General features: G+C 31.1%; 1 protein-coding gene across 1 annotated transcript; it reads right to left on the minus strand.

Annotated features, from left to right (window-relative positions):
* Positions 1 to 11,638: 11,638 nt before the first annotated feature.
* Positions 11,639 to 12,013, minus strand: LOC124355855 (innexin inx2-like). The gene has a single exon (XM_046807010.1). The coding sequence runs from the start codon at positions 12,011 to 12,013 to the stop codon at positions 11,639 to 11,641; it is 375 nt and encodes a 124-aa protein (XP_046662966.1).
* Positions 12,014 to 144,179: the final 132,166 nt, after the last annotated feature.

Raw genomic sequence — 144,179 nt, forward strand, 5'->3', positions numbered from 1 at the left:
ACCACTTAGTGACATGAATCTTTGGTATACTATATTGCGTTCTACAATATAATCTTGTCATCTAATTCATTTTACTCGATCTTATATGTGTGGCTGTCCTCCTTAAATATAGAGGTAAGCCTTTCTAGAAAATCCTAAACTTAAAACTTGTAAATATTTTATTGAAGTGGGTAAATGTAAATATAAAATTTAAATTAACTCGTATGTTAATTTATAAGTATTTTTAATTATTTCAAAAGTATTTGAATAAAGAAAAATTTAAGTTTTAACCGAAAGCTTAATGCAAAGTACGGGTATACAACTAATAACGCTATAAAGTTTTGTATTACACAGCTTTCAATCTGAAAACAATGATGTGTATTATGGGTTATAAGATCCGGCTTTCAGTCTTAGATTTACCTACATTCACAAATAAGCGCACGCGCACCCACACACTCACACGCACACACGCACACGCACATACGCGCACGCGCGTATACATATAATCATAATAATAATCTCTTTATTGCGTGTTTGACAATATATAACATTGTATTGCAATAGTCAAATGCATCATAAAATATATCCTAACTACACATTCACTCACAGTCATACTTACATCTCAGCATTCTCACGACACAATCACACAGACTTCGGATCCATGATTTTCAATCATCCCAACGGCTCGTCATGAATTCATCAACCGAGTAAAACGCTTTAAACACCAACAGGCGTCAGAGACGAGTTTTGAATTGATTGAGGTTGTTGGAGTTTTTGATATCCTCAGGGAGCTTGTTGATTAGTCTGACACCCACCTGCGATAATGTCAGTCTGCGTTGATGAGTTCGCAAGTTGTCCCTGTCTCTAGTTTCATATTGGTGAACGTCCCTGCCACTTATCAAGGCACATCTCGATCTGCAGTACACGATCACCTCAAAAACGTAAAGGCAGGGCAATGTCATCAATCCCAGCTCCCCGAAAGATGCCCTGCACGACTCTCTATAATTCAGTTTTTAAATGATTCTGACTGCTTTTTTTTGGAGCCTGAAAACCAGCTCCATTTTATTTTTGGCACATCCTCCCCAGAGACTTAATGCATACACAAGATGTGGATGGATTAGGCCGTAGTAGGCCGTTTTTAGAACTTCTAGGGTACAGAACTTTGCTAGGTGCCGTATGGCAAATATGCCTGTGGTAACTCTAGCACAGATGCTATCAACATGATAATTCCAGGTCAGTCCTCTGTCAAGGAACATTCCCAGAAACTTTGTGGAATCTGTATCCGCATAGACAGAAGGTCGCACCGCATGATCATGCTGACGAAGACAAAAATTGATGCCAATTGATTTTGACTGGTTTGTTGTCAAGTTCAATTCTGTGAAATATTGAATGCATGCGTTCAATCCCACAAAAGATTTGATTTCCAGGTCTTGTTTTAAATTGCTTTTGAAACAGAGAGTCGTGTCGTCAGCATATTGAACCAGTGCCCCAAGTTGGATCACTGAGTTCAATCTACAGACATAAATCAGGAAAAGGAGAGGTCCAAGGATAGATCCCTGAGGGACACCATGAGCCATTTTTATTTTGCTGGAAACGACGCTCGAGATCATCACACGCTGATCTCGATCTTTTAGATAAGACGTGGGCCATAAGTGTGGGAGACCCCGGACGCCACATTTTTCTAACTGTTGCAGCAGTGTCCCGTGATGCACACAGTCAAAGGCTTTGGAAAGATCGAGGAATATGCTTAGCACATGTTCACGACCTTCCAGTCCATCGACAACATTGTCCAGAAGGCTGTTCACCGCGTCAATTGTGGATTTGATTTTTCGGAATCCAAATTGTTCTGGATTCAGAATTTTGTTTTTTTCTAGAAAGCTTTCCAGTCTTTTATAGAATAATTATTAAAATATTTTGCTGAACACAGGAAGAGTTGAGATTGGACGATAATTGCTTGCGAGGCAAGGATCGTCTTTTTTGAAAATCGGAATGACTTTGGCAGTCTTCAAAGAAGATGGAAAATTTCCAGTTTAAAATGAGAAATTGATAAATTTTGTGAGCGGTCTCAAAATGTGCTTGTAGCAACGTTTGAGTTAGCCATACTGACATCCCATTGACGTCACTGGTGTTTTTTGAGTTCAGCCTCTGTATGACATTTGCTACCTACCCCTCCCACACAGGGGCCAAGGCCATGGAAGCAACCGGATCACTGACTTCTCTTCCGTGTGACTGACATTCTTTAAATGACGAGTTCATTTGTAGCCACGGTAGAAAAGTATTTATTGAATTGGTTAGCCACTTGAAATTGATCTTTGTAAATTTTGTTTTCAATTTTGACTGCAATCGGTTGGGAAAACTTTTTTGAATTTATATCTCGAGAAAGGTTGTTAATACTTTTCCAAGCAGTTTTTGAAACATTTTGCCCAAGACTCGCGCTCCAGCAATTTATTCAATCGGCAAATGTTTTGAAAATTGACAGGTCTTGCAATTTTATATTTTGGGTTTTGATTTTCAAGCTTGCATCCATGAACCAGGACCTCCTGCGCAAAGTGGTCAGAGATCGCAGTGTTTAAAACAGAGACCGTGGTGCCATGAATGTTGGTGATCACATTGTCGATGGTACGGTTTGTGCGGTTTCACGAAGACTCGCCGTCCGGTTGGTGTTAACCGGCGATCTACACATTCGAGACCTGCGTTCAAAGGGATTTACATTTTCTTTAGCATTTCCCTCTTAACTGGGAGGAAGCTCCTTCCTTGAGGAAGTGTTTGGTGTTTAGAAACTCCGGGATGATTCCTGCACCTTTATAACCTTTTTAAGCATGTATGATGCCTGGCTTAGCCTTCAAGATTAGGCGATTCTTCAACCCCTAGTGTACCCAAATGTGAAGGGGGTACAGCGGCAGACGCGACTTACTCTGCGCCAAACTGCCCCCAAAACACAGGCAGTCCAATGAGCAGCGGCCCCGGCAGAACCCCCTTTAAGCTTGCAGCATGCCGCTTTTTTTTCCGGTTACCAACCAGCACTGCTACAACCAAAGGAATCTTCACACAATAGGGTAACCAGGTCATTACTGGCTAAGCTGATCCGGGCCCCTGTACTATCTAGTAGCCCCGAAAGTGCATGAATACTAGGTTTGTAAGCTGTACCCTCTGTCCAACAAAAACGTCATATGTTACGAAGGCTGAAAGACAAGAGATACGCCCGCAAGTCGACCAGAATGATTTGGTGTGGAAAGCCGGGCTATTACAATTAGAACGCTTTGCCCTTTTAGTGACCTCTTATGACAAGCATGGACAATACGATCTATTCTAAGCCAGTGCCGCACGGGAAAGTGAAATATTAGTAGTGAAGAACTAGTTAGTATGAATAAATATAATTTCAAAATCTTATTGAGAAAAACGTTTGGATGATAAAGATTTTCTCAAATCAAGGTTCACTTATAACTGTAAAGCGAATTATTGAAGATACTTTATAATGATTGTTAATTTTGAAGATGTTACAAATTTCTGTATTATAATAAACTATTTTTCAAAAGATAAAGCAATTATACATACGGCAAGTATAATGTAAATTTTATATTTATTTCCCGCTAGTAAAAGCTTGTACTGATCATTATTTCTAAAGTAGAAATGTATGGATTTTTACGTTTCATCTCCAAAATATTTAAGCTTAACCTTGTTAAATAGGACATTCTTAAAGTTTTAAAATTCTTTATCATAACGCTTGCTACAATGTGGAAATTTTTTCTGCTTTGTGAACTTCTCATTCACGCTCTGATGTTCCCCGAGGGGTATAGATTACCCAACTTGTAGATTATATGGACGTGGATCCCATCATCATACTCTCATGACCATTCAATAACTAAACGAATCAAGTCCTTAAATAATAATATTTAAATTATTGATATTCAATTGTTGGTAGTGAATAATAATAATAATAATAATAACAACTGTAATATTTTGAAAGGTGAATTTCGGTTAAATAGCTTTCAATTTTAATCTTTTTTATTACATTTATACAACTAAAATATGTTCCTAAGATTTAGTTATTTCCATTTTATGAGGATCACAATTAAAGTATTTTTTAAAATATATAGTACATTTTTAGGAAGTGATAAAGACATTGGATCCGATAAAGTTGTTACAAATCTGCACATAACTTTATTATCTTTCTATATTAATGTTAGATGAAATGGTTATGTTAGATGAAATGGTCATAAACTCTCCTTGTATCTTGAAATTTCAATAACTACATTTTTAATGGTTTTCTAAAACAATACAAGAACTATATTTATGTTTGTTTTAGGAGTTCATTTACTTGTTTAATTGAGCGAGTGATGTGTTAAAGTGGTAGGATACATCTGTGTGGTATTTTATTTTTGTTTTTCTTCTACGGAACTCGGGACTTGTATAACACGTGCATGATTTTACGGTAAAAATATTTTGTATTCAAATTTTTCTTTGATGTGTAATCCCCATGGTTTTTTCTGAAGTACTTACATTATATTTTATGTCGTTACACTTTTCAGGGGCAAATATTTATAATCGGGTTTACCTTTCAAGTCAAATTTCTTTGTAAAGCAGTCTCTTTGTGTTACACCTATCTAAATGCTCGTCAATATCTACATGATTTCCTTTTGCGCATTTCGTGACTGTACATTTATACCAGAAATTTAGTTTGACTATCATAGTATAATTTATTATCTTCCCACCTTCTTTAGAGTAATCACTTCTTTGAAGACATGATCATTGTTTGAATAAAGAGGAAAAACATATTTTTTCCTTAATTCAAACACGGAACGAAATTTAATTACCTGGAAGGAAAAGATTTCTATAAAAAAATAACCAGCATGGTTAATTGAATAATACAATTTGAACGAAAAACAACACTATAAATGGTTAAATCCAAAGAAAAAACAATATATTTACCAGGACAGTGTTAATACAAATGTACCTTTCTTAGCACGATTTATAGTGGCAATGAATACAGATACAACTGTTGAAATTACTACTCGTTCCAGTTTGCACTAAAGTTATTCTGCTGCATCAGTATAACTGGATTACTATGATTCTGGCTTCTAAACTACAAGAGACTCAGGACTTTCAAAAAATTTAGTTTACGAATCGTTTATGATACCATAAAGTTCTAGCGTAAAACATTCATTTGGAGAACTGACTACATCAAACCTTACATTAGTACAAGTAATATAATAAAGATATATACTTACTCGTATTATGTACAGTTCACACCACACAGTTTTGCAATTGTGAATTGTGATTTTATAGCCAAAATCAGCTGTAGAACTTAATCATCATCCATCATCTCTCCTAGAGCTTGGACAGACTGATATCGCAGAACTCGAAAGACAGATTACCTACAAGTCTATTCCATTGACCAGTCCGAATAAAACATCACAGTTAATGAAAACCAACCCTAAATACCTCAATTAAAAAGATTTCTATAGCCTCAGATTTAAAATATACTGGTATATTATTATTCTTGATTTAAAATGAAAATTATAATTTTTAAATCCAATATATCTAATAATAATAATAATAATAATAATAATATAAGTATCACTGAATTTATTAGAAACTTTTAGGCACTTTAAAAATTCATGCAGATTTCATTTTAAATTAGACATGAAAAATTCTACTCTTCTGGCACAAAGTGTTAATAAATATTTTATAGATGAAAACTCATTGAAACATAGCACATATATTATATTGTAACATTAATATCTGCTTAGGTTTACGCCCCTGAATATAGAATATAGTATTTGCTACTTCTTTTGTAAGACTAATTCTAATTCTAATGCTCTTAAACTGCATTTATTCACTTCTGGGAAATGCACTTATGTCTCAATGACGCTAACCAGCAGTTTGCAGATAACGTTTCACGTGAGCACGGTCATGGCTGTGCCGCTGGTAGACGACTTCTTGAATGCGTTGCTCCGCTCTGTTTTCGTGCATATAAATATGCAAATATGTAAATGTGCATATACTTCATATGATATTTGTTATGTTGATTTCAACGTTTAATGTTATGTATAATAAACAGCAAGGCAGGAGCACATCATACAACGTGTTGTGTAACAGAATTCGCAAGGTTGCATGCAAAATTTCAATCTTATAGCTCATTTCATACCCTGCATTTTGATAAAGAGACACATCCAGAAGAGAAATGCTTAAAACCAGCTTGGAGACTATGAAAATACTCCTATGTTGGCGTAATACTTAATAAACTTCCATTACATCCAGTCAAATTCTATAAACTTTGACATTCTAACCTAAATAGAAATACAATCCCAATCAAACTTAAAGCATGAACTAATTACCTTTATTAAAATGTCTTGCCACTTCATAAGTTTTTAGTTTTGTTCATTTCGCTAAATATAATAGGATATTTTTATAAGAAATATTCCCATTTGGCTAGGGATAGTACTATTGCATAAGAGAGTTCTAAAATCCAATCTTGTCACCGACTTCTAACGTTGTTTTTCATTCTTAATTTATGTTTGTACAATATGAATAATGTAAATTCAATAATAAGTCACATGTTAAATGAACTCTTATACGGCTTTACAAAGTTTGTTTACAAATTTCTTTAATCTGAAATTATTTCGTCACTACAATGGTTATCCATAAGATAAATGTAAAAATATGGACCAACACCTAGCCAAATCATATGAATAAACATTCACCATTATCGAACTCAGTGTTCGTAACATATAAGTGGCTCTTCATGCCCAACTACACGTATATATGTCAATTTGTTTTAGAGATACCGTGCGGAAAGACAGAGAGACAAACAGCCAGATACTCGTAGAATCGAAGTGTTTCCATCCCTATTTGTGATAGACTTCATTAACGCTCAGTCAATCAGCGTTAGCGGTGAAATGCATATTGCGGTGAAAACTAATCAATGAATTGTATTGACAAAACAGAGACATTCTAACAGTAATTAGAATGATATTGTTTTATAAAGCGACTACCTGTTGCAGTTTGCTCATTTGTATTTGATGACCAGTAAACATACTGATATGTTTACACCTAGTACAAAAAATGTCATATTAAATTATTTAAATTGGCCAATTAATTTAATATGTGCCTTATTTAAGGACCTCACCACGTAACAAACTTCGTTAAGGTTGTATGTAAAATTTAAAATTTATATTGGTAATTTCATCCTATTTTTCCCTGTGGCAAGATTGACAGACATACAATCATAAAGAAATGAAATATTTACATCTTCCGAGCAAACAAAAGTGATAATTATAAATGCTACTCAGCTAAATACCATGGTTTCAAATCCCTCATTATAGAACTTATTCTTGGCTGTATATAAATGAAGTTTGTTTACAAATACACTTACTTATCGCATTGTTCGTTTCTATCATGGTTTCCCAATGTAAAAATTTCACATACAGCATCATCAATCTCAGTGTTCCTCATTTTAAAATGAAGCTTTATGCAAAATTGCAAATATGTAGACAAGTTCGCTTTAGGGAAATCATGCAGACAGGATGGACAGGCAGACAGAAACGAAATTCTTCCTGCTTCAGAAGTGATAGGCTTTGCTAAGGCTTAGTCCAAGGAATTTCTTTCTAGATTTTATTCCTACTGCTAGTACAAAAAGAATAAAATTATATTAGTTTTGAAAGGTTTTATATAAAAATAGATAAAACAATTAAAACAAACAATGAAAAACATGTGATATCATTTCTTAATAAACTATATAAAAGTGTATATCTGTTAGTAGTACCATTTCAGAAGAAACTTTTTATATATTATGAGCGCCATAAATTCGTAGTAACATTTGATATTGTATGGCTTAGTTTATTTATATAACACATTAATTACAAAAGTTTGTCTGGTCAGTAACGCTTTCAGGTTTGTTTTAATAATACTCCAGGCTTGAGGAAACCACGAACTCATTCCTTTGACGTTTGATCCTTTGTAACATATTACTGGACACAAATATGCAATTACTGGCATGAACCTCATGTTTTAGGTGTAATTATTCCGAAATTTACAAACAGCTCACTCATATTAACAAAAAAACCTATGTTTGAAGGTTATTTGTGACGATGGAAGGATTGTGAAGGAAACAGGAAATCAGTAACACTACGTTTAGAGATCTGCAATCTGATCACTTCTACAGGTAAAGAACTAACCTAATTAAATTAAATAGAAAAAATTAAATTAGGTTAGTTCTTTACCTGAAGAATAGATCAGATTGCCGATCTCGAAACGTAGTGTTACTGATTTCTTATTTCACTGAACGATGGCAAATGTCCGGAAAAATCATATTTCCTTCAAAAAAACCTAATTATTATAAGACCCTACTTTCAAAAATGTACAATGAAAATATAAATTCATTAGGTAAATATATATAATATAAGTTTGAAATAGTAAAGCACTCTATGGTATATAATGTTCACCCAATTATGTTACATGAAATTGAAAGTGTTTTTGTCTGACAGAACACTGAACCTAGCGTTATACCTCAATGGTGAAAGGTTACTGCCAACCTTCCAAAACTAATTTTTAACAAAGTTTTCAATTATACTTTCTTTTATTACCCTTAGCACAATATTATATAGTTTCCAGGAATATTATGGTTATATTAAAAGAAAACATACTTACAAAATAAATATAAGTTACTGTACTGATTAAATTAATCAGTTTACTAACCTCAAAGCCTTCTCCGGATTTACCCTTAGCAAAAAATTTCGAAGGCATTTAGGATATTGTGTATTGTTATTCTTATAACATGTTCCTGAAAATGTTATATGCTTCACAAAAGCGTATTCATGTAATTAATATAAGACTTTTTCAGCCAATGAACATAAGTCCACAAATATCACCTATTTTAATGTACGGCACATTACCATATTGGCTTCAAAAATTTTTTTGTATTGGAGGTTAGTATTTTTAATTGCTATATGGTAGGTAAAATATACAGAGGTAATTGCTCTTTCCTCCCCCACCCCGCCTCATTAACCCGTTATTTGAAAATATACAATAAAATTTAATTTTGTTTAATAATATTGTTTATCACAACTAAACAAAGAAATCTCGAAATACCAAAGCTTATTTTCTGATAATAAATCACATTCCTCCCTGCAACCTACGTGTTTGTTAAAAAGAGCTCACACCTCAGGTAAGTTGTAAAATCTTTTTCCCTCTAATTTTTTCTTCAAAAAGACAAGAATTTAGAATACAAACCTCATATAAAATACTATAAGACTTTTATCAATTACTTGACATACTTTAGCAAAATAATCTATATACTGCTATACAGTATGGTCTAAAATAATACCCTATTATAATATAACATACTATTGATATAGACTAATAGTTTTGTTTGACAATTAATATTGTAATAGAATAATTCTTATTAACCCTGGTATTATGTCTGATATTGTGCAGTTTGATTTTATTTTTAATATTCCACTGTCATGCATGTTCAAACTTGTGAAATGTTTTCAATTTGATAAAGTTTATTATAAAAACTATAAAACAATTATTGTGTACCTAATCTGATTATTTAGTGTAAATGTTGTACAAAGGAGTATTTCGACATAGCTTGCATGAGTTCGTAAGTGACTCTTATGATAGTAAGTTTCAAGATAATGGCCATTCGTATTCAAGAAAGAAATTTTAAGTCGACGAATTTCCCAACAATGACCCAATACACTAGTTTCTTTAAGTATATCAGGAAATTATAAATATCTTTTATTGTGTTGCTTTTTTCGCTATCTATCAAGATGGTGGCCATTTAAAGTTTGGAAAGAGATGGTTACATTTTAGTTACATTTTCCATAATAGTGTAGAATGATAGTGTTTCTTAATTATTTCTTACTTGTTTCTTAAATTATTGTAAAATCCTCAGGTTATTTACAATAACTTTTGTCCTTATGTGGCTTTATGGGTGAGATTTTTGTATTATGCATAACATAAATAAAAGTGGACTCTATTCTTAAAACTTTCAAGCTATATTTGTACCTACCTATTTTGTGATGGCTCTCAAGTTTTCAAGATGGTTCCTGTAAAACTTTAGAGATGTATATAATAGATCCATTATAAGTAAATATATACAAACATAATTTCTTATTAATATTAACGAGACAAGTACACAAATAGTTTTATATACCTGAAAAAGTTTGTTTACTAAGGTTCCAAGTTTATGGAGTTTGTGTAAATTTAAAATTATTAAAACCATGTTAACAAGCCAACAGTAAGAACTATTATTTCATCAGTGTTGTGCAAACTAAACATCCTACTAATGCATAGGCTACTCAGTTTGACTTTTAGAGATAACGACCACATGTGAAGTGTACCTATTTTCGGACTGAGCCTGAAGGAATATTAGTAATTATAATAAACTGTCAATTTTAAAAATTTCATATATTAACCAAACTATTTTACAATAAGCGTATTTTCACGAATTTTTTTGTATTGTTCAAATATGCAAATCATATTTTGTAGCATTATATTTGAAATATTATTAATGATTTTGTAAAAGGTTTATCCATATTGGGTATAAATCCTGTATAACTGTTACTGACCTCCTAAAACCTATAAGTAAATTTTAAAATAAAAATTGTACGTAGGAATATCGAGTTCTATAAAATAGTAAATCTTGAAATGAGAAAGAAAAACAAGTTTCATAAATACGATTGAATTTTATTAACTGTTGACACACATATAATGTTTATTATTCGTTTAACAGTAATAGTAGTTGTTAATCAAAATTGGTACAAATAATTTATGTTTAAATGTTGAAATACAATAATAACTTAATGAATAAAATGTATTAAACTTGCTATCGTAAAACTAACTGTGAAACAATTAGTTATTTTTATTAAAAATGTATAAAGGAATATAGCTCAAGAAATACGTATTAAAATACATATTATTTCCCATTTAAAATTTAAAATTTCATTATACTAAAAGTAATGATTCATTATCAATATGCGTAACTTGAATTAATTTTATCTTTGTTGCTAAAACTTAAAAATGCTGAGCAACAATAAAACATTCTTTAAAAGCAACGACATAAACATTTACGTATTTTTTACTATAGCAATTAAATGTGCAACAATAAGAAAACTCAATAATATAGGGATATATGGAAAAACTAATTTAAGGTAATAGACGTATTTCATGGAAAGTAAAATGCTATTAGTAATGAAATAAGATATTTAAACAATATTTGTAATCCCTACTTTCTTTATGGTTGTATTATTTAACATACCTATTCGAAAGAATATTCTTGTGCCAGATACATAACTTTTTAAGCATCATTACAATATATAACAACGAAAAAGCATTTATTGAGTAATAATGCATTATTTAAAAAGATAAATTATATACATATATTGATCATTTTCAATTTAATTAAACTGTAGAGGCAAATCTCTATAACAATAAAAAACTTTAAGAATGAGTAAAAGAAGTAAAAACAATAAATACATTTTTAATCATAAATTATATTTTAAGCTTGTAAAAAGCATGGAACTAATGAGATTAACCTAGATAGAAATTTAATTTATGTTATTGTATTGAAAGATGCAAATAATACTGTACAAAACTAATTGAATAGAAAAGCAACAAGTTATTGGTTAAACAAAATGATATGTAAATCACAAGTTCATTCCAACCTGTGTAACTTTCTGTGGATGCCTACCAAGAGTTCTTCAAAAATACGGTGGTTGATGTTCTTGCCCACTTGGCACAGCACAAACCAGTCCCCAAAATTTGAAGAGTACACAAGTTCCCTTGCTTCAATGCGGTTAGGGAAATACAACGCACGGATATACTTGGAGAGAAGGGCGGGAATGCGCATTAAGAGATTTATGGCTGTCACGATGGCTAGAATAATGTACCAGAACCAGAGTACGAGGATCATCTTCTCGATGGTGGCGTTGATCGGAAGCACACAGAGTCCGTCAGTCCTGGAGATTAAACCAGAGGGACCGTTTTCATGGATAGTGCAGTCTACTAGTTTAGGAAATATCAACGTCATGGGGTTCACACGGTTTTCTTCGATTGTTGACAAGAAAGAGAGAACGTCCCATCCATAAGTCATAAACACACCCCGAGAAAGTAGTTCAAAAAATACATCTGAATAACTACGTTGTATAAGTTGAGAATTTCACAAAACAGGTACCCGTAGGCGTAAACATTTAGACGCTTGTTATGTAAATATAAATAATTAACTCGTGTTTCTCTCCATACATTTGTTTCAACTCCTGGAACAATTAGCTGATTCATAAATGATATTAGTCTATCCATTTTTCCACCCTCCAATTTCTTCCAAATGCAACGTGGGAAGAGAAAACAAAGTGCCTTCATAATAAAAACCATTGGAAGCCAAAAGTAGTACGACTGCACTACTCCCTCGGTTAGTCCAGGGACGTAGCTCGTTTGGATGGAGCTATGTAAAATGCGTTGGTGGATAGTAAATGCGCCTTCAACTAGACAACTAGATTCTAATTCCTTTACGGGGATATCTTTGGATATGCATGTAATCGGTCTACCTACGTATGTTTTAGCTGCAACAATGAGAGAGAATGCGAAAAGTAGACAAGCAGTCACCAGGTAGTGGAGCTTAAAAACGAAATTGTCTCTGTACACACGATCAACTGGTATGAGTTTTAAAAAGAGTCTTACAAAGCGTCTTACAAAGAGTCTTACAAAGAGATCAAACATCATCACTCGTAGAAACACGGGAAAGCCACAAACACAGTTCTTGTAGGAACGATCCTTAACACTCCACTGTTCACTCACTACTAATGAAATACGAGGAACGTTCAGCGTCGCGGCTATCTCAGTTCTGCCAACAGAAAACTGGAGAAACACAAGGCCGGTGTATACAGGCTGGCCCCTTGAAATGAAGGCGCTAATTCTCACAGGCAGGCTGCAAATTTCACTTCTCAATGAAAATAAGTGTTGCTTAAATATTTATTAAATATATATAAAACTTTATACTTTAACACGCAGGACAATAGTGGTAACGTTAAACTTGTTAGAGATTTCTTATATTAAACATTCATTTAGTTTTCTTTTGAGTAAAAATTTAACCTAGATATCGCATGAATATTTTCCAGAAACACTTTATGGTTTGTTATTATTTAATTTCCTAAATGATTTGAATACCACAAGTAGAATTAATATATAGATTGGATTGTTTTATATATCAGATAATAAGAAAGCTAAACAGGAGTATACTATGGCCGGAGTCCAAAATATTAATTTGCAATTGTTTTTGGCATTTTATTGTATATTTGTATATTTGCTGAAGTTCATAAAAAATAGATGTAACATATTTCGGAAAGACTGATCCAACCGTGTAGACTATATACTTTCAAAGTGATTATAAAATAAATGGAAAAAACAATTTTTAATTACGGTATAAAACTGATTAAAAATAGAATTATAAAGAGTTATCTCTCCTTGATTAAAAGCCTTAATTAATGGCATTCAAAGTGTACAAAAAAACATAACGATAATTGCAATGTGTATAACATTCATTGTAAAATAAAATCGTAGGAATTTTTTTATTTATAAGCAATGTATAATGCAATGTATATGTGTAAATTGAACAAGTATTTTCATACCTTTTAAATCTCCATTACAAGTTTTTAGTGTGGTCATAATAGGATTAAAATAGGATTTAAACTTATTATTCGAAATACCCTTCGAGCTCCCACTGGTCTCTACAGTTTCTAAAATTCCCATCTTAGTCTTTAAAGTTGCGAAATATTTCTTCCTGGTAAATGTAATTAACTGTCTATTGTAACGATATGAAATATTTTTGACAGCTGATATTGCGCATAATATCACAGTACTCTTTATTAGTAAGGTTTGTTAGCTTTCTGTGTGAAGCATACATACAGCTTCACATAGTACGATTCATGTAGTAAAGACATATAGTATCATCTAACGTTTGCTATGTATGGGAACAGTGACGAGTTCCAAACAATTAATTAGTTTATTCTGGATTTTACTTAATGAACAAAATTGTGAATCTGTAGACTTAAGGTATTGATTTTGGTTTCCTTGGACTTTATGGGACGGCATATTTATAGTAGGTGAAGCAACAAAAACGGAGTGCTGACTAGACATTAGCATGATTTAAAGAACCAATCACATTGTGACTACAATTTGAGGAAACAAGAGCCGTAATTGGTCCATTACTGTAATAAGCTGAATCACAAAGCAATACGCCGAACACAAGAAATGCTTATGGCACATAGTAAATCGTATAGGCACATTGTAAAATATTATTGTTTCAAAAATATCATAAGGTGGATGAGGTATGGAGGGATGACAACTGGGTTTACTTTCTAACGTGTGTAGATTACTTAATATTTAATAATAGAATATCATGGCAAAATGAATTTTTGCAATATATTCGGTATGATAATTCTTATACTCTATTTTTAAGAAATACAAACAACACTTTATTTAATTTAATTATATTATTATCAGTATTATTTTAAATTATTTTAGACTTCATAGTTCTTTACTTCATCTAATTAAATGTTGACAATGACAATAATTATTTAGATTTTTTTAACTCACTTCGTACACATAAAAATTGTGTAAAAGATTTATATTACAAAAACTTATATTTTCCTATATTCTGTAAAAATCAAACAGTGAATTCTATCATAAATGGAGCAAACAGTGTTTTTAGCCAAGCGATATTATCGTCAGGTTCAGGTAATTGAAGAATTTGAAGAAATGCTGGATGACAGACCGCAACTGATTACTGATTGTTTTTATTAAATATTGTGTCTTTTCTGAAATGATATATAAACTTAATGTTTTTTTTTTTACTGTCAAAGTATTAGTGTGGCGACACTATTGATATCATAATTTATAACTTAATTACATTACATACATAACTCGGACAACATCCAGGATGCCTGCGCCGCCGCCTGACCATATGACTAGCCCAGCCACCTCCGCTCCGCCCGCTGCCATCCCCATGTCTGCTGCGACCAATGGAGAGTCGGCTGTCGCCCCTCAACAGAGACTGAACCATCAGCACATCACCTACGCGGAAGCAGCTAGGGGATCGGCCACGTTAGGCAGTGATGTGCAAAAGGGACGCTCTCCGGCTTCAAAAAACTTGACAATGTCACACTGTACGAAGCAGACCTAGGCATGACTTCGGATCCAGTCTTGCAGCAAAAAAATGACCGAAATCAAAATTTTCAAAAACCTCAAAAAACTCAAAATTCAAATTCAACCCAAAAGATTAAATTGGTTCACCAAAACGCTCAGATTGCAACAAACAAAATTGATGAATTGGCTTTAATGTGCGAAGAGCAAAACACCAGATGTGTTTATAGTCTCTGAGCACGGATTTTCCCCTGAAACAATCCACCTTTTCAAAATTCCAAATTATTTTTTGGCAAAATATTTCTGTCGAACAAGCTTCAAAGGGGGTGGTGTGGCAATCTTTTTGAAAGAATTTTCCAAATTTGAACCTTTCAAAATTAACTGCAGTGCTGACATGGATTTTGAAGCCGATGGCATCAAAATCAATTCCAATTATTTCGGTAAAATAACAGTCATTGGGATGTACAGATCCCCCAATGGCTGTATTAACTCTTTTTTTGAAAAACTAGAACAGCTCATGAATTTTATTTTTTCAAACTCAATGAAGTTTCTCATAATCGGCGACCTCAACATTAATGTAATGGACCTCACCGACCCCCTCACCCAGCGGCTGCGCGATATTCTGAACTCCTTCAACCTAAATTGGTCTGTGAATTCACCAACACGGGTGACCGCTACGACGAGCACAGCCATCGACAATGTGATCAACAACATTCATGGCACCACGGTCTCTGTTTTAAACACTGCGATCTCTGACCACTTTGCGCAGGAGGTCCTGGTTCATGGATGCAAGCTGGAAAATCAAAACCCAAAATATAAAATTGCAAGATCTGTCAATTTTCAAAACATTTGCCGACTGAATAAATTGCTGGAGCGCGAGTCTTGGGCATTTTTAAATGAGTTTGAGAATGTTGAGGACAAGTTTCAAGCTTTCAGTAATAGTTTCAATTATTATTTGGATGTTGCTTGTCCGTTTAAAAAAACTAAACAAAATTAAAAAACCACGGAAAAATGGCTGGTTGACTAAAGGAATTCTTATATTTCGAGACAAGCTTAAATTCTACCACAACATTTTTATTCGAACCCAAAACGAAGATTTCAAAACTTTCTCTAGAACATACCGCAGGATCTATAGAAAAGTCATACGAGCCGCCAAAGCCTATGACATCAATAGAGCCTTAGGTAATTGTGAAAATTTCTCAAAAACTGCTTGGAAAATTATTAACAACCTTTCTCGAGATATAAACTCAAAAAAGTCTTCCCAACCGATTGCAATCAAAATTGAAAACAAAATTTACGAAGATCAATTTCAAGTGGCTAACCAATCCAATAAATACTTCTCTACCGTGGCTACAATGAACTCGTCATTTAAAGAATCTCAGTCACACGGAAGAGAAGTCAGTGATCCGGTTGCATCCATGGCCTTGGCCCCTGTGTGGGAGGGGGAGGTAGCAAATGTCATACAGAGGCTGAACACAAAAAAAACCAGTGACGCCAATGGGATGTCAGTATGGCTACTCAAACGTTGCTATAAGCACATTTTGAGACCGCTCACAAAATTGATCAATTTCTCATTTGAAACTGGAAATTTTCCATCTTCTTTAAAGACTGCCAAAGTCATTCCGATTTTCAAAAAAGACGATCCTTGCCTCGCAAGCAACTATCGTCCAATCTCAATTCTTCCTGTGTTCAGCAAAATTTTTGAAAAATTATTCTATGAAAGACTGGAAAGCTTTCTAGAAAAAAAAAACAAAATTCTGAATCCAGAACAATTTGGATTCCGAAAAATCAAATCCACAATTGACGCGGTGAACAGCCTTCTGGACAATGTTGTCGATGGACTGGAAGGTCGTGAACATGTGCTAAGCATATTCCTCGATCTTTCCAAAGCCTTTGACTGTGTGCATCACGGGACACTGCTGCAACAGTTAGAAAAATGTGGCGTCCGGGGTCTCCCACACTTATGGCTCACGTCTTATCTAAAAGATCGAGATCAGCGCGTGATGATCTCGAGCGTCGTTTCCAGCAAAATAAAAATGGCTCATGGTGTCCCTCAGGGATCTATCCTTGGACCTCTCCTTTTCCTGATTTATGTCTGTAGATTGAACTCAGTAATCCAACTTGGGGCACTGGTTCAATATGCTGACGACACGACTCTCTGTTTCAAAAGCAATTCAAAACAAGACCTGGAAATCAAATCTTTTGTGGGATTGAACGCATGCATTCAATATTTCACAGAATTGAACTTGACAACAAACCAGTCAAAATCAAGTGTCATCAATTTTTGTCTTCGTCAGCATGATCATGCGATGCGACCTTCTGTCTTTGCGGATGATGCCCTTTTAGAGGATACAGATTCCACAAAGTTTCTGGGGATGTTCCTTGACAGAGGACTGACCTGGAATGATCATGTTGATAGCATCTGTGCTAGAGTTACCACAGGCATATTTGCCCTACGGCACCTAGCAAAGATCTGTACCCTAGAGGTTCTAAAAACGGCCTATTACGGCCTAATCCATCCACATCTTGTGTATGGATTAAGACTCTGGGGAGGATGTGCCAAAAACAAAATGGAGCGGGTTTTCAGCTCCAAAAAAAAACAGTCAGGATAATTTTAAAACTGAATTATAGAGAGTCGTGAAGGGCATCTTTCGGGGAGCTGGGATTGATGACATTGCTCTGCCTTTACGTTTTTGAGGTGATCGTGTACTGCAGATCGAGATGTGCCTTGATAAGTGGCAGGGACGTTCACCAATATGAAACTAGAGGCAGGGACATCTTGCGAACTCATCAACGCAGACTGGCATTATCGCAACACCTCCCTCAGCAGGTGGGTGTCAGACTAATCAACAAGCTCCCTGAGGATATCAAAAACTCCAACAACCTCAATCAATTTAAAACTCGTCTCAGACGCCTGTTGGTGTCTAAAGCGTTTTACTCGATTGATGAATTCATGACGAGCCGTTGGGATGATTGAAAATCATGGATCCGAAGTCTGTGTGATTGTGTCGTGAGAATGCTGAGATGTAAGTATGACTGCGAGTGACTGTGTAGTTAGGATATATTTTATGATGCATTTGACTATTGCAATACAATTTTACATATTGTCAAACACGCAATAAAGAGATTATGATTATGATTATGACATTAAAAACATAAAACCAATATTTAATACTTTTTTTTGTGAGGCCTTTCGATAGCAAGGCTATCTTCTTCAGACACATCACAAAAGAAGAAGATAGCCTTGCTATCAACAGGCCTCATAAAAAATAAAAGTATTAAATATTGGTTTTATGTTTTTAATGTAATTAAGTTAACAATAACCAATATAAGCTCCATCTACAACATCATAATTTATAATAATTTTCTTAATAAATATTTAAAATGGGAATCACAGAAATATGCTTGTGTGTATAAGAGATTTAAGATTATTTTATTTAAAAGTTTTCCCACCCTGGTATGTAAACCCCTTCAAAAGAATACTTTTGGATAAGCTCTGGAATTATTTCAATTTAAAACTGATACAGAACTATATTAGTCTGAGAATATTAAGAGAAAAAAAAGTTATAAAAAACATAGCTTGAAATTTTAAATGTTTTATTTAAAACTATGTATCTCTATCAGTTACCCGTAGCTTCGCACGGATTTAGCGTTGAAAAACAGGGACAATTGGAGACCATTTATGGTCATTGTTATTTACTCCCGTGTTACGTTTAGATAGCGTTTTGTCTCCGGTACGGAGGGGAAAATGTAACGTAAGGAAAGAGACACACACAAAATTAAGATCGACAATAATTACATCCGGAGGTGGAAGGACAGGTGAGATTGAGGTATAGCCTAAAAGGCACATTTCAGGATGTATGCTAACTCACCGATGTTGACCTTGGTTCTTGCCTCGCTTCATCCGAGGGAGGGCCAGAGCCTCCAGAGCTGCAGTGGGTTCCACGGAAGGACAAAACACTTTCACTGAGAATCTTCACTGGCATCGGGGTAGGCATAAGTTTAGAGGAACACTGTCAAGAGGGTAAGCTAGATCATGTCACCTCCGAAGGTTTCAACGAGACACTATACAATGAATTTGAAAAATGAGGGCCTAGAGACCCTGGGCGACACTTCCACTATCACGAGAACAAGGGGGTGAGCGACCGCAACTGGACAATGTCTCGAGAAGAGCTCCTACGCTACAACTAAAAGTTCGAGCGTCTAAAGGACGCTCTTGGAGGGCAGACAGATGGAAACACGCGATGTATCCACCAATGAGAAACGGCGGTTAAATCGGACGATAAATACAACGGTCACTTTGATAAGCTCACAAGTATTGATTTTTGGCATAGGAATTCCCTAATCAATTTTAAGGATAATCAATGAGTTTATACTGAATATTAAAAACTTAAACCCACTCTACGGGATATATTGTGAATATTAAACACGGCCCCCTTAAATTCACGCAGGTGTTCAATAAAACAAACCAAACAACACTAAAACGAGAGGGTATAGTGGAGCAGCTTAGTTGAGAAGTGGGAACATCTGGGCCGCAGGGCAGGCCAGGATTCTGCCTAGAGTAGGCACGGTACTGAAGGTATGGGCTCCAGTATGGAGAGGAGGGATGGCCGGCGCCTGTGGCGCGGTACTCTGGGCTGTATAGATCTGTGAGCCGATAATCACAAATCATTTTAAAAACTATATAAGAATTTTGTACTTTTTTGTACCTTTTTGTGCCACAAAAATAAAATTGTGTACCAATCACTGAAAAAGTTATTAACCATTTAAAAGTCGGCTCATAGGTCTGCATTTTGAAAAATAAACTTTGTTGTAAATTAAAATAAACTACTCCATATGTTTATACGAATTTTGTACCATTTTACATTACCAATTTTTATTTTTATACCATTCAAATAACGGCTCAGGAAAATATTTAAGTTTTGTTTAACATGATGGAAGAGAAACTAGACGTACCGTTGCCCATGCACTGCTGGGTTGCAGGCGCTTGATGGACCACTAAACTAGCCGTGGCTAATGTTTATGTTTATTGTTACTGATGATTTATCTTGCAGTTTAAGGTAATTATTTTAAGTTTTCTTGCACGTGAATAATACTCTGCCATGCCGGGTTGTGTAATATAAGGAGGTTTTTAATTGGACGATTATAATTGGAAAATGGCTACGATTTATTTTGCAAATTTTAAGGAAGGCTGCTTTTTATTTTCTTAAACACTCTCTTATGAATTACAACCCTAAGTCCCACACAAACCGACACAAGATGCAGTGCAGACAAGAGAAGCTCACATATCTTCATATAAAAAGAGAACTATGTAGATCAAATTCTGATACTTCATTATAAAAGCTTTTAAGTAATACCATAGATAGCCAAATCGAGCAAATTCTTTATGCCACTGTACAATTTAAGTTTTTGAAAATTCTAAAATGTCCATAATCCAAATTATTCTAATGTTAATCTTCCACATCAATCTAAAAGACGTTAACAATTTTTTTATATCTGCGCTTGAACTTGGCATTTACAATTTGGTCGTCTGAATTTCCCTGTTATTTACCTGAAGAAGAGATCAGAATGCAGATCTCGATACGTAGTGTTACTGATTTTTTGTTTCAACAAACCATGGCAAATGTCCGGGAAAGTCCTATTATGAATATGTGTTAAGTTACCAACAAATTAGAGTTTAAATCTTTTCTTTACATATTGCTCTTAATTAATTATTAAGTTGTCAACAAAAAGGAAATGGACTATTAGTAAAAGGAATCTCAAGTAACATTGACATAAACTAGAGAAGGTGTTAACTACGGACAGGGCTGAAGAAACATCAGAGCACAGGTTACTCGGACATGATGTCAGGAGCGTTATCGTAATCAGTAAAGCACGGTGTTATGACTCATCGGGAAAGAATGTCTATCAGTTCCTGGAAATGATCGATAAGCAAAATGTGAACAGTCATGTGAAGTGACGAGACTACGAACTAACTGTCTAACAAATGCTCGCCGTCTCAATAAAAAGACGTTTATTACTTAGCTCCAACAAGTAACATTCTGTTCAGTATTCTTTTAAATGTTACAAATTTGTATATAGTATGAAAATAGGGTAAAATGTATAGGTATTGATATCACTTACAAAAGTGATGAATGATATTTTAATAAAATACGATAGTGATATGAATAGTAAATCTCTTTCAAATACACAATGTTGTTGTAGGATTATTTGTTCACTACCGCTAATAATGTACGAATACTTGTTCAACACTGCTTTTCATGTATGATTACTTGGTAAACACCGCCCTCCGTATACGAATACCTTTTTAACACTGCAAAAAAAGAGAGCAACAACTATTATTAAAGAAATATGAAAAGTAATAAATGATGCTATGTAAGACATGTCAAATATTCACAACAATTGCCTATTATTATTACGTTAAAGGAATTTTTGAGTCTGGTGCTTTGAGTGGTGCTTTTTAACCATTGCTCCAATATTCTCTGCTGTAACACCTATTGGAACACGGGTCAGCTGGTTATCCAGATTGGGTATTTAATGGAATAAATGTTATTTACAGACAAACGTTAATTTATTTAATGTATTTTAGTTGGATCAGAAACTATAAGAATGAACTATAAAATGTGGTTATTAGCAAAATGTATTATTGAACATAAGACTCGTTATTGTAGCTGAACTTTAAGCATAATAATTCATGTTAAATAAGTTGTATGGTTTATCGGCATAAGCCATACCGATTGTATGGTTATTGCATAAGCGCATTAAAATGTCTTACATAATTACAAGTAGATTTTTATAAACATATGCAGCGTATTAATGAAAACAATCTCTATATCTCAGGATATATTTTCATTATATATCAGCAACCATATTTCTTAACACATATTTAAAAAAACTCTTATGGACATTCTACAGATTAATGGAAAGATATAGTTCGTTTTGATGGCCAATCGGACCTAGGGGAGGAGTATTAACATGTTTCTACATAGCTACTAATTTACTCAATGTGATACTCAGGAGGAATTTTGATCTAAATGGAATGGACATCCTACTTGATTAATGGAAAGATATAGTTCGTTTTGATGACCAATCGGACCTAGGGGAGGAGTATTAACATGTTTCTACATAGCTACTAATATACTCAATGTGATACTCAGGAGGAATTTTGATCCAAATGGAATGGACATCCTACTTGATTAATTTATTATAACTAATTGTATTCTACATACGTTTTTGAGACAAAAGAATGGAACCCATGTTATAATCAATTGCAAAAAATGGCTTGTAGTTTGATGAACTTCAACCAACATTGCCAACAATCTTCTACGTGACAAGTAATAACCAAAGAAAATTCTTAACCGTCTTTGGAGTCAAGTGGACCATACATACCAAAATCGTTTAGTGCACAACAACTTGCCTTGCAATGGGATCTAGTTTAACAAAAATTGGCAAGAACATGCAATATAATAAATTAAAGGGAATGATAATTGTTTATCTCTATTCAGGTGAGAGCGGCGGAGTCAGAGGGTTAACAACTAGCTAAATACTCGAGCCTCGAAATATAAATTTATTCACTTAGTACTCGTATGTTATGTGTCAACAATTTCATTGAACTGGATACTGTTTTCAATGAACCAGTACTTAAACAATTTATCGTCTTAAACCTTACCTGCCCTTTAAAATGTTAATCTGTATTTACTGCTAAATACGGTAGTTATTATGATAAAAATTTTATTTCAGCGAAGCTGTATTCTAGTTAAAACTTTTACGCTTACCCTCGGGAAACCATATATGATATTCTATCATATGCAATTTCTATGTAATGTACCTGAAAATGGGTTTAAACTTTTGGAGGTAATAACATTTAACAGGTAATAATATTGTATTTGACAATTTATTGTTCATTATACTATGTAATCTTTATTAAACTGTAATCCCTGTTATGCTCTTATATAGCCAATCATGATGGTATGATAATTTTAATACTTCTTAAGTGCTAATATGGCATGTTATTACAACAAAAGTACATGTAAAATAATGATCGAAATAGTTTATCACTGACCCTATGTATGTTTTATATACATAAATGACACAAAAATAAGTTAACAATATCTGACGCTGAGCAAAAATTTTATCTTTAAGTTTTTTTACAGTATTTGGTTCAAGATGATTATGTCTAATTTTATGAAAAGTTTATCAGAATTTTGAATACTTAATTACAATACGACGAAAAATAAGCGACGAAATATTATATAACAGATTGATTATATACAAAAACATAAATTAAATTGAAGTTTTTCGTGTTATTTAGTACCCACAAGAGATAAAAGCACGCTAGAAAGGCGGCTCAACTCTCAAAGGTTCACTGAATCGTAAGCTTTTAGTAACTCAAACAAAGGGAATGGATGAGGTTTAAAACAAATAGAAATATGGCAGATCTCGTGAAAATTCTAAGAAGGTTTCATGTACTTGTAGGAAAGTACGCCACACAACGTGTCTCGTTTCAGGCTTCACTGATGTTGCATGTACAATTTCAAGTATGTATGTACTTCATTTAATTCTCGATATGACCTGCGGATTTACTTTCATGGTTTGGCATTTAATTTATAGAGATGGAGGGATTTATGTCTCATGTTTTTTACTTCAACACTAACTTAAATTCTAAATGAAATGAGTCTTGAAAATTCAATGCTTGTGATTAAAATTTAAATAAATGTTGAACACTTTACTCGTTCAGCTAAAGACCTCTAATGCTTAAACCTGTATTAGTTTTTATTTTTACTCACAACGTTAACTTGATATTACCTGAAATAAAAGTAACTATAACATTGTAAGTTTAATATCTTCATAAGCGAATTGTTTAAAATAATAAAAACTATTCTAAATTTTAAACCGAAGGGTGCTTTAGTTTATTCAAAACAGATTGAATCTGTGTGTATCTTCGATGGTTTTTAAACGTCGTAATAAATATATATTAAGTAGTACTTTTTATTATTGTAATATTCCACATAAAGAAAAATAATCAATTGCAAAAAATATTTCTTTGTAACATTATGTAACATGCTATACAACGTTATGCTATAGAAACTGTAATTATTAGTAATTGACACAATTATTTTAAGACTATATTAAATATTTGCATTGATTAACCTTATTTTAATAATATCAAAATTGTTTTATAATTTAGTTTTATTTTTTAAATAACTAAACCATGGTTATTGCATGATAATAATGTAATATTCCTTTATGTCTCAGATTTTAAAAATTTTGAATGCTTAGACATCGAAAAACAGATTATAATTTCTTGGGTTTCTACTATATAATCTTAATATCTATACACGGTCTCACATCAACAACATCAACATCAAAGGCATTGCAATTAGTTCTCCAGGAACAGTTGAGGTACGTCCCTGTTGGATTCTAGAAATCTCCATTAATTTGGTTTATAATTGGAAGGTGCATTTCCAATAGTGTTACCTGGCAGCTTTCAGGAGTTTTAATAACTGACCATTATGCCAATCATTACAATAATATTGTATACAGGGTGAGCCGCATAGGATATCCTAAAAGTAGATTACTTAACTGTTAGAGCTATTACAAAGAAAAACTGTGCAACCCTCGGAATTCTTTTCTCCGTGAAAAAAGAAGTTCGTAAAGTGTACAGATGACGTTTTACTCTTATGACTGTATTCATTTTGTTTTCTAAATTTATTTATTCTGCTATTTTGTTGTTACCCATAAGACCATTTCGCTAACGCTTACGGAAATCTCGTGCAGTGACGTTCATCATCATAGAAGTCACTGTTGCATATACGGAAGTGATGTTTCAAGAAAAATGTCAAGACTTTACTTCAAATCTTTTTCGAGACATCGTACGGAAAGACAAGTATATAGACAGACAGACAGACTGAAGTTAAATATTTATAGCCGATCGAACTTCACTAATATTTGATGACTTCACTAACAAATGATTTCTTGTTTCACTGAACGATGGAAAATGTCCGGAGAAATCCTGTTTCCTTCACTAACAGTCGACCAAAAACAATATTAATCTGTCTTTTTATGCTAAAAGTATACGTAAGTGTCATTATTTCCATGAAATAGCAATCAGTTTACGAATTAACAGAGGATATCTATATTTGCCAATAAAATTAGTCTTTACTTGTCAAGTAGTAAGATAATGATTCCGTGAAACACACAATATAGGTAGCTTACTAATCATTATTGAAACAAAGTGAACTAATGACTCAGTGAAGTTCTGGCTACTCATGAAAGGAGCAAGATAACAATTAGTTGATCAGCATTGTTGAGATAAGAACTGACGTAAGCGCGGTGGTGAATCATCCTGTATATAACGCCGTGTAGGTAACAGTAGGTAACTGCGCATCGTCAAACTCAATAATGATTCAGTTAATGATGTACATACTTGTTCCCACTCACTGATCGTCTGCACTCATGATGGAAATCCGCCACAACTTAAAAACCTCTTGAATAAAATGCTCCACGCTCTTTTTTTGGCATCATCGTTAAATTTCATACAAATTATTTATATGGATTATAGTTATTAATGAAATTGTCTAAAATTAGTAAATTGTATTGCGGACAGTTTAAACAATTAGTATATTTTAAGACCTTTAAGATAAGCAATCTTTCTTCAAGATGAACAAATAAGTATTAATTTTGCTTTCCTTATACTTTTACCTAACGTTTTATTTTAAATTACCATAATCAATTATTAATAAAATAAACAGTCTGCTACTAAATTTATTGAAAAGTTAAATACTTTTGACAAACATGTTTGGATTACATTTATTTAGTAAATTACCTTAGTGAAATATAAAATATCTGACGAGGTCAGTCTAAAATCGACTGCTACTAACATTTTTGTAAGTGGTAAACACATTAGCTTTTTAGTTTCAAGTGGCATCATATTTTATAAAAACTTAAAACTATTATCTAAAAATAATGAACAATCTAATTGGGTTTTAACGCAATTAGGTTTATGGAAAATAAAAAGAATTTTATAATAAACAATATGGCAATATTGTTTTGTATAATAGGAAGGTAAACGTAAAGACTTAGTTTATGAAGTAGCTTTTAATATTTTGTTTGTAGGTTATTTTTGACGATGGAAGGATTGTGAAGGAAACAGGATTTTTCCGGACATTTGCCATCGTTCAGTGAAACAAGAAAACAGTAACACTACGTTTCGAGATCTGCAATCTGATCTCTTCTTCAGGTAAAGAACTAACCTAATACATAATTACAAAACTAGGTTAAAATAAACAAATCTTACTAAAGCGTTGTGGCACGCCTAAGTCAGGAATCACAACCTACATGTTGTTTGTCAACTTCACTAACTCTAAAGACATGCACTTAATACAAAACTATACCAAACACTAATCATTAAAACTAAACTACGGAATACAGGTCACAATACGTCTTCACTCGTCTACTAACCGTCTTCGACTGACCAGAGGGACTAGCCAATGGTAATCGTCACGGCTGGCTAAAACCAGATGGCGGAAATACAAGGGAAGGGGGACAGGAATGGGCCCTTTCGTTATTATTGGTTCATGCGAGATGAACTTCTTAAAACCATATTGTGACTCCGCATTGGTTTATTACAAATATCTGATCCGTTTGATACTTTTGGTTTTCTCTTTAGTTCATTTTTTAGAATTGGCAACCAAAGCGGCCTAATCTCGACTGATGATTGACTGATTGGTTGGTCTGCCAATTTAATGTATGTTGCCTCAATTAATTTCCTTTTGAAGAAATGTGGTTCCCGATGTATTATGTTGGCTTCATCCCAATTCATATGATGGTCTTCGGACCAACAATGGAAGAAGATTAGCCAGCCGTGACGATTACCATTGGCTAGTCCCTCTGGTCAGTCGTAGGTGGTTAGTAGACGAGTGAAGACGTATTGTGACATGTATTCTGTAGTTTAGTTTTAATGATTAGTGTTTTTTTTCTATTTTTTTTTGTATTTTATTTTTATTTTATTTTATTTTTTTATTACATTCAAACGGCAACAAGCCAAAGTACAAGCGGGTAATATACATATATACATATTTAAATATCAACTGTAAGAAAGAAACAAAGAGTTAAATAACAATAAAGTTAACAGTGATAACAATCTAACAAAAACAACAACATAAATGATTAAATATAACAATTAATAGTACAAGTAAATAGTAACAACAAACGGCATAATACATAACAACAAAGCAGTAAACTATTCAGGAACACAACAATCAATATGAGGGGTAACAAGCATAACAATGAAATAAAAAACCATACAACATGTGAAGGTTAGAAATTGTGTTTCTACACAGGACCGCGGAGGGATGCCAGCACTCTTCCCCGGATGGTCGAAGCACTGTCGTGAAAAAGTTCGACAAGGTGTGAGAAGTTATTTCCCAGCCTCATCATTCGGGCGAGGGGACCGTGAAAGTCATAATCCCGCCGAGAGTGAGGCCTGCCGAACAGATCACGCGACCGAGTAGCTGAAGGAATGCGGATATCCACTTGTAAGAGGAGAGAAGGACAATCAAGCAGACCATTCAGCAATTTGGCAAGGAACAGGACATCTGCAGCCTTTCGTCTGGCTAGGAGATCTGGTAGGAGTAGCTCGTTCTGCAGATCCGCGAGAGTACCTTCCCTGAATTGATGTCCCCGCCTCGTTCCCATCAGCCTTAAGAACCTCCTCTAGACAGCCTCGAGTTTCCAGATGAGAGCCAAGTGGTAGGGTGACCAAACGGGGTTAGCATATTCCAGTAGTTTCCGCACAAAGGAAGAATAAAGCGTTTTTAAAACAACAGGGCTCGTCATGCCACGAGTCGACCTTGAGATGAACCCCAACATCCTGTGTGCCCGTCTGCACAGATCATCCACGTGAGCGTTAAAGGAGAAATCAGCAGAGAAGGTAACACCCAAGTCCCTCACCGTGAACACCCTATCCAGAGCTCGGCCATCCAAGGTGTACTGGAAATAGCGTGGATCGCGCAACCGGCCAAAGGACATCACAGAGCACTTGGAAGAGTTCAACTTCATGTTGTTTGTATTGCACCAATCAAGGACACTATTAAGGCTAGTCTGCAACCTTGAAAAATCCCCTGGGTGAGAGATTACTGTGAAGATCTTGACATCATCTGCGAAGAGAAGGGCCTCTACTAGCAGGATGGACGTAAGGTCGTTGATGAATGCAGTGAATAAGTAAGGGCCGAGCAAGGAGCCTTGTGGTACACCCGAGGTTTGAGAAAATTCTCTGGATATTGAGCCCGGCAGTTTCACCCTCAAGCGTCGGTCCCGCAGGTAATCATGGAGCCATGAGAGCAGTGGGCCATGGATCCCATAAGCTTTCAGCTTACATATGAGGATAGAGTGGTCGACTTTGTCAAACGCCTTGGCGAAATCAACGAAGGCCACATCCAACTGCCTCCCTTCCCTCATTGCTGATAATATGGCATCCTCAAATACCAGCAAATTGGTTACTGTAGATCTAGAGGAGGTGAATCCATGCTGATTAGGGCAAGTCAGAGACCTCACAAATGGTTTGTGACGAGAGAGAACAAGCATTTCAAACACCTTCCCAAGTGCAGAGAGAATTGTAATTGGTCTATAGTTCTCCACTTTCGAGGGGCTGCCACCCTTTAATATTGGGGCAATATGCCCCACTTTAAAAGTATCTGGGAATTTTCCAAGCAAAATAAATGAGTTAAATAGGAAGGTCAAAGGGTGGGCCAAGAGGTTGCTGCAGTGCTGTAGGAGGGACGGTGTGATGCTATCGGGGCCGGCATCCTTCCTCACGTCGAGCCTCCTGAGGACCTCCAAGACTGCCGAGGCCGAGAAGGAGATACTCGCCAAGGAAGAAGTGGAATTAAAATCAAAGGGAGGACATGCAGTTGCAGGCCGTGAGAAAACAGATGAAAAGAATTCGGAGAACATATCAATCCTTTCCTGCGGATCGAGTGAGGAACGATCGCCAAGAGTTACAATATATGGTATACCAGATGTTTCTCCAGAGGAACGAGCAAAACTCCAGAAACTGTTTAGATTATGCGGGATTGAGTTCTCTATGTGGTTTAAGTAATTTCTGTAACAAGTCCGACAGAGTTTCTTGCAAGCATGACGTAATGCACAGAAGCGTGAGTAGGCTGATGGTTGAAATGACTGCTTATAACGCTTATGTGCAATCTTCTTCTGTATCACCAGATTAATTAACTCCCCGGAAAACCATTTCGGGAAGGGTGAAGTCCCAATTCGTTTTAGTGGACTGCATTTAATACAAATGTTGCCACGAATTGCAGCCATTTTATTGAAATTCTCCTGGATGTTAGGTTGCTCATAAATGAAGGAAAGATCCACTTCAGAAATCATATCTGAAGCCGCTTGAAGGTTGCATTTACGAAGATTTGGGAAAGTGACGTATCTAGCAGGAAGAGTCCCTCTCGTGACAGGCAGAGAAAAGGATAACAGAGGGTGATGAGGGTCGGTTTCAACCAATGGGTCATCAGCATTGTAGACGGATACAGGTTTGATGCTACTAAAGACCAGATCCAAAGGCACTTGCCTAAAGTTCCTTACATGGTTAATTTGGTCCAAAGAGTGCACTCAGAGAGATTTTCAAGAAGCTCCCTCTTCGGTCGGTCGCCTGAGGGCTGTTCGAAGGAACCGGTGTCATAAGTAGCGATGTTGAAGTCACCCGCCAATACCAATGAAGATGACGGAGAAGAGGAGACAACTTCATCGACTGATTCACAGAATACTTCATACGTGGAGACTGGTTGTCCCGGGGGAATGTAGACGCAGTTCAGAATAAGTATGTAACTAGGTAATGAAATAAAGAGACTTTCTATGGGTGTATTATGTATTATTTCATGTGACTGGACACTATTACTGATGGCCACCAATAACCCACCACCTGAAATCTTGCCGCTAGAGTACGTGCTTCTATCTCTACGATAAATCATATAATTATTAACAGGCTGTAACTCAGAGTTAGATATATCTGGAGATAGGTTTGTTTCGCACAGTAGTAGGATATCGTAGACGTTGCAAGCTAAAAGCATTTTTTACGTCAAGAAGTTTGGTTCGGAGTCCATAAACATTTTGGAAATAAACATTCAATCTTGTTTTGCCGTTGGAAGTAATTCGTTTTTTTAACTATATTGGGCATTCCACTTACATATTTAATGGTCAAGTCAGGCTCCCCTGATTCAGTACGAGCCTTAAGATTCTCCCGTAAGTCGGAGAGGTACTGCTTTTCTTTCACGGTGCGATCATGAGCAAGAGAGACATCTGTCAACTCCTTATCCGAATCCTTACCAACGCCAAAACTTCGGAAGATTGTAATGGCATCACCCTCCGACGGGAGGCAAAGCTTGACAGCTCGGGGTCTGTTATCAGTAAATTTCTCAATTCTGAAGAACCGAGTCCCTTTCAAAGATGAAGCAAGTCCACAGCACCCCAGAATACGTTCTATGAGACCTCTATTATGCTCCCTAACAGCCGCAGGTGATGATGACTCACTCTTTTAAACCAAGAACGATTGCATTGTGTGTGCGGCGCTGCCTCTCGTTAAATTCCTCAAGAATACTTTCGAAAGGTGCATCAAGCACTGAATCAGCAGCTATGTTTTTTAGCTCAAGGACTTCACCTTCAAGCTTCCCAAGGCGAGGCTCAAGGGAATCAATTTTGGTATTCAGATTGTTAATATCAGTTTTTATTTCTTGAAGCCCTTCTGTTATGCACTTCACCTCATCCTTAGTTGCAAGAAGCGAAAACTTATTTAGCAACTCATCCATTTTATTAATAAGTTGTTGGGAAGGATTGGAACCATGAGGAAGGCAGTCAAATCTCAGACAGTACCATTTTTTTATTTGTGTTACTAGCATATTGAGAATACTCGGTTTTGGTGACTCCCACACATTTGATATGGAACCATCCCTGGCAGGCAGAGTCACACTGGAGACCATCCTCGGTGTTCAACACTTTCTTCATACAGAATTTGCATGTTGTAGTGTCAACTGTGGTATAAGAGTTCATGTCACCAGGTTATATGATGTGTAAGAATGTGATATCTGTGACTGAACAGAAGAATATCTTATATTGTATGCAAGGTATAGTAAGTCCATGAATTCAAATCTGAAGCTACTCGATCCACCTCAAAGTTGAAACACCAACAACACCACCCACCAGACGAACATACACCGCGTATTTATATAGTACAAGCAGCAGTGACGAAGAGCGATACAGAAGGCCGTGGCAAAAAGGTTGCGCAGGTCTCGTCCGCAGTCTGTCTGTAGTGCTGACACAGGTGAGTGACAGAGACGTGACGTAGGTTATTTACAACATAGATTGAATAATGGTGTTATTTATTCCGGTTGCAATTGGTTATTGAATTGTCCAGTATTTACCTATTCGTCCAAACAAAGTGGAACACATACATACATTCTACTCACAGATCAGTATCAATAAAGAGTATCATGCAAATAAGAGTCCATGAGATTAATATAACTAGTGATAACGTAATTTCGCCAGAGCAACCAAAGACACAACCAAGCATTCAGACACCAACACGGCACCTCTGATATAACTATTAACAATCAAAGAGTTTTGTATTAAGTGCATGTTTATAGAGTTAGTGAAGTTGACAAACAACATGTAGGTTGTGATTCCTGACTTAGGCGTGCCACAACGCTTTGGTAAGATTTGTTTATTTTAACCTAGTTTGTAATTATGTATTAGGTTACTTCTTTACCTGAAGAAGAGATCAGATTGCAGATCTCGAAACGTAGTGATACTGTTTTCTAGCATTTAATTAATAAAATGTATTCATGGTAGTGTTAACACTGCGTGTTATGTTGCGCGTATACAGGTAAACTTGGTGATTTATTCCAAATTGAACATATTCAATCGTGCCGTGAACGTTGGAATTAAATATCCAAGTCTTGTGAAAGTCTGTGGCAGCGGACTTTTATAAGTCAGAGTAAAAAATATATGTTAAAATTCAATTAGGTTATGTGTTTATTTTATTTGATAAATGCTATTATTATATTTTATAATTACAATATTTCAAATATATATATATATATATATTTCAAATTACAATACTATTCGGAAAAACCTTTTACTAAAAAATTAAAAAATTGCCAGTAACAGTTATTTTGGGACAGATATTTTCTGTTACTAAATCTTTTCAGTGTGATACAGTATGGATGTATATATATAAATATATATATATATATATATATATATATATATATATATATATATCACTGTATACATATAAGGAATACCTATGTTATACTAATAATAAATATACGGAGTTGATTTTTAAGGATTATATTGTTTAAGAAGTACCGTGCTATAGTATACACGCTATGGCTTCTCAGGAGCCTACAACCTTAACTGAAATCTATTTGAATTTATTGATGAGCCAAATGATCTAGTCTGGAAATTGTACTATTTCTCATATTATTAAATTAAAATACTGTACAGACAAGTTCATAAATTAAATACAAATCTGATGTATCAAATGTATATATATATATATATATATATATATGTATTTCAGATTTGTATTTAATTAATATATATATATATATATATATATATATATATATATATATATATACAGGGTGAGTTTTTTAAAGTGATCCAATAGCTAACTTTTTAATTACATGACTTAGCACCACACTTTAAATTTGGAACTTGCTCAATTTTAAGTTTTACTCAGGAATACACTTTCAAATTTTTTGAAGATGACCGCCATTTTCCAATATGGTGGCCAATTTTAAAATATTTTATGGAACACCCTGTATTTTATGTTGTTTTTAGATTTTACTCTACAAAATAAGACATTTTTGCTTTTGAAAGTTTTTCTATATCTCTAATGGTTCAGGAGCTACGTGGACTGAAAGTTTTCACCATCAGTCCGAAAAAATCCGAAAATTACAACATAACCAAGTCTTTGTAAATTACATATTGAGTATTATGGGGGAGGTCGTGACTTTATCACATTACTTTACAGTTGATCCTCTGGAAGGGGCGTGATAGGACAGTAACATCAGGCTTGGTACTCAACATACTTTATAATCTCTTCAAATAGGAGTTTGAATTAATATAAACAATGCAGTGGAATGAGAGTACAAATTTAGTATAAAGTGTTAACTCTTACAATGAAAGAATACATAAATGGACTAATAATACTTTATTAAATAATTGATTAAGTTTTATGTTTATGGTTTGTTAAATAACGTCTCCTCTCTCAGAATTACACACTGCTAACAAGGCTTCGCCCTGGAGGAATACACACTGCTCACGCTGGAGGTGCATTCTGGCACTGTAGAACCACACACGATTGTTGATGGGTCAACTAATTTATTAGTTCAATCAGCTCGTCTTTGGTTTTCATGTAACTGTCCTCAGTCTGAGTACCACAATCCGAAAGTGAATTCTTATTGAACAGTCGTGAAAATATAGGTGAAACTGAACGAATGTCGTTAATTGAAATATTTTATTCTGACCCCGGCAATGATCTCGTGCTGTCAGGAGTCAGGGACCGAAGGGTGACGGGGGTGGGATGCACTGTGTTTCTCGTTACATATTGAATTCAGTCAGCTTTTACTGAAGTTCCGCAGTTTATTCCGAGGCAACACCACAATATCCCCCCCCCCCCCCCACCCCCCAATTTAATGGGATACAAATTATTAAAAAAAACTTACATTTGTTCCACGATATACTTTTTAAACTGACATGAGCAGATAAGAAAACCAATTTGGTTTGGAAAATGTAATTTGAGCGATGAGAAAGTTTCTTTGCTACAATGATAATGAGTTTTGTGGCAGTTGTTGAGTACTTTTGTCAACTGATGAGTTTCAAACATTTGCCAATATCCAAGTGATCAGAGTATTGTACATTCGATAGGCCAGAGTGAATTCCGCATTAAAATACATTCTGAATTACACGCTGAGCCTTTTCGGTGTTGTCACGCAAATAATTATCAGACTGCTCGTGTTTACCGGTATTGCAAGGACAGAGTAATGTACTGTGATCAATGTTTTAGATGAATCAGTCCATTTTAAGTTTATCGATAAGTTTCAAACAGTTAAAACAGAATAAAAATATGTAAAAGACTTTAAGTATATGTACCTTTCATAATAATGCTGGAAAATAAATTTCTAGGAATATTTTTGTAGCCAAGATTGTTCTCGTTGTTAGCAAGCAATTATTTTATTTTACTTGGCTGGTGTTCTAAATTTAATTATAACCAACAAAATAACATTCAAACCCAAACAAAGAGAGAATAGACACATATACCCAAAATTATATCCCTTTTTAGTTAATTCCACACATTTACGTTGAGCAGGAAGACGGAAAAGATATAAATACGAAAACCATTTTGCAGCTCTGAAGGTCACCTTGTGTTACCTTAAAAAGATCATGGAATGAAAACTATAGTGATGTTTCTAAAAAAAGGAAATAAAATGGTGATAAAATAAATTTGATATTTAGACAAGAAAGGGTAGAGGTTGATACATTTAGAATTATAACTCCTATTAAGAGAAGGTGATCATATACATTTACTAATGTTTCGAAAATGATTCTACAGTATGACTATGTTACATCATGTTATTTAGTTTTTGAAACTAAATACATTTACTCTGATATTAAATTGAACTGACGTTACGGACCAACGTAATAAAAAAATACAAACAAAAAGTAATGTATTATTTTCTTTCGATTATTGGAATATCAAACAATAAACTTTTAGCTTAATAATATGTACGTTACAAATAAGCACTTAAAAGTTGTAACTGTTGGTCTCCACTTTTTAAGAAATTTAATATGTGTAAATAATTGAGATAAACGCTTGATTTTAAAGAATTAAATAGTACAATATCATATAGCACAAAAAATATATTTTTAAAGACTGTGAAAAATATTTATTATTGTTAAATGTACAAGTCGTATTTTGTTCCACTGTCATTTTCTGGGTTTAGGTGATAATATTGTTGTTCAAACATTTGACTGTATTAAAATATGAAGATTTAAAACTTTATACTTCACATCACAGTTTAAGAAAGAGAGACTGTTACTCTCCTTAAGTTTAAATTATGGAATTTAATCATAACCCCAAAAATAAAAATGTTCACTGGTATCTTGGGAATTCTAAAATATCAGTATGAAGAATGTATTTATACCTTCTCATTTTCTAATGCAACTTTTCTTCTTTTAGTTTTGGCAATGAAAGAAATAATTCTAATTGATATACTATTTATTGTTATTATTTGTTGTGATTGTTTGTTGTTATTTATTGTATACTATTTATTTATTTATTGTTTTGGTGACCGCTGAGCGATCCTGTCCTTGCAAGCGGCCGCCTGCCCGGCCATTGGTGGTGGTTCGGAAGTCACCTTTAAGCCGTTGGTTCCCAGGTTAAGTGTTAGAGAGGGCTTCTTAGCCCTAACTTCGCCTGGTAAAATAAGACATTCTTTATTTTGTTTGTTTGTACTATTTGGTTTCTTATATAATTAGTCTTTGAACTTAACTACTGATCAAGAGAACGTCACAGAGTATTAACGAGTTCAGGAATTCAATCAAGGAAGTCGGATGTGACGTGTTACTGTCGTTTCATTCTACGCATTAGGAGTTCTATATGAATGAATGACTTAGTACTGCTGTTGACAACTTTTGATTTGTAAATTATGTTTAAAGGTTGTATTACAAATATATAATGGAGCGAATTTGTTATAAGCTAGTAAATACTACTATAAAAAATACAATAGGAAGTTAATGTGACGCAATAATAACGAGCATTTTTATTGTACATGAAATAACTATTATAATTAATAAACTGTAACTTGGTGTACTCTCAGAAATTAAAAAAATCAATGATAAAGTTTCTGCTTTCTTAATTTATTCAAGAACAGCGGTCTAATCTACATGGTAAATTTAATCAGTTACGACACTGTTGTTGAACACAGAGAGAATAAATATGCGACGAATTTTATGGGCTTAAATGCTAAGGTATATGAACTTCTATACCTGTTCTTTCTATCAGCGTATGAACACAAGTTTCCATATAAATCATATAATATATTTATAACAAACATTTCCCATATTTCATATTTTATTTTTATATTCTTAACTGTTGAACATGTTATAAAAATAATATGTGAATAATTGTCATCGAAAAGTTGAAATGGATTTTTAGGTATAATCTGTTTCAGTCTGTACACCGTGTGTAAACAATCTTTACATAATTAAGTATCTTCATGATTATATCCGGAAATCTTAAGATAATTATACCTATAATCATCTTTATGAAAATTGACGTGAGCATACTAAAAGGTCAATATGTTTATGGGAAGTGAAGTTTGAGAACTGAAACTGTTTTCTATGAGCCTTTTGGTTCAAACGGAAGAGAATTCGAGAGTGGTATTTCAGGAAAGGAAATGTAACCCTAAATCTAAACTATTTATTGCACAATAGTCATACAAGCTATCCATGAATTTTAATCACAGTTTTTTTAAAAGGAGAAGCCGATCCTCTTTTAAGCCTTATTCTGCCCGTCCTGCAGGGCCACTGGATCTTATCAAACAGAATAAGGAGGAGAGTCGATACAGTACAAGGGCGATGGTACTGATAAAAAGTGCAAGGGTCACAGACAGGATTCGAACGCTATCTCTGACTCAGACTCAAAGTCCAACGTCTTAGACAGCTCGGCCATCGGCACTCCAATACCAGTTGACATACCAGTTAAATACCAGTTGACATGCGTATGCTATGGCATTGCTACAGAATAGTTAATCACGGACACAACTACACTGCACAGCTTATAGGTACACAAACTAATGTTAGGGTGAAGATTATATTAGGAACAATGTTATAACAATTGTAGCATACATTTCTACATTTAAAATTTTAAAAATATATAAACAAAGAACATGTTATATTATTGGACAAAAATCTACAGTCACAAGTTAGAACCTGTACAGACAGGTTTAAAACATTTTATGCAATTCCTGCAGTAAGGATTGTGGAGTTCAGGTCGGGAACGTTGTTTAAATAAAGGCTGTTTACTTAGACCGAACCGGCTTCCGTGACATTGAATTAGGTTAAACTTCTTATCTCGATTTTTTACTATACTTTTGATTCGTGAGCAATTGCCATAAGTGAGGGAACCTTGCCTGAAATGTTAGGTGCTAGACACATCAGGAGGCTCGGAAATTACGTAATCTGAAAGGAAATTAAAAGGAGGTAGAAATCTTTTGTTCTTTATTTAAATTAAAGTGTTTGGAGTTCTCTTACTCATCCAATTTGTTGTTTTTACTGGCTTTTTCTTCATCAGTCAGAATATATGATATATAAAAATTGGTTTGAGACCTGAGGGAAGTTAATCGATAATATTAAGAGGTAGTTTCATCACGATTTCAAGTGAATAATCAGATGAAATCTGTAGCGCACATTTTGTGTCATATTTTGAAAGAGTCCAGTTTACTGAAGAACCAAATATCAAATTTTGATTTATTTATTAACTAAAATTTTGACTAGTTGATATCCTTTAATTGACTAGTTTTAAATTATATAAATTTAAATGGCCTTGGGAATTATAGTAATGAATGATCAAACATTTAATTGTCTAAAAGTGCCTCATTTCATAAATTTATTATTTAAATGTTGGTTTTATTTCAACAAACAGAATTTTTATAAAAATTGTTCACTGAAATCTCTCCACTATTACTAAATTTCAGAAGCAAATAAATTATGAACTGGTGCAGCACATAGAAATAGAGCTTAAATAAGCATTGTTTCAATACATTGCCTGCACTGTCACTCAATTTGTAGAATTAAGTAAATTATCAACTGGTGTAGCACACTGATAAAACATAAAAAAATAAACTGATAAAAAAACAATATACTTCTTATAAAGATACTATGACCATTACACATAAAGTAAAGAATAAATATTTCGTTTCAAAAATGTTAGTTTAAAATAGATTATTTAAAGACAAAAATTGTATTATTTTCGCTGTTTCCCACAGTTATAACTGTTCATAATTTACTATTATTTGTTTATTTCTTTAACTTATACCCTCATAGTAAGATATGTTTGCTTGAAAAATGCAGTGCTAAGAATATGTTTCTTTGAATAAAGCTATGAATTTTTAAAATCTATAATAGAAATTATCACTAGTTAAAAATATACAATTGTATACAGTAATGATGCTTTGTAATGACTAGGTAGTATTTGAATCAATATCTTTCATACCAATAGAGTTTACGTCCCAATAAGATGCGTTAATGAAATATCAGTACAACAAACTGCTTAGCTTAGTTAAATGATAGTGAAGCTAATGGTACAAATATTCAGAGGTATGTCAAAGATAACAAGAAGGCCAATCAATGTGAACAAATCCATGCCAGGTCAAGACAAGAGACAGAAGACTACATTAAGCGATTGTTATTTGTATGTATGAGGGACACAGCTGGTCAGTCGGTTACTCTGTAGCAGCCTATTCTTGCAAACATGTTTAGTATAGTTTGTTTGATTCAACAAATTTCCTAACCAACGTTTCAATAATAAGACCTGTTATTCTGATAAGGTCTAAGCTAAGGCAAAAAACATTGAAATGGTGAAACTAAATAAAAGATATATTTCGTGTTTCTTTACGTTTACAGAACTTTTCAAGGACAAAAGCTGAAGTATTAATGCGTATACTGAAAAATATGCTTTTATAACAATATTATTTTATAGTTCTATTCAGGTCTGGCTGTAATTATAAAAAATTAAAACAAATATTAGCACCGTAAAAACAAAAGTATGAAATATAGCCAAACAGTTAATAAAAGTTGATAGATAGTATTATAATTTTTAGAAAATAGAAGTCGTAAAATTCTGTTATTGAAAACGATGGAGCTTCAAAATCGTGTTCCGGATGATTATCAATTGAAACAATGTAATATGTCTTTCTAATCTTAAAAAAGGAATATACAAATAAATTTGTATTTCCGTAGTTTAAAGAAAAGTGCATTTTAGGGCAAAAAGTGTTTGATCAAAAGTAAAAGTTTATTGTTTGTATATTTACATTTATTTCCATTTTCAAATGCCACACAACGAATAAATTATATTCTGTATAATGGTGTTGTACGTTAAAAATAAGGGTTTCGTTGTTAATTTATAACCGTAATAATTGCTTCATTTGTCTCATATACATATAAAATAACTATAATATATTGCACGTCTTGAATAGCTAATAAATTGACAATGCAAGGATATAAAAAAAGGAAAATGTATTTCTGTAAGCAATTATAGTTTTCTAATAAATTGTAAGGACAGTTGACAACATCAACCGCCACTTCATAGAAAATTTAAAAATAAAATAAAAAACAAAAACAGTGATGACTTTGTACGAAATTTTGCATATTTAAAATAAAAAAAGTTTGATTTTAAAATTTTATTTTAGTACGAAAGTTTCTGGTCATAAATTACTTTTATTAACTGCTTTGGGTTTTAATTTATATATAATTTTTAATATGTACATAGATATTCAATCCTGAGTAAATATATATGATTCAAATTATTTTATTTAGCTTAATTTTGACCAATCGTCAACGATTTTAGTAGGTTTCTTCTACCAGATTTTGTAGCAATTAAAAGATCCTTGATTACTACTGATCGCGAGAGAAAAGAAGATACCTGGATTCTGGCCTATCTGAAATTTGCAGGCGCTACTACTAGTATGTTGCCGCGCCTTGTTTCGTAATTCCATTATTGTTTCACTGTTCCATTGCTATGATAAACAATTCGCAGGGTTGGCTGTGGGGCGAAGCGCCTGAAATTACCGCGCGGCAACACACTAGTACACAGCTGTTCGCCGGCACGGTCCAGGTCTCTTCTTTTCTCTCGCCATCAGTAAAGATGGATAATTATTAAAGGAAACACGTTGTGAGATTGAATTGCCGTCGAAAGGCAATTAAGGAGGAGGCGGAAGTCCAAATCCTTAGAATGTTCTGTAAACCTTGAAAGCACTGATAACGCACACGATGCCTCTAATCTGAAGGTGTACTTAATGTGGAAATCACCTTTTCGAATATTTGTTGTGTATTAAGAAAATGACATTTATTTCAAAATCTTATAGTATTATAAATAATAAATTAAGTTTTCACACATTCAACCGATTGTACTTGAATGTTTTATGAATTTCTTAGGGTCACTGCTTAATTAATATAGGCCTATTTAAATTTCAAATATATTACGAACTACGCCCCAAAGGTTTTGTTTGCGAAAATTTCCACAAAAATTCATTGATGCAATCACAAGGTACTAATTAATTGAAAGAGCCTATTAAATGTAATCAACTGTTCTATGTAAACATTGTAATACGACAAAACTGTCGTAACACTTGTTATTAACCCTCTCTCCAGATAAGAAATTCTAAATTTTAGTAAAAAAACTTTTATAAGTACATTATAGCAAATATGTATAATGTACTTACTCAGTAATATAATATAGATAACAAAGACAAAGTTACTATTACCTTTTACTAAAAATCTAAGGATTGTTATAAAACCCATATTAGTTGTATTTTGATCAAAGTAATCTCATCACACCTGTGATACGTAAAGAATTCAAAATGTATACGATAAGAGAAGTAATATCTATTGCCACAATTCATTTAGGTGAATAAATGAATACACAGGTATCTGTTAAATCAGATCTCACTGCGCATGCAGTTAAATACTGTAAATAACTAAAAGAGAAATGACAATGTAGATGTAAATGTAAATGACAAATGACAATGTTTGATATCTAGAGGTGCATTAAATAACGTGAACATGAATGTAAAGAGTATGCTTGCTAATATTTGAGGTGAAATGAAACCTTCTGGACCATGCAAGTCGATAACATATATATGAATCGTTAACTTTATCTCTTCTCTAATCTTAAAACTAATTAATGAGTACTTTTGTCTATGACTAGTTGAATAGTCGGTGCTTTGATAACTAGATCACAATGTGATTTTTAGCATCTGTAAAAATATAGGATATTTGTTGTTAGTGATAAATATTAAGATATCTGTGTAACTAACAATACGTTATTTTAAATTACTCCTAAGTACTGCTAATGCCATAAATAATGTTAAAAATAGTTTATGTAAACCAAAATCACATGTTACATTATATATTCTTTCTTTGTTTTTTTGCAGAAGAAAGATAACTGGATGCCAGTAGAATAATTAAATTTGGACATAGAAGAAAGATTTCAATTCTCTTAAGCTTTAATAATTGAGTTACCTCGATTACTACAAGATCGGCAGATGACAGCGGAAATCACGTTTTAAATGGGAGATCATTGCCGTGATATTTGGAAAGCACATTCAACATGAGTGGATTACTGTGGCTATATGTGATAATTTCAAGCGATATCCAATCAGTCGTAATTTTTCGGTTCTTGTGCACCCAACCGCAGTTAATTAATGTTGCGATCAGATAATTAATATGTTCCGCATTGGTTTATTTTAACACTTACCGAGTTGAATTTTAATTCGAAATTAATAACAGAATAGATAAGATAATACTCGTATGAACAATTACGTTTTCTGAGATTCTATTTTTCCTAGCTTTAAACACGTAAAAACATATGAATAATAGTTACATATTTGTCTGACTAGAACTAGATGCTGACTCAACATTTATTTCGTGTCTGGCGGTTGATGTTATGCATCACAAGCTAAGAAATATAAGATTTTGAAAGAAATTAATTTTTATATTTTTAACCCTTTTTGATACCTTCTTTTTAACCTCTACCAAAACTAGCGCTGCTGAATATCGATTTCTTGCTTAGGAAAATTACTCTATCGATTTCCATAAAGATTAGGTTGTATTCTAATGCAGTGCAAATTGCCTCTCTGCTCCCTTCTGTGCTAGAAGTGATTTAAGCAACCACTAAAGTACGTGTACTAAGATTATATTTTTACGTGAATACGGTGCTGTAGATAGAATATGAAGTTATTTCAGAATTAGAGTATGAAAGTTTGTTTCTATCCCTTTGAAACACTATGGATTGAGCTGTTGCACAATACACTTTTCACTCTATTTATTTGATGTATTTATAAACGACGATAAGTGTTATAGACTAACATAGAAATTATGTATATTTAATTTTTTTATAAAAATAAAGTATACATTTATTAGTTATTATATTAACAGATTATTTTTTTACACGTATACACAATACTACATTTAATTTCTGTATTGAAGGCTGGAAAAAAACTTCATGTCAACAACTAAAACTGTTAGGATCTCAAAATAGCAATTATTTAAATTACTAAGCGATGCACAATCAGTGACAATTTGTCGATTTCGTGTCCAACCAGCCGCAGTTAATTAATGCGAGTAAATCATTAATATGTTCCGCATTGATTCATTAAACAATTCGTTTAAATTTAAATTTTAATATGTAATTATAATAGCGTTGTTTATAGAAGTTTATATTCTGTTTATATGGCAATAATGTGTTATATAAAATATTTCTAAAAAATTTTCAAAGTTTATGTGTTACGTTACTACGCTTTTATATTTTACGTTACTAAATGAAATTAAACTAGCCTCTACTTATTAGGCTCAATTATTTAGTAAGAAAGAAGTTAAAGTGAAGAAGAATCAGCCGCTAGAAACGGTGGAAATTTTAAATCTAAACTGGTAACACATTTTTCCTCAGTAACTTTTACCGGGTATACAATATGAATATTTGACTTAAAAACATTTGTCGTAGACATTAAAATTACTTTCTAGTATAGCGTAATAGTTTGTATGTTTAGATTATAGACAAGAAAAAAGAATTTTGAAAAAGATTTATTTTCTAAACCTAGAATCCATTTTATGAAATTGACGGTACATTCAATAGAACATCTTTTTAAGAAATAGGCACGTTTGTATAGTACAAATGTCATATTTACCCCCTTAAAAAATGAATAAGTTTTAAAATATTGTTGTTAACTGCTAATACAAATAAATATTCTTCGTATGTTGATGTATGTGCTAGGAAATAAGCATAATTTGTAATAGATAATTATTTAGTACCTAAGCCTAAATGGAGCTCAAGCAATAAAACTGTTTGTGGTTTAAACCGTGTGTGTGTGTTTTGTCTCCCTGTGAAAATTGCCATACTTGGTCCCACCTCTTATGGTCAAGTCTATTTCTCAGGCAACAGACACTTTTCACACTGTGTGTTGATGTTTGTAAAAACATTTCTCCAGTATATCTCTATATCTATTCGAAAGTGGGTTAATAATTATTTCACTGCTGCTTATAAAATTCAATGTTACATTTTATTTTCTTAATTTTTCATTATTGGAAGTATGTGACGACTGAAATGGTATATATATATTTTTTTTTTAGTTTCTTGAAATTGTACTAAAATACGACTTGAAGAACGATGTGTGTAGAGATAACGACATAAAGAATATAAGCGAGAATATCTTGTTTATGAAGGGTATACAATAGACAAACAGACGTACTATTTTATTATGGGGATACATTTTTGTGACTATTTTAATAACTACGCGAGAAAAAAAACATTAAAAAATTCCCAAGTATTTCATTTGTTTTAGAAAAACAAACATAAGGTTGTTCGCAATTACTATAAAGGGTTGAACAAGTTAGACTTTACTTAGGCAATATCAATGTAACTTAACATATGTTACATAGCATATCCACTACCAGAGTTTCCATAGACTGGTTGATCTTCATTCTTACTGCAATGTTTTTGGTAGTTCTTTCTGCTTTTGACGTCCTTTCACGATCACGTAATATACCTGCAGCAGTATCAAAATATAAAATATTTTCCATAACCAATTTTACACATATATAAAAAGAAAGAATATAAACCATAAGAAGAACGCTGTTTCAACAACACTGACCCATGTTCAAAACTCACATAGGAATGAACAGTATTTTGTAATTAAAATAATTTTTAAATATGCTTTTTGTTTATTTCATTTCTGATTTGAATATTGTTTTATTTGTGTTTTAAATAGAGACACTAAATTACGTTTAGTCTTGTATTTGGAATCCGATTATACAGTATTTATTTCTTTTCTTATATTTATTTCTTATTTTTTCTTTTTTCTATTTTATTCGTAATATTTACTTAAACTATACTATTTGGGATAATCCACTTATTTCAATGTTTTTTATATCACAATGTTTTGTTTAAAATGTTTATGTAACTAATTGGAAATATAAATCAGAATTAAAACTAAGGATCTATTAATTATTTCTCAATATGAGTTTTCGGAAAGCGATTTAAAAATTGTTATTGTAAAACATGATTTGTAAATGTTATACAAATCATATATGTTATAGAAAATCATATGTCTATGAACAGAAGTTTAAATAGTGAATAGGAGTAAATAAAGAACGAGTTGAGTCAGTTGAGCCAAACAATTTATGAAAATAGCTTTTCCTGTCAGACTCAAAAGCCTCTTAATTGAATTGGTTCCAAATTGAGCATTTGTTGAGGACTATTTGATTTGAGCTAATGACAAATATTACTGCACAGACAGATATTCGAGATTAGGACATACAAATATAGTTTTACTTATACACGATCAATATTTGAAAGACACCTACAGATTATAGGGCTAAAACAACAGTTATGTATTAAAATATATATATCATTGGCTATTTAGGAAATTCTTACTGCAAAATGATGTATCGTGGTGGATCTTGTGGTAGGTTAATAAAATGTGCACTAATACTAGAGCCCCTAGAACTAGTTTAAAAAATGTGTATAGTTTTATTTGTGTTGTAATTTTTAGGGGATTTATCAACATACTTTCACTACTAGAAAAGTATTTAATTACTATCATCATATTTTATGTAAGTGAATTACATATATTTATTTGTAAAAACTTAATCGCTGCGTCGAACTTTTTTTAAATATCAGATATAGTATTAATTTTTATTCTGGAAGTTTTTAAGTACCAGAATCATAATTTTAACACTATAATTAGAAGAGATTTCAAAAATTCATGTTATCTTTAATGGGTAATTTTGAAATTTATATTCTCTCCGATTAGGGTTCAATCCCCTCGTTAAAAGATAAAAAAATATTATCATAATATTTAAAAATAAACCACAAAAATTTATGGTTATTCATGCTCCATAGGAATGCCCTTTTAGAAATTGCCATTTTCTCTTATTTCAGAGTTCCTACCTAAGTACCTTTAATTATTCCAAGAATAAATACTAGATTTTTAAAATGAATTGTACAGTTTTAATAAATTATGCAGTATATAAATTTATTTAAACTTTTAGGCACTTCAAAAACTTTGATTTGATCCCTTATTTTTTTCTTCGATTTAATAATTTTTGAACTTGGTAATTAAATTACATATACACTTCATTCTTATAACCGTTAAAAATATTTTTCCTAAAACTTATTGTCTTTTTGAAGTTAAAAACTTTAAAATAGTACAGACGAATTATACTCTAATTTAAATATTAAGTTTCAACGAACATTTGTTAAGATTATCAAATTTTATTTTACTGCTTATGGATTCTGTATTAAACTTTATGTTATATATTATTATTTGCAGAAACTAGATATTGTGAGGAGGCAATCTGAAACTATTTATCATCTCTAGAATTTTCACAGTGAAGTCAAAATATCTGAAGTTAGGCAGCATATTTTTAACAAGGTGTGAATAAAAACGACATAAAAGAGAGTCAGCTTTATGTTTCAACAATGAGTTTAATGGTGGTGTTGGTGACTTCACGGGATTTAGCTGAACGTTTGTAAATATTTTTACATTGGTTTAAAAGTTAAATATGATGGAAACAAGAAAATGAATGAGTAAGTACATTTTTAAACACACTCAACGCAATCATAAGAGATTTTATCATGTGACTATTTTATTCACAGAGTAAAAAATATATAATGGGTGGAAAGTGAATGTTAAAAATCATTTATCAGATTTGATTTCACTGCAATCTTGCGTGAAGTGTAGTACCCTAGCTCACCTGAAATTGTATTATCCAAAAACTGCCACGAAACCTAATTAGTAAATGAATCATATTAAAGATATCTTGTAAAAAATGTAATGTGAGACGTTAAATTTTGAATGAAACTTCATTTCCCTATAGACAAGAACGAGTTGTATTGACGTCCAACCATGGAAGTTGCGATTGGCTGAGCGTCATTGGAGCCTATCGCTTAGGAGGCTGGCACAATTTAACTTTAGCCTGTTGTGAATTATAAACAAATCTTTTATGTATGATTGTATATTTTTTGATATTTTCGCAAGAAATCTTGAAAACGAAATCAGGTATAAATATGAAATTTCGCAAGCAACTTAAGCGATCGATACCTGTTACGTTTTACGTGGTGTGGCATAGATTGTAATTGTAATGATTATAATATTTTAAACTTAATATTTATAGTTAAGTATACACAAAGTATATGTTCCTTAAGTTATTCAAGATTTGTACACAAATAGATTTTTCCATAAAGAATCTGTCCTTCAGAATAATAATGCATAAAAAACATTTGCTAGCATTAGAACAGGATTCAAATAAACCATATTTATTTTAAATTACTTTAAAACTGCCGTTTATATAATAAAAATTAGCTTAACTTGAGGCAATATCATGGGTACTTCGACAACAAGAGATTACAAAACCCAATCTCCTCGGTACGAGATTGCTCTTGACACGAGTGACAGGCACTTCCGACTTTGGTCCCTTCAACCCTATCTTGTAAGTTCTGGTATTAAAATTCGGAGTGAAATATTAATATTAAACTATGAGTGAAAAACTAAGAACTATTTTAAAAAGTATGTTCTTTTACTCCCTGCAGCTTACAATAAATAAAATATACAGTATTTTAGTATTAAAAATTCAATTTTAGATAATTATATATGGTGTATTACAGATAAAAATGCACATTAACAGATCATATGTTCATATGTATGTTTCAGTCACTACCATTCTGCTGTTTACTTTTGAAGTAGGTTTACACACGTGAAAGTATATATAAAGTGTTATTTGTAACTAGTTTTCCATTGTACACATATTTTTAAATAATTTCCTTGATTGTTTTATACAATTCCAACAACATTTGATTATTTAGCATTTGTATCAGATCACGTTTTAAATTAAAACAAAAAACTAGTTTTTGGTAAAGAACCTGTGGATATCCTGTGGAAGTAAAACACAGTATCTGTTTAAAAATAATTTAAGGTTTTAACACTCATTTACTTGTTTATCACTTGTTCTGTTAATCAGTATTAAGACACTATATGGTCTAAATCAGATTGGTACCTCAGTTTCCAAAAAGTGTCTATTCTCTACATTAGTACCTGATGGGCTTAATAATCTAGAATAATTGAGGTATGTCTAACAATACCCCGTTATCAATATTTTTGTATAAGAATTTCAATGAAGTAGAGAGGGTATGTCAATAATATGCATGTAACAAAGGCATACACTATATCATAGTGTATTACCGTAATGATTAATAAGCCTTTGATGGTTTTTCAGACAACGGTGAATATCAAAACATTACATGTATTTTAAATCTCTCGCTAATATGAATATTTTAATTTTAAAAACTCGTTGCATGATTCATTCGTATCTGTAAATAAAAACATTTTTCGATATATAAATAGAAACACTTTTTTATAAGTAAATAGAAACATTTTTCGACATGTAAATAACATCTTGTCACTAGCACGTTCTGTGTAGGACATAAGAGAAAAATATTGCTAACTACTTTAATGCTTGTAATAAAATATATTTAGCCAAACGTACGTATAGCTAAGACTTCCTTTTAAAAAACTATCTCGGAGATTCAGTAGAGACTCCTCAAGGACTGGTTTTAATGAAAATAAATATCAGCCTACAGCACTCCGAGACTGTGTATAAACTTGGTAATGGCTCTAAGTCTCTTGCTAAATGGAAGCAACAAACATATTTTGCTTTGCAAGAAATGCCTAAAGAGAGAAATATTATTTAATCGTAAATGATACACAGGGATAAAAAGTTTAAAACATTATGGTCTACGACAGAAAAATAATAATCTGTTTACAAAATTTGTGTGGCTTACGATTTTAAGTACTTGTATTTTTAAACTATTAAATATTTTACTTCTACTGTTTATACTATCATTAAAGAAGTGAGAAACTCTTCTCTGCTAAACGATGTCTACTTCTTGGAAATGTTGAATATTTATGCTTAAGTATAGTTTTCTTTTTATCATTGTCTTAATCTGTGTCTAATATTGCCATTAAACTACAGATGAGTTAGAAGGACGATTAAAGTTTATTTGCGTAGAGTGACACACTAGATTAATCTGAATTACGATTTACTTAGCAGACATCTCTGTATATAAAAATGCAAACTCCTCACTCACTCATCAATAATGCTCCAAACCCTCTTGTTTTAGAAAATTGAAATTTGTCTCACGTATACCTCTTTAATAGAAAAATTAAAGAATTTTCATATAGATCAAACATCTGTATAATTTGAAATTGGTTTGCAATCCCTTAAATAACTCCAATTTTTCATAACTTACCGATGTCCTCGAAAGATCACATATCTCATGACCTAAACAGAAAATAAAAGAATTTAAATAGGGATCAACTTCTCATTTTTTCCTACACCGGTGAAATTCAATAAACACGTGCATTGTAGTCTCAGAAAAAACCATTTTCATCCAAATCAGGGTAGAAATAGGGTTCTGGAAATACTGTACTTTTTGTATCTTTAGAGTTTACTATATAATTTTTGGTTTAGTTAAAAACTGGTCCTAATTTATTTAAAACTTTATACAATTTTCACTATTTTTTACTCTAAATGTTTGCATTGCAACACTGTTTACAGTAATGCAATCACTTAAGTTAAGCACACGAAAATTACTGATAAGTACCAGATAACTGCTCAGCTAGCCTTCTAGTAGTTAGCGAGATAACAAGAATAATAATTAGCTAATGGTGTAGCCACCTGATCCTTTTTTGAACTTTATTGATATTGTGTATTTGTTTAAAATACAAAGGAAGAACTATTTACTGACCTCAAATATTATAATTTATAATACTATTTATTAGGTATGTCCTTCAAATTTCGATTTTTATTGTAATATATGTTAGATACTACTGCTACTTTACTGTATATATAAAATGGTCTTAATATATTAAAGGCAGGGTTGTATAGTGTGATTATTCGTTATATTTAGAAATATTTAATGGGATTTAAGGCCATAAATGGCATTTTTGGTATTTTTTACTATGTATTACTAATTAAGTAAGCTTAGTTTAAAAGCAATATGAGGCAGATTATCGGAGTAACAGACTTTTGAACTATTAAGTTAAACTATTAAGGTTAAACCATTAAAATATCTCAATTCTGGTGATTGGTATAGATTGTCCAGAATCAAATGGTCTGAAACGCCCCTTGTTAGGAACATGAGCGTCTAAGTCAGATTAATCAATCATATCAAGTTACTCCAAAGATGTGCCAGAAGGAATGTGAGTCGTGGCCATCGTCTTCGTACAGGCTTCGCTTTCGACCAGTCCATTGCCCAGACCCAACAAGGGCTATACGTGAACGCGTGCGTAGTAAATAATCGCCAATATTAAGGCCTGCAAAACTTTGAGTTTTCATAATAATTGCAGATTTTGTGAATTTTCCTTGTTTATTAGTAGAAACTGGTACAGTTATTAATAGAAGCTTTCGTTATTAAATTTTAAGCATGTATATGTATGGTGAACTCTTTTATTAATTTATAAATACTGCATCTCAAAATAATATAAATTAACAGAACGTTGCAACATTATGTCTTTGCAGTTTTAGGTCAATGTTATTACTAGAAGACGTTGTTGCCATGCAGTATTTGTAACGCAATATAGTTTATATTATAAAGCGATTACACGCCGTCGTAGCTTGTTCCTGTGAAAAGCTGTTTCCATGTTGGTACTTCAAGTTAAGTATATAACACTTTGTTTGGATACGGTTAGTAACGTTGCACTGAGGTAAAATGTTACAAATTTAATGTACGATGATCCTTCAATTGTAATCGGGTTGTGAGTTTAATATCCCCATCTCTGCTGGTCTGGGATATTAAATTGTCGAACGTTGTAACCTTATTTGCCATTTAATTTCGTACGAAATGACAGTTTTTATGTTTTCCTAATTAAATCAATTTAAATTGCTGGAAAAATCTGAAACAAACCACTAGGATTCCTTGCGTGTAACTTTTGTATAATTTCAAGGAAATTCTTCTACTGCATTCATAATTTAGCTTTCGACAAATTTTATGCGTTATTACGATTATGGCATATAGAACCAAAACCTACCACAACTCAAAAACTCTTGTTGTATGTATGTATTTGTACAATATAACGCGGGCTTGTGAACTCGACTGTCGAAATGTTTATAGACTAAGATGAAATTTGGTACAGATACAGAAATGCAAACAGCTTGGATTACTTCCTTAACCAGTTATATGTAAAAAAAGGTTGTAAACCTTTATGGATTCTTGTAAACACGCCCAGAAACATTCCTTATAGTGAAGTGTTATATAGAATGTTTACTTGTCTATTAAAATTACGGAGTATTATTTGGTTTCGAATTAAACTAAATGACTTACTAAAATAAAAATAATATTAATCATATAGTTAATGGATGTATTGTATTTTGCATTGAATTTAATATCTTACTGTCTTGATTAAACGATAGTTATATTCAATTTTGAACAAAAATAATACCGTTAGCATAAAGTTTAATTTGGTTTCCAAGTTTTTTATTTTATGCCCTTTGATAGGTATACTGGACAAAGTAAGAACTTTCTCGCAATAACACCTACAATTGTATATATTGTATTGTACTGATTAATCAAACGCAGTTAAGTTTTAACATGTTTATGTAGCAGTCATGTTACTTATGTTTATTAGTCTTATATTTAGTCAATCGTGGTGTGAAATACGATGAGGTTAATTTGTTCTGAAAATGGAGGAATACTATTAGGGTTCTATTACAGGACTAACTCCGGTGGTCTACTGCGGAGTAGTACCGGATGCTGAGATCTGAGCGGTGGCGTGGTCGCAAAATAATACTCCTGCGACTCCTAATACTCCATCGTCTTCTCCCTTCCCATCGTCTTCTCGATATCTCTCGACCCCTGGTCTGTGCTCACTCCGCGGTGTGTTCGCAAAATGGACCCGTGTTTGTCACATCGTACCCAATAAGTCATACTTATTTATAACAACTAACATTGCCTTACTCAGATACCTTCACAGTGAGAATCTTATATTAATCAAAACATGATTTTGGAAATTAGTGTGGGCTTAACCCACAATTACATTAAGATCTTCTTGTCATGAAACAATTTCCTCGCCTACAATTTAATTTTTGTTGCAATAATATTTCCCACCTTAAATGGTTTTTGTATCTTAAATGTTTCTTTCAGCTGGTGGCCACCATTTGAACACATTATATAATGTATAAATACCCATAAGCATAGCTTGAGTCCAAAAATTATTATCTAAGCAAAATTAATCTTTTGTTTGTTCTAGAGGTTCGAAACAATTGAATAACAAGTAGAAATCACTTAAAATATTTAGTATACAACTCATAGTTTTTTGTGTTTGTTATTTAACTGTTTAACAGTTATTCATCGGTGCTTTGCAACAATAAATTTAAGGAAGCTGATATCGAATCCTGTCTTTTTGGCCATCTTTTGGGTCTTTATTATTAGCAACACATTTTACAGAACAAGTTAAATTAAAATAAAGTACATTCACTTGTAATTGCATTCTGCACCGATGGAACCTATTTATAATTGGAAAAGTTCTATTCACAAGAACTATTCACAAGAACGCTGACACGTGGCGTAAAATCGTTGTTTCCTGCTTTCAAGTACGGTTTAACTAGAACAGTAAAATAAGTTCAGTTCTTGAAGTTATTCGTTTTAATTATACAGATAGTTTTAGAGTTCTGTACGGTTTAGTAGTAAAGTAATGTACGAAACTCTCAGGTTATACACCACAACGAGGCACGTTATAGTTTATGTATGAAGCTTCCCAGCTCTTGTGGTTTAAATCACTTTAACTTCACACGTTATGGGGAACACGACACTTGCGTAAACTACTATAACTTCAGTCGTTAGAATACGTATTCTGTAGAGTTTCCTAGCTCCAAGATTCTTTTCTCTGACGTAATCGTACGTTATTGATTCAATACGGTTTCATTGGGATCTGACGGAGTGGTAAGACGTGTGTTATACAGTAACTAAATAATATTAAAAATTTTTCCGTTATTTAATTTGTGATCAGTCATAATGTAACCAGTGCATTGTAATTTGAATATTTGAAACTGCAATAAATATTATACGTAGCATATATACTTCAGCTGTTTATTTTCTGCTTCAAATTTAAGGTTAAGTACCATCCCTTTGATATTCCTCTACAGTAAAAATTCAAACCGCAATGTCAAGGGAGCCAACCAATTTCGAGTACCTTACGTGCAATCATTCACATCTTTAATTATTGAAGTGCGTTTTATAATAGCGTTAAAAAGTATTTCCAATGCATTTGTTGGTTCATTGGTCACTGATGTAATCTATAGTAAAAATTGGATACTAATTCTATCTTTGTAATGTGCATTACACTACTGTAAGCACTGTATTTCTATTATTTTCCCAAATTTAGATATAAACAAATGTGTATGCCTCTTTGACGAACTTGTGAATTGCTGAAAGTGTCAATAGCGAATCACGCTTAGCAACACATTTAGCGAATTATATTTATATAACAGATAGATTCAACTCATTGAAACTTAAAAAAGGTTTTCAATTTAAATAATTATAACTAATTTTAGAATGATTCATGCTTTTGTTCATATCTAGTTTTGACATGACATTATTTTTCAAATGCCTTCAATATAAAATTTATGAATGTATTGTTTGGATGAATGGTTATAAAACATATTTTCGACTTTACTGACTGATTTTCGTTGTAAATATATATACCCAATGATACCCTGAAGATTTTATAAAGAAAAATAAGATATTAATTTTTGGTTTTATTAACAATTTTAATACAAATACCACAAATGTATGTATTAAAAAGCTATACAAATTCGGTTACTGTAACACAGATGTTTGTTTTTGCTAACATTCATGAAAATTCAAGAAATGATTTCCACTGCTTGGATAAAAGAAGTTGTTTAGTCATACGTTTCACGAATGTTTTTGCAAGAGCATTTTAAATGTAGTAAAAATATTTTATTAAAACTTAGCATGGTTATTAAAGAAAGTATTAACTTTTGAAATTAAAATTTTAATTTTTAGTCCAACAATAATCATCCGAAATAGGGATTCCTCTGTCACCTTTGAACACTTTCTGGGGTCTCAAACCACGAACTTAGAAATAGGAAACTTTTTCATCTTCGTCATATGCTGATTGCCCTAGTTTTGAAAATCTGTCTTATAACAGGCGTGTCCTTTTACTGTTACCTGACTGGTGATATTCTCGTATTAATCACTGAATATTTTAGTGGTTAGAAATAATAATAGTTGAATCACAGTCATCCTTAATATAAAAAAAAAAAAAACTCATAATCGGTAGAATGTGCGTCATCAAATATCCGCACCTTGATATCTAAAAGCATACCCGAGATTGCTAGTCCAAATAATTTTTTCTTTATTCCCCCATTGTGAATTTCTTTTACTTCATATTTAAAAGTATAGTTATGGATTTGGACACACACAGTTCTAGGTATGGCATTGTACTCCTATTTTCATCTCTTCCATCTTCCAGTGTCTTATTTTGAAATAGTATGTTGCATATTCTCCCTAACCTGTAATGTGCAATGTTTTGTGCAATTAAGAAATGTTCGCAAAAAAACCTTCATCTTTCCAATCTTTAAACAATATATATGAAAATAATTTCTTTGAAAATTATGCTCAACGGTTGCCAATTTCTTCTTCTGGAACTTTCTTTTTACTTCTACTTTGATTTCGTTTACTTAAATAAAGGACTGAATATGTAACTTGACAGATTTTACTTTCAGGAGAATAAAAATAATCCTATTTTATCTACTGTTTGCCCATTAACATGAATGTATTTATGTAATATGCACTAATAGGTTAAATCGTCTAGGTTAGGTTTGGTTTATCCATTATTTGCTTACTCGTGTGTGAAATGTAAGCTTCTCCATTGACCTTTGCATTTCTAAAAACATTGCGTTTGTAGGTCTGTTTACTGATAAATCCACGTCTTCTCTTAGGTGCAGGTTCGTCATGGGAACTAGAAATTTTCATTACAATATCACAACCATGAGTATGTTATTAAAGAGAAACTAGACAACACAAAGAAAGTAAAAACGCAAAATTGTCAAAAACAAACGACAAAGCAATTGAATAATACAAGTCAGAATGACAGCTGAAACAGTCATCAGCATTGCCAACTCTCATAATGCGTTTAAATTTTTTCTACAAAAAACTATTCCTTTACCTATATATAGCCACAATTTACCATAAACTCAATTATTTCATTGTTGTTCAATCTAATTCTTACTATTGGTAGGATATACAAAAAGAACAACATACTTCAAAAAAGTACTTTTGTATTATCCTCATAACACCACGTAATTATTTGGAAGTGCCAAATTTTAGTTGGTGCGTTAATTTAATCCTTATTCGTTCTTAAAGTAATTGTGATTAAGTTTAAAGACTCGGAATTCAATAATAAAGTTTCAAAAGAAACAATAATATCGTCACTCAATATTCAAAGACGTTTGGGAATTTAAATCGTCCTTATAGAGATGCTCATTAAAAAAGTTTTCCTTCATTAGATAGTTATAAAAAATTGACAAAGAAATCCAGTAAAATTGAAACGAGTAACATTCATCGCAGTTTTAATTATACTTTGATTTTTAACTTTTACAGAATAAAGACCCAATTTTAGGGACACTATATTTTATTTCAGTTGCAAAAAGAATACGTTGTATTACATTTGTTGGCCTCTATATATTTGTAAATGATCCTTGAAGGAGTTTTGATTTAAAGGAAGATTGTCATTATGGAATAACCATTCTACTGTGCATACGTTGAGTTAAAGTAAGCTCAATTCAACAAAAGAATCAGTTTCAAAGTATCAATTTGTATAAAAAGTGTTAAGATACTTCTGAAATTACGATTTATTAATTAAGGATTTCTTTGCAGTTTTCAATTCAAATTACAATTATTAGTACTAAACTGTTTATTTTTTGCTACGGTTCAATGTCTTATAGTTAGAGTTTCTATGTTATTATGGGAATGCTTATATTATTAATCGGTCATGAAAAATATAGTTTTTAAAATGATGTTAGTTTAGCGTTCATACTTCACAAGGATCTAAATAACACTACCGGTGATAGGTTATATACAGTTTTCATTTATTTAAATACTCACGTGTATTTCAAGTGCATTAAACGTAATAAGAGTTTATTTAATTTAATACTGAACTATCGAGTTATTTTTACGTATCTTATAAAAAAGTACAATCAAATTTACATTTATGGATTTAAAAAACCAAATTTATGTCGGACTAAGATAGGTGGTTTAATTAAATTCTAAATTATTACGAACTAGATATGCCATATGTATACGCTGCATGAACTGCGTTATAAGCTGAAGGAAGAGTCAAATGTTTCCCAAATCACTTAATTTGGCTGTCGTATATTATATATTGACGTTGGGATAACCTGTAGAACACAGAGTCAATATGCGTTCACTATTACTTTTCTAGAACGATCAACGTCTTCTATGTAGCCTCTTAGCACCTAACGCAATTAGTAGTACCAACTTAGAGTTTAAAGTTTGTGTTTTTTTAAATATGGAATATGTTAGGTTTTGCAAAAGAACCTCGTGCGTTTAAATTGAGAGAGAAATAAAAAAAACGATACGTATACGAAATAAACGATACGTTTTCAGTTATAATCTTGCAAAAGTGATATGTAGTTTATTTCTGTTTATTTCGATCACATTACCACATGGGTAAAAATCTGAGGGCAGTATAAATCCTCTACGGATGGATATACAAGTAACAGGTTTACTGAACATTGACTTAAGGTAAGGTACTTAAGGGTAAGGGAGAGATTTTACTGGCTTTCGATGTTCGCTGAAGTTGCCACAATCCTTTTGGATCAGTAGGATTTATTTGTCCTGCCTTGAGGAGCATCCAAGGGCACTTCATGAAGTCTGAGAGCATTCTCTGTATCTCACAGCTCTCGATAAATCTTGCTCTCGGCTGTCTACTATAGGTTACCTAATTTGAAACTATAATTGATTTCCATCTACAATGGAATAGTGTTACTTACGTTTTAGACATAAATAATATCGTTAAAAATATCAAAAACACATTATTTACACATATAAATTTATTATAATTAAAATATTAATTGAACCATTTAAATTGAGTTGTACTGTTTGGGTATTCAGTGTGCATGGGTCAAAAAATTACTAAACAATTTTGTCATTTAATAAGCTGTAAAGGCATGCATCCAGTTTTCAGTTCCATTCCATTTATTGTACGCCAATAAAAAATAAGTAGGATCCGTATTTATAAGCAAGTAAAAAATACATGACATAAAATTCCTAGAGCTTTAAGCATAAACTTCATATTATGAAAACGATTTTATATAAATATATATTATATCTTTTAAATTCTACATTCAAAATTTTGTATCCTATAAAAATGTTTCTTATAGAGGAAACAGCTATTAGTCCAGGCATTATTTATTTAAGCAACATTTAACTGAACAAGTTATTAAAGTTGAAATTGCTTACTCAGATTCATACTCAACGAAGTTTCTAGTTTTTTGCAGTAAGAATAGTGGAATGCTCTTATTTTACCGCAGGTCTCATCTTGCAAACAATCTGCAATTTAATTAAATAATGCTCCAGGCTGTCAGTAGATAGAATGAATGCTTTACATCTTGAAGCCAGTTTTAACCAAGTATTTACTTCCGCTAAGACATATTGGAAATCAGTACAGTATTTATTTCTGTAATGTGTTAATTAAGAGTGAATTCTTATACATAACTAAAAGTATTACAAGATTTTTTTATACATACATATGTATATATATATATATATATATATATATATATATATATATATGTATATATATATATATATATATATACATAGTAGTTTTAACAATGTTTATTATTGTGTTGTTCTAGTTACAATGATCTCAAAGACTCTAAACACAAAAGTTGGAACAATTAATATCAAACATAGTCATATTTTGGAAATATTAGTCTGAATAAACATCAGTCATATTATTTAGTTATTCTTAAGAACTAGTGGGTATCATTACTGTAGTACTTTGAACGATATCGCTTCATGTTACATTTTACACCTGTTGCCCAAGTCAATGTTAATTAATTATATTTTGTAAACTATACAGCGGCCCATTTTACAGTTTCTTTTCAAAAGGTATAATTCATGTTGATGATTTTAAGTAATATCGCACAATCATAAGTGATTTTTACAGTTTATTGAAAAATTACGATTTATTTACAAGATAACGATGTTCTATTAGGAGTACCTGAGAAGCACATGTTCTCGTATTGGACTGGCTCTCTGATCCTAAACCTCATTGCATTTTCCTCATTATATTGGTAATAGTTTGTAGCGTTGCCCACTTCTTCGCCTATTAAAATTATCTTAAATACCATGAGAAGACCTGTCTTCATATTTTGAACCGTGAAATGTATTTATTCTATTTTATTACTTGCGAGTTGGGAATTTTTATGAAACTAACTTCGCCCTTTGCCGAAACGTAAATTCTATAAAAAATCAAATTATTGGTTCGTTTGCTGTGACTCATTTTATCATAAGGATGGCGGTGTATATCCAGAGTTTCTCACGTAGGTGACCAGTGATGATACAACTTGACCATCACGGGGCATCGCAGCTTTAGTAACAAATCAGTGTCACCTGCACGGGGTCATAGACTACACAATCTATCGATGATGAGTAAAACCTGGCATTTCTTGTTACTAAACCACAGTTGGAAACCTTCAGTGGTAACATAATGATGGCGTTGACATCAAACCGCTCCACACGTGTAGTCACAGCACGGAACGTAAAATATATTCGTTAAAGGTCACCATCTCCCTGCCGACAACGCTGTACGTGGCGAGGTCGTAGCTGTGACGCCTGATATACTGTCCGAGGTATAGAACTCCAGTTTCGCATCAACCGCTCCGTCCAAGAATATCAACTAACATCTAATGCTCAGCGTATTCCTACGAACATTGAAAGGGACAAGAACGTAGCATTACGGTGATTCATTCCGTTGAATATATATTAAGTGCAAATCAATCTGCTATCCAACGTATCTGTATTTTTAATTAACACGTGGAAACAATATACTGCACAACTATGGGTTACTTTCTGTTTACGATATAAAACATGTATTGGTGAAATTAAATATAAGTGAAATTGGCTTGAATAAATAGAGGGCTGTTGAAAATCCTCTAAACTTTTATAGCTCTACAGTCCATTGTACGAGTATGCTCGTTCCATGATATGAAAGCCACTGCTAATTGGTAGACTGTAGAAATAATTGATAAGTGTAATTCATATTTGTTTAAAAAACTTTGTTTTCTTACACATTTATAACAAATTCAGAAAGGTACTAAAGAGTATTCCAATTTATTAGCCGTGAAGAAAAATTATTGACATTAAGTAAGTTTTTAAAACTTCCTCCTGAAATAACATATTGTAAATTATATTCACAAAGATATATACACTGTACTCGTATGACACGTATAATAACACTTATCATGTTTGATCTAATTGTGCATTATAATAGCTATACATCAACCACTGGGTCAACTACAAGCATGTTATGAAGTAAGTTAAGAAAAAGAACAAAAGGGACAGTTTCTGCGACTCGATGTGAATTTATTGAAAGCCCGTACAGTTACTCACCAGTGAAATAAAAACAACAATGAGTCTCACCTGTTCACACATTCTGTCACCCTTACCTCTACCAATCGTTCCTGGAAGTGGGTTTTCTCTTTACTTTTCAATACTATTTAATTTAAACTTGTTGTAATTCCTTTTTTACGCTGGAAAAAGAAAACCTGTATTTTTTATGGTTATAAGTTTAATTATAGGCAATATCTCACTGATATTTATACCAATTTAGGTTCCCTTCAAAGTTAAACCATGATTTGACTTATCTATGGTTAAAAATAAATAAAAATTGGTACACTTAACGTCCTTTTGCTATATTTATGGAGACCGAAGGATTTGCCCTCCTGTCATATGTAAGGTTTTGAAAGTTTGGTTTAGTTTAAGATTAAGGTTGTGACATATTATGAGCAAGGATTGCTGTGAGAGGATTTAATAATAGGTTAGATTGGCAGTACAATACCCTCAAATGAACCAACACATATTTTATTTTGTGACAACATCTCATTAAATTGATTAAAAATTTTAATTAACAATTGATTGGGTCAACCGATATATTAAGCACAAATTTTAATACCTTAATACTTTGAAGACCTATTTAATATTAAATTATTCATTACAATTTATTTTAAATTTAATTCATTATAACATTTACCAGTAATTTTGTAGTGTTGCAATAATTATTTTAAATAGCTAAACATATACATGAATTTCCATTTTCGAAATTGTGAACATTTATATAGATATGGAATTGAAAATGATTAATGAACCCTAAAATATACTAAGTTCTTAAAATTACTTACATTTTATTCCACTTTACACTTATTACGCCTAGAGATATTTTTCCGCACACGAACACCAACACTAGCACTCCCGAACCTCGCTTTTCGACTTCCCGTCCTCGACCTCCTCCTCTCTGCCTTCTTCTTCTTCAGTTTTTATGTTATTCTCCTGCCAGCTCATGACCACGCCTCTGCCAAATCTCTCCATCATAATTGATGAGTACCAAATTTTCATATCAGCATGGCTGCCCCTTACATTGTCGCACGGTTTTTTTATAATAAGCATTTCCGCTGCTTAAGCAAGCATTTCCTGTTTGTTCACCATCGGTGTCTGGGCGGATGTGCGTATCCACTTACATCCGGAGGATGTTTGTCTCGAATTGTAATACAAGACTTCCTTTCCAGCAACTATCTGTACATCGATTCTATGAATTTTATTTTACTAATAATTACATATGTCTTACACATATAAACTTCAAGACCTATAGTTATAAAATAATCACTTATGAAAGTGAAAAGTAAAATTATAGGCTACGAACAGAACGTTACAATTACTGAACAGAAACCAGTAAGAAAACAAAGAAACAGATAATTGAAAACATAACCAAAAGAGAATTACATTCAGTCAGCTTACATTCAGACAGGAAATATAATTTTCAATGGCGTAAGTAATACTAGTAATATATATATATATATATAACAAAAGAAGTTTCTTCGTGAACTTCTTAGAAAATTCTGCTAGGTAGTATACCAAGAAACCTGATATTGTATAAGTTAAAATGTAATTAAATCACATTACGAGGATATGCTTGTTTGTAAAGTTGAGACTTCAAGTTGTTCGTCAAAAGTATGTACAACAATAATAAATTACTGAGTTTCCTTATAGCTTTTAGTTTTTAGAAGTAATTAACCTAAAAATTCATAAATGGTTATTCAAGGAGTGTTTATGTCGAAAAATCCTTAATTTAACATACTTGTTTCCTGACAGCTATTTACAAGTTATGGATCATTTAGTTCTAAACTGACTTCAACTGAGTTCGTGTTATCTGATTTATTATGTCTTCATTAAACAAGTAAGACAATTTAGAACAGACTGTAGGAGAATTGGGTACTATTGATCTCAAGCAACTGGTAAGTAAGGTCGAACTTAAAAGATTTACTGTTGTGGTATCTATCTTGGTTAGCTGTATAAATCGTTCATTATGGAAATAAAAAGAGTTAATGAATTTTGAAATATATTTCTCCAAGTATTTTACAAATTATCGTATTTCTTTGTGTGGCACTTTTCAGGTTTAAAGAAACTACATAAATATTTGTCAATGCTGTGAGTTGATAGTTATTGAGTACAACAACCTCACAACATATTCTACCTTAGAAACAATGCCCCTTCAAATTTCATGGCTGCTGCTGGATTTGAAAGTCGTCTACACTTTCAAAACTGTACAAGTATAAAGCTGTAATAAGTTTACGACGTTCATTTCTTTGAGCGAATTTTCTGAATGGAGTATGTCATTTGGCTATGTTAAAAATTGATTCTCAAAATTGTACCAAAATTTACATAAAAAATGTTTTAATTTGTTAAGTTTAGTTTTACTATTTCATTTATGTATAAATACTCTTTTATATTTTATGCCTTTTGTTATATTTCCGATAGTTTATTTAAATTTTTGGTGTTTTGGAATAATATGAAGCACTACTATTCCATAAACGGGAATCTTATTTATTCTCTTAAGAATTTAAAAACATTATTTGTTATTTGACAATAAATTAACTGTGGGAGTTATAACCAGGTATTTTTTATTAAAGTGATTTCATCTAAAACATACAATCAACTAAAACATTCATATTAATTAAAACCAAGAGAAAAATTAAACATTAGTTTAAGAAATAGCACACTTTTGCCGACAACGTGAGTTATAAGCGTCAATAGTGAAACTACAGCCGTAAGTTGAAATTAGAACATATGATTGAGATATGAAAATGTTAGATCATATTGCTTTGTACAAATCATAACGAATGAATTCCTGCCAATTCTCCCTGAGATCGATGCAACTTTACCACCCATAAAGAAAGAAATAAAAGATTTCCTTTTGTTGCTACTGCTGGATTTATAATATGGCCAAGCCTGCAACCTCAGGCTAACTTTTTTTAAAGTGGGTTATATTTACGTTTTCAAGATTCAGAGTTTCTCCGTGAAATCCTTTTTATATATTAATACTAAAATACATTCCCAAATTTATTTAGAGCTTACTTACGTAATTTCTAATTTATGTATAAGAAAAACGTAAAGAGTAATTTATAATCATAACATGTATGGATTTACGTTTTAATTCAATTTTGTTGAGTAGCAGTACTCATAGTTATAAAGAGAAAATTCTTAGGAATCCCTAACATCCGTGAGACATTTTATGGTCATTTTAAATAAACCACATCTCGGCATTTTACCCCGTCATGTTGCTCCACGTCATGTTCCAAAGGACTCCTGCTAGAGCGACTTTTAGATCCCTATTGTGGACTAGGAAACTTTTCATTGCACCTCTGATGCTACTTATAGTGTGATTAGAAAAATTTAAATCACACTCAATCAAGAACCATTGCTCCAGTTTTAGTTTTCCTTTAATAGGACGAATTTTTCATTCTGAAGCGAAAAACGAAAAGTTATGTTCCCCGGCATTTCTGAGGTAACTTTTGGTAATTATAAAAAAAAATCACCTTCTAAAAGGGCTTTTTCAGGCTTCCCATATGGTTTTATATGTCAAACTTCTAACGTGATTTCCTGGTAGATTATTATCCAATCCTAATACACTTAAAGTAGTGCCAATCTGAGGCAGTCCTATTTCGTTTTAAAATTAATAATAAAAATCTTTTCAGTAGTTCGGGAAAAACATCGATGAACATACTTTAAAAGCAGATTGAATGATATAACCTCTTTCTTTTTGAAGTTGATTGAAAATGATGAATATTTTATGTGTTTTGGGATTTAAAAAGAAAACTTTGGTAAACTATTATTTATCCAGGGGTGGCATTTGGAACAAAATAATTACTTACAAATATAATACGCCTTATACAAAGTAGTCTCGTAAAACCAGTTAAAATCACTCAGTTACAGCCGCAGTGAACGTGTAAGACCGTAGAGAGACCTTAAAGATACTTTGTAAATATTAAGGCTATATAATATATTTTCTGAATACAACAATTATATTCAAAGGTTATCGGAATAATAAACCGTTGGCCGATATGTCAAACACTTTTTTTTGAAATTAAAACACCTTTTACCTGTAATCTATTTGATCATCCAACAAACTCGTTACTCTGCTCTATCCACACAGTTCAATGCCACGGATGATTGTGAGTTTTCTATGTATTCAATAAGATTTTAAAACGTATTACAATAAATTCTTAGTTAATATCTTTTTATTATTTAATATAAATTAATATGTTTTATTTTCGTAGGATATATATTTTATATATAAAACAAAATATAAGATTAACTACGTCGTTATTGACAGGAGATATAGATGTTACCAAGTACACAATATATACACAGAGCAAGACCTGATTACACGTAGTGCAATTATATGTAAATGACGGAACAGTCTCAGTCTGCAGGCTAAGTCAGTGCAATTACCTTAATCGTACTTGCATGAGTATTAGTATAGTCTTCGCCTTCAAGAAGTGAATACAATTCCACTTATAGTATTAGCATACGAATTGCACTTGTCTCAATATACAAAGCGTTAAACATAGATATTTGTAGAGGGATAATATATTTTTACATATGTTTGTAATTGGTAAAATTGTTTCTCAAACCAAATCAAGCGTTACCTGATTTGTTAATACCAAAATATTCTTGTCAATATTAATTAGTTAATAACTAAAATGTATACTTTTGTGTTGTGTAATAAAAAATTTTTATAGTATAAATATTAAAATATATTAGTTGACAGAGTCACATTTACCACGGAGAGCTTTTAGTTTTACTAGGAAAGAAACTGTAATTTAATTCTGGAAAGTAATGCGTAACTCATATTATACGAGTACAATACTTTAGGTTCTCAATTAATGATTTATATGAAATCTGCATTTATAATGTATCATTTATAATATTGTAAAGCATACATTCTTTAAAAGTACTGCGCTGAGAACTGTTTATATGAAGCCTAACTAATCGATAAAAAGGAAAGACAACTTAAGCAATTCTTTACTAATAGTATATTACTAGTATGTCCAATGGCCTATTTACTATGAGTTATTTAATTACAAATATTATGATACGACGACATTACTTTAGTACAGTAAATACTTATTTGTTATAGTTTATTGGACTAATAAGTTTAGGGCCTGCTGTTTGTAGGTTTTCCTTCTAAGTTTCAAATTACACATAATAATTCACTACTGATATAATTACTATAACTTTATTTTTATGATATATTCAAGGTAATGTCAAATGTATGTTTGTTTTAAGAGGATAATACAGCACTCACGTATGGACTTAATTAGTGATATAGAAATAAAACCTTTTTTAAGCTCTGCACTATAATAATTACTCACTAGATGGATAATACTAAGGTACTTCAGTATAACTATAGAGTAAGTTATACTACATCTGCAAGCAATATACGTAGTAATTTCGCGTGGTAGTAACAATCGTATATTTACTGAAGAAGCAAACAATGTCTGATGTACAATGTGTCTGCACGTATTGTGTTCCATGCATTACAACACTGTGGCCTCCGCTTGTATTACAAATACAGGTCTGATTACTTCAGCTTCTTGTGGCTTTACACGCAATTTTCGAAATTTAAGTGCTTAGTCTAAAAAAAAAATTTATGATATAATATGATTGCGTCCTATAAAGTTTTTAAACGTCGTAAGTAGGCATACATCATATGCATACTATTTCAGTGTTTATGCATAGGAGTATCAGAGTTTAATATAACTCGTATATCATTATTTCCATATGTAGTAGCATATCTGGTTCGAATTAATTATGTTTCCACCGCCTCAGATGAGTGTTACTTGTTGCCCCGATAAAAAATACAAATAAATAGTTCTCTAAAATCTGCTTTGGTGAAAAAGAGATTTCTTCCGGATATTGCAATCTACTTGAGATCCATGGTTCTATTCCCATAGTTGAGTTTCCTATGAAGAAAATATACTTACATGGACTGAAAGCCTATTGGGGTCTAGTGTGAAATCCTATCTACATCGGTATAGTGAAAAATTCTTATTAAGTTCAAGCAGCTTTCCAAAATAATCGTTTATAAGATTTTACGTTGTCGTCCTGTTGTTTTTTCGGACTTTAGTCTGGCAAAGAATGGATCTTGTTTCATGTTAGTGTTAATTTTTTTCGATAAGCGCTTTTAAAATGCCATATAAAAACGGAAAGAAAGCTCACCAAATTAGAGTACCTTACGTGAAAAAATTCGCAGATATTTTTATTAAGGTTGGTTTTTTTGTGTAGCCTAAATATTATTACCAATTCATTAGATGTTTTAAATTTATCACTGGCGCAATCTGGAATAAAACATAGCTACCAAATTAAGTAGCTATCTGGTATCTGCTTTATATTTTATTTGGTATCTGCATTACATTACCGATCTAACACTATATACTTAATATCTTATAATAAAGTAAATTTAAACAGAAGTTTAAACCTATTTATCGAACTTCATCTAAAAGTATATATCAACCATTGTTTAGTGTTAGTTAAATTTGGATTACAAAATTTATATAATAGCATTTTCTTTTAAGAATTCAAAAATATTCCAGATACATTTTCTTATCTTTCTCTTCTTATACACCTTTTTAGATTTAGTCGAATCGGTCTAGCCTTTCCCGAGATTAGCGTTTAGCAACACATTTAGCGATTCATTTTTATGTATTAGATACGTTGTACTTAATACGAGAGTACAATACACTCACATAAATCATAACCATGTCAACTTATTTCTAACATAAAACTGGTGATAGATAAAATATGTGCCTTTTGGTGTAAAAAATTCTTAGCTATACAGTGTAAAGCCTTAAATGAGCTTTAGGGACTTTGTAATGTAAACTATTAACAATTTATATTGAGTCGCAGAACAACATTCTGTTAAAATAATATTCTAATATTTCCCATTTGGAATTAATAAATTTAGTGTTACAAATTCTATGTAATTAATATTTTGAATCACTTTATAGAATCATGTGTATATGCTAATCACTTTTTATCACTGTAGATTAGCATATACACATTTTATTGATTAAGACGCAAAAAAGATTTGTTTTATGCAACTTAATTTTAACCGCATAGCCGCGCACGACATTTCTTCCCCACTCACTGAAATCACTATTTGAAAATTACTTTTTTAAAGGATGGATTTGATACACAAGTACGATACAAATTATGAATTTAGAACCCCGTTTTATGTATAATTATGAACCATTAGACAGTTAGTAACTAAATTATAGTCAAGAATACAGAATTACGTGTGATGTACTTGATGAACATTGTCTAGTCCCTTTTCTTAATCATACTATGCGTCTAAAAATAGTTGAAATATTTCGGGGCATTTACATAAATTATTGGCAAAGGAATTATCCAAACCCATTGAAAATCTTATTGTTGTGATATTTCAATTGCATAGTACCTTCAATGTATAATGTGTCCTTCGAATGTTAAAAAATATAATCTTGCCAAGATAACTAATATGTTTAAAAATCCGAACAAAAAAAGTACTATTACGAGGAATGTTTAAACTTTAAGGAGACTAAACAAGAGAAATTAAAAGTATTAAATCGCTTTGTAAAAGAAGTTGGGATCACTTTGAAGTCACTGAGAAACGTCTGTCAATAAACCAATGCCGTCACAGACCAATAATTCACGATTCAATATTGAGAGAAATGATCAATGGGATTTAATACTTTCTCCCTGATATGGTTCCTTTACAAACACATTATAAGATAAATAAGCTTTATAGCTATATTTTTACGTGAATGTTTTTTATAAAAAATCCAATTAAATTTCCGATTTTTGTAATAAATGTATATATAATTATGTTTTATAAAGTTCTTTGTGTGAATCTTAGTAGTGTATGAGAAGTATTAAGAAGATGTGAATATCATCAAGAAAGGAACAATACATGTTTAGGTATAATTAAATGATTGTTTCCTGATTACATTGTTTATAACTGTGGTAGTTCAACAAAAATCGAATCTGCATAGTGAAAAAACAAGAAATAAGTTTTATAATTTATATTAATGAATACTATAGATTTTTGCTGCTCCTTAATGTATGTATTTGTAAAACACATACAATGCAAGTTCATATAAAAAATGTTAAACTTTTATGTAGAATAAAAATGGAGTATAGCGAAGGGATAAACGTATTTCGCATCCTTTAAGGCGCACAAAGAAATCTATTTACGTCCTTAATGTTTACTGAACCCTTTTCCTTTAATGTTTATATTGGTAACGGTACTATTACATGTGCATTGTACTCTCTATCCCTTTAACATACAATAATTTTATATATTTTTCAAACAACACTTTTATATTTATCATAAAACAAATTTTATTAAAAAATAACAAATTTATTTTGCAGAATAATGTTCACTAAGTATAAATAAAATTAATTAAAATAAATATAGTAGACAGTTTAGTTAGATCATTATTCTATATCCTGAGTGGAGAAACGGTTGATTTTAAATCTTCTAAGATGTAATATTGAGTCAGAAGGAAAACAGTATTAATAATATTTGATTCAGAAGCTTTTAATATTTGGAAGTATATGTTCTTTTAAACTTGTGGTCTTCTAGTATAGTTGACTGAAACCAAGGAATAGCCCTAATATTTTATAAGTACGGGAAGACAAAAATGTATGAATGCTGTAATTTATTGCTAATCACAACCAAGTCTTACTGTTTTTCCGGGAACGTAAGTATAATTGCTTATGGCCCAACGAACTAATCACCAAATGCCAAACCAAACGTTTAATTTTTAAGGGTGTTGGGTATGTTGCTCTCTCATCCAGTGAGGGTTAACATCAGCCCAATAACGAACTTTGTGTCTGTTAACGTTACCGTTTAACACGAAAGTTGTTTCATATGAGAAAGCAATGCTGTTTAATCCATGTTCATCTTCATTATTGTCCATGACTTCTCGACGATTGAAATTGTCCTCACTTTGAACTAAACTAAACTTTGAACTTTTAGTACATGAACTAAACAAATTTCCGACTTTTTATAACCAATTTAAATTTAGTTTTATAATTTATAATTATTTAATAGAACATAATACAAATTTTTTGTTTTCGTTCTAAACAAACTTCTACTCAAGCGTTGTTCTCAGCGAGATATGTAGGTTTTGGTTAGAGTATTTATAACAGATAGATCTGTAGAGAAAGCCGTCCTGGGATTTCCAACCAACATTCCAGAAGCAACATTTTGTTATTGTAACACATCCTTGGGTTGGTCGATTCCATTTGTTGAAAAAGGTGAGTCCAGGTATTTCTTTACTTAAAAATATTTGTTAAAATCCACAAACATACGAAGAGAAGTTTGCAAAAAAAGTTTCCTGGAATACATTGAATTGGAAAACAATTATAATAGTATATACTGTATGTTTCATAATTAAATTTAACTAACACTAAACATATGTTGATGATTTTAGCTGAAGTAAAGTTCACAAAAGAGCTTAGAAGCTTTATTTATATTAAAATTTAACAAAATATTAAATATACAGTGATCAGTAGTGTAATGCAGATTGCAGAGAAAATAATATTTAGATTTAATACGGCTTGCGTCATTGATGAGTTCTACAAATATAATGTACAGAAAAAACTATTAATAAAACCCCACCTTAAAGGACAAAGCTGTGAATGTTTGGACATAAAGTACTCGAATGACCTAGAGATTAACATACATTGTGACAGTGGCTAGAGGGAAACTAGAGGAATGAACACTAATATGCCTCAACGATCCTAACTTCTTTCCCAGATTGTAGTCCGTAAAACAATAAGACTTTAATAACTCAAAACCTATTATAAACGATTATTTTATGTTGCATGAACTGAGTAAGAATGCATCGGAAACATCGATACATTCCATGTATCGGAAACAGATGCTTTTTGACCGAAATAGGCTACTTTATTCTATATATTTTATGTATATTTTTCACAAAGTCAACTATGTAAATGGTAACTATCTTACCTCGAAATCAGAGTACAAGTGCCGGGAAATAGACGCTGTTTTGGCCGAAGTAGTCTTCTTTATTCTACATACTGTATGTATAATTTTTAACAAACTCAACTATGTAAATGGTAACTAATCTTACCTCGAAAGCAGATTACATGTGCCGGAATAGACGCTGTTTGATCGAAGTAGTCTTCTTTATTCTATATAATTTATGTATATTTTTTACAAAGTCAACTATGTAAATGGTAACTATCTTACCTCGAAAACAATTACATGGCCGTAAATAGACGCTGTTTGACCGAAATAGGCTTCTTTATTCTACATAATGTATGTATATTTTTCACAAAGTCAACTATGTAAATGGTAACTATCTTACCTCGAAAGTAGATTACATGTGCCGTAAAATAGACGCTGTTTGATCGAAGTAGTCCCTTCTTTATTCTACATATGTATATTTTTTAACAAACAACTATGTAAATGGTAACTATCTTACCTCGAAAGTAGATTACATGTGCCGTAAATAGACGCTGTTTGATCGAAGTAGTCTTCTTTATTCTACATACTGTATGTATATTTTTAACAAACTCAACTATGTAAATGGTAACTATCTTACCTCGAAAGTAGATTACATGTGCCGTAAATAGACGCTGTTTGATCGAAGTAGTCTTCTTTATTCTACATACTGTATGTATATTTTTTACAAACAACTATGTAAATGGTAACTATCTTACCTCGAAAGTAGATTACATGTGCGTAAATAGACGCTGTTTGATCGAAGTAGTCTTCTTTATTCTACATACTGTATGTATATTTTTTACAAAGTCAACTATGTAAATGGTAACTATCTTACCTCGAAAGTAGATTACATGTGCCGTAAATAGACGCTGTTTGATCGAAAGTAGTCTTCTTTATTCTACATACTGTATGTACATTTTTTAACAAACTCAACTATGTAAATGGTAACTATCTTACCTCGAAAGTAGATTACATGTGCCGTAAAATAGACGCTGTTTGATCGAAGTAGTCTTCTTTATTCTACATACTGTATGTATATTTTTTAACAAACAACTATGTAAATGGTAACTATCTTACCTCGAAAGTAGATTTACATGTGCCGTAAATAGACGCTGTTTGATCGAAGTAGTCTTCTTTATTCTACATACTGTATATTACATTTTAACAAACTCAAACTATGTAAATGGTAACTATCTTACCTCGAAAGTAGATTACATGTGCCGTAAATAGACGCTGTTTGATCGAAGTAGTCTTCTTTATTCTACATACTGTATATACATTTTTTAACAAAGTCAACTATGTAAATGGTAACTAACTTACCTCGAAAGTAGATTACATGTGCCATAAATAGACGCTGTTTGATCGAAGCAGGCTTCTTTATTCTACGTGTGTATATCATTTTTAACAAACAACTTATGTAAATGGTAACTATCTTAGAGCATCGACATAGCTTAGGCGGAATGTCGAAACTTTTGATCGAAGTACCTTTATTCTAAGACCTGTATGATTAAAGTAACAAGTTAAATGGTCTATCTTACACTCGAAATTAAGTACAATATTACACCGGAATAGATTTTAACCGACGGGTAGCAGTCTACATACTGTATGTTGATTTTTAACAACTTAACTATGTAAATGGCTTCTCAGTCCTACCTCGAAATGTATGTACAAGTACCGGATAAGACGCTGTTTGACCGTACTTCCTTCATCGGGCCAATACAAGGCAAACTAAACTATGCCAGAGGAAATATCTTAAGCAGATTACATGTGCCGTAAATAGATTACGAAGGCAGGGAACATATATTTCTGTTGGGACATTATTGTAAATTCTACTTCGCTTAGGCGGGATGTCGAAACTTTAGGTTCTAAACCTTGATTAAATAACAAGTTTCTCATCGACACCATAAAAATATTTACACCCGGTGAATTTTAAACGGACGGGAGCAGATACCTTTTGACTGAAAAGGCCTCAGTCCTACACATGTATGATACTTCTCGGGCCAAAAAGCAAACTAAACTATGCAAGAAATATTTTAAGCAGGAAATAGATTACAAGGATTCTATTCGACCAAATTAGGTTTTCCGTCCCTTTGTCAATATTCCTGATCTGGAAAACCAGTAAAAACAGCTGTGGTATCGATATATTTCATTCAAACCAAAATGCTCTTTCATACGCAAAACATATATATATATATATATATAAATAATAATTAATAATATAGTATAATTGTAATCAATTAAAAAATAACTTTTTTTGCTTTGTCAATTAAGCTGTCATTTGCTTCAACTGCGATCTAGTTCAATATAGTTTTAAAGTTTCTCCCGGCTTGTTATAGATGACTTCAGAAAGTTTCCACCAGTCAAACTAGACTGATCTTGCAGTAATTGATTCATTAGAACTAGTGTTCTCTTCTATTCTAAACAGAAGCTAAACTTTACTTAAATGGGTATAATAATTACTAAGTACCAAAAAATCAGACAACTTTTATAGCTGTAATACAATCCAGAAGGTATCGCTCTATAAGTGAAAAATATTTCTTTATTGCACAATCACATCATTATAAAAAAAAGGAAATACGTACCTTATACATACATATGTAGAACTATAGCTTATCAGAAAGATTTAACTTTTTTCAATATTGCTTTCTTTTATGTTACGTTATACTAAAATTATCTGAAATAGTATATTTATTTGGCGATATAAACGCCACTGGGAACATTGTAACTGGACGTCACTAATACCTCTGGGGCTACATGTCAAAACACTCAGAAGTTCAGTTGTTGCCCGACTGTCTTATTACCCACCGGGAACTTCGCATTAACTCCTGTTTGAAGTGGTTAGGTTGTACACGCGCTGCAATCCACATCCACTCTCCAGGATTTCCAGTTAGGGATAAGTGTGTTAACAATTACAGAACATAAAATAAATACTAACTGTTGCTCCCTACGCTTACAATTAGATAGATGTTATTAAAACAAACAAATGCTAACAACAACATATTAATATAAACAATTACCTTGATTAAATCATTAATTTTTTTCTGCTCCAGGACAACTGAGCATGATATAAATGGTTACTTAATGGTTATTTTGTATAAAAGAAAAACAAAACTGATAGTTAAGTGAGAATGACACATACTGACCTATTGAATTATGTTATAAAGTTTAAATGTTTTTATAGATTCTTGTACTAAAACTACAACACTGATTAGGAAATAGCTGCCTTTGACAATCGCGGTTCTATTTGCGTAATATTCCTACCTCGATACTTTATTGAGTAAAGAAGTTTTAATATTTATAACATCTTAGCATTGGCTGTATGAAAAATTGCGGTATTTTGCAAAAACATTTTCATTTTCTTGTTATTATTATACAATAAGAATATATTTCGCTATCTGATTACAAGGGTTTCAATCATTTGGTTATATAAACTACTCAAACGTTAGGAACCATAGCACCAGCACCTATAACCCTTTGATTGACGACATTTTCTACATCATGCATGTTTCCTCATACTAATCGGTTCATAACGGGTGTATTTTCAAATTTTTGATTGCTCTAGAAAAGTCTTTCAGTCTTACTTTGGTTTTTGAATTAAAACTAAAAAAAACTTAAAACGCTCTATGAGCTACATCACAAATATGACGTGAATTCCTCCATTTCCCATAACGTAGAAATCTGTCCCTTTGTTCCTAATAATGTTCTGTTCAAATTACTGATAGTAAACTAAAAAATATTGTTCTTATCAGTTTTCGAATTCAGAAACGGCCAATGGTTCTACTTAAAGGCACTAACTACCACAACTACTAACAATGATAAGATAACTTATGAACATTACCGTTACATTATAACTGGTTTCTAAGTGAAGATTTTGTTTAGCAGAGATTTATGTCAAGCGTAGATTGGTCAGTTAAACATTCACATCGGGAAGGTAAATCTGGAAATATGGATGTATTTCTAAGAACATCACGTTTGATTTTGGTTATGTTTGGAATAACATTAAAAATGTAACATGTAACGTTATACTCTGCTGAAATATGTATAAATCATAGAAAACAAAAAATCATTTTTTATATTCTCACTGTCAATACTTTTATTCTTGTAATTAGAATAAAATGTACGACAGGCAATTAGAAATATTACAACATAGAGCTTACATAGATTATGATATTTTATTATTTTATGAATTGGTATGTTATAATTGTATTTAAGGAGGCATATATAGATATAATAAATGAATTTTGTAATTATCTAGTTTATCAGCTTGAACTATATTAGGAAATTAAGAAAATGCATAACGCTTGATTTGATTCTAAACATACGATAAACTGTCAAGCAATACAATTGTTGCTATTTCGGTTTTGTGTTCATGATTATAAAATACTTTGTAACTCATAAGGGCCGAAACGGAAAATTAAGGTCTTAGTAACGGGTTGTTTTCAAACCACAAACAAAGTAACGGGTAACACTAAAATCAAATATTCCTGTTGTTGACACCAAAGTTAATAATTTTGCTCGTTTGTACTCTGAGGATTCCGTTTGACGTTTAAGAGCCACCCTCTTGAACTGAAAGCATCGGATATCTATTTACTTTGTTTTTACTTATAGTTTCATTCTTTATTTTGCATTTACTAATAAAATTAATAAAAAAAGTTAGGCTAATAATGATTGCTTTCTTTTCCTTACAGAACGAATACAAAAAAGGATTTTTAAGATTTTCTTTTCTCTCATCTATAATATTCATCATTTATATATTGCTATTATACCTATTAAGGATTGAATATTTAATCAAAAACAGCCTATTGACCAAGCCAAATGTTGTTTAATATTGTTAGTAAACCTCACTGCTTACAGAGTTATAGCTATATTTTATTTTCTATTCAACTTACGAATGTCCATTTGTTATAAAATATTTACAATTTTAATAACTTTAATTGAATAAATGCATTTTAATTAAATAATTCATACTTACCATAACAATTTACTAATAACGAAAAAAGAAAAAAGATTTGCATTTAAAAGCAACCATAATAATTTTGATGCCCTTTTTACTGTTATATTGTAGATTTTTCCTCACTTAGAACATAATCTCAGGCAGTTTTGGATGTGTAGGTCTATAATTTCCAGCAATTGGTGGATATTTCTTACCATGAGCATAACTCTGAACGTTTTAGTTCAGAATCAGTTCTTTGTTATAATAAATATAAATAAAAACAAACTGATTGAACATTGTAAACTTGTAAACAAATAATATAAGAAACTCTCAAAGCATGCACCACCAAATTGTTACTTAACCTAAGTAACTGCTACTTTTATCCGAAGTATGCGGTACAGAATAATTTTAAAAATCTTAGATCTAAATGCGGCGTGCAGTGCAGTTTCTATTATGTGAATTCTACTTTCATTACATGCTGCACTCAGTTTTGTCATATGATTTCACATATATTATCCATTATGTACATGTAGAAATACTCAATAAACTTTTGATATTATAATATTATTTCAAATTCGCGAGGTTATATACTATTTCAATTACAATAAACTTAAATAGGTAATCACACAAAGCTTATTATTATTTAATATCTGTGTAATAATCACTAACTTTTTAAAAGTAATATTCCACTTGCACTAAATTGTTAATTTTCCGTTAGAATAAGCGTTTATTTACTATAGTATTATCGTATATCATACTATAGATTTAATTCAATGGTAGACTTTTCGAGAAAGGAATCCTATACATCTATGCCCCATTATTTGTAATATTTTACTTTAACTTTAGTTATATGATTTGAGTACTAATTTATTTATTCATGACTCCAATGAATTTTATTAACAATTTTATTAATTAATTGCTATTCCAGTTCACTACTAGTTTCGTACTGACGATATTTAAAACGGAAATACAAGACTGTAGTGAAAGTGATACTGACTAAATTACAGAAACTAATAAAAACGATAATAATGTAAATGTAAAATGTTTATTACTATAATATTCAGAGGCAAGTGATCTTTATACAGGTATATGAAATGTAACAAATGTTACAAAAATATGTATAAAATTACTAAAAAACAGAAAACTTTTCTATGGTAAAAATTGAGTTTTTCTTATTATTGTAAAATATTAAAAATAATCAATTAATTATTAGCAAACGTACTTTAAAAATATATATAGGCTATATTATATATATATATATATATATATATATATATATATATATATATATATATATATAGTCTTTTTGAATGTGAAATCTTTAAAGGAAATTCCTATCTATGAACGGCCTATAATTATGCAAGAAAAGGATTATCAAAACGCTTATTGATTCCAACATTTCTTTAATTGTATTTATAGAATAAGAAGTACAAGATTTAAGATACAAAAACAACGAAAATTAAAGAATCGTTTAAGATTAAACTCATTATATACTTTAAAGATTATTACGGCCCGCATTCACTTCCTTTGTTATGGTGATTCTAAATAGCCTCCACTCTTGAGAGCTCCAGTTGTAACACGTTGCACTGTGTTTTCAGTTGTACTAAACATTACGGGATTCTCACAAGTGTCACTAATCCTGTACACAACCCGCTTTGTTACCACGTTCAAAATAAGCTTATGTACGTACTTGTTGTATGTAAAGTCTGGTTTAACTTCCGAATGTATGGGGATTTTCTATTACTAAAACATTTAAACTTATGAATACAACGTTACAAACTATTTAAAATTAACATACATGACAAATTAATCTTAACTATCATTGTTTATTCAAGAATTAGATTTTTTATTAATGCTCACTCATTTTTTTTACACATTATTGGAACAATAAGACATCATTTATTATAGATGACAAATTCTTTACGTATATTGCCAGGGAACGAAGAGGGGAAAGAAAACTGGTCCACATATTAATTTAAAATAGCCATGTTATCTGTCATTGATAAAAAGGTACATCTATGGTGGCCATTCGCAATGTTAAACACACCAAATATTGGCATCATTTAGGGAATTTAGCCTTTTTAATTACTAAGGTCAATCAATCAATCAATGTTTATTTCAGGGACATGATTTATAAGTATATAAAACGTCAATATTTAGAGTTTAGTACTAAAATATTGAACATTGTCACCATATCAGCATCACCTTAAACATAAAATTCAGCATTCATGTATCCTTCATCCATTTTAGATACACGAATTCATAACACATAACACATAAAGGTTTATTCTGTCTTGGATGAATTTATTTCTATTTAAATTCAAAAATAAAATATTAAACTAAATTTTATACAGATAGATAGCAGATTGTAAAATGATAGTAATAGTAAATTCTTATATATCGTTTTTCGAGCAATTAAATTACATTACAACTATTATACTATTTGAAGAGGCCAGTGAGAACAAAATGATACGTCATATCGTTCTTTGTATAACAATTCTACGTTACGTATTACATATAGTGGTTTGAAATAAAAAACTTACTTCAATTTGTTTCAAAAGGACACAACAATAAAAAATTAAGACATTTTGTTTTGATTTGCCGGCTTTCTGTAGGCGTTTCCTCGTGCTGTTAGCTGCATAGTTTGTCCCATAATGTTGAATGCCGAAAAGGAACGAGTGCTTAATGGTGTCTAGAAGGAAATGAGTTGGAGGACGTCGGGGCACACCATTTCACCATTTACAAACTTGTGGAGAACTACTAAGTCAGCTTTAGTCCTGCGAGTCTCAAGATGATCATTTAGAAATCATCGATAGGCACTTGGAAATAATGGTAACACATTTCTGACACCTACCAAGAGAATTAATCTTCGCTGGATTCATTCAATGTCATCACAAAGGTATTTTTACATGCTTACATACATTCACACACATGTAGCTTGAAAAATCTATAAAACAACTCTTTAATATACCAAATAAACTAAAATAGAAGTATATTAAAGGGATTCTGTCGTCAAGTAATCATTTTTGTCAATGTTTTCGTTACAGATTTTCATTAAAACCACCATCATAAATAAAAAATGTAGCGATAAATTAAAAGTTACACTTATCATATTCATTAATTGATTCAAAACGTACATGCACAATGCATATAACTTATTCAAACACATTTCTTTTAATATTGAACCGTATTTAAGAAAAAAGACTGTAATTCAGAGAGGGCTGCTTATTAGTTGAGTTGGCACAATTTAACACCATCACCAAAGACAATGGAGTTTACAAGCATCCGACAGGACATTACGCACGTTTTACCAACTAAGCAAACACACTAGTCATGTATTGGTAGTTGTGAAAATGTCATGTTTAGGCTATTTAAATTGTTGTCATTCTGCGATTTTCTTGTTACAACCTCAGTTACCCATTAATGCAAATGTACTAACATTATAAGTTTATATTTTTACCTTTAATTTCATCATTATGACCCTAAAATCAAAAGAGTTCTTCTTTGGACCAAGAGGAACCTAACGACCTAGTCTCAAGACTCCAAGGCCAATTAATTAACAGATATCCTACTGACAGAAAATGATGCGATTTTGAGAAGGGCCTATCAGGTTCTTAAACTGAACTGAGACCAATAAAACAATATCACTACCATTAAAGTAACTTTAGAAAGCGTTTACTTCGAATATCTGTGTCACTTATTGAGAAATATTAATCGTAAAATGTTCCTTAATTTAAATGGAGATATGAAATATGAACGGATTCACTATAAAAAATTCCAAGTTTAAAAGTAGAGTTTGAAAACTGTCAACAGTGATCGAAGCGTCTCTAATCTAGTTCGCCTCTCCTCGTAGCCCAATGTATCACAAACTATCTCTTCTGTCTATATAATATCAGTCATAGTTACTGTAAACATGTCAACTTTTACTACGCAACATTAATTTTAAAGTGATGAATTATATAGTTTATAATTAATTAGGAGCAACGAATAATTTTTAATTGTGTATAATTGACTTTTAGTGGCATATATTGATATATTTAATTCGAATTAATCTTATTTGTACTTTGTTTATTTTTAAAATTGTATTTTCTAGAATTTATTTTTAGTTCCTGATTTTAATTTACTAGATAAGATATTCCCATCATCTTTATTATTATTTCAAACAAAATAGCGAGTTTATTAATAGCATTAATTTAAGTAATCTAACGGGTTCTTGCTCAAGTCGGGAGCAACAAACATTAATGTTAGTTGAGAAAGATCAGCTGTTCTGACATGTTTGTTGCTCCCGGTTTGTGCAAGAGTACTTTTAAAGTGGTCGTACTTGTTTATACGTTTGACGGATTTGGTTGAAAAGTACAGATGGAATTTAATAAACATTTGTAAAATATTTGGTGTCTTGTAAATCTATATTATATATATATATATATATATCTTTCTTCTTATATATAAAAATGAATGTTTGTATGTTTGTCCTTTATGGAATCGTGAACTATTGGACCGATCATGATGAAAATTTGTACGTATATGTATTTTTCCACGGAGAAGGTTTATAAGCTATGCCCATCCCTTTCCCGATTCAGGATTCCGCCCCACTGGTTACAGAAATACCCATAAGAAATGCATTGCAGCAAACATATGTTAACGTCTTTTCAAATTTTTAATCAGCTGTTCTTTGTAAACATATATTACACTTATAGTTTTTAAAGCATAGAGTAAGCTTAAGAGAAACGACAAATTTTGTTTAAACTGTTTTTGCAATCACTGTTAAACATAGACTTTACTATCCAGATAATACAATTCAAATTTGACGTAAAAAATTCACCTTTAACTGCAATATTTATTTAATATAAACCATGCTCATGCTTGATCAGAAGAGTAATGCAGATATCATAATTACTATCTTACGTTGGCTACAAATATAAAGAATGTTATAAAATCAACCTTAGTTGTTTTTTTTGACAGAAGTATGGTTCTCAAAACTCTGTGTGTACATATTCTCTCGATCGAGACAACAAAGCAAGCTCAATCGTGGCATCGGAGATATAACTAATTTAATCTAAAATTTATTATAGTAAAAAAAAAATTTACTAAGTAATATAAGGACTTCGGTTCTTAAGATTTGCGTGCGAAGCCGTGGGTAACAGCTAGCTAGAGGCAGGAATATGGTACATACCTTCATAATACGCCCAAGAGGCTCACGATGGTACGACTATCAATTATCTCAGCAATGTTTAGAATGTGATAGAAAAAGAATAAGTGAATATAGTGTACTGTTTTCAACGGGAAATTGCGTGCGAAGCCGCGGGCAACTTTTGCAAAAAATTATTGAAATGCGCAGCAAAGCGCGCCGGGCCCGCTAGTATATATATATAAATGAATGGTTGTGTGTTTGTCCTTTATGGAGTCGCTAAATATTAGACAGACCATTATGAAAATTTGTATGTATACGTATTTTTCCACGGAGAAGGTTTATAAGCTATGCCCATAGATGTAACTCACCACCAAGCGGCGCTGCAAAGCAAAAGATAAAAGGTTTCAAAGCGCCTGCACACTATAAACTGCAATTACGAGACAGTTACGTATATTACATAGCCAAACACTATTTGAAGGCGCTAAGTTATTATGTATATATGTATATACATAATAAAAAAAAGATGTATAAAGATGTATATTTGTCTTTAAGATACATTTCTGATTGAACTTAAAGTTTGAGTGTTAGACCGTTTTATAATAAAGTACATGTACGTGCACAATGGCTATAAAAATAAACATATTTTCTTGATCGTGGCAACAAGGCAAACTCTACATCGGCGTTATAAATATAATTCAATTAAACCAGAAGTTCACACGCACGGGCAAAGCTTACGAAAAGCATGCAAAGCCACGGGATACAGCTAGTTCTTTATAAATTTACTTCTTTTTTGTTATTTGACTAACAATTTTGAACAGGCGCTAATTGTTAATATTAAAAAAATCACGCAATTATCTAGTTTACGTGCAATGTTTGGTTTCAATGTAAATTCTTTGGTATTTAAAGAAATAATAATTTTTGAGTAAAAAATATAAAATGGCGAATGGCGACTAAACGACACATTTCACAACCTACGTTTACTGGATTTTTTTGTTAGATTTCAGAATTTATATCAGCCGCTGATGTATGTGACACCCTTTAGACTGTTGATTATGTTAGATGAATGTTACTCTATAGCTGGGTCACATATGAACAGTGAGTTACACTTTGTACTCTTACTCATATGAACTTATTATAACGTTAGGCATTGTTACCTTTGATTTGAGACACATTTAATTAGCTTTTTAGCCTTTTTCAATAATTGCTCTCTCATCATTTCAGCGTTTATAATAAGTTAGATTATAATTAATTTAAAATCTGCCTCTCCTAAGAAATTGAATAATACTACACTACCAGTAACACTCAAGTACAACTTTGTTGATACAGTAGAAATTGTAAAAGGAAAAATAAATGTAGCTCACCAAAGTTAGTTGAACGTTAAAACACCCTAATTTTACGATGTTTATTTATAAGTGTTAATTAGAACTCCAAAGTTTGAATTAAGGTAATTCCATGTCTTTATGTAAATGTATACGTTTTAACATTAAAATTAATGTAAAATAAAAAATAAGATAATAAGAAAATAAAGATTTTACACAAATTAAAGTCCAAGGATTTATACAAATCAAAATAACCAATAATTAAACCATCCATGAATTTATGGATGTGATTAACTAATTTTGCCAATGCGTAATTGAAATAACTTGTTCTCTAGATATATTGTGACGTTTTTGACATCTAAAACCGGGAACAGTTTTCAAGGGCAGTATAACTATTTTGGTATCCATTAAGTTTAACAGATCCACCGATAAAGATTTAAAATCACAGATTTAACAATCCTCTTAAATATCGATAAGAGAGAATATGTAAAACTAATCCGTTCAAATTAATAGTAAAATAAACAGATTATAATTGTAACACAGTTAGCAGTTCAGTTATTGTTGCATTCTCTTGATAAAAATTGTATAACCTGAGCCCGCGAAAAACAGAGAATCAGCTAATTGTTCCACAGAAAGCTTGTTAGCCAATTATTTCCCGTTTCCTCTGTAACAGGGCTGACAGGCTGTGCGGATTAACTCTTTGTGAGGTTAACTGTTTGTCTGAGCAGACGGCTTGGGGATAACCCATTTCATTACGCACTAGTGAGCGAATATGTCACAAATACCGAAGAATTTATATCCATGGAGACAAAATTTAAAATTAAAGACAAAAATAAAATCTTTTTCCGTAACTTCTAAACCCATTTGTATGAAACTTTTTCAAACGAAAGAGGGCTACTCTTTAGTGGTCCTGCCTATTTATCTGGATTGGAACCGTATCTTACCAGGAAATCACTTTGGAAGTTATACATATAAAAACCATATGGAGAAACCAGAAAAAGCAAGATTGTGGAAATACCGTTTTCTTCCTTTTGTTAAAACTCAGAAATGCCAAGAAATATCACTTTCAGTGTTTGGCTAAGGAATGACGTTCCTATTGTAGGAAAAATAAAACATGCGTCCTAAAGCAACAGTATCATAAAATACCTCTAAGTGCTGTGGAAAATTTCCTGATCTACATCATGGTTCAGAAATCACTCGTCTATAAGTCCTTTGAAACACGACATATGCAAAGAGATGGAATAACTGCAGCTGTGTAGTTTGCTTCCAATGGCCATAATTTACCCCACAGGTGCTAGGGAACATATACCTTTTGATGATAATAGTCTAAGTAACGTCCTTATTGGAGGCAATATTAAAGACCGTCCTTTAGAACGGCACAATATTAAGTCCTTAAGGAAATTGAAATAAAAAAAATCATACGTTACCTTGGAGTTGTGGGAGGATTTCTAGCGTACGTTAAGGTTTCAATGATGCTTTGAAAAATGACATGAAGCAACGAGACGGAATAAGTACAAGGATGTATTTTTTTTGCCAGTGACCATAAATTACCACACAGATATTAGGGAACATCTATTTAGGGAATATTCGCACAAAATTCCGTCTCATTGTACTAGGATAGAATCCACACCGCTTCCAAAAGAGACATTACTGGGACAATAACTACAAAATAATCCTGGACTGCAGATGAAATATGGTCTATAGCACCTGTGAAGTACATTATTGTAATTAGAAAAAAAAACTAGATCTTGGGATCATATTTCTTCTTATCGTTTCATGCCACGTTTGATGTACTCCTATAGGAGCATCTTCTAGAATCCTGATGTGAGGTAACATATAGCGAATCGGGAACTTCCCAACTCCGCAATCAACCTTGTCCCGTTATTTCAGGACGGATTTTATATATTGTCTCCATTAGAGAGGTCGTTTCGAAGCTAAACACGAGTGACGTTTTAGATGTAGCAATTTGGATGTAAGTAGTAGTATTTCTAAAAAAAACGCATCTCCGTAAATTGCTTTATCTGGTTTCTCCATATGGTTTTAAATGTAAAAATTCCAAAGTGATTTCCTGGTAAAATATTTTTCCAATCCACAAAAACTGGCAGGACCACTATAGGGCAGCTCTCTTTAGTTTGGAAAAGTTTTATTTAAATCGGTTTAGAAATTTCGGAAAAAATCGGTTGAAATGCATAAAAAAGGAACATAGAAACAGGTTGAATCGTTTAAACGGCTCCTTTCCGATATCGGTTAAAAAGCGGCAATGGCCTCAACATTGATTATTTAGAGGCAGGATAACATTGACAGTCCAAGCTCACACATTTGGCATGACGACCTAGAAATTTTGATACAACTTAATTTGTTCCCTTATATTCTAAATACTCATTCACAATTCGAGTTTATTAACTGCACTGTAACCGTGTTACATAAAAATAATTGACGTGTATACCAAGAAAAAACATAGATAATCTTGTTATTCCGTGTGAGTAGAAAATTATACAAGATCACGCAAAACAAAAAACTCTTCACATGACATAGTCCGGTTGGGGTATATTCCCAAGTACAGTATAAGAAAATGATGCCTCCTCTATGACTTCCATGTTGATGTTCAATTTTATTTAAGAAAACTTTTTTAAATTATATTTATTATTGCAGGTGTATGGTGTGGAGCGATATAAATAACAAATAATAATTTTTGCTGACCACAAATAGATAATATGTCCAATAAAATCCGTTATAGCTTTTGCGAACTACCATGTACACGAAATGAAATTGTATTGTTTACTGGTAAAATATTTGTCCTTTTAAAAAATTATAGCATTGTTTAACACAGCTGTTAGCTCAAAAATATTTACTTGATATAATGTAGGCACAGGGTAAGTTCAATATGAATGATGAGTTAACATCCAAATCGCAATCCTCTTAATACAGCGTCTGAAACCTAACGCTACCACAGACTCGATTCTTGGAATCTAGAGTTAACGTTGCTCTGAAGAGATATAAAAAGTCGTCAAAGAAGAAGATCTAAATTGATTCTAAAAGATCTTTGCATCAGATATAAGAAAATCAAGTGCAATATACATAATTAGATATTCCCACTGTCTCATTGTCGAAGCGAAGCAAAAAGTTCGTCGCCGAAGAAAACATAAGTAACTGAATTATAGCTAAGTTGCTACATTTACTAAATGATCTTGAAACATGTTATACAAATACGTTTACACGTTAATATTACGTTTATTACGTTTTGAATATTGCCTTGCGCACTGCGGGTAACCAGTGTAGGCCTACCATTTTGTTAGATGACTCCATAATGAAAGAAGCCAGCTCGTAAAAATTCCTAGGAATTTACCTTGATCAAGGGCTGACTTGGAATGAACATATTGACTATGTTTGCGCCAAAGTCTGCTCAGGTGTATTTATTCTGAGATCTTTAGCAAAATATTGCCCGAGTCAGGTACTGATTACGGCGTATTATGGACTGATTTACCCCCATCTGGCCTACGGAGTGGTCCTTTCGGGAGCTTGCGCAAATACACAGTTTCAAAGAGCATTCAGACTCCAAAAAAAAGCAATTCGAATAATCGTCAAAATCAAATTTAGAGAGTCGTGCAGGGAAGCTTTCAAGAAATTGACTCTGCCGTGCCTTCTTCATTTTAGAAACAACTTTGTTTTGTATGAGTAAATGTGCCTTAACCAGAGGCCGAGACATACACATGTATGAGACACGTGGTAGAGCAAACTACCAAACTGGGAGACACAGAACGGTGGTTTATGAACGCCTGCCCTCGCAGGCGGGTGTTCATTTCCTCAACAGACTGCCCAATTCAATTAAAGATGCTCCAACGCCCAAGGCGTTAAAGACTCGCCTTAAACGCTTCTTGGAGTCACAAGCATTCTATAATGCAGGTGAGTTTTTGGCATTCGACTGGGAGAACGCCCAAATAGAAAACTGACTCCACTGTACTAACTGGGTGCATTGGCGATGTATGAAAGAGGTGTAACTGTGAAACTGTACGTGTGAGTAAAACACAATGGTTTAACGATTTGTTGCCACGTATTAAGGATAATATCAAGGACCACAGCACGCAATGTGCGCATGCGCGCGGTCGACCTACGCAGACGACACGTAATAAGCTGAGGTACCAGCAAAATGTATTGATACGCCAGGTGAATTGCTCTACTTAATATTAACGTGAGATACGTCAGCGACGTCTTCGAAAGACATTGCCGACTTATTAACACAGGCAATAAGTGGCCCTTAGATTTTATGGGGGAGGGGCACGCACTTAATGTTATCATTGTCCTTGATATCATTTAGATAATAAACAGTAAATGAAGTAGCAATAATTATAGTAAATCCTGCATTCTGAAGTTATAATTATAATTATAAAGATGTGCAAGTAAAATTAGTTATTCCTAGTAGAATGAATTACTCTTTTATAGAATAAAAAAAATTAAAATACCACACATAATCAAAGAGAACATATGTACAATTGCAACCCTGGAAGCATTTCTCTTTGATTAGTGCGCCAAACATGCATATGCATCTCTTTGTTTCTGATATGCTCATTATTGGAAAACTAGGACAATGGCTCTTGAAAAATGTATGAACGGATATGCAAGTATTGTGTGTTTTGTTACTATTCGAGAAATTAAAAACATGACATTTGTTAATGTTCCATGCTGAACAATATGACAATCCTTCATGTTCAGGCGGAGACTAGAAAATATGGAACTCACATTCTAGTCTAAATTTATCCTTCTTCATTTTAAGTTTGTCTCTTATAACCATAGAGAACTTAGTGTGCGAATCAACTTATAATGACGCTAGGCAACGTTTACCACATGTCATTATCGGATATATAGATATAGATAATACTTACGGATTCCTTTGGACATAAAGTAATACTGAAGTGACTTAGATACTACTTTAATCCTAGCGTTTAGATAGTAAAATGTCTTTATTACAGTAATTAATTTTATATCAAAACATCGTGCATTAAATAAAACGTGTAATGTTTTTTTATATTAAAGGTTTTCATATTACTTTTTATTTTGTATACTCTGTATTACATTAGAATTTAATTGATTTGAATAATAATTTATTTCAAAATGTGGTAAATGCAAAACAGTGTAAAAACTAAAATTAAAAAAAAATAACATTTATATCACAAGTTTAGTTAATAATATACAATTATATTATATAATTAAATCAATTTATATAACTAGGTTTACATTAATTAATATCTGCAGTTAAATTATTTTAAAAAGTTTACTTTATAGAAACAGTAATAATAAAAAATAGTGACCTAGGAAATAAGCCTGTACGTAGGCTGGAATTGCTTCCATGATATTGTGGATGGATTGTATTTTGTGGTTGTCATTATTAGTTACAGCATCATGGGAACCTGCGCGGCGTGAGTGCACACGCACGCACGCACGCACACGCGCGCGCACACACACACACACACACACACACACACACACACAAATAATTATTGTACTAATGTCAGTCTAAAACAAATAATTAAAAGTCATAAATCCTAGAATGTTATATTTCCATGATCAAGAAAAAGACGATAGAGCGTCATCTCATATACAGTGATTGCTTGCAGAGGGTCAAAGTGAATACAGTAAAGTAAAATAAATAAATTATACTGAGAGCTACATAACTGTCGGTAGTGGAGTGACAGGTTAGATAAGGAAGGGAGGGCCAATGTTAGAAGTTAGTTCTGTCTGTATTCAGCCGTAATAATTTATTCAGCGTCGTCAATACTAATAACAGACAACTATGTATTTAAGCGTTTCTTACACATAAATAAGATATATAGTGAATCTAAAATGTAGTTTATCAGAAAATTATTGACTAAGATTATAAATAGAAGATAGAATATGTAGAGAGAGTTAGTAGATGATATGGATTAACTAATTTGCATTGGCACAACTCCAATATTCCGTGAATATCGAGTATTCCGAGAATGTGAAGTTGTTGAAAGATTTTATAAATATGAATGAGGATTCTTTTTATGAATATTTCACGGATTGTTAGACTAGCGATTTCTTTATATAAGATGTCAGTAGGATATCTTCAAAATGTTTTCCCGGCTTTTAAAATTGCCTTTTCAACTACCTGCAGTGGCAGTAAAAGTTTGTTGTGCGCTTCACCTCAGGCTATTATTCCAAACGAAAACAATGATTGGGCATAGGAAAAATAGAAAGTTTAATTTCTTTGCGTTAAAATTTAACTGACTTAATTGCTTAAATGCAAATATGTATTTCATTGTCCTTCCCTTCATAAATTCAACATGACAAGTCCATTTTAAACGCTTATCAAAAATAATGTCCAAATATTTGTAAGACGAGACATTTTAAATACTTTCTAAAGAGCAAAATTCATTTTTGTAACTAACAAAATCTCAATTATTTTCAAATAACTAGGTTGCTCAGGTCATAGTCTGTAGATCAACTGAGAGAAATGGGCATAAATCTAGTATTTGAGGTATTCGGTGAAGGAAATTTTAATAAACAAATTGTGTAAACCATGAGGTAATATAGAACTTTAGAAAAGAGCATCACCCTTATTGTTACCTTCGATTGAAATAAAGCTATCATCGTCATATAAAACAGGTTTACCGTTCAGATTTAATTAAGAAATATTGATATATATCAAAAACAGAATTGGACCCAGCTTACCCAATGAACAACTCCATAGTCCACACGAAGCTATCACTCTCGGTTCTACAGATAGCCACGGTCTCTAGTCTAGTTGTTAGGTAGCGTGTGAACAAAGAAAGCGCATTTCGATGGACACCAATGGACTCCAATTTTAGACGAAACTTATTTCTATCAATATTATCAAATGCTTTTCTTAGATCAAGAAATATTAGAATAACGCGCAAGCTGTTGAATATGGCGTCATTAATTTCCTGTTGACATCAAGCAGATAATCAAAAATGTTCCCGTCCGCTCTGAACCCATACTGACACTCGCACAATATTGGTTATAGGAAAAATAGGTTACAAGTCGTTCTTTAACTATTTGTTTAAAAGATCTTAGAGAATACACTCAAAAGGCCAATTGGACGGAAATTATTTTTATCTAAAAAACTCTCACCTTTATGCAATTACTTAAATGTATTAAATGAAAAAGAGGTTAAAATACACACATGAATATTATCTGTTAACGTAGTGGCCGAGATGAAATTAGACAGATGTTGAGTACCAGAAATTTCCAAGCACTTTTTAAAATTAAAAGAGTCGCCATCGTTCCTATTCATGAGCAGAACCCCCAACACTTACCACCCACCCAGCTGAGGAGATTATGCTTTACAGAAAAATAAATGAAATTAAGAACGAAGTAATCATCAATAAATTAAAAAGGAAACGTATTCAATTATATTAATCCTTGAATATTATATATCTAGTAGTAGTCTAAATAATATTATGGTCATACATATAGCACCACATAGTTTAAAAGTAGGTAATAAGGATAAAATTTAATTAGACGAAAATCTGTAATGTTTTACGTATGATATTAAAATTAGACAACTAAGTATATAAATTATATTTTTATTATCTTGATAGACTAGATTACAAATAAAGATATTAATAGACAATAATTATTGTATTACATAGAATTGTCACTGGACTAATACATTTAGCAGACTTAAAAAATATTCTTATTGTACTATAAATCTATTACTGCAATGAAAAAATAGTTACTGCTATCTAAATAAGTAAAATCTAAAAAAGTGTATTATTTGATGGTGAATGTTTATCAACAGAATTAATAGTATTTGGACTAGTATAGTCCTATTAAATAAAAAAAATGATGAAAGGTAAACAAAATATTTAAACTTACTATAAACATTCATTATTTATTAATAAGTTAATTGTGATTTTAATCTTAAATTCATTTATTTTGAAGAAAACATAAATTTAAATTAACTATGGTATTTGCCTAAATATTTTATAACCAAACAAATATGATTGACTTAAACTAATAAAAATAAGGATTTTCAAATCTAAAATGGACACAAAATATACGTACACAAGGATAAATTAAAATGAATTAAATAAACTCTTTATACTATACTATTAGGCGGAAAATTACGTAAAATATGCTCCTTATTATACAGAAGCGTATTCTGATAAAAAAGATTAATTTTTGAACTAAATAAATCCTTTTTGAAAGCTAATAAAAATAAATAGAACAGAAACTACGTATGTCAAATATTTAAATAAACAATAACTTAATATTTATACTTTAATATTATTGAACGAATAATAACATTAAAAATACTCTTTACTATACAGAGGGCTATTCCTATCAAAATACACTTTTTGAACTAAATAAAACATTCTTGAAGCTCGTAAAAATAAATAGAATAAAAATGGCACATGCCAGATATTTCAATTAACAATAAAATTACTAAAATTCGTACCTTGTTTTGGAATAGAATTATTTACTTGTCAAACTGGTCGAGGTCAGCAAGAGAATTAATTCTTTCAGTATCCGCACACCCTCAGTCACCTTTACAAGAATATTTCCGTTAAAAAATACGCGAAACTACTTGTCTTCTCTCTGTACCATAGTTCTAATTCTTTATGCTGAATCGCGGTAGGAAGTAGGCTCTTATTAACTAGACGCGGTGCGGGGATATTGTTTGTTCAGTTGGACCGGCAATCAGCTGATCGGTCAGTGACGTATCGGGTGATGCGTTCCTCCCGGCTCGCTGGAGGAGCGGTCAGTCTAGTCTTGGCGATTGAGGAGTACGTGTAGCGGTCGAGTTAGTAGCTGAAGTTCTTTCTCTAACCCAATAGTTGGGATTTAGAGTAATTTATTTTTCGTGGGTAAAGTCAATTTGAAGTATTTAAAATTTTTAGTGCGTTTTAAGATCCGATCTGCCTCCGTAATCTTCAAAGTAGTAAGTCCCGTACCAGCGTATAGTTAATATCTTTTATTTTATAATACTGTATTAAAAATTTCTAAAGTTTCCCATCTTCCAGAGTCTGAAAATTTAATTCAAATTTTTGAAGTTTTGTGAATTAAATTTTGGTAATAAAGTAAATATCAAGTTTTGTGTTATATTAATTTTGAGTATTTTGAGAAGAGAACTTTTATTTTGTTTTGTTAATTTAAACCATTTTTGGAGAAGTATACATTTTTAGTTTAATTTTAATTTCAGTACCTTTTGATCAGACTCTTAATTAGATTTGATTGATTGAGTGATTTTTGAATAAAATTGAATCAAAAGTTTGTAAACTTTGTAAACTTTTGGGTGAACTTGAATTTCGGAATAAACCAAGTATTTCCGAAAAGTTGTTTAATTTATAAAGTATTAGCTCCATATAAATTACAAAATATGTGCTGTAATAACGGTACATCTCAGTGGTTGTAGCGGTTAAGTGCTTCTTGATGACTGTTTATCATTTATGTGAGACACCAATGCTTCTTTGGGCCTAAATGTATATAATCGTTTTACGTACTCATCATTTTTACGTACTCTACAATGTTAAGCTGGATATTAAATGAAATAAAACACATCTTGTAGTCGATTTCTATTTGTGACATCTTAATATTTAATACTGACAGCAATTGGGACACTGATCTTTCAATTCGATTATTACTTGAGTTGCGTCTCGTGTTCTTCCACGACTGAATTTATAGTGATGTATTTTATAATTTATATTACAGTAGAGGAATTTTTATTTACTAATAATATATATTATACAGATTTATAGTAACGCCATACATAATTATAATAATAAGAGAGATAAATGAAATGTAGATGTACATTTATCTGGTTATTAGAGTACTCTTGCTTGTTATTAAGAATGCGGAAAAACTATTGAAAATACTTAACTGACATTTTTTAGAAGTTACCAGCTAACTTTTATGACAAATTTGAAAAAATAAATTTAATTATGGATTCATGGATTTCATAAAAATGATTGGAAACATTTTGAATATAATTTAGAACGGTGGAATATAATTTATGTGTGGCATATTACAATAATACTTCTAATGCCTAACGTTATGTGGATAAGTTTTTACGTATATTTTTTATGTTGTAAAAGGGTTGATTTCTCGGTTGGAAGCCACTAGCCGCGCCGCAGTGATAAGAGATATTGGCGAGATGGAGATCTGATAGAGAGCCCATAACTGACTGCATGGGTAATTAAAGACATCATGCTACTCCATCAAGGTAAATATTGAAACCAAGCTTGGAGTAGTGTACAGGGAGTAAAATGCCTATGTAGGGTCAAGTCTTCACAAGAAATGCTATTTATTATGTAGAATAGTTAAAAATCGAAGGATGGCTCAATGGTTTTTAACTGTGATGTAAAAGTATGGAAATTTAAAATTGAAAACCGGTGACCGCACTGTCTAACATGTCGGAGATATGAGTTAGAGATAGCTCTGATTACATTCCTGTTTGTGACAACAGGACGTTTTATCAGTATTGTCGATCTTGTACTGTACCAACTATCTTTATTATTCTGTTTTATAAGAATTCTGCACAGACTAGTACCCATGGGAACTGGCAGAATAAGACTAAAAGGAAGGTACGCTCTCCTTAAAAAACAAAATAATAAACACTCTAGATTAAATTTACGGCATACAATATTACAATCCTATGCAATCAGTACCTTTTAAATTCCCCGGAAACGCCTAAATTTATGTGTTGGCGGTGTTACATATTGTTTATTATAAAGATAAAAAGAAAATTAATTATAAAAAAATATGAAATGTGGGTGACCATGGAGAAATGTTTGTTATTTTAACGTGTTCAACTTTGAGAACTGATTGTCCATTTAATTAATTGTGGTATGTCCATGCAAGATTTATCAAAACATGACATTAGTGTACATTACACATGTCTGTTCACTCAATAAATATAGTGTTTATTTTTGAAGAAGATGGTTCTATAATTTGACACTTATGATTAAGCTGTTTTTATCTGGACTTATTTATATTTTCAGTTAGTTCTATCATAAATCAGAATGATATCACTGCTTTTATCTAATCAAGGTCAAAATGATAAAATAATCTAACAATGCACATTAAATAATTCTTAAACTACTGCGCATGAGAGAGGCCTTAGAGACTATCATTGATAGTAAAAACACACAATTATACTGTTTAATTTTTTTCTAAACACATTAGCAAGTCATTCGGGGAATGTTTGCAACATTGTCCGTCTCTGTAACGTTTTAAATTACCAGTTTAACCTACCCCAGTATTTGTAGCACCTATTGTATTTTATTAAGAGTACTTATAAACAATTGAAACGGGAGAAACGTCATGGTGTAGTGTTTTATATTTGCTTGTCTTAAAGCAATATAAATATTTGTACGTTTACCATCAACAGATAATCATCTGGGCGGAGTAAATATACTCGTAGTAATACAGACATATACACGGAAAGAAGGAAGAAAAGTTATGCTTTAGTGATAGAAAAATATATACATAATTTCAAGTATATAGCTTGATTCATTCTAAAAACATCTAGGAATATCAGATGTGCCTGTCTTTGTTTGTGTTTCACAGCCGCGAGGAGGCCCGTGAAGTGTTTTCAGCCTTTGTCTCTAAAGGCATTGTGATCCTTTCTTGTAATGACAAATTACTTTACATGTGTAACGGAAAAATCTGTACTAAAGTGAAATCTGTACTATTTTTAAATAATATATTATTGTTCGTACTTTATTACATATTGACCATATAATTTAATTGGTCAAAGTAGTATTAACAAGCATGCTTGTGAATAAAATACACATTAGATTGGTAAATGTGTAGAACCACCGAATATAATTACTGTGTTTTGTAATCCTATCAACTTATTAGAATGTCTTATATGTTTTCTGCAATAAGTTCAATATAGGATTAACTAGCCAGTACTCATAGCTAAATTAAATAACCTGCAGTACAGAGTAACAAGCAGCAATGCATTAGAATATCGTCATGAATCCTACGTTAAACGTTATGCTAGAATATCTCCTCAGGTAACTACTAAATCCACTTAATACGCCAGCATAGTATACAACAGTATGCCAACACATTTCTTTTGCTTCTTTTGTTTTTCTTTCTAGACGTGCATAGAGGAAATAGAAGACAAAGTCAGTATGTCAACATTACACTTCATCGAGATTAATCCAATTGTGGCTTTAGCTTTTTCAAGAATAATTCAACCGCATAAGTATATAAAGTGCAGTAGATACTAATAGAGACTACTTATTCACCATATGCACTTAGTAATTTATATCAAACGGCTAAAAGGCGGTAAATCCAGCCAGTTTTTGCTACCTCAGGCATACATATACATAAAAACACCCAATTGTACTTATATGAGTCCTGGAATACGATCAGGGCTTTGCCCTTTAAAATAGAAAATCCTACCACCTTAAAATTAATTGGTGTTAGTCACTGGGTAGTTTCTATTCGATTACAATTTTTCACATTCGCAAATGAACTAGCTTGGAGATCGCGTCTTCTTGTGTGCAGAAAATGGACATGACGATGTTACGATAAGTTTATTAATTGTGAAGGCTAGTTTTACATTCTTAAGAATTGTATACATTTTTCTAAGAAGTTTAGTTTGAAATACTCTTTATTATATTAACTTATTATACTATTGAAGCAAATGAAATATTTATGAAATGTTTTGTTACTTTATTTGAATTTAAAATAACAAAAGATTAATATAACTTTTTTCAATATATGCATAAAAATATTGTCTTTTAAAAAGACATAGAAGAAATATGAGCAATATGACGTTCAAAATAATTAAATCAATGAAACAAAAACGATTTAATACGAGCTTTTAGAATTGATGAAACAGATTTATACATTTTAATAAATAAGTTCGATTATAACAGTATTAATTATATATATTATAAAAATGGTTAGAGATTATTTATGCATCAATTGTTAATTTCTTAAGCTCAAACTTTTGTTTTACATTTTTTGCATCTATGAAAATCATTATTACACTTTTTAGTGCAGTAGGTTGGCATTTTATTTATTTTTTAATTATATAAGAATTTTATTATTGTAGCCATTGATAAGGGCTTTAGACTCTCCTCAAAATATTGCCAATCCCTGAGTAGAGTTCTTCTACACCTTTTTATTGGAAACGCTTATAACTGTTGTTTAACTTGAGTAACTGAATTATTCATCCTTTAAAAGAAGCATTTCTTGAACACTATGCAAATTTCCTTTTGAAATCTAGCGTTATATGTCAAGAAACACTACACTGAGTGATACATTATTTATATAAATTCATAGCTTTAAAAAGGTCGTTTTTATATAGTAAGGATCGTCTTTTTACAAAAACAAAATAGATGATTAATGTTTATGCTTTTTTCATATTATGGTTGGAATAATCTCAGTATTAGATAGAATAAAGCTTTATATTTTACTAGTACTTAAAATGTGTCTATATAACCTGTAATGTAGTTGCATTATTTAAATATTGCTGAAACAGTTCTAATACTATTTGAAACAAAAAATGTTATAGTTTAACATCTGTTGATTGAAGCTGTCTTTTTGAAACGAGCCCTATAAATTTAAATACAAAAATATTTCTTCTCAGGAAATTTTTAATTTAACATACAGGGGCATTATTACTATTTGAAATTTATAGTTCTTTAAAAAAATGTATATATATATATATATATATATATATATAATATCTCAATCTGTTTATTTAAACTTAAAATTTGATTTGAATTTATAATTAAAAGTGCTCCTCTTATAATTAATTTTCTAAAAGAATAACTCTGTAGTATTTTAGAAAGATGTTCAGAAAGGTTTTTGACAGTACATTTCCTTCATAGTTAAACGTAACCAACTAGGGCGTCTTCAATAAAACAAGTCCTGTTCGAGTAATAAAGAAGATTACATTAGGTGAAATTTGTAAAAGTCAATTATTTTTATGTTACTTGAATATCTTACAAAAGTGTACCATATTGGCATTTATCATGTGAGTATGTAAGTAGATTAGCTTCACACAATGTAGAGAAACTCGGAGTGTAAGAAGCCGTTATATGTCTTCATCAAGATCAGTCATCTAAGAGTAGTGAAGGAAACTTTATTACTATACGTCATTTGTGAAAATTGTTCATGTGAATATGTTACTTAGATTTTGTAAAACGTGTACAAATACAGATTATAGCCGAATCTACGACTCAAAATGTGCGGACTAAAATACTACTTAAAATTATAATTTTTATAACTATTTGATAATATTTATTCAGAAAAATAAACTAGCTAATATATATATATATATATAGTATATATATATATATATATATATGTGTGTGTGTGTGTGTGTGTGTGTGTGTAAAATATTCAAATTCTATAACAATTATAGAGTGTTGGAATTTTTGAAATGACAAATATACTCGTCATTCTCTTCTGCACAGTTTAGCCCAGCCTGTACCAGTTAGATAAAGGTTAATATAAGAGTTATACTGATATATATTTATTTAAATAAATGTTACATAGGTTGACACTTTTTTATCAGTAACCCTAAAAAAAGTATCAGCCCTAAATATTGAAAATTTTTACGTAATGCCCAGATTAACAATACCAAAGACATTACTAGTTTAAAATAAAATTCTCAAGCATCATCTTAAGCTGGTTTCAGAGCTTGACAATGCTCAATCGTGTCCATATTACAAAATAAGGAAAACAATGTATTGTTAACAGTCATTTAAAATATTTCTTGGAAAAACTTTAGAGTTATTTTGTTTTTATCATAATCATGAGTATTGGTAAAAAAGGTAACATGAGTAATCATTAGAGTTTTTAGTTTTGAGTTTTCTCTTATAAAATTTAATTCAGTATTTTTTCAACATGATTCAACAAAGTACTTTTCCATTCTTTAATAAGGAATGTACTAGCTCCTTGTTTGCCATCCAAACGTCTCTAAATAAAAATATGGGCCAACTAAAAACTATAATAACTCTTTCCTTAATTTCCACTCACATTTTACTTTTCGTTCCTAGGTCAACTGAAAGTGGGTATTTCTTTGTGCCAGTCATTGGCGTTTAGTTCAGTTAATCGTTCATTATAATATATAGTTAGCATATGTTCGTATTAACTGATCACACCGTCAGGAAATTACATGGATCTGAAGCAATATTCAGTATTTACACAAAATCTTTTAAGGAATATACTGTATTTCATTGTAAATTTTAATCTATTATTTATCAAACATTTATACTTTTTTGATCAATTTAAATAAATGTACAACAATTATATTATGAATATACTGTAATACTAACTCTATTATGAGTACATAATATGATTAATTGTGTTGAGGGGGAGGGGATTAGTCTCATAATATACCAACAGATTGTTTGCAATTTATCTAAATTAAAATGCGATATTTTTCATAAAATGAAACTTTTTATAAACGTTTGAACTCTGTCTTTCTTGTTTAAGTTACTTGATATTTTAAGGAATAAATTGTGATCTTATTCAATTCCACAGACCACGAAAAGTTAATGACTTACATTTTATTACGGAATGCAATTTGCAAATTAGTCAGTATATCCCTACTTGTACAAATGTAATATCGACATAAATTTTTGATTTGTTTGTGTGGAATATATTCAATGAATAGGCGTAAAAAAGATTGCATACATAATTTGGAATTAATTGCAAGTATGAATAAATTCATATTTTTAATTGTTATTATTAAATTAAATATTTAATAATATAATATATATTTAATTATTATATTAACGCCTCGGCAAGTGGTTGTCTACGGAGAAAATAGTAGCGCCGATACTCTATTTTAAAAGTGTGGGTCCGAATCCGCCAGATCCGAAAGCTGTCCCTGTTTTTAACTATAGTAATAATGAATAATAACATATTTAGATCAATTAAACTTTTTACTGGTGCACTAAACTAAAAAATAATTTTTAATAATATTTTAGTAATTGTGAAATTACTTATGAATGGTATAGAAATTATTGCGATACTAATAATTAACACGTTATTCTACTATCTAATACCACAGGCGTGTCTCTCTAAAGTTAAGCTTTCCAGGAGTAGCTGTCACGTTCATAATTTTCAAAAGAAAAGTTAATAAAATTCAGCCGAACAAGTGACTAAAATTACAGTTTAATGACCTTAGTAGACGGTTTTCTGGGGAATTAATTTGGTAAACATTATTCCATGGCTGAGATGTATAATGAGTCATTTGCGATTAAAGCTTTTACTTTGCTCTGGATAAATATATCTTCTTATCAAAACTAAATAACTTAAACGGTGTAAAAAGCATTTTTATGTACAATTACAATTATGAAATATAAATTATTTGATTTGATCGCACTATAACTTCAAAATTTTATATAAAATTTTAATGAAATGGCTTCCCAAAGTGGGAGTTGTATATTATTGGCAGTTTAATAAGAAAGTATTACCTGAATGAAGTGGTATTGGAGATGAGCAAAGGAAACTTTACGTTGCGAAACATCTTAAAAAATAAACAGCTTACGTATTTTTAACACATAAATGTATTTATTTTTAAATTTCTTTACAAACCTATAACAAGTAGAAAAAAAACAATATTTCTAATAAGATCTTATACTAGTAGGTTTTATTTGGTATCCCATGTTAAGTTACAAAATATATAACATTAAATAAAGTTAATAGTGACAGGTTGGGAAAGCTTGGCAAGCGTAGATTTATACTGAGAAGATTGAAAGTTATAATCGCATATTATTAAAGTATCCATCATATTGAATTGAGTTACGTTACGTTAGCTTGAAAACAATAATGAATTCTTTTGATGGACAAGTGGGTTTTAAATTATTTAATATTAAAGTGATGTGAGTGTCGTACATGTTAAAAATCTGTAGATATGTGACTAGGTACTACTCCAAAATTATTTTGTTTAGTTTTATATGTAATAAGAACGTAGTACAAAGGAGTACATTATTATTAATTATTCAACTTACTTTTTAATATAATTTGTCCCTTGTACTTTTATTGGCGGTTAGTCTTAAGAACTGAAACTTTACAATTTCCTATTATTTAACTTTCTATAATGATTTAATTTATCTTGAATAGTCAAGGGGAGCATGTACCTTTTTGGCACCAAAATATCGATTTTTTTTTGAAACATATCATAAAAAATACTATGTTTTATGCCCTTTTCAAAAATATTTATAACACTCTATATCTGAGGAGGTTTAGAAATATGTGTAAAATGTGTTTTAAGAAATGTATGCACGCTTTTTTTCAGCTGACAACATGGCGCGCTATGGATTGTTAGTGTCCGAATGTATTATATACATATTACTTGCTCCAATTGTATGATTATTAAGTTTTTTCCCCCCTTTTAGGTTGGTAGCACTGCTTGCTTTAGATGCATTTGAAGGATGTAAGTCGTCTGTAACTTACCTAACCTACACTATTGATATTATTGTTATTGTTTATGTTTACTAACAGTGTTTGTCAGTGTAATTCTATTTTTGTGTGGTGCCAGTGATCAAAAACTTTGGACTCTTAGTGTGTATTTATTATATAAATAAGTGATATTTATTGTGTATTAGCCATGCCTAGAGTGAAAAGATTCAATAAACAATCTTACAGAGGTAACCAATTTCGTAAAAATTCAAGTGAACTAGGACTAAGTGCTTCTCCAGGTACAAGTGAATCTAATAGGCCTAGGCCTAAAACAATCATCTAGTTCTAAGAAGATTAATGATTCAAAGTTGCCTAAATTTAGTGATTATGACATAAACAATGTAAATATTATAAATAGATTTACAACAGATTTCTGGCCTAATAAAATCTTTCACTGCATGTAAATATTGTAGTAGTTCCGACTGCATTGACATAAGCCTAGATGAAGACTTTCAAGTGTGGAATAGTACATCGTGTAAATATTTGTTGCAATGTATGTAAACATACTGACTCAGTAATAAGCTCCAAATGTGTTAGAAATATGTATGAGTTGAATCTAAGATATGTTTATGCTCTACGTTCAATCGGCAAAGGCCTAGATTCTGGTAGGGTATTTTCTGCTGTGATGAATATCGCTCCACCAAACAGCTCGAATTGAAAAATATAATAAAAAAACTGCTTACTGCTGTAACATAGGTAAAGTGAATGTTCACTTAGACAGGCAAGCTGATGAATTCGTAGCCTAAATGATGATTGTCGTGATATAGCAGCCGCTTTTGACGGTACCTGGCAGAAGCGAGGCTTCACCTCTGTGAACGGCGTAATGACAGCAACATCCTTCGATACAGGAAAGGTTATGGACTTTGAGTGTATTTCAGCAAATATTGTAATAAAATGTGTCAGAAAACCTCTAAGCCATGACAAAACCCTATTGAAACAGCAACAAAAATTCTGGTACTTGTTTGGCAAATTTTTCAGGTACAAGTGGTGAAATGGAGGTGGCGGGAGCTCTGACTCTTTGTCGGCCGCTCTGAGGCTAAACTCAATGTGCGATACACAAAATACCTTGGAGATGGGGACTCTAAGGGGTTTACTCATGTTGTGGCAAACAATCCTATGGTGATGATGTTTTGTTTAGAAAAACTTGAATGTGTAGGCCATATTCAGAAGCGACTAGGAACAAGACTGCGGCGATTGAAGAGGATAAAAAGGAATCAAATTGAAGGATGGTAAAGGACTTGGAGGACAAGGTAGGTTGACTGATGTAGAGATAGATCACTTACAACGTTTTTATGGGATGGCAATAAGGAATAATTTGGAAGATATTGAAAAAATGAAGAGAGCAATATGGGCTACGTTCTATCACAAATTATCGACTGACGCAAAACCTCAGCACGAACTATGCCCGCCTGGGATTGAGTCTTGGTGCAAATACAGACAAGCTCAGGCAAATAATAAGCTAGATGATTTCAAACATACAAACTCATTGCCTGAATCTATTATGGAAGAAATAAAACCAATCTATAAGGATTTTATCAGCCCCAGCCCTACTAAAGAGGTGTCTGCACGGTAAAACACAGAACCCTAATGAAAGCAATCAATAGCGTAATTTGGAATAGGCTACCCAAGACCACATTTGTTGGCATTCAGGACATTAAAATTAGGGGTTTGTGATGCGGTTCTTAGTTTTAATGAAGGAGCAATGGCCAAAGTGAATGTTTTTGGAACGATTATGCATCCAACCAGGACGCTTTATGGTTGAAGGCCTTCAACAAATCGATTTCAATAGGGTTAAAAAAGCTGACAAAGAAGTCCAAGAAGAAAATAAAAAGAAGAGGATAAAAAGAAGGATAGGAAAAAAGAGTAAAAATGAAGAAGATGATTACTGTCCAGGTGGATTTTAAAGTGATTATGTGTTTTGAAGTGTAACTAAAACTTTAAAGCTGTTTTACCGAAAGTACCGTTTTGTGACATTTCGGAACACGTTGTGAAACAATTATTAGACTTACAGACTTCAAATTTTACACACTTATTGCAGACTAGTTGGTGAGTAGATTCATGCTTTTTTATCAATATGTATTATGTTTTTTATAATTTTAAAAAATATTGTATTTACATAATTAAAAAAAATTTTTTTTTGTTAAATTGCTACCACGATAATTTTTTTTGTTTATTGAGATATTAAAAAAAAAGGCATGAAAATATAAAGCTGTTAATGTAGAATAAAACCCTAAAGTTTAAAGTCAATATGTCTAATAGTTTAGGAGATAATGGTTACCGACATGTTGCAGTGTACTCCCATTTAAATAACATGGGACCCGAAAAAAAGGTACATGCTCCCCTTAATATTATTTCAACTGGTTTAATAATTTTAAAATAAAAACATCAATAATAATACATAGAATATACTAAATTCTAGTATGATTAATATTGTTTATTCTGCACACACAACCTTCATTACAAATCAAATAATTACCACCAACATCCCTAACTACTTGTCTTCTCCATAATTCTTTCCATGAACTGTTAAAGGTTCCTCCCTTCTCTTTATAAAACACAATCAACTAGAAATCATTCAAATTTTACAAAAAGTTTGGATTATTGCGTCAGCTGTTTCCATGTTTCCATAAAAAGTTTTAAAATAATACATTTAGAAAACTAAATATATGTTTCTTTTTGCTAGAATGACGTAAATAGTAACGTACAATGTTTTTATGTTAATCAAATTAAATACGAGTATTAACTATTCGAATATTACGCAACTTTTCTTAACACTGTGACAGAGAAGTATAAATTATCGGAAAGGTAGTTGATTGACCAATTGTGACGTGCATCATCTGCAAATGCAGCGATAGATAAAGCAAAACATGTATCCAGTGGGTGTTTGTATACCACCAAATTTCAATTTGTTAAAACTATACATTCCAATCACTTATTGTATGCAATGAAAGAAAATATGAAATGGAATATTGCAGCACCAAGTGCACAAACTATATTCTGAGGGATGTGAAAGTATTGAAAGACGTGTAAGATCTGATCTTTGATTTGAGCAAGAAGTTATATTCCATTGGAGGATTCGTATTACACATTGCGTGTTACAAAATTCTTCACTGTCATTTCCAAAGTTTTACTAGTATAACTCTGGTATTGAAACGTTGTAGACTAATTCATTATATAAAAACGACCAATGTGTCTCTCTGAGGATACAGACATACTTTGTTTACGAAAGTACGCAAAAGTCAAGTGGGCTTGTATATTAAAATAGTTAAATAATATCTAATTGTAACATTTATATGAAATGAAATAAAAATATGTTTATTGTACATTATATACAATTATACAATTGGTACTTACTTTACTTTACACATAACCATATATAACTAGTCATAGTAGTACAACACATTATGTTCCATGCAACAATAGTATTATATAATTAAAACCTAGGAAATTACAAAAGAATGTATAGAATATGTTTTCTCAAATTTAAACATAAACATCCCTTCCATCGCACGCACAATATTTCCATCAGAGCACAAAGCTCCAAACGAGACGCCAATGCCTTGAAGCTCAAAGCTTATATTCCCAGCCAGAAGCAAGCCCACCCACCAACAATTCTGCTAACATCTGTTCTTATTAAATATTTTACAAGCGGATATAGTAAAAGAATTACAAACAGACGTCCAACATAAGTTTTCCTTTTAACACAATGTAAGAAATAAATAAATATTTTAAAAGCAAATTAGACACTTATAAGATTGTTATGTTTATGAAAAGTATTATTAGTTATTATTTTTTAATGATTATAATTGGAATAGGAGTTAAAATTAAAAAAATAAATAAACAAAACAATTTGGAATGTAAATTGTCCAGCAAGAAAATAAATCATATAACATAGATATAGAAAAGTAATAAATTTAACATAGTTAATCTACTTTTCATGTGAATAAAAACATAAATAGACCTGTGTTTAAAGTTTATTTTAAATATAAATAGCATCTTCAACGAAGCTTTTATAAATATCTGTATAAACCAATTACGTAATAATAAAACTTAGTCACGTAATTTACTTTATGTTTAGCGGAAGCTTTGAAACCATCTCCACCGCCATTTATTCATTTTATTAATTTGAGTTGGTAAGTAATTGTGTAAATTTATGTAAATGGTAAACCAAGTACTTGAAAATTAGATTACCCTAAGAATATCCTAATTACTTTTTAAACTCTCATTTTGCTCTCTTTAAAAATAAATGGTATTTGCAAATGTAACAATAAATCTTATCCAAAATATTAACCTCTAATTTCTTCACACAGGGCGTGCAAAAAAATTGACATTAATAACTTTAATTTGAAACACCTAAATGATATAAAATGTATTAAGTATTAATTAATTAATAGCCCTATGGTACTCTAATTTATTTTAATAAAGCTATTAAAAGAAAGTAGTAGTCTATTTACCATATTTACATTTTATTAACTTCTCAGAAATATAATCCGTGATATCTTAGTAAAAGAATCGCGTATTTACCCCACGCAATATACCCTGCATGGAGGTATTTGGTTATATTGTACATATATGTTTTATCGGCTGTCATTACGATTCTTGAATATTTAGAATACGTTGTAGTACAAAAGCAAGAGATTAGCATAAACAGGACTTGTACAATACAATTACTTTTCATAGAAGTCTACTCAGTGAAGTAGTCTCACAGACAGAGTAAGCTACCCTGCTATAACATGAGAGGAGAAAGAAACAGAGAGCCTAAGAGATTGTGTGAAAGGAAAAATAACTGTCCATAGAAGTCTACTCAGTGAAGTTAGTCTCACAGACAGAGTAAGCTACCCTGCTATAACATGAGAGGAGAAAGAAACAGAGAGCCTAAGAGATTGTGTGAAAGGAAAAATAACTGTCCATAGAAGTACTGTATATGTAAATAAGGGCTTTACAGGGAGATGTTTGGAGGGATGTAGCAGAGTTATCCTTAAGGAGCCACATAGCTGCTTATATTTTTTGTATGCATTGCACCTAACGCAACTTTTTGTTGTTGTAATTAGCAGCTGTTATGTAAAATTAATAATTTTGATATAACAAGGTAATAATTTAAATAGTGGTATTATTAATTATTTTATGAATAAAGTTCATAAAATAATGTTTTGAGCAAAAACTGTTCAATGTATGCAGCAACAGGAATAAACCCTACTGAAACAGTAATTGTACGTAGCTTCCTGAAACTATACATGGCATGATAACTTTAATGTACTTTGCGAGATATTTCATGAAGTAGTACACTAGCTAATTTAACTTTTTAAATTTGATATCAAAATAAAATGTAATTATTGAGACTTCTCCTAGGTCAGGTAAAAATATTGAGATAAGTAATAAACACATTAATCATTGGGTGTATAAATTTAGAAGCCTAGTAAGAGAAATACTGTAAAGTATCGTAAGGCTGTGCGACATTACGTTGTATTTCGTTAAATAGATCTTGAGATTTTAAGTATTGTTTTTTAAACGCTAAATTCAATAAATCGGAAGTCCTAATGTCGCTGTTGTTATTAGTAACCACTGGTGAGGTAGTATAAATGTTTTTGAACAATTTACTCGCAATCGTTTCAGTGCTGTCAAATGTTTTAAACAAGAAACAAGTGAATCCTTAAAATTCTATAGATAAAAATATTTCAGGGAACCATTACGCTATATTGTCCAATTTTAAAACACTATTTATTTAAACGTCACATCGCTTTTGAATACAGTGGTTTTTTAATAGTGTAATATTATATATTATAACAGAAATTTTAAATGTAACTTTATCAGCTAAGGAGGGCCATAATAATAGTATAAGTATAATCTTGTAACTATTACATACTAAGTAGTGTGCAGTGTTACTACCTAATAATCGTCAGTCACCGTCTTATCACTTATTAAGTATCCAGATTCAGTGTTTTTGTTCAGGTGTTACTTATAATAATATCCTAAAATCAGTTATTATAATTCAAAAAATAATAGTCCCATATAATGTAACCTAAATTGTTACTTGAATTTTTGTCCTCTGTTTAAGGCTCCTGAAAATCTCCCATTTACACATTTGTATGTCCTTTAAAGTGTTTCATAATTTAATATTAGGTATCAGGTGGCTGGGGTAGATCTAATAATAACTCGAAATTAAGGTTCGGTAAAGGCACACATTCTCTTTTAATTAAGCCTAGTTTAGATGGACATAGCTTTGGTTATAAAGCTCATTATATTATAAGCTCATTAGTTTATACTTGAAAGTCATAAATAGCATGAAGAATAAATGAGTTTCTAGTTCGAGTTGGTGATTAGTTTTTTTCAATGGTTAGAGTAGACGATTTTTTACAGATTTACTGTGATGTACCTACTATAACTTTAGACTAATTTATGTACTTCTGGCGTAAAGTTTATTTATTATTTTATATCCTATAAATAATACTTACTAGTAGTATTATAATAATGAAGGAAACCCCGACACAGGTTTAACCTACTGGGGTACCTGGCTTTATAACATCTTAATCCCAATTAAACCATATACAATTTCTATGAAAAAAATCTATTTTTATAAAGGTTATATAAATTTTTCAGCATTAGTATATTGATATTACTAGATTTCTCACCGTTAAGGAGCATAGTATTGTATAAAAATTATGGAATCAGATTATAGCAACCACCAACACAATTATTTATGAACCCTCAAAACGTATTTATATCTTTAGTTTCGAACTCGTTATATACATCGCTACAAATGCATTGCCAAGATAGTCAAAATAAACAATAAAATATGTTTCTGTCTCTTATGTCGCTAAAGGATCATATCAAATCATTACACCAATAGTGTATTTATAGACTCCATTTTAAAATCACAACATGGTATGCAAATGTTAATATTGGAATGTATAGGTAAGTTTTCTAGGTAACCCACACCTTGAGCAATGAATGTGAATGCAGAATTTTATTATAGATACAAAGTTGTTTTTAAACCGTACACGAAACTTATAATTATCTTATTTGAAGAGGATCCCAACTAAAAATATTTTTACAGAATAAAGAACCTCCGAAGCACTACCTTAAAAAACTGGCTCCTGTTGACTTTTAAAGATATACGGATTTGGTTACTATGTTTGCATATTTATAAAGGAAATTATTATTATTTTCTCACACACACAAAGCAAAGTAAATCATGTGATCTTGTCCTTAAGTTTTAGATACTATATTGAGAGAGGTTTTTTCTTCTAGGACACACAACTGACAAAACAGGAAAACATTATTAGAGTTGGTGTCTAAATCCGAGCTCCGACCATGTTAGTGTCTGCCCATCACGTTGAGCATCGATTAAATAAATAAGGTGAGTGTATATTTATACATATACCCATATATAATATATATATATATATATATATATATATATATATATATATATATATATATATATGTATATATATTATTCACTCTCCATCGTCCTCAGAACTACCCGTATAACGGTTGACGCTCATCGATAGTCAAATCGATACGGTTTATCATGTTGATAACATTTGTTATCGTCTAGATTTAATAGACAATGTTTCGATAGTGCGGTAATATTGCGAAAAGACCCAAAATATTACACTTTTATATGGTAAAATGTTTCTGGTTTCAGTATAAAATTGCAACAATGAAGAAAACTGTAAATTAAAAACTACATGCATTTAAGTCGTTGTTGAGGAAGTACCGTAGAGATTATCTATTTATTAATAGAAAATTGCGTCTGTTCGAAATACTTTAGTGATATTGAGAAAATATTTTGCCACGATCATCATAGTGATAATTAATTAACATTTAAAACAAAGCACCTCAAAGCACAATTAAAACAAGGTGGCCATCTCTATTTAAACCAAATATAGATTATAGAGTACTACTTCCGTTAAAGTCTTGTTCGATTTCAGAGTATTTACCGTTGAATTAAACTGCCGCGCGGTGGAAGTTATTAGCGGATGGTGTATGCTACATCACGATTACACTTGAATGAAATAAATAGCAGCCAGTAGTCCCAATACAGGCTTTCAAAGCACTAAATTTTAATTCACTACTTACAACTTTGGATTGGTTGTTAGGAACATGTTATTTATGAAGGCGATTTCTTGTGGAGCATTTGAACTTTATGACACTATTTCTGAGGTATGGACCTTACCTTAAGTCTAGTTACATCTATTAGAAAACTATCAATAATATATCCAACAAATGGGCACCAATGATTTGCAATTACGAGTAAAAGTCTTTTCTATATCGATATCGCTATCGTGTTTCATACGTGCTATTACATGCATCTCTCAAGACAAGCCTCAAATCATACAATATCCATGGGTTGCTCGATCTGTTAGTTTTAAATACCCGATAACATGTAAAGGATCCTTGTGCATGTCTCTGTATTGGTATGAAACTTACTAACGTAACCACCTTTAAACTGCCTTTAAACAATTACAATTAAAAACGTTTTTGATAGTAGATGTTTAATAGGTTCATTAATATTATTACTAGATATATAGTCTTTTTTGTGTTGCAGAAAAAATGTTGTACTTATAAAAATTTTATTTGAATTTTAAACATAAATACGGTTTTAAATATAAGGGTAATATCCAATATAGCCTAAAGCTGAGCAATTTCGCAGCCAAGCGATATCAGCTTGGTCACTTTGATTGATGAACTGATGGATAACAAACCACCACCGGGCCCTGATCGCTTTCAAAATATGTGATGTTAAATTTATTTGAAGTCGATATTCGTTATTTAAAGTAAATATTTATAATTAAAGATGCTAAATATTTAAAAATATCACTATACCATGCTCAACGTTAATATGATAAATTAAATTTTACAAATCTATAAAATCATTAGAATAAGTTTGAAAAGGATTCAATTTTAATAATCTCACTGCAAAGAATTTATTTTATAAACCATGGATATATTAAAGCAATAACTATCATCCTTTTCGGAGTGCCTTTACACAGTACTTCAAACCAACGCTAGTTTTAAAGTCTAATGGTTACATATTCCATTAGTTCCATTGTTATCGTTCTCATTTACTTAATGCTCCTACATAAGCAAGAGCTTATATGCGCTATATGGTCAAAGCAGTTATTAAAACTATAATTATCAATTTTATAGTATCTCGTCTGCGAAACTCGTTACTCAGTAATAATGTAATCATTCAGAAACTAAAAAATTATTATATACAATATAAATAATGATGTACTGTATATATGTAATTAAAACTAAAGATATATTTTCAAAACCACCTATGGTCATCTTTAGAAGACCATCTATTCTTAAAAATATGTTAATCTACACCAAATTTAAAAACACAAATCTTAAGGAAAATAATTTAACGGTTTGTAAAACCTGTCAAAAACCACGTTGTGGCACTTGAAAATTATGTCCTGTAGTAAATATTTTTGCAGTATCATAACTATCAAAACGTATCCGATAAAAGGAACTATTGATTGCAATTTAAGCAACACAATATATCAGCCTTTTCGTATTAGAATGACAGGTCACCGTTATTGTTCATGGAGATGACAATCCCCACGCTGTACATTCTAGAGAACGTAATAAGGACAAAATTGAAAACTGTTATAAATTAAAAGGCATCGATAATGTTGCATTGCATACCAATGAAAATAAAAATATATGTTTAATATGACAAGGAGTGAAACTGCTCATCAACTTGTATTAAAATCGGAATTTCCTTTACGTATAAACATTCCTTAATTTCCACAAATTGGTATTTTTCCTCTTTGGTATTTCTGAAGAAACACAGCTGTCAAGTATTTTTCACTGTTTATTATTCAATTTAAGTTCTTTTTCCTTGATTATATTTCTAGTTGGTTTAGTAATTCAATTTTGGAAATATTTATAAAATGTTCAATGTTACGTCCGAAGAAGTACGTTGAGACGTAATAGAATTTATAAAGCGTTTACCAATATTTGGTTTTTTATTTTTGTTTGAAGAGAACACATACATACTGATATATTGAGATATGTCTCAAGTTAACAGATTTTATTGTTTGAATTTATCTCTAATGAAATTGAAGTTTTATATATAAATATGAAGCATCTTGAAGTCGATACTTATGCAAGAAGTTAAAAATTATAATAGTGATGATTATTTTAATATTTATATCTGCATTGACAATCGAAATATAAAATCTTAGCCATCACTCAGACAGATAGACTAAAACAATACAATTAATTTCTTTCTCATTTCACTCGTGCTTTTTGAAGCACATGAAATGTGTAAATGCATGTACTATAATTATCGAATAATGATTTTTTGAATTTTGAACACCGAATAATATAGCAAAATCTAGCGTTTTTAGTGGTTGTTCAAATAGGTTTAATACTCCTTTTGATACGTATAAGTATTTATTTAAATTGTCTCATTATAATTTATGATTCATCATTAGCAAAGTCTATCACTGGACGGACTGGAAAACAATCATTTCTGATTTCACATTTGTTTTAATTAGTTAATGTTTGAATAATAAATACGACTAAATGTTACTTTCCTTGAGCCGTTCACTTCATACTGTACCACGCATGAAGTAACTTTTTATAAGGCTATTCTCTGACTGCATTAAAAGAAGAAATACCAATATTTAAGTTGGGCACAAAAGCAGACGTTATTGGATGTAATAGTTTATCAATATTCATCAGTTTAATTAATTTTTGAACATGAGATGCTTTTAGAAATTTTTTATTTTGGTTTTTATATTGGTTTCTAATGATTTATTTGAGCTAGAATTTTAATACAATTGAGAAATTTGGGGATTTGCTTGAAACTGTCATAATACTAATTTGCCTGAAAGAAAATTTGCATGGATTCTAGAATAACATCATATTTAGAATGACTAAGGATATCTTATAGGACACTTAGAAAAGAAAGGCAAGGCATGTTTCGGAGCCTACAAGACAAAGCAGGCAAAGAAAATGTCTCAATTCGGTTAGGTTTGATAAAGGAAATTAACATTAAGGGAGTACTACAATCACAGTTTTGAGGAAAAAACTAAAACTATAAGTAAGTTTTTATCTTTTATCTCCCTAATATATAAACATTTGCGGTTTGTGACTTGCCACTTCTAGATATATATATATATATATATATATATATATATATATATATATATATATATATATATATATTGTGTTCACCAGATGTGATTGATTACATTGTATTTTTTATCCAGGTAAGTTCTCCTGGCAAGTATAAACCAGTCAGAGTGTCCTACAGGTGGATACTATAAGTTTTAAAATGAGTCTTTACCACAACTCATGTTGTTTGATTACATTCGACCGACTAAGGACCTCACGAAGGGTAATTATGAAAGAAATACTAGAAATAGTTGAAATAAGATAGAAATAACACTGATATGTTAAAACTACATCAAATTGCACAGAAATGATTAAAAATGATTCAAAAATTTAATTTACAATAATATTACTTACAATTAAGGCGATGTGTTCTTGAAAATAGAACAAAAATACTTAAGATGTGCTTGATTCAATTTAACTATTACATAGTTATACTGTAAGGTTGTAAATACAAAGAAATTACTATCAGGTAAATATATACTCAAACTAGTAATACTTTTGGCATAGTTCTAACTCATTGCGATTGCGGATAGACAGCTAGTTAATAATGTAAGTGTACGAGATAATAAAGAATGTAAACATAAAAAGAATAAACTGCAATAAAATATTAATAACAAAGACAACTTTAAGCCACTTGCCTTTGTGGAATATAAACATATATTTAAACACATTGATAAACGTAAATCTACCTGATTGTAGTCATCTGTGTAATTGTATAGCTCTGTGAAACGACTCGAGCGTAATATAGTCAAGGACTCGTTTATAATTACAAAAACTCTTTCTAAGGACTCAATTTACGTTTTTAAACCACTATTTTGTGAAACAAAGTTAACAATAAACCAATTAGTTATCTGTTAACTTTGTTTTATAATTGATTTCTCGACACAAGCTAATTGCATAAAACGAGACATTAAATCTATAGAATACTTTTTTCCTAAAATTGTGATTGAAAATGTTTTTAAATTGAAACCCATAACAAATTATGAAAGCTTGTGGTGATAATTGTTATTCGGTAATTTTTAAAGTCAGTGTAAAAGAGTATAACTGCTGAAAACTTTACAAAAATAAAGTACGTTATTGCTCAACTCGTACCTTTGTCACAAAGTCACAGATAACGGACTACAGTAATCCTTAGAGAACAGAGGATATATTTATCAGGCTTTAAAAGTTATGTATGAATATCAAAGTCAAATACCTTCTTATAAAATATTGAAATTCACATTACAGTTACTTCTTGAGATGATTGCTAATGAATATTTTCATGCTTTAATACTTCTAATACTCAATATGCTCGTTCCTCCTATTATATTATTCCTTCTGAACTTTGATATATTGAAAAATAAATAATTACAATCAAAAGTAAAATTAACACGAAGGAGTTTTTTAAAAAAAACTTTGAACGAGAAGTGTTGTTTCCTAACGTTATTTTCTAATATATGTTTCTGAGATGGATTTATCACAACACTTTGTATTCTGTACGTTACAATGTAGAACAGAGAATTAGATAAAACTGAGGCGTAACAATAATAAATAAACCTATCTCATTAGTAAATGTTATTAGGTTCATCTAGATAGTAAACATTATTTTAATTACTACCCCTATATATCTGAATACATTACATTTGACACAATATATACCACTCTTGAGCCTATAATATACAATCATTGTTGTAAATATTAAATCATAAACAATATTAGTTATTGTTTATAGCTACATAATATAATAAAATAAAATTAGGTCTTTCACTGTATATTGTGCTCTCTCACTCATTGGTCATAAATTATTTTGTATTTGGTTGTTTACGCCACAAATGTGTTTAAAGATCACACTAACATATGATTTGAAATCCACATAGCTGCCAAACGACATATAATAAATAATGTATTTCTTCATAAATATTTATTGAATATTATATAGATACGAACCAGACCACACGTCCATGTATCAAGAGTAACACTATCGACAAAGAATATGATGGAAGAATATTCGTATTAATACTCGTACACATTCTTATATCCATTTTATGAACCATTTATCAAAATCTTTTTGATAATCAACCTCCAACGATATTGTGTTTATTTGAAAACATGTAAAGCAATTGATTTGACTTTGTAGACGATTAATAAGCGGTAATCATTTAATTTAATGCGAGTGTTTGTGACCGTAATTGAAATTAATAATATATTATTGAACATGAATTATACTGTAAATGGCAACTGTAATTGATTTTAATATTAATGATATTCAAACTAACCAATCAGTAACAGAACAATACGCCATATGATTATGCACGATAAAATATGCATTGTTACAAATTAAATCTCATTTGTAATTTAGTTTATTATTTCAATTTATAAAGTTTCGTTGTAACTGAATGCTTAACAAAGTTATAATTCACACTTCGTTTGCTTTTATCTATAGAATCCTGCACATTATCTTTAGCTAACTTTTACGAATCACACACGTCATTTAGGTCTTTTGTTTGCGTGTTCCTTCAGTAGTAGCATACGCGTGTTCCTACAGTCACCAGGTACAGTTTGAACTCTTAAAGAATTCAGTGAAATAAAGTAATTGCTTGATTATATCTAATAGGACATGAACTATATATAATATTTCAGTTCTCAGTATTTTTATCTTTAAATATGAAGTTGTCAGAGGTGAAGGAGAAAGAGCAAGAGTGCGACAGATGAATGTGAGATGGTATCTAATTAGGTTTTACGGCTATATCCTTTGGGTTACGCATATTACATATTATAATAACAAATACCCGTATGTATACCTATTTACTTATGTTTCAATCTTCTATGATAGCTTCACGTATTAAACGTGTAATTATTAGGAAGGATTCTTTCAAGGAGATTATATATAACACACATCACTATCATTAATGGTTAATTCTATATTTGTCGCGCTGAATAATTTTTTCATAAACATATTATTTTTCTATGATGTATTTTAGTTTGTTGCAAAATGTTTTAAAATTTTAGAGCCACTGATTGTCATTTATAACTCATAAACTGATTTTTACTAATAGGTGCTAAAAGATGCGGTGAACCTACTTCCTTTCAAAACAAGGAAAATAACAGATTTGAGGACAAGAAATAAAAGCTATGACATCCGATTTGAGTGAGGAAGAATTTCTAGCCAAGGTTTTTAAATAAAAAATGTCATTGGTTAACATGTGTTTCAGATCCTAACCTTGGTTATTTAAGCACTCTAGTAACTATTAGATTAATAAAATCTTGATAGCACAGTAAAAACCCATACGCTATTACGAGGATATCTTGTGTGTGTGTTTAAATAAGATTAGCTGTACAAATAATAGTTTAGTTTAGTCATTTACAGCAATTTAGTCTTAATTATATTACGAGTGTGTTCGTTTCGGTTTTTAAATTATTTATACTATATTTGCTCACAAACTCTCTTTTATAATTGGATTAACTCTAACAATGTGCTCATACAAGACAATTGAAAGCGAAGTTTAGTGATGTATGTACTGTGTTTAAAAACCATTAAAGTATTATAGGAGTGAGACCTGTATCATTTGAACCTTCCGGACTTGGACGTTTCTTTAAGAGTAATATATATTACCTCTTTTTTGTATATTAAAAAAAATCAAACATAAATACTATTTTAAATTTTGTTTAAGAAAGAGGTCATAGGACATATTTTTTATTATTTTAACGAACCCAACTTTCAATAAACTTTAAAAGGTAATAAATAACTTTTATTACAGCTTATTTCTGCACATTATACCATGATTCGAAGTTAAATTAACACAAAATGATGTTTCACTCATAATAATTTTAGAAAAGTATATACTGGAAATGTTATTACTACTCTTACTATGTATTCTAGATTCGTATTACAAGAATTATTTTGAAGTATAAATTAACAAAAAGTTTTGACAGAAACGCTTGAAAGAAGTTTGTAAAATATTTTACATACATAAGATCATCACAAAGAGAATCGGGCAGACTTGACTGTGAGGATTAAAGGGTCATGTTAATGCGACCACCACAAAGCAGAGAGATATTCTGGAACGTCCTGACTGCCTACATAAACATTTTAGGGGATCCTGTTTTTGTTGAACAGACTATTCATTATAAATGTGTTAATATTTGGACAGCCATTGTTTAAAATAAATAAGATGGCTGTAATTAAGAGTAGCATAATTTATTTCTCAGAATTGCCACAAGAGTTATTTGTTTTATTGTTTTTTGTGAGTGCATATCTTACGATTTCCCCTTACTTGTTTCATATATATATATCACTTAAGGCTAGTTTTAATGTGTTTATGTATTAAAAGAAATATTCTTGCTATTTCCTATTTGTAACACACAAAGGAATTTGCTATAATAGTAAATATAAATCTACGTTAAGTTATATATTTAGATTGCTTAAAGTGTCTGTTTAGTTAACAAAGTTTATTATATTATATTAATAAATAAATAAAACATTAACGTTATAAAGTTATTTGAATGTTTTTTTTTTTTTTATATTTATATTTAAATCCTGAGGAGATTTCAACACCATGTGCTACGGAGCATCATGAATGTTTTGTTATATTTTAACATCATGTTGTTTCCTTTTGTTTGTATGATAAATACAAACAAAGACAAACAACAAACAAATTATTCGCGTAGTTATGTCTGTGAATAATTTTGTCATTTGGAATAGTTTCTGTATAATTAAGTCGAATTTAATCACACCAACCGACCGTCAATAGAACTTGCATTCATTATTATCGATCACTTATTAAAGGTCGAATCACTCATAAGGTCGAAAAACCATATGATTTTTACACCATTGGAGACGTAATGAACAGCTGAATAACGTGATGCTTGTACTAATTTTGTTAATTTATGTAAATATTGTGACATCAGTGACAGTCACAATCATAAAATAGTGACGATCAGTTCGTGTATTTCCGTACGTTATAACTAATGCTGCTGTTTTCGGCTGTTACAACGGTACATACTCACATTAAGCTTTAAGATTTATGTCGTAATAACAAATGTCTTTTATGCTATGATTTCCTAACTATATACCCTCCACTGATTATATTTTACATCGGATTTTATAAATTTAAGTTAAAATACTTATATTACGGATTTACATTACACATCTTAGAATTCTACTAAAATTAATTTTAAATAAAATTATATAACGTAAACGTAGATTAACAGTAAACGTGTTTTACAAATTTTATAAAATAAGATCAGCAAATCACCCACAATCAGCCTGCTTATTATATGAAAAGCAATTTTCGGTTCGAGAAAAGTTTATCAAAGGATATATTTTTGTTATAATGTAATGTAATGTAATGTATCAAGTCATTTAGATAATCCTTTACAACTTTTAAAACTTTCTAAATGTTCTAAGTTTGAAATTACTTTTCTAGCACATATGTAAAATTTCTAGATTATTTTCAATCTTGGTATTTGTGTAGTCTGGTCAGTGTTATATTTATATAGATAATCAGCATATTTTGAAGTTGATAAATCTTTAAAGCTGACATAAATGTTCATTAAACATTTTAAGAATCGGTTGGTGTGTCTGATATAGTTTTTTTTTACATTTGTTTCTATATAATTTGTAAATTCCGCTATTGTTAAATTTTATTATTACTGAAATGGTTTATTATTTCTAAATTACGTTTCATCATGGGACAGGGATTTTTTTAAAGTTTGAATGCTACTTTGTATCCATAACAGCAGTCAAATAGCACTAGGTATAGGGTTGTTTGGTGATAATGCAGTTTTGGTATTTTCCAAGATATTTTAACAATGTGTACTTATATAATTTGGGGTTTCTTTTTTCTCTCTTGAATATTAATTCAATAACTCTTAAAAATAATTTTTTACTTACGAAAATTTAATTTATAATCAATTAAAAATTTTCAGTTTCTTTTTACTTTTAAAGAGAAAATAATTTGGCATATTATCCTCTAGGGACAAGCAGCAGCATGAGCTGAGTAACCACTAGTTACAAAGTTGGAAATGTAAAATGTAAGAATATGTCAAGATGAATGTATTTACAAATAATTTATCAAAACTTAAACATGTAATTAAATCTTCTATATATTACAAAAATTTAGGTTGGTTGTAGCAAAAACTTGATACCGTACATTGTAATTAATGATACCTTGTGTATATTAGTGTGCTGATGCCGATTTCATAGCATTACGGATTTGAGGAACGATTCATTGGTCAATCAAGATACATGCAAAAAGCATGTGCATGCAAATCGAGATTTACTATTTTTAGATTCTCGGAATTCCGTCTAGGAAATCAGTATAGAACATATTCATTTGGCATTACAAGTATACATAAACAACAATTGATCTATATCTGTGTTGTAGAAGAAATTTCAAGGTCACGTAACAAGAAGGCATAAGAGGCGGCTGTATTAACGGCCATCTTTATTGTAGATCCACAAGAACATTGTTAAACTTAATAGGTATTGTTGAACCTAATTCACTTTCACGATATTTTTGCGTAACGTTGTGTGAAATGTCTCATTTTAAAGTTATAATTAATACGCATACCAAGTCTGTTTAAATTTTTTTTTAATATTTCAGATTTTTTATGAAAGCTGTATGCAACTATTGATTTCTAGATTTGAATTTAATCAAGTATGATTCAATGGAGTGTGGAAATATAGAATATACACAATATCCATTATAAGCAGAGTGTAATAAGTGGACATAACGTTTAATCTAATGCTATAAGAAAGAATTAGGTCGTAACATGACAAGTGCTTGTAGGATTAAGTACAGAGCCAAGGTACGTATTAAACGCTACTAATGCACACATTAACGGGTTGACCTGGTTTCTCCGAGAGACCTGTTGTTTGCTACATGTATTTAATTACATACACCTACGCTTATTCCATTATTATAGACTAGCTAATCCAATATATTGAATTTTAAGGTTGTAAAATGTCATATACCATATTAAAAATAAGTTATATAATGTTTATACTAAATTGATTTCTTAATGAGCTGATTAAGACCTTTTTGAAATACCAATTTTTACATATTTTATCTTTGAAAAGCTCTTTGTAGACAAAGTTCTTTCAACAGCTTAAAACAATGTATACAATGAATTGTTTATTATATTTTTATAATTGTTAATATATTTTTTATAAAACACACCTAACACATCTCTATGTGAATTTATTATCAATAAATTAAGTTTTACGTTCTGCAGTTTTAAAATATACGATAGATAAGTAAGAAAAAGAGAGAAACATTCGTTTTGAAATAAATTTAAGCTAATAGGTTTTTAAACAGGATGATCTTTCTAATCCTAGTTCTATAAACAGAATAAATTGTCACTCAAGGGATTAAAATAACTTTTGTCTACACCTTTTGCCTTAGTCAGAAGCAGTTTTAATTATTTAACACTTTATATTACTGTTCAAATTGAAATTTTTTTAAACTATATGTATGGCGAAACGAAAGAATATAAGCACAATGTGTAACCAATGATGACCAAACCTGTAATCGGTTAACTTTTAGTTTTCGACAAACATGATTTATAAAATACTCCTAAATAACTAAGGAGCATCACAAACATAATTTTTAGCTAATTATAAAATACTAGGTGCTGTAATAAATTGGTTTCATCCCAGCTCGTATCGTCGGAGATAATGGCCGTAATCGTCCGATGCTGAAGCTCACACAGTGTGGATTATGTTTGTCTCGTCAAACTAAACAATATCTTACCAACCAACGTAATAATACGAATAATATTTTAGACAGCTCCATTGTACTTGCAACAACACTTTTGTTAAGTTTTGAAATTGTGTGTAAAAAAATAATCGTTATTCCATCCAATCTGTTTTAATTGACATTCAAATTTAAACTTATGTGAATCCTGGTAAAAATATATGGACGATACGTTTTAAATAATACTGTTAAATTTGCTTTTAAATAGCTGACTAATATCTTATTATTGAGAATCGAGACGGATTTAATTGGCGATAACTTGCAATGATGGTACACGTGCTTGCCCCATAATATAACAGTTCAGTAACAACTGCAGTATTCCGTTTAAACGCGCATACCATCGGTTATCATGGATTGTGTTCGATGATCCACGAAACTGATTGTAGGCTTCATGTTGACTATTGGCTATTTCTGATGGGGATTACCTACAACAGTTAATACTCTATGTTTCATGCACTGGTGCCTGTGTTTTGCCCCTGTTTCTACCTTTGATATTAAAGTGGTTTCAACCAGCTTTTAGAATTTTTGTAAATTCTATCCCTGTTTATTAAAAGCTATTTTAAAATATTTTTTTCATAAAAACACATTATTGTACTTTATAGGGAAACGATATGCAATTAATTCAAATTTAAGATCGCAGTATTTTTTAATTTTTTACTTATAATTTCAAAATTTAGCAAAAATATAATATTTTTATCAGCAATAGTAGTTTATGAATATTTTTAATGGTGCTTTAATAGATGAACGTTATTAAAGCCTATCAATATAGGGGATGGAGAAATTTTCCTTTGTGTCTGTCTGTCTGTCTGTATGCTCGATATCTCTATAACGCACCGGCCTATAGACCAATCCTACATAGGCAACACCGAGCTGAGTGATGATACAGAATCTTACTTTGCGATTTGGTTGAAAGAGTGAAAATATTTCTAATGGTCTTATGGGTAACCAATATCGTAAAAATTGTAGAATAAATAATGTTTTTAACAAACTGAGTACTACCACTATATGATATTTTAACTTGTAACATAGTAATACATGTCGCTACAGACATAATTTTGCATAAATCTCAGCGAAACGTAGTAGGGGATAAAGCACACTTGATAAAAACAGACTTCGTTATTGAAGTGCTAATGGTATAAAGTAAATAGTACGAGTAGATTAAAACTGTTTCCACTTCGGTAGAAAATTCATTGTGCTCACTATCATCGACTTTGTTATTACAAAGTTAAACTGGATAAACTTGTATAAAGAGGAGATTAAATATTAAATTTCTAATTAAACTCAATGATTTGGAACAAAACTAAACGAAATTAATAGAAACTTAGTCGGTTAACGTTTGCCGTAAATTAAACCAATTTTCTATGACGACCTGTTTCTGAATTGCGCATTTAATTATTTATTAGAGGCTCTAGCCAAAGCGTTTATAAACAGGTTCATTAGAAATAAATTACAAAGTTATTGAATATGAGAAAAAATTTTTCTTAACTGTTTATAATAGAACACTGCTGTAAATCAAAAGCTTGGGATTTTCGTTCTGTTAAAAAGAGGACGTTATTAATAACTTCTGGGAACACGTGTATAACCTTATGAAATGTACTCTAATGTAATAATAACTGTTATATTTCCTTATTTTTGAAATGAAAAAAAAAGATTCACAACTTCTTTATAAGGCGAGGCAGAAATGTACCGTAGTAGCATGAGCCTGAACGCCTTGTAACAAAATTTATTTATTCTTAGATAATTATGTCGTTTATCACATGTACTGCATAACCGATAATGTTACCGACTGCAATACTGATATATAAAAATGTAGACAACTATATAATTGTCGAAAACTTGATTTAGTTTTATAAATAAAACTTAATTTCAGGATGTGTTGCTGAACGCTAATCTCAGGAATGACTGAATTAATTCAGCAAATTCTGTAAAATATTAGTTGAAATCCTAGGAAGGTATATGAGAAGAGAACGATAAGAAAATTACCTGGAATAATTTGTAATTCTGAAATATGGTATTTATGTTTCAGAATCAAAATTTAATTGACACTAAACAGCTCTTGACACTTTCAGACGAAGTTCGAAAATAGGCTGAAACATCTGTTCTCATTTAAATTCCATAACATATTAATTTTACACTGCTTGATCAGTACTGTAATTCAGATAGCGAATACAAATTTAATATCTAGCTTTTACTCTAGATTTCACTATTAACGAATTTAAAATATCTAACGCATTGTAATATTATTTAAATTCTGTTGTAAACCAACCTTAAATGAGCAAAGCTGTGAAATCTTTACATAAGGTACTCCATACTGGTGGCTTCATTGACATTGTGATATGGCATTTTATCAGTGGATTAAGAAGAAGATTAACACTAATACTCAACTCATTCTTTCCCAGACTGCATTCCGAAAAACGGCAAGACCTCACGACGCAAAACCTTATAAGCGATTGTTTTGGAATATTGCATGAACTTAATAAGAAATTCCCCCTCATACTGAAAGTAGATAGGATTACCTCCTAGACCGAAAAAGGCTTACGATGTATATATATTTTCTTAATTGGGACAACAAGGCAAACTCAAGTATGCTACGGAAAATACCTTAGATCGAAAGTAGTTTACAAGAGACGGAATTAGATGTTTTTTAACAAAGTAGATTTACTAGAGCTACATACATACATACATAGTTTTTTTATCGAGGCAATAAGCAAACTCAACTGCGGTACTTTGAGTGATTTTCTACTGTGGAAGTACACACATTTTAAACGAAATAGGCTTCTTAGTCCTACGAATATACATATTTTTCAACAATGCAAACTCTACTATGGTACTGGAAATATCTTAGATCGTTAGTACATGATAATGATACATAAAGTACATGCTTTCTGACCGAAGTAGGGATTGAGAACTTTGTATTTGTAATTTTGATCGAGGCAACAAGGCAGACTTTTCTGTGGCATGGGAGATATAATACATTCGAATGAGAAATGCTCCTAAACGTGCAAAACATGACATGAGAGTCAGATTAATCTCTGATATTCTTTACCATGACCATCGAAGTAATATGCACCTAATGTATATTTATTTACTTTGGAAACATTTCATAGGACTCATCGTAAGTGGTTTTAATATACTTATTAAAACCACTTAGATATCCACCAAATAGATATCCTTATAATACTTTATAAGGATATCTATTTTGAAATTACCGTGTGAAGTTTCGGGTAACTATTATATTTATTAACAAAGAAGTGATTTGTATCATAGCAATTTAAAAAGTTTGTTATATTTGTAATTACCTTCATTTATTCCAATAATCAACATAAATACTGTGCCCTAATTATGTTTGATTAATAATTCAAAATCATATGTGTATATTTAAAGATGTTATATAAACACAAAAATAGTTATACCTTAATATTATTAAGAATATAAATACGTTATTTAAAAAATAAACTGTTCCATAAAATAATTTACAAATATTTGAATATTTATAAATTTTGAACTAAATGAGCAAGTAAAGCTCACAAGTTAAGCTACATGTTGCTTAAGAGTAATATAACCTTTAACTATATTTATATACCTGAAGCGGGATATAATAGGGTCAAAGAACCACAGTTCAATAACACGGTTGAATATTTACCGTGATTTAATAAGTTATTCTGAGAACAACAGCCGTTAGGAGTTTTCAGAGGACAACGATCTGAACGGGATTGAAGGGCTTCAACAGTTATTTTGATTCGGTGAGAGTTCTCTCGAGTGATTATTAAATATTTATAATTGAAATGGTACATATAGCTCCAAATTATTTTATAAAATATACTATCATGTATATTAATTATAAAGCAAAGTATTTATTAAAGGTGATCTATTGTTTAAATTCGTTAAATATAAAGGCTAAAAACGTATTTTTTAAGTATTCTGAAGTGTGTAACTCCAGCGTATAAATTCCAGCGTTGCTCTATTTTTATAGTTGCTTAAAGAACCAAGATTACATAATGCGAGTTCATTAACGCAACCATCTATGCACACTTTTTATTATGAAAACGGCTTTATATGACCATAAAAATATTGATTACAACAACAAAAAAGTTTAAAGAAACATATATATAACATTAGGGGACCATAATGTTAGTTTACAATTTATTTTCTAATCAACTATTGACTGTAACAAGTCAACCGTACATGAAATTATAAATAAATAAATATAGATCAAAGCAAGCATAACATAAAAGGTAAATAAATTATTGTTATGGCATTACAATGATAAAAAAGAAAAGAAAATATTTTCACAATACTTCTTAATGTACGTTAAAGTTACGGGACTAAATTTTTGACTTGCAAGGGGAGGTCAGCGAACAAATTGTTCTTCCTTCCGATGTCAAGCCACACTTAGGGAAAATGAATATTACGGTTCTGTCGGTTAATAATCGTACGTTCGGAGACTTCCTCTCGGTATAAAAGCCTCTCGCTTAAGTACTGTGGCTATTTAATAGTAAGAGCTTTGTGAATCATGCAACATGTCAGTATTCTGCATGCCATTTTCATTTTTGACAGTTTCTCGAAAGGTTGAAACATGGTAAAGCGTTAAAAGTTCATACTAATTGCTGAGTTTGAGTGTCTTTGAAGTCTATTCATATCTTACATTGAGATGCTGTCTCCGTATGCGGGTTATCCCTACTAACAAAGAACAGAATGAACTGAATATTTGCATAGAACTAGCAAAGAAACTGAATCTTTGCAGTCTGAAGAAACAGCGTTCTACATTTACCCCCAAATTCTGCCAAGAGCTGGAAAACGTGGGTGACATGGTCAGGAAACCTAAAATACGGTCATAGCACTCCGAGAGTTTTCATTTTACAATAACAGGCAAGCCCTTGTTATCGAGAACGACCGTAATCCCAGTCTCATCAAAGTTCCATGTCAGATAGTGTGGGGCAGCATGAAGGACTGTTGAGTTTTAGACCACTTTTGACTTACTAATTGAAAATATTTTTAGGTCAGAATTTACTTGACTGATTAAATTTTCGCTAACTCAAACGCCAAACGCAGCTGATATTCATCTGCTATAGTTGTATATGTAGCTGCAAAACTTTGCGCACAGTCTGAAGAATAAATATTACATTACTTAAAAAAAATGTAAAGTATACAATCATAAATTTTAGTTTCTGGACAAAACTTGATTTTATTTATAATAATTAGTTGATGCAATGTTCAAATATAGTATTGTTTATCAAGTTTATAAGACAGAACGATCATATATTTAATTAATTTGACTACTATTCTCAATTGATTTACATGCGAGTTTTTTTAGGGTACATCGCATCCATTTCTCACTGACAATACTCTTTTATAAATATTGATGTAATTCTTAGACTGGACCAAAGAAATACTTGATATAGCAAAGATGGATTGGGAAACAAGAAAATGTACTTTTTTTATTATGAATCATCTTTACATATGGATAACAACTGTCGGAAGGTAAGTATTGATATGTGTTAGTAGTTTTGATGTCTATTTTACATTTTAATGTTAATTACCAATATTTATATCCTTACAATCTAGAAAACTGTACTGTTTATAATCAAACCTAATTATAAAATGATATATGGTCTATATATTTTTTCCAGGGGAAAATTGCAAACTCCAATTTTGCACTAGAAATATAATTTATATGAACTAGAAGTGATTATAATTATATTTTAAAATTTAATAAAAAATAAAAAATTATTTGCAATTTTTCTTAACCTCTGGTTCTTACAATAATGAAGGCATAAACATGGGTATCTGATGGTATACGCCTAAGCTTGGTATATGACTAATTAAATTTTTAAAATATCATATTACCCTTTCATATTACAATACAAGTGCTGTCACCAAAAAAGTTATGAATTTCGAATTAAAAATTCCTTTAGTTTGGTTTAATATATTACAAAGTGTAACTTAAATCGTGGGAGCTATTCAATCGAATACACGAACTGTTGCACAGAAACTACGGGCGAAGCCGCGGGAATGTACTAGTCTAATTTATAAATCAAGTTAGTGCCATATGTGAGTAGAACGACTATAACATAACTTTCCACTTCCAGTGATTTAATTAGTTATGTGAGGAAGTTTACTTAAACAAAGTTTGCAAATATGTGTTTACCGCAGAGTTGTGTAAAGAACTGCCAAACAAAGTGTCCTACCATTCGTTAATAGATTGAAACTCCTGTATATATATATCTAGATTCGTATGTTTAAGTTTTAGTATGTCTATAATTTATTCCTGTAACACGTTTAACAAAAATCAAAATATATATAAAAGTGTGTGACGATAAATATAGTAAAGATTTGTGATATTCTAAATATTGTATTATTGCCTGAAAAACGGTCCGATACTCAGGAGGCAACTATGTAACTCGCAGTACAACGTTAGTTGTAGTTTAAGTAACCGAGAGTTTACGTCTTATTTTGAGAACTCGTATGTTTGAGAGTTATCATAGGAATCAACCATAAGTGCTTGTACTAAGTAGTATAAATGCTTCGATTTTTAAAATTGTGTGTGGAGCCGCGGATATTGCTACAGTGGTAGATAATATATGTTATAATTCATTAACATGCAAACCATTAAATACAGTATTTGTCATAATATCAGTTAATTTACTAAATCAATAAGTCATCTTATGATGTAAGGGTAAAGTAGTTACTCACATTATGAATACAACTTCAATATGATATTTGAGGTGACAGGCACACATAAAATGTAGTGGAAGGGAAAATACATTTAAAGTTTTTAGTTTTTAAAATTGTAGACATATACTTCTCCATTTAAAATAAATAATAAATTAATATTATTAATATTTTTCGGCTTTAAATACGCAACTATAAGCCTTTGTGTATTTAACTTGAAGTAAAGCATGCAAGTGCATAAAACAGACGTATCAACTTAGTTATTTAAGTAATCTTTCTTGGAAATTTAAAAATGAATGAACTTTGTTAGCGTGCTCATACGGAAATACAACATTGTGTTTTTTTAACTACTGTCTTGTTTTTATTTTTGTGACGTTGGAAAACATGATATTTCACCGTCAGCGTATTCTGCTGTTGAGTGGGACTCACACCCATGGCTACAGCTGCTCGATCGTCTGTTGAGTGGGACTCACACCCATGGCTACAGCTGTTCGATCGTCTGTTGAGTGGGACTCACACCAATGGCTATAGCTGCTCGATCGTCTGTTGATTTCTAGAAGCCAACCTCACATATTATAAGCTTTCTGACGGTCTTAGCAGATGTCAGATATATTATTTTGGTTCTTAGAATGTGGTCATATACATATGTTTCTTTATATTTTGGACAATGTTTGTCCAAACTTTACTTGTTTGGGTATGACTTCGTACATGTATTAATAGATAATTTTCTGTTGGTGATGAATGCTGACTGCTACGGTCCTTGGATCTGCCATCCAGGTGAAAATGTTGTTTGCAACACCTCTGGACTCCATAAAGATACAGGTACATCTGATAACTATTGTTTAATCCTATCAGTAAAATCCGATAAGTTATTGAATATTATACAAAACAGACTTGCAGAGCGATAAGACAAAACTCCTAATTTATTATGTTTATAAGTAACAAAGTAGAACGAAATTGTATTTTGAATACTCAAGTTGATTTATAATTTAAAATAAATATGATGTAGTTTCTTATCAAAAGATATGTTTAAACTGTTTAAAAGTCCAGTGCAATTTTACTGGACCTCAGTTAACAATAATTATTTAACTTGAATTTATTTACTAGAATTAACTGTAGTGTCAATAATGTCAACTCAAATTTTAATTCGAACGTTCAGAAACAATTCTGAGTTCATTTTTAATTATTCATCAGCAATAAAAATAAATTTATGTTATATAAGTGGAAAGAGTGTTTGTTTTAATGTGTACAGGTTAATATTCATATCAAAACTTTGTATATTAGATGTTAAAATTTTATATTTGCATGTATAACGTAGGGAACTTTATTTTTTTTAACTGTTTTAGTTTCAAAGGCACGTATAAAAATCTTTTACAATCGAGCTAACATCCAGTGTCTGGTATTACATTTTAAGAAATAAGCCTAAAACCAAAATTCATAATTATAAATATGACATTATAGTTATGAATTACAGAGTTAATATAGAATGGAATAATAGGAAGATATATGCGTACTAAACTATTAATATTGTTAAGTAAAATAATAAATTAAGTGTTTAAATAATAATTTAAATAAAGAAAACGCTAATGAGTTTATATGACACGTTAGTTTTAACAAGAATCAAAATAGAGTTTATGGTAATCAGCAAGGAAAATGTAAATAACGCTGCTTGTAGTTACGAAACAAAAACAGTTTCCTGAGGCTGTGTCACAAGAACAAAGAGACCTCCTCAGTTATTCCCTAGCTGTCTACATTGGCTTCTACGCTCAGTGTGGAGGATTTCATTGTTTTTATGGAACATTAACACATAAATAATGAATTATTTTTTACTAGAAATGTATCTAATTAACTTCCTCTATGAATTAAGTTTTTAACTTTAGGAATAATGGTATAATAAAAAAAGGAAGCGTATGATCATGTAATTAATAATAGCCCTGTGTTTATCTATGAAAATTCTAACGTACGACTTTTCGCTTTATTTGCTGGAGATGAGGGTGGGAGGTTGGGTTGTTTTGGTTAATTTTTAGATGTACTGATATTAGAGCTTACTACATGTTATTCATTAATGGACGCTGAAAATATTCTTTACAACACACTTATAATGGTTAAACCAAGACTAAAACACCCACTGAAGCCTTAACATGACTGTTCATACTATTGAGGAGTCTTGATACCCTTAATAATAAAATATTATACGCACATTTATACGAAGGGTTACTGATTTACTTTTTAATATTACGATGTAGTTTCAAATTTGAAATTTATTAACATAATATTAACTATAATATACTTTAAGACAAAGTTATGTTGTTACAAGATAAAAGTCTAGCTGACAACAGAAAGTTCTTTTCAAGTAAATTTAGTGGCAGCATACTTACTCGTTTTCCTGATCTAAGACCATCAGATACTTTTTATTTTTTTTTAATAAGCTTAAGTAAACCCATTATTCTTCTGAAGATGAAATAAAAAAATATTGCAATATTGCTATATTTTGTAATATTATACTTGTAATATATTATTGTTTTGTAATATATTATTTGTTGTGTTTTAGCAATATAAACAAAATCGTAACTTCTGTGAACATTAACAGCAACGGAGAACACAAACGTTTCAGTATCTCTTATATTTAGGAGTTATCGTTCCATTAATTTATGGAATATAAATAATGATATTACCACTGTAAAATTTATTTCAATGTTAATTAAGGTGAGACCTCTAGATTACATTTTAGTTTTTTGTGAGACAATACGAAGTACGTGAGACCACAAATAACAAAACTGGATTATTATTAACGTATTGAGGGACATAGATGTACATATGTTATCATCGTATTCAATCTTGCCTACTTATAATAATGATGCTTCATGCAAATGACGAAGCCCAATTTGTTCTTCGAACATCCTGTTGTGTGATAGGTTAAAAGCTAATGTTTTGTTATAAAGTATAATTGCTAATTACCTTTTAACAAAAACAGAACTTTTTAACATCAAATATAAAGATAGCGTAGGTTTAAAAATACAGTTAAATAGAAACTAGCTCATGTTGAGAAGAGTGTCTTGATAATAAAATTGACTGGTGATCATTCCTAAATTTCTTTCTAGTATTTAATTTGTGTAAGATGGAAATTAGTTCGGTAGTAAGAAATGTGTTTATATAAATTTTACTTAATTTCTTTCGGGTACAAAATCATGAGGCAATACTGTTGTACTTATTACCTGCAGAACATTTTTAAATAATGTAGGAGACATACCTTGTCTTTCATATAGTTGATTACAATTCTTATCTCAACTTTTGATTGTAGAAGTGTGATTGAAAAGTAACAGTGAGATAATATGAACTTTTATGAATATAATATGTGTTCTGTCGTGGTATTGTTTCACTGTAGTTAGAGTTCAACCGCAACAGAATTGATTCATAAGAGCACTGATATCAGTTGATTGTAAACTGTGTTGGCTTGAGCACAAGTTGGCCGTCAGCCAAGCAATATACAACAGAAACATATTACCTGCAGCCAACAGATAACTACTAATTGTTAACTTAAGCACACGGAACTATACAGTGTGTGTTTCTTAACTACTATGTTGTTTTTAATTTTTGTGTTAAGATACAATCCAATATTATTCATCTGTCCTAGCAGATTTAACAAATTGTGTTTACCGATATGTGATATGTATATAGTACTAAAAGTTTGACACTGTTGATTCTTACCCATCTTTAATTTCTTATGTTTGTATTACAAGCAAACTTCTATTAGAGGCCACGTAAGGTATGCTCATATGTTGCTAGGATAGAGTGCAGACATTAGATGTATCCTAAAACCTTTATTGTCTTTGGAATACTAGTGGACACATTTTATAGATTTTAGATAATTTTAGAAAAGAAAGAAAAATATATAAATAGCAATTTTCTTTTCGATCACCTAAGTTTACGTCAGTAGTATGGAATTAATTTCCTTTAGAAAGTGATACGGAGTGTCTTGGCTGAGGTCGATGAAACAATGTTTATTCACATGGCCAGATCACTTTTTTTGTTCTATTAGGACAAGAAGCTTATAAAATTCACTTAGTATTATAAAGTCCTTAGCGCTGCTTCGGGAGTATTAGGACATTCAGGATGGGCAAGGTTAAGGGGTGAGGGCCGCCTTTTATCGCGATCCATGAGGAAGAATTAGGGCATTAGGGCAGGTTAGGAGGTCCTCTTATGGAAGTCTTTTAAATCTAATCTGTAGCAAAAAAAACATGAAAGGTTGTAGAAAGTTAATATAAATAGTTTTAGTAGTGGATAAAAAAATGTCACTGTTACTGTGAGGGCTCTGGTTATTGAAATTTGTTATACGAGATGTAATTGGTCCTCTACCTTTGAAGAAGTGGACAAAGGAGGGTTTCGTTTAGTCCACTAAATGTTTACATTAATCTTTAAAACCCCGTGACAACAAAGTTTTATATGCATGCATACAGTTGCATACATACATATACAGACATATGCATACATACAGTTATATGCATACATTTGTATGAATAGAACTGTTTTCAGCATTCTTTTCATTGCCTACTTAATTGAACCTTTTTCTCCTCTATCAAAACACAGCAACCATTCTCTCTTGTTTTAGTGTAAACATAATCCTATTAGCCAGCTATTAGAAAGGTTTTACAATTATGAAGATTAATAAAGTGCATTTCATTGACACATAATACGTTTACAGAGTGTTCTATAAATGCACAGAAGCGCAGAAATATTGTTTGGTTGAAAGAAAAATGTAAATTGAAATAAATGATGAAGGCTGTACTTATTGCAAAAATTCATTCATACATCTTTTTGATTTGAAATAATATCTAATATTCTCATTTACATAAAAAAGTAAATGGCATTTTAAACTTGTAATTTTTAATATTATTATTAAATAAATTATCTAAATACTGTGTACACTTATGTTTTTCTGCAAAAGCTACTAATCAAACCATTATCTTGAAACAGTTGGAATAAGAAAATAGAAAACCAATTATTTGGAATATTATTCACATAAATAGTAACATGCATTTTATAATATGATGAAATAAATAAGCGTAATATGATTGTATCAAAGCATGAATATCATAACTTTTCCCCTGAAATGAAACATGACACAACTTTACGTTGTCGTTGTAGAATATTATATAGACATTTGCATTCATATAGTAATAGTTGAAGCTTTTATTTATAGTAATTGAATGGAGAAAGGTTTTATTATCGAATTTCTTTTATTGTAGATAAGCCTACAGCTGTTTTGCCTAAGCACTTTTGTATATTTACGAAAGAATTATAGTTTTCAATAGTTCACTGAACCTTTTTATGGAAAGAATTATACAAGAAGTCAATACTTAACAACAATTAAATTTAAATTTATATTATTTTACCTTTTAAAACGCATAAAGTAGTTAATATGTTTTACATTTTCCATAAATTAGATAACAAATGTTTGTATTTATAACATACACATCTTTAAAAAAATTGAAAAAATAAATCAACAGTCTATATAAATTTACTAAACAGGTTAAAGAAACAAGGAAGTAAAAGATAGTTTCATCACCTCAAGGGTCGGTTCTCCGAGAACTCTGGTAATTACGTTGTATTCATCAAGAAATTTTAAAATAGTCTTAAGGAAACTCTGTTAAGGAAATGCTTTACAAGAAATTCTTCATTTTACAGAAATCCAATGATAAATCTCCTGTTTTTATATACAATATTATTTTTAATGTCTGAATGCGCGGCACCGTAGGTATTCAGCTATCGTTACTGCTCCTGAGCTGTAAATGTTTTAAAAATTTATATATTGAATAATATTTTTATTTGTTTATTATTTTTTTAATTATATATAAGACTAAATTATATATAATGTAATATTTTAAATTATCCTTACGAAATAAAAAAAACATTTTCAGAAACAGTATATATAATACCTATAAATATATAACCTGTCACAAAAACTTACTTAGAATAAATACAATACACGCTCTTGTTATCCAGTTAATGAGGTGATAATATAATTAGTGTTGTATTATATTACAATAGTTTTACTGCTACAAAAAGAACTTAAGACAAGTTTATTTATTATAATAGAATTTATTTCAGTAAATAGTGCAGATAGAGTTAACAATGTGCATGATTTTATTTATGATTACAAATTCTATAATAATGTGTGTTGTATTCCAAAAGATGTGTGTAATTTGATATGCATTGAAAATCAAGAAAATAAATAGTTATAAAGAAATATAGTTGACTAAATTATGGAAATAAGGCTATTATTCTTAAAGTAAAATGATTTATACCACTAACGGTGGAATAGACCTCCATAAATCCAAAACATGTGACGTCGTTTAGAAGGTGCGTGAGATAAAGGTGTATAAACCGCCGCCACTTGTACTCCACACTCTTGGTTTCTTCTGAATAACAAAATTGTCCACCCTTTTAAAACATTTAAAAACAACAGATCCGTTCTTTTTACACGTTTAAACAGCTCAATATGCTTATTAGTTTTTTTTATCATTCAATGATTATTAGAAATAATGTGTGTGATATAAAGTTGACCAACATTTTATTTACTAAATAAACTATATCATCGTGATAAATAGAAATAAAACTTATTTGAAAGTACGTTATTTTTTATGGAAGCTCGATTTATTAAATTTCACTTAAAACATCGGTGAGGTGCAAGATTAATCACAAACCTTCATTTATACTACTCACATGAGAGTCCAGTATCAATGTTATCAATAAACGCTTACTGAATGTTAGTTTGTGTGTACAAGAAAATCAATAGGTACCAGGTTTAATCCCCATTATAAAATTGCACATTTTCTCTCAAAGACATTTTGTGGAAATGCAACTAACTCGACGCTGGTTTGAGCCGTGTGTAATGGGGACGTATAAATTAAAAATGTACAATAAACCCAGAGACTGAACCTGTGCTTGATTTTCTCCTCAATACACGCTTTTGATTTCTAGATTTTAGAGTATTTAAACAAAAACAAAGATATTTTTTAGTATATTTAATAGTAAACATTTTCTTTAAAAAGTCTTCAGAAAATCCTTATTACAAAAAAAGAACTTTATAAAAACAATACTTTGTTCATTTATTAGTAACATTTTATGTTATAAAAATAAAGAAGCGATATGATTTTTTAGTTTATTCCACTGCTCACTTACTTATATACTGTATTATTACATCTATTTTTGAAAAATAACCATAATACGAATGCTATGTTAACTTTTACGTTTGAAGACTGACGTAGGATTTTAATCCATAGAACGCATACATTTTGAATAATATTTACTGTATGAAACTTAATGTTACGAACTATCATCATCGCCTTACCACCTCCGTCAAATGCGTGGGAGTGTAAGATTACATTCAGCTATAATATATGAACTTAAATATGGTTAAATGTCGCTGCAAATGTTTCAACCCTACATTCAGTCCTTCATTATTTAAAGTAAATATCAACTTATCTTACTCATGATCTTGATATCTGATTATTATAGCATTCTAACAGTCCATTTATATAAGGATCATCAAATCAATTTTAATTTGATTATTTTGTATTAAATTCAAATTACGAGTTTTGAACTTTACAATAAAATATCGGTGTATAAATCGAAAATGTCAAGCAGAGAATAATCTATAAGACCATTATTATAATTTATTCCGAAAATATATATATTGTTTCAGAAGCTTTATATTTAATGTCTTTTCTCTGTATCGTACACTTCCAAAACACACCACTGGCAGCTCATATTAAGTCTTACAATAAAAGAATGAAATTGTTTCAAATTAATGATTTTTGTTCTTCTCTAATACTATACGAATGCATGAGTATGTTTAATGGTAAAGGTAATAATTACACTTTACAAATACAGTATATACGACACTGAATTCGTTATAAATTCTGAAGAGGTTAATCCGAAGAAGAAACTCACAGCCAGTCAGATTAAATATAAGATAGGGATATTCTTCGAATTGAGAAGGATGGATGTTCTGAGAGACTCTTTCTACTGGATTTTGAAAATTTTAGAACAAATAGCAACATTGCGTAGGGAGAACTATATAGCTCTGTGAGGTTCGATTTACGACATATAAGGCGATTTTACTAGCCTGGAAAGTGTTACTATGCAGTTACACCAAAGTAGTATGGAGAATAGGTTTTGTTGGTTGTAAATTGCAACATGGCTAGGAATATAATGAGTGCACAAGTGAAATAAAGTTTTTTTATATTACGACAAATATTATGTACTATGATAATACATAACAATATGAAAACAAAATATTATATCTTTGTTGAATATATATATATATATATATATATATATATATATATATATATATATATATAATCTTTTCACCAGTAGTAATACAAAGAAAACTTACCCTATTAGAGGAGAAATTAATTGCAAAAGTAAAAATGTAATTTACCAATTTACATGTAAAAATTGTGCAATGGATTATGTTGGATTGACAACAAATCCATTGCACATAAGAATGAATAATCATCGTTGTTCGTCTAAAAAACAGGATAAAAAATTGGTTTCACAACACGCATTAGGCCACCAACAAAATTTTGAACAATGTTATGCACTGACAGGTATTTGCACAGTACCCGAAGATAGAAACAAAATTGACTTAGAACATTTAGAACAGGCACATCAGTTAATATTAAAATCAAAAGTACCCTTTGGTCTGAATAAAAGATGAAATGATCAATTGTGATGTATTATTTTTTCTAAATTATTTTTCAAAATTCATTCTCTGTTCATGATATTATTTATTTCTCTTTGGTGTTAACCACATGTTCAAAAATTCTTGTTTATTTATTTGTCAGTTTTTATTTATTTACTTTTGTAAATTTTGTTGCTGTATTGTTATTTTGTATTATACCTTTTTGAAAACGGCAAAAAGCCGAAATATTAAAGGAACTTTGTATCAAGAAGTCTAAATAATATATATATATATATATATATATATATATATATATATATATATATGTATGTATATTTATTTTTATATTATTGTACTAAAATATAAACTAGAGAGAGTGCCTCAAGACTTGTATATAATATTACAATAACACTACTTCTACGTTATACGATAGTACTGGTTTAGTAGTCTAGGTTGAAGATAAACGTCCTACGCTCCAAAGTTAAATTATGGAAATAGCCATTCTTTTCTAGTTTAATTCTGTAAGACCCATGTGCATGTAACAATCTGCCAAGGATAAAGGGTCTTACTGTACTATAAGGATTTATAAAGTGGAACGTCCATCTATGGTTATTGATCTTACTTCCTTTTGGCTGTTATAAATTTATCCTTCTGTTAGTAGTTTTAGATCTTAATACGGTTTACGATGTTGAGTTGAACTCGTGTGAATTAATTCTAATATAGAACACTATAACATAATATTTATCTGTTTGACATTCGTAAGAAAATAATTTTTGTGTATTCTCCTATACTGCACAAAATCAGTAAACAAACCTTATTAGAATTAATAAATCGCCGAACAAAGTATTAAAATTAATATGAAGGAAATAGTTGTCACAATACTCAAACAATAGGTCATTTTAATACATCATTATTATTCAAAATCAAAAATTCATTTATAGAACGGGTTTTAGGTCATGGTAATAATTATTTCTTTAGTATTGTATTTTTATACACGTGCGGGCAGTTTAATAAAATACTCTGAGGTTTTATTACTGAGTTTTTACACAATTCCAACAGTTCAGTATATAATTACGCTACTTGCTGCGTTATAATGTTTCAAATTACTTATATAATAGTGGTAGAACATGTCAAAACGTGTCATAAAAAAACTTTAGTATTATGCTCTAACACCTAAGTGAACAATTCAACACAGGCAACTTCTAAATTAAACGCCTCAAAAATTGTATTTTGTATTAAAAATGTTTGAAAATGTAGTGTGTTCCGTAATAAACTGTAATAAAGTTTTTATTAAACGGATGTAAAGTATCTCACTAAACATTTTCTGTTGGTTCATTACTTTTTGAGATAGCAGGAGTGGCATCTTAAAATGGAAAACCTACGTAATGTATGTAAATTCGATAGTGAACATATAGGTTTGGACACAAAATTAAGTCACAAAAAAGTGAATTTATACCTATGTTACCCATATTACCTGCGTAACATAACTTCTATCGTGTATTTGTGAATTGATTATAAAGAATCATAATTAAATTTATTTTTGATTACATTTGGGGAAAGATATAATATGAAATAATAAACCTTGATTCGTTCATTTATTCATCATAATGAACAGTCTGAAATATGGTAGTAAAGGTGAGTGGAGGTGACAGTAGGGGGTCACGTCAAGCTTTATGTGTTTTATACATGCCGCAGTGTCCAACTGTGTCCATATTCACGTTGTTTATGACTATTCTATAAACTAACAATAAATATGTAAAGCATGTATGGTATTATTTATGTTACTTTTTTACTTTTTTGTGGCTGCGTGGGAAGATATATTTTTTGGGAACAGAAGGACTCTTACCATCGTGTCTAATATCAGAAGTGAGTGGTCTGGATGTCCTGGTCACTTTATACTACAGCGACAACTCCTCGGGGGTTACACGTCCTCGTCCATATCTTGTGATGACTATCGTATCTCCCCTAGACTCTCATATCAGCTGAAATAGTTGTATCAACTTGTATCAACATGTATCAACTATCAAGTTGTATCAATGGTTAAAAAACTATGTTTAATTTATTTTAAATTAAGGTAAATTTACCTGTCATAAATATTGTGTTCATTATTTGTTAAACCTGTTGAAATAACTTATAAAAATTTACAGTGCGTACGGAAATGTCACTAAAATACATTTGCAATAATTGAATTATGTTATATAAGTGTATTATGTAATAATTTAAACATTAATTTAATAACATAAATACTTTTTCCATTTACTTGTGAATAATGATTATTTTTAGTTTCGATATTCATTTTATAGCCTGCTAACTAAAGATTCAGGAACTAATAACATTACAAAAAATAGTACAACTAATAAAAGGACACAAGCTTTAAATTTAAATTTTATTTAGTACGAGGCTTTTCCAAATCAAAGGAGTTGATTTGAGACACGTTAATGCCACGTTAAGCCGATGTCTCCACTTTACGTTTAGGTAAAACGATGTTTTCCATGTAACAATTAACGGACATGTATAAAATTGCAAAAATAACAAACTAAGTTCAAAGAACTATCATTTGAATAGTTCCTGTAATAATTCGTTAATATTACCTAATAAATATTGAATTAAACACATTTCCAAATTTATCAAAGGTATTAGGTAAAAGATGTTCTGATGCTAACTGATTAACATCAATGAAAGACTATTGTAATGCCTTATAAATACACCAATATACCTCTCCGGGTTTAAAATTTACTAGAAGTGCGATTGCAACAATGCATTATTTCGGCATTCTAATAAAAATTAAAATAAACCAATAAAGAAAATATGAATTCAAATTTTAACAATATTTCACTTGCTTGAATTAAAGTTCAAAAATGTGAAAATCACTATATGAGAAAAAACCGGGTGATATTTCTAAATTTAATTTAACAAAAGCTTGAAAACATAATGAAATTCAAAGATGTCATCTAAATTATACTTGTTAGACCTATAAGAATGTGCAATCTCGATATGTTAGATTTATACGAAAACATTTGATGTCAGTTTTAAAAAATTTGGAAATTATGGAAGTGATAAAAGTAAATTCTAACTAATAATTAAAGGACATGTGAAGTTTTTAAAACACCAATAATTTGATATTATGGTGTTTATCGATTAACCATAGATCTTAGCTAAGATCAATGTACTACAATCTAAAATCATTAACTATTTAGTGTCTTGGAAGTTTTACAATTACTCTTAGACACTTATCAGAGATTACACGTAGACCTTTAATTTAACTAAAACAATACGTTTTTAGACCTTAAATGACAATAGTATTAATTTAGAAGAGTTTATCTAGCAGTAGATAAATATATTTAAAATATGCATAATTAAAAAAATACTTTATGGGGAGCCACTGTTAGAGCCAAGTTTACTAGAATAATTGCCCTGCAGTAGGATCAGGGAAGAGATTAGTTTGACAGGATAGCCAATACTACCTTAGCGGTGTCTACTGATATCTTGTTATTCAAGTTAGGGTTTCCAATGATGCCATAGTTAAATGGAACTACGGCCCTAGGTTTGATTAACTCAAACACGATATTGGAGGGTGAAGAATGGGATGAAACCACACCACAGGAAAAACATTAGTCAGTACAAATTTGTATGTTATCGTGAATTGGATAATATGATGTATAAATATTATATTAGTGAGGATATATAATTATAACCTGACTCAAGATGTGAACGACGATAAATCACTCCACTCTGAGCAGTAAGTTATGGTATATTCCAGCCGGAGAATATTTGAGGTGTTTGAGGTGTCTGACTGTGCTCGCGTTTCACAGCCGCGAGGAAAGCCGGTGAAGTGTTTTCAGCCTTTGTCTCGAGCAGCAATGTGATCCTTTCTTGTAGTGATGAAATGACTTTTATTTTATTCTTATAAATAACATGTAACGTTTTATAAGATCGTTTTAACAGAGCTATTAGCTTTACTGATCACTCTATTTTCGCAAAATATACCGCCTCATTTAATAAGAAAAAACTAACACTTGTAATAATTAATTATATTATTGTTTTTAAATAAAGAAGTAAAAATTATAGTTATTCCGGTAGTTTTACTTCCCTGCCTTTGAGAAACTTCAAATAATTATCCATACAAGCCGTTTATAACGAGTAAGTTATGTTATTTTCCTAATTTTATAGATGTAGTTAATGTAAAATAATTAGGTATCTTATAACAGGTAAAACTTATTTTCAGAGACAATTAATGATATTTGGATTGCAAAAATGCTTTCAGCATTATTAACTGAAACATATTTTGTATTTAGAAATGTAAAAAAAAAATTTCATCTTTTTATTTTGTATTGGTTTAAAAAAAGGAAAATCATTAAAATAAGATTCAAACGATAAAATTGTTAACATTATCTTATTAATTACTTTATGTAGAAACATTTATCCCCTCCCTCATTGTGAGCTTTTACAATAGCTAACTTATAAGATAGTGTGAATTAATAATTAAGTATGTATTCATGTAGGATATAGTAATATAAAGGGGTTTTTTTACCTATGAGAAATCCGAACAACATATATTAGTTATTTAAAAGATATAAAAAATGTCTTGAAACAGTATATCGCGTAGAAAAAATCTAAGAAATGTCCACTAAACAACGAATGTTGACTTTTTCTTTTACTTGGGTAATTCAACTATCCCTCCATTGACAGAAGAGGTTTATTAACATTATGCAAATATTTCCCTTTGTAATCCTGCGCTGTAGATGCAGACACAGAGTCGTCATTACGGTTGACGGTGGCTTAGTTGTCAACATTTGTGTTTTTAAAAGATCTCGTTTATAAGAGAAAGCATTTATTCCTTTAGTATCACAATAGTTGCTTAATGTTTAATTTTCTCACATTTCAGGATGTACAAATACAATTTTATATCATTGTGAGGCTGAATATTACTTTTTACATTTACTTTGTAATAATTTTCTTATCCTCATATTCATCATCATTAATTCAAATGTCTATACTATTGCCCCAAACTAAGTTACGCTGTAAAAAACAACGATTATTCCATGATTTTGGTTCCATACTTGCCTAAAAAGTTCCGTAAAGGATAATTGGTTGCATATGGTTATTTAAAACGTGAGCATTGAGCTATATAATCTTTGCCTAATTGGTTAAAAATTGTAAGCTAAAATAAACAGTATCATTATTTAATTTAAATACGAAATAATATAGAAATAGTTGAAGGAAGATAAAATAAATAAAAACACCTCTTAAAACAGGTAAGAGTACTCCTCACCACGTGGTGTAATAGGCTTGTAAAATTTCCAACCTATAGTACATATGTTCGACATTTATTTTCGAGATGTTCTGTGGTCAGACGTATTACCTATTTAGATATCCCTTGTTAACTTTTATGTGGCTCGTTGTGCGTGGTATGGTCTCCCGCGAATGTGGACTATCCGTCAGTGAGGACCCCTCTTGGAACTCTCTCTGGTGTCGTCTACCTCTGATATCGCCCGCCTTATCCAGGAACTCCTCTTGTGGTGGTGTTCGGGAGAGTCAAATTCTGTTGGTAGGTGACTTCTTTGGCACACTATACCAAATTTCCTATCCTATCCAATCCAGAAGTTGTCTCACTTAAATTTGTCGCAGGCTGGTGACCTCGACTGGTCCTTCGAACGTTTCTAAAACTTAATTACCAAATAACTAATTATATAATTTTATTTCTTTTCTCTACACGACACCTCTGATACAGTTTCATGAATTTTAAATTTATTTGAACCTGATATAGACAGGACGGATTCTAGCTTATTCACAATACTATGAAGCAATCTTGGAGCATTACTATACTTGGAGCAATCTGGGAGTTTTATTCGGTAACGCGTTTTGAATGACAATGGGATTTTTTAAATGCATGCTTAACAATTTGATTTATTTATTTAAACTTGTCTGCATGGATACATAAATTGGATTTCGTTTATATTAGTGTTGGTTTGACAATGCCCTAATTGCACTATACGTTCAATTCAAGCCATAATGATCACTGATGGTCTTTTAATTCGTTGGCTGGTAGGCTTGGTAGGTAGGTCTTATAATTCAGAAATTTAGGGTACGATTCTGCCCCTTTCAATTTATCTGTACAAACGGATTACATATCCGTTTTACTGCAGTTTTGGTTTAAGATCTGATAACTGAAAATATGGTTCTATACAGTGAGGCCTTAGTATTGTATTAATATACTTTGTGTAAGCAATAACACAGCTATTGTGAGAATGGTTGGCTCAATGTGAATGTGCTTAGCTTCTTTTTACCTTACGCTTATTACGGCGCCTGAAATCTGACACTGCCAAAGACTGGACTCTTACTAAAATCTGGGGTCCGAGACGGTCTGAATAGATCCAGCATGACCCAAACAGTTGGGTACCTAGAGAAGACTACAGCTCGTAGTACTTGCAATAATTTAAAAAAGCGGAAAAATGGAATGGAGTTAAATCAACATTTACTCTGTTTAAGCAATGTTAGCCATATTATAAATGCAGATTAAATAGAGAGAGCATGAAAACCTCTCTTAGTCTCCTGAAAACTGCTAGCACACGAGTGATGTAAATACTTGTGTGCCACTAAGTGTGCCTAACACCTCAGCTTTCTTGTATATTTAAGTATATAATACTTTCATAGTTTAAAATCTGTTCTGGAATTATTTATGCCAATTACAGATAACATCCTTACATTATCGGCTCAATGTAATCGTGAAGAACACAATTTTGATCACAGAGCTCCACTCCTTGTTCCCAAAAAACACCAAATATCCCTACCGTATATTATAGTAATTCCACCAATCAAAACTACCGTCTGTTACTTTCAAAATAGTAAAGCTGAAAAATGATAAATTGTTAATATTAAGTAATTATGATATCAAAACTCTCCTTAAAAATAGAAGAATCTCCTTCGAAGGGTATAATGATCGGATACATTAATATTTCCCTTAAAAATACATGTTCTTGAATATTTGTATGTCAATTAATTGTCAGTTTTATTCAGAGCTATTTAAAAGAGTTAATTGTTTTATTAATTGAAGTAGAAAACTAGAAAATTATTTTTTTAGAAATATTTTTAAACTATTGTTCAAATTAAGAGCCTTCCTGCTCAGATTGATTGTAACATCAAATTTGAATATATGACTAATCACAGATCCACAAAAATTGATAAACAAAACTATTTGAAATGTTAATATAAGTTGAAACTTATATTTTTATAAAAGTGCTCCACCTCTCTAGAATTGAATGTTTGAAAACCTACAGAAATGTCAGAGATAACTAGACGAAGTACTATTAAGTATTCACAGAGCATCATTATACCTCTTAGATGCTCATTAAGGACGCGGATCCTCTTTAAACCTGCATCTCTAACTACTTGCTTTCAATGCAAGTAAAAATTTGCTAGTATAAAAATCATATACGATCATTAGGAAACATGAGAGGGAGAGCTGAAAAAGTGTTAACCCGTGGAAAACAGTCTCAAGTGTAATAATTTAAGTGTTGGTAATATTAGATTTCATGTTGGTTGGAACTACTTTGCGCGTTCGTCTTTTGTATATTAGTTAAAAGTGTTAAAATATATATTCTGCTTGATGCTAAAATAATACTGAAATGATATTTATTTGTTATTGAAGGTAAACAATTTATAACAAAACCGAGTGCTTTTAAAACTTTAAAACCATCACAACGCATAAACAATCATGCACTGGATCGTTTTCACAAGTAACGTTTACGAAATTAAAATAACATGACTCATTAAGAAAATTAAAGATTATTCAACTATTAATTTTTTTAAGTATGAGGATGTTTACTTAGAATATACCCTTGAAGTATTATACATTTTATTGAAATAAATTGCCCTTACATGATTGGGTAAGCAATCAAATTTCTTCCTAATTGCATCCACCAGGTAGTATATATTATGTATTACAGACTTATCGTTTGTAGATGTTTGAAAAATATTATTTTAGTTTAACGTGTATTGTTGAAAAATCATAGCATGCAATATGGATTCTTCAATATTATAATTACGTAGAAACCAAAATAACCCGTTTTCACCAATAAACAAACAGGGGTGTTCTTCATTAGCAAAGTTTACATTGTAAGTTACACATTGTAGAATCCACTTTGTATAAGGCAGCCTTCTAATATTCATTCACGTTAACAAGAAGAGGAAAACTTGATTTATGTTCAAGACAATTATAAGTTTGCATGTAATCATCCTGCGTAAGAACAACTTAACATGGCTTTGGTGAAAACTTGAAGAGCCCAGATTTGCTCTGTAAAAGTAAAGGCAATGGCTATTTTAGCTCCTATATAACAAAAACTAAAACGTTTACGATCGCTTAAAAGCAGGTGTAGTTGAATAATTATTTAATAATAATCGTTTGTTTCTGGCAGACAGAATCTGAAGTTAATTGATCGTGTATCTCCATTCATTTGCCAATGCCCTTATTGTCTCGGTATATCAGTATTTGAACCTTATAATTTCTAGTCACAAAAAAATTAAACATGCCACTTTGGAATCACGGACTTATCCTAACATCCTGTCATAAAAAATCATTTATAGAAAACAGTGGACGCCAAATAGTTCTGTTTTGTTACAAATGATGTATCACTAACGTGAATTTTAATGTAATCTGTAATACAATTTTGCGATTTACTTGTACGTATCACTAACATCTGACAGATCTCTTACAAATTAAAATCAAAGCGATGGATTTGTAATAATTTGGTTGCTGCAAAAGGCTATCCATACATAGTTATCTACTGAGATTAGTGATTAGGAACAGTCAACAGAATGCGCTTATGGAGCACTAATTTTTACTTCCTAGAAATTATAATGTATGTCGCTGTGAACCAGTGTTCCAGTAAGTCTTCTGTGTTCTATCCTTCCTGTGGTTTACGTTCAACGTGCAAAACCAATCCCAGTTATAGTTACATTATTCAATAATAAAACAAAACCAAAATTAATTGTTATTATTGATTAACAATTAAATTATTATTTATTTATTTAGAGGTTAATGTACTGATGATGGTTAAAAAAACCGAAATACGTGTATTTAATTACAAAGATTTTTAAAGGGTTTTAGTTACTTTTATTAAATTGATATTATATATATATATATATATATATATATATAAAACCCTATAAGTGGAGTTAATAATATAATACACTACACAGATATAAAATTAATTTTCTTTAAGAAAGTGAAACATCTTTTGGGATTTACCCATATACTCCATAGAGGAACTGAAAAATTAAAGCAGAATAGCAAACAGTAATGTTGGTAATCCTCTTTCTGAGTCTATTTTAAAGACAGTATTCGACTCATTGAGATTGGTTTTGCTTTCAATAGGTTATATTAATCATAGTATTAGGTATTCAAACCGTTGTCGAGAACGTAAAGAATATTATCTGGAAAAGATAAATGTTGTAGAATATCTCGGTTACGTCACACCCGGTGTTTCAGGATATTGTAATAAATTAAATCTATCTATAACTATTACGTTCTCGACATTCAGTGTATTTATACTGTAGTTTATCTTCTTAATGTATTCACTGACATATTGTCTTTGTTAGTCATAGGACCTTTTCTTTAGTCATATTTTTTAAATTTTGTACTTCATTACAAGTAAACATCCTAATTTTGTACTATTATTTAAAAATATAATTGTCTTTGAGCGTGTTACTAAAATCACGTAACAACAACTGGATTGTATTGAAATTTATATGGAAAATTTTAGTGTCTCTGGAAAGGGGACTGTTACCCAAAAAATAAAATAAAATAAATATTTTTTTTAATTCTTCCTTATTTTTTCTTTGGAATGTACTGATTTCATTGCAGTAATTTGTTTTTTGCTATGATTACTATAAGTTAGTTAAAAAAAAAAATATTATTTCAAACCCTTGCATTGACATTTTTCGACACTTAACTGAACATCAGTCATATTCCACTAGCTAACACTTTCATATATTTCATTGTTTTGCTGTATTTAACTTTTTTTATGTTTGGCTACACTGTCTAGCATCTTTATTTTCAGGTTTACTATTATTGTTACTACTGTCAAAAGAGGATGGGAAAGCGGCTTTTAAAATTAAAATCTGTCTCGGGTAAAGTAAAAACTTGAGGATGGTAAGGGATTAGTGGGCAGGTAGGCTAAGTAAGCCTAATATTCAAAAACTGCAGACCTATTTATGGCCTGGTCATAAGGCGAAATGTGCAGGAGGTGTTGAAGAGATGAGAAAGGCAATATGGGCAGTGTACTTTCACACGATGTCATCAAATGATAAACCTAACTCATCAGCTATGCCCTAAAGACAATGAGACATGGTGTAAATATAACCTGAGTTTACTGACCAATGAAAATGTATATGACCATGATAAACATTCACATGGTCAAAATTCACATCCCTGAGTGTGTTATGAGTTTTATAAAACCCATATTCAAAGACCTTTCAGAAACCAAACTGTTGGAGCGATGTTTGAAAGGGAAAACTCAAAACCAAATGAGTCATTGAATAGTGTCATTTGGTCCCTAATACAAAAAAGAACTTTTGTAACTCTGCCTACCCTTAATTTGGTGTTTTACATCTGCAGTTTGTAGCTTTTAATGACGGCTTTTCTAGTAAATTACAAATTTTGGAAGCATTAAACCTACGTCCAGGGAAAAAATTTTTGTAAAAGCGATTGCAGCGCCTAGAAATATTGCGAGTGAAGGAAGCGGACAAGGAAAGTTCAAGAACTAGAAAAGAAAATAAGGAACAAGAGAGCTTTGAAAAAGAAAACGCCTTGAAGACATGTTTACACAAAGTGAAGACCCAGATAATCCATCCTACAGCTCAGGAAACTACTAGGCTATTGTAGTTAAAGACATTTTCTTCGATTCCCGTAAGTTGGTTTTTTTCTATATAGATGCAAGTTTTCTCAGCCCATTTATGAACTTAGAGACCTCTCAAATGTTGTTACCACTAGTACTTTGTACTGTAATCTAGGTCCCTGACAAAAAAGGGTTTTACAAAATAAAATGTATTATCTTAGAAATAAAATATATTTTGTAATTTTTTTAGTTTTTAAAAAGGTGAATTTTTTTAAAATTAGTTTTTTTAATACTAAAAGATGATAAATTGTAATTTTGGTTGGTCACACGAACTATAAAAATGTGTGCTTTAAAAGACAAAAAGAAAATCAAAGCTCTATCATGACTCATTATTTTAGAAAACCTGCAATTAAGTTTATATGGGACTAAGATAGGCGGTAACAGTCCCCCAATATAAAGGCCTATTTTTAGTTTCAAAAATCCTTCCGGCTACTTCCCAACGGTCTCGAAAAACGTATGTTTGGCTTAAATTAGTAGATAGTAAATGAGATTTTGTAATGAAATGTTCTTTGTAAACATCATAATATAATAACAAAATCAAATGTTTTGGTAATTTAAGTAAATTAAAAAATTCCATTTAAGTTTATACGTGAATACGTTTTTAGTATGAAAATTTATAGTAAGCTTAAAAGTAAAACTTCTTATTTTAACCTTTTCTATAATCAACTAATGGGTTCAGAGACCATCCAGGTAATAATGTAAAAAATCTTAGCTAACATTAAGTATACAGTGGTTATATTAAAGAAACTGTTACTATCTAACTTTTTGTTACAGATTTAAGAACTGATATACGATAACTCGAAAATCATGTTATAGTTTAGTCTTGATTGAAGTAAGTCTTCAAGGTAAACTTAACTATATTACAGCTAATTTAGCACTAGAAATACCATTTACCGCAATAAATTACAATTGACATAGTTTGAAAATTTTTGTACTGAAATAGGGTTCTCAGACCTGCGTAAACGTGAATTTTATTCGTAATTAGGGCAACTACACACAATATACTTACATTTAAAAAAATGTATATTACTTCATGAGTGTGTTTACCGATAAGCTAAGAACTTCTCAAGGCACACTCAAGGTTGGGTAAAAAAATAATGTAACTGTCATTGAAATCGTTTATTATAAAATATGACAGAAATTTAAGTTATTGCACGGCACTTA

This window comes from Homalodisca vitripennis, chromosome 2 (assembly GCF_021130785.1).
Source record: "Homalodisca vitripennis isolate AUS2020 chromosome 2, UT_GWSS_2.1, whole genome shotgun sequence".
Classification (NCBI taxonomy): Eukaryota; Metazoa; Arthropoda; class Insecta; order Hemiptera; family Cicadellidae; genus Homalodisca; species Homalodisca vitripennis.

Coding starts and splice junctions, on each gene's coding strand:
- LOC124355855 (XM_046807010.1), bottom strand. CDS start 12,013: ATGACGTTGATATTTCCTAAACTAGTAGACTGCACTATCCATGAAAAC.